The following is a 144179-nucleotide window of genomic DNA, read 5'->3' as shown; positions in this document are numbered from 1 at the left end:
TTTTCACTCTGCAGCGGAGTGTGCGCTGATATGAAACTTCCTGGCGGATTAAAACTGTGTGCCGGACCGAGACTCGAACTCGGGACCTTTGCTTTCGCGGGCAAGTTCTCAAGGTTCGCGGGAGAGCTTCTGTAAAGTTTGGAAGGTAGGAGACGAGGTACTGGCGAAAGTAGAGCTGTGGGGACGGGGCGTGAGTCGTGGTTGGGTAGCTCAGGTGGTAAAGCACTTGCCCGCGAAAGGGCAAGATGAGTTCCGGTAAGGAAATTTTGAACTTTTTCAACTGCAGCGGTCTTCTCCTTATAGAGTTCCTCGAGCGAAGAACCACAATCAACGCACGGCCTAGGAAGACATTTTGCATAAGCTGTGACGCACCATAAAGTCAAAACGCCTAGCAATGCTGTCAAATGGAATCATCGCATTACACGATAACTTCCACCCCAGCACTGCGAATAGGAGGAAGACAATACTTCAAGCCGCGTGGAGTGTTTACGCGGTGAGAGGCACCATGTCTCAAATTGCGCGGTCCCTCCCGCCCGAAAGCTCGAATCCTACTTCGGACATCAGTGTGTCTGTTGCTCTTAGTATAAGTTAGTTTAAGTAGTGTTTAAGTCTAGGTGCCTATGCTCTCATCAGTTTGGTCCCTTAGGAATACGCACACACACACACACACACACACACACACACACACACACACACACACACACACACACAGAGAGAGACACACACATACAGATAAAGACACACACGCAAACACACACACACAGACACACAATACTTCAACTATCTGTTTGAGAAACATTGCCTCTTCCTCAATCCAGCCCGCATCTTTCACCGTGTGATCTTCACATCTTCAGCGACATGAACGAGAACACGCGTGAACGTCTCTTTCAATCTGACGAGGAAGTGCGAAGGTGGGTGTGGTTGGGACCCGTGAGCAGCCGACAGCGTTCTACGAAACAGGAATTGATCGTCTGCTCTCCAAGTGCTATACATGTCATAAAACATGTGGTGATTGCTTTTAAGTGGAACCAGTCCATGGTCCTGATGCGGCGATTGTTCGGTTTCCATTTGACTGGCCCTCATGAAAACACACACATCAAACAATACAAGGCAGCATTCAGTGAAACTGACACTGAACGCCTCGATAAGAAGGTTAAGCTCCGGTGTCAGTAGACGAAGCGATAGTCTCCCGTTTCTTTGCTGGCGCAGTGAGCAGCACAACCAGGAATTTAGAACTCTGGATTCGACAGTCAGCTGATCACTTACGTCACAGATCCACTCGTAAAATGGTACACTGCTGACTGACACGCAGGGACGTGTTGCACACGCACAATCAGTACTCAGTTGTGAACAGAAAGGCGCTCTTCTAAAACGAGTTGTATAGGAACCAACCGGCGCTCAGTTGAAGACCAAGAGCTATGATCGTGCCCGGGGATGCCGTTCAAGACCGGCACCTCGGACCTAGCGTCCCGCCGGTCGTGGTCGTGGTCGTGGTCGTGGTCGAGGTCGGTGTGACGCGACGCTGGCCGGCCGGTCGTTAGCGCTGACGTACGCACCGCGGGAGGCGGGCGGCGGGAAGCGGCCTCGGTTTTAATTGGCGGCGCCGCAACCTGCTCGGGCCGCGATACCTTATGGGCAATTCAACGTGAAGGTTAAATAAGCTCATCAGGCAGAACTAATTTGAAAGCTCATTTGGGGCCGGTGCGGCGCGGATCGTATTCAATTTGTTAGCGGCGGGGGGAGCCGATCCCGGGCCCCCCGCGGGCACCGTCTGACAGGGCGGCTGGCGCAAAGTGGCCCCGCTCGGGGCTTCCCACTGCAGCGGTCTCAGCCCTGTGCAGGAAGGGCTGCACTGGACTGCCAAACCTACCTGTACAGGGCTGCACAGTGTCTCTTTGCACCCTCATGAAAACCCTTCTGGATATACTTCTCCATCGTCTTATGAAATACACTGACATTAAGAAAGTCACTACACCAGAATCAATTAAGGTAGAGTAACATATTTAAGTGATAATAATAGGTTAATGTAAGCACGAGATAAGCCGGCCGGCCGTTGTGGCCGAGCGGTTCTAGGCGCTTCAGTCCGGAACCGCGCTCCTTCTATGGTCGCAAGTTCGAATCTTGCTTCGGGCATGAATGTGTGTGAGTCTTTACGTTAGTTAGGTTTAAGTAGTTCGAAGTCTATGGGACTGATGACCTCAGATGTTAAGTCTCATAGTGCTCAGAGCAATTTTTTGAAACATTTAGGTAAGCAGTTGCAGATGTGAAATTCTGGTACCTTAATAACGGGTGTTCAAAATGGCTCCGAGCACTATGGGACTTAACATCTATGGTCATCAGTCCCCTAGAACTTAGAACTACTTAAACCTAACTAACCTAAGGACATCACACAACACCCAGCCATCACGAGGCAGAGAAAATCCCTGACCCCGCCGGGGATCGAACCCGGGAAAGCCGGCCGGTGTGGCCGTGCGGTTAAAGGCGGTTCAGTCTGGAACCGCGTGACCAATACGGTCGCAGGTTCGAATCCTGCCTCGGGCATGGGTGTGTGTGATGTCCTTAGGTTAGTTAGGTTTAATTAGTTCTGAGTTCTAGCCGACTGATGACCTCAGAAGTTAAGCCGCATAGTGCTCAGAGCCATTTGAACCATTTTTTTGAACGCGGGAACCCGGGCGTGGGAAGCGAGAACGCTACCGCACGACCACGAGCTGCGGGCTAATAACGGGTGTAACAGCCACAATTTAGAATGAAAGCATGCAAACGTGAATGTACTCTATTGTGCAGGTTCCGGATGTCAGCTCGTGGGATGGAGTTCCATGGCTGTTGCACTTGGTCAGACAATACAGGGACGGTTAACGCTGTTTGTGAATGACGCTGGAGTTGTCGTCCGGTGATGTCCTACATGTGGCCGATTGGAGACAGAGGCAACATGTCGACGCTCTGTAGAGCATAGTGGGTTGCAACAGCGGTATATGGGCGAGTGTTATCCTGTTGGAAAAGACCCCGGGAACGCTGGTCATGAATGACAGCACAACAGGTGGAATCACCAGACTAATGTACAGATTTGGAGTCAGGGTGCGTCGGATAACCGCGAGAGTGCTCTTTCTATCATACGGAAACGCACCCCAGTGACAACTCCAGGTGCAGGACCACTGTGCGAAGCATGGAGACAGGTTGGTTGCACGTCCTGAAATGGCGTCCTTTTAACCAACACACGCCCGTTAGTGGCACCAAGGCAGAACCAGCTTACATCAGAAATCACAACAGACCTCCACTCTTCCCTTCAATGAGCTATCGCTTGACACCACTAAATCCGCCAAGGTGGTGATTTGGGGTCTCTGGAACGTCTGGCTCGGAGCTGTTCTTGAAGTAGGCCTACTCGATTTGCGACAGTTCGTCAGTCGGAGTGGCCGAGCGGTTCTAGGCGCTTCTGTCTGGAACCGCGCGACCGCTACGGACGCAGGTTCGAATCCTGCCTCGGTCATGGATTTGTGTGATGTCCTTAGGTTAGTTAGGTTTAAGTAGTTCTAAGTTCTAGGGGACTGATGACCTCAGTAGTCGAGTCCCATAGTGCTCAGAGCCATTTGAGCCATTTTTTGCGAAAGTTCGTTGTGTCACTGTGGTGCCAAGTGCTGCTCAGACTGCTGCAGCAGATGTAGTGGGATGCACTGGAGCCTCGCGCCCCCATCACGATGATCTTTACTGTCGGTAGTGCCACGTGGCCGAGCGGAGCGCGACGTTTTTGTGGCCATACATTATCGAGACCACCGCTGTCAGTAATCATGTACAGTGGTTGCTTTCCTGCCAACTCTTTCTGCAGTATCGCTGAAGACGGACATACCGCTTCTCGTACCTCTGTTACAAGACCTCGTTCAAACTGAGCGAGATTCTGATAATGACGTCTTTGCCGCATTAAAAGTGTTCTTGACTAACATCAACTGACCAGGTACAATCTCAAAGCTAACGAAAGCTACTAAAATACTCAAGTAACCGACGTTTCGATTCCGTTGCAGCCACCGTCCTCAGGCAAAGACTGTTCAGCTGACGAGTAGTTGGTTGAATATGACGCATTGCTAAGGGTCGTAAAGCAACTAGATCGTAGTGTGTACTCGAAGCATACGCAGCCAATCGTCTTTGACACCAGTCTGGTGGGAACTATTTCCGGCCGACGCCTAAAAACAGGTGATCTCTCACATCCACTACCACATTAGAGAAGGGAGGTCTTCAAACGGACAGCGTAATCGCGGGACAGGAGCACGTGGCGAAATCACGAGTTCCAGAGCTACAATTAAGGAGCACAGTGAGCGACCTGGTTAAATAAATAAAAGAAAAAGAGGACAAATAATCTCTCTCTCCAAGCATTTATCCCGACTGGCGGGGTCTGCTGTTATCGCTAACCGGATCTGTCGTGTTAATTTGAAGGGGTGGCCAGATGTCCTTCCTGTCGCTACCCCGTAATCCCCCCCCCCCCCCTCCCCCAGGATGGAAGTAGTGTACCCCAACTGTCTGCGTCTAGTGTAATCCATGGAATAGTGCGAACGTGTTTTAAATGTCTGCGAGTCGTGTAACTGGGGCGGAATGTGTGGACCAGCCCAGTATTCACCTAGTGAGATGTGGAAAACCGCCTAAAACCACTTCCAGGCTGGCTGGCGTAAGAACCGCCGGGTGGATTCGATCCAGGGCCAGCGCGAGTCCAGGAAGCAGCGCGTTAGCTCTCTCGGCTATCCTGTTGGGTAAAAAGATGACAAATTATGAATCGTAATAAAGCCGGAGCTGCAGCGTGGTAGAGGTAATATGTACACGACCCGTGCTTGCTTTTGTGAATGTGTGTGCGTTTTCTTCGTAGAAGAGGGCTTTGGCTGAAAGCTATAATGCATAACACACTTACCGTTGTGCCTCGTCTGTAACTCAATGGATCATCTGTACGGAGAGAAGCAATCTATCTTTTTCCTAATATTGTTTATATTCCAGCATGCAATTTCTATTGTTCAAAATAAACATAATATTCTCATTTTCTAATAAGGTAAGAGGCCTTACTTATGAAAGAGGATATTGGCTCAGTTCGAAATCGAACAGGTGGGTGTAATATGGAAGTCAGATTGCTAAAAGAAGTGAAACGTAACCTCGCTCTTAGCTACATTTTGACAGACGACAGATGTCACCCAGGAGGAGCACAATTTTGGCTGAGTAACATGTTCCATGAAAGTGCGGTGGCACTCAAGGATGTGTAACTTGGCCGAGCTGAACACAGGATGTCTCTCCTAAGAGATCTTCTCTTCAGTACTGCTCTGTGTACATTTAGTATTCGTATGTTTGCCTGTGTCGTATACTGTTATTCATGACGTGCTCTACACATTATTTAAGTTACGACAAATGTAACGTGGTGGCTTAAACCAATTTAACCCTTATCCGTGAAGATGGTCCAAGACCGAAACCGTTTGATATTTGGGTTTAAAATAAAAACAGCTAACGGTCAAGCATGGATTTTATACATGACTTGACGACTGTTAATAGTCATCTTCCAAAAATGTTTGTTTAAAGGAAGCTAGCGTGAGGCTATGACGCAAAGCGCGGCTCGTCATATCCGAATGCTTCCTCCTTATTCTACTTCACTCACTTAACAGGCTGTTAACTGATTTGTTGGTCACTCGTTATTTGCTATTATGAAATAGATACGGTTTCTTGGAACAGGCCTTACGAACTAACGAATATGTTCGTCTCGATCCGTTTGGTTCTCCATCCTCTTTTCTGCTGAATACTTATTCGGTACTTGGCAGGTAGAGTTGTCGACCTGCCCCTCTTGTGACACAGTGGCTCGCTTCCTGCTTCTGCCTCTGTCTCCGGCTTGACTTGAATTTGCGTGAGGCAGTGGCACTGAGTTTCAACATTTTTTTCTAATACATACAGTACCACTTAATATTCTCTGACGTAACATAAGTATGAACCTTCCTGCAGTCATTTTGATATGAATGTATAATGCGAGTGTTGTAAGAAGAAACAAATAAAAAAAAACGATTTCTCAATATATTATTATTTTTTTCGTTTCTTAAAAGTAATAATATGTGTAATAATCGCAGCATAACAACTCACTTGTATTATGGTAATGGGTACTATTTCTATAACACCATACCAATGGAGCCATGACGACTACAGGTCTTAATTAACTCTTCCGAAAAGTCAGATACATTACAACAAATTGTAAATACGATTGGGAGGCAGTTCCGGAAAATAACATTGTTTCTGACATGTGGACACCAACCTCTCTCTCTCTAGAAAGCTGTGGCTACACATCTTTATAAAACATTTTAATGACAGGTCAGGTATGGGAGAACGGAGGGGGGGGGGGGGGAGGGGGGGGTGCGTTTCTGCCAGTTTGGTTTCATACTTATGGGGTCAAAAGTTGCAAAATTCGGCATTGAATGTCATGTGCAGCGATACACAGTTCTAAATGGCTCATAGTTACCTTATGATTACTCAGATATCTTTCAAGGACATAGAACGTAGTTGTGACATATGGCCACCAGCGACGTCTGTCCTGACTACTAATGCATTGTGTAGGTCATACAGTTTCACAGCAGACGAATGTGTTATGTAAATACACGTGTCTCCGGAAATTAATTCTAGTCTTCCTTACAAACATATGGACATTAATAGATGTGTGCGGTGGGTCCTAATCTGTCGTCATCTTCCTCTCAATGTACTCCTTCATGCTGCTTTTATAGTCCCACTCATAGCATGTATGCTGCACTCTGGTGCCAAAAAGTAAAATATTCTCAGTTTCAGTTCTTATACAGGGTGGTCCACTGATCGTGACCGGGCAAAATATCTCACGAAATATGCGTGAAACGAAAAAACTACAAAGAACGAAACTTGTCTACCTTGAAGAGGGAAACCAGATGGCGCTATTACTGGCCCGCTAGATGGGGCTGCCATAGGTCAAAAGGATATCAACAGCGTTTTTTTAAAATAGGAACCCCCATTTTTTATTACATATTCGAGGAGTACGTAAGGAAATATGAATGTTTTAGTTGGACCACTTTTTTGGCTTTGTGGTAGATTGCGCTGTAATAGTCACAACCATATGGCTCACAATTTTAGACGAACAGTTGGTAACAGGTAGGTTTTTAAATTAAAATACAGAACTTAGGTACGTTTGAAAATTTTATTTCAGTTGTTCCAACGTGGTACATGTACCTTTGTGAACTCATCATTTCTGAGAACGCATGCTTTTACAGTGTGATTACCTGTAAATACCACATTAATGCAATAAATGCTCAAAACTATGTCCGTCAACCTCATTGCATTTGGCAATACGTGTAAGGACATTCCTTCAACTTTCCCCACAGAAAGAAATCCGGGGAAGTCAGATCCGGTGTACGGGCTGGCCATGGTATGGTGCTTCGACGACCAATCTACCTTTCATGGAATATGCTATTCAATACCGCTTCAACCACACACGAGCTATGTGTGGGATATCCATCATATTGGAAGTACATCGCCATTCTGTCATGCAGAGAAACATCTTGTAGTAACATTGGTTGAACATTACGTAGGAAATCAGCATACATTGCACCATTTAGATTGCCATCGATAAAATGGGGGCCAATTATCCTTCCTCCCATAAGGCCGCACCATACATTAACCCGCCAAGGTCGCTGAAGATCCACTTGTCGCAGCCATCTTGGATTTTCTCTTGCCCAATAGGGCATATTATGCCGGTTTGCGTTACCGCTGTTGGTGAATGACGCTTCGTCGCTAAATAGAACGCGTGGAAGAAATCTGTCATCGTCCCGTAATTTCTCTTGTGGCCCGCGGCAGAACTGTACACGACGTTCAAAGTCGTCGCCATTCAATTCCTGTTGTATAGAAATATGGTACGGGTGCAATCAATGTTGATGTATCATTCTCAACACCGACGTTTTTGAGATTCCCGATTCTCGCCCAATTTCTCTGCTACTGATGTGCGGATTAGCCTCGACAGCAGCTAACACACCTACTTGGCCATCATCATTTGTTGCAGGATTTGGCTGACGTTTCACATGTGGCTTAATACTTCCTGTTTCCTTAAATAACGTAACTATCTGGCGAACGGTCCGGACACTTCGATGATGTCGTGCAGGATACCGAGCAGCATACACAGCACACGCCAGTTGGGCATTTTGATTAGAATAGCCATACATCAACACGATATCGACCTTTTCGCAATTGGTAAACGGTCCATTTTAATGTATCACGAAGCAAATACTGCCCGCACTGACGGAATGTTATGTGATACCACATATTTATACGTTTTTGAATATTACAGCGCCATCTATCACAAAGCGAAAGAAGTGGTCCAAGTAAAACATTCATATTTCTTTGCGTAATACACGAATATGTAATAAGGAATGGGGATTCCTATTTAAAAAAGCGCAGTTGATATCCGTTTGACATTTGGAAGCGCCATCCAGCGGGCCAAGCATAGCGCCATCTGGTTTCCCCCTTCAAGGTAGACGAGTGTCATTGTTTAATAGTTTTTTCGTTTGATGCTAATTTCGTGAGATATTTGGCCCGGTCACTACGAATGGACCACCCTGTATAAAGTAACTATAGGGCGCTAGGTCTACACTCACTTTGATCTACAGGCAGTCACATTATAAATGTTTGTAAAGAGCAGTATTTTAGACCATTTAACTGCAGCTTCAACAGGCTGAGGAAGGTCTAATGGTTACTGCCGGGGCTGTGGCAGTGCAGAATACCCGAACGTCAGATCTGAGAAATCATAAGGGTAGAGTGTGGACTTCTGCTGTTGTCGTGGTGTAAACAATAACATGTTGAACACCCGCATGTCCTGGTCCAATATGACAGCTTGTTGTAGTGTTGGCTCAAGAGCCAACACCGTGTCGCTACAGGAGGCCGAAATGCACGCGTTTAATTACACGCTGACTGGCGTGAGGTCTGGAACAGGACAATATCTTGAGAATTGTAAATAAAGTACGTAGATGATGTAATACTTAACTTTAATCCACAATTGTAGAACATCTCTCTTGACGGTACGTGTTATAACCATAATATATATATAGCAAAGGTTTATGGCGCCTTGCTAGGTCGTAGCAGTTGACGTAGCTGAAGGTTATGCTAACTATCGTCTCGGCAAATGAGAACGTATCGGTCAGTGTAGCTTCGCTAGCAAAGTCGGCTGTACAACTGGGGCGAGTGCCAGTACGTCTCTCTAGACCTGCCGTGTGGTGGCGCTCGGTCTGCAATTACTGACAGTGGCGACACGCGGGTCCGGCGTATACTGATGGACCGCGGCCGATTTAAAGGCTACCACCTAGCAAGTGTGGTGTCTGGCGGTGACACCACACTTGTGTCATATCACAGGTGTGTTGCACCGGTGGAAAAAAAATAAAAAATCATAAGTATGAACACATACAACATATTAATAAAGGAATAATAGAAACAATGATAGTAATAACAATGGATGGATGTAAAAATACTTACTTTTGAAAGTAACAGTTACCTTATTCTATTGATTGTGGCTGGAGGCTGTGGCTGACCTGTGCTACATTATCCTTTCATTGAGGCCTGCAGCACTTATAATGACAAGTGTGGGGTCTTGCCCAATCGTAACTAATAGGGTGCCTACGGGATGAAGCGTTCTCGGAATGCTATACGACAATTCACACAAACAACATTAGTAGCTTTATTTTCATAAAGCCAATTGACAATACTTAACTTTCTTTAGTGCAAATATCGCTAGCGATAGGCGACGGGAAACCAGGTGTACACAAAGTCCAAGGAACCCTTAAAGCTGAAAGCATAACACTAATCACGTTGCAGACTCGGACTGATCTTAAGCGCTCGAGGCTAGCAGGAGCTGCGTTTATATGAAGCTTTGACAGGGGAAGGAGTTTTCCGCCATTTTAACTTGTTTCTGTTCCATTAAGTTTCGGGTGTGCAGCCGCAAGAAATCTCCTTCTTCTTCTAATATTTCGGCTGTATAACGTTCAGCCATCTTCAGAGTGAGCCGAAAGACTGTCGCTCCAGTTTTTTTTTTCTTTATTGATTTTCAATTCCCCCCGAAGGGGGCGGGCTGGCAGCAGCTTACTACGCTGCTCTACAGCCTACAGACTTCTTTTTTAAAAAAAGGAAGAAGAAAGAAACAAGAAAAAACAGGCGATAAAATGGTGATTTAAAGTTGAAAATGGCGTAAAATGCGGAAAGTTAAAACAGAAAGCAAAAGGAGACGGCAATGTTGATAAAATACACAGGAATCAGACAGGTAACATAGTAGACACACAATTAAAAAACATGGCGACAGTCTGGTTTCTGTTCGCAAGTGATAAAAAGCACACCCAGCGACAGTATGATGGCTGTTCGCTACACTTCCCAAAAGACACAACACGGAGCACGCACTGGAAAAACACACTGTAAAACACTGCACGAAAAAGGCGGCACAAAGATGGCACTCCCGATCCAAGGCAGATGGGGGGGGGGGGGACCAGGAGTAGGGGGAAAAACAAGGAGGGAGGAGAGGAAAAAACGAAAAGGGGGGGGAACCAAGGAGGGAGAGGACTAATAAAGGGGGAGAAGGGCAGACACGAGACAGAATGAGAGGAGGCAGAGGAGGAAAATGTAAAAGGACTCGGGGGCGAGAAGGGGGCGAAGAGAGGGGAGGTGTAGAAGAAAGAGGATGGAAGGGGGGGAGAGGGAGCCCGGGAAAAGGACAGAGGAAAGGGGGGGGGAATGAGGATCAGAGTTGATATGAGGGATAAATGGAGGGAGAGAGGGCATCATCCGGGAGGGGGGTTGATGGAAGCCACCTTGGGAAAGGAGATGTAGGGTGTAGAGATGGAGGGTAGGGGGGACACAACGGTGAAGACGTGGCAGGGGCGGGGATCAGAGAGGAGAGGAGCAACCAGGGGGTGAGGGGTTCAAGACGGCGGGAGGTGTAGAGGATGCGGATATGTTTGAGGAATAGGAGCAGATGGGGGAAAGGAATAAGATCATAGAGGATCCGCGTGGGGGACGAGAGGCGAATATGGAAGGCGAGGCAGAGTGCATGACGCTCGAGGATCTGGAGGGACTTATAGAATTTGGGGGGGGGGGCAGATATCCAGGCAGGACTGGCATAACATAGGATGGGACGGATTAAGGGTTTGTAGGTGTGGAGGATGGTAGAGGGGTGCAACCCCCATGTCCGGCCAGAGAGGAGTTTGAGGAGTCGGAGGCGGTTGTGGGCTTTGGATTGGATGGAGCGGAGATGAGGGATCCAGGTGAGGTGACGGTCAATGGTGAGGCCAAGGTAGGTGAGGGTGGGGGTGTCGCTCCAGTGCTCGCTTCATCCCTTTACACTCGTGTACCGTGCGACTGCGCATGCGGCCACAGATGCACACCCGAAACTTAATGGAACAGTCTTTGCGCTGCCAAAACCTTAAGATGCATAACTTGTTCCTGTTTGTCTAGAGAGTAAATGTTACTTCCTGACCTTGACACGTGGGCAGGATACATGGCACACATCCGGTTACATCATGACCTTGAATGTACCTCATGGAGTTGTCAAAGATTCATGGTTTGGTTGGTTGGTTGGCTTGGGAGAGAGGACCAAACAGCGAGGTCAGCAGACCCATTGGATCAGGAAAGGATGGGGAAGGAAGTCGGTCTGCCCTTTCAAAGGAACCGTCCCGGCATATGACTAAAGCAATTTAGGGAAATCATTGAAAACCTAAATCAGGATGGCAGACACAGATTTGAACTGTCGTGTTCCTAAATGTGATGATGATGATGATGATGATTTCTTTGTGGGGCGCTCAACTGCGCGGTTATCAGCGCCCGCACAAATTGCCAACCTTTGCGCAGTCCAAATGAATGATGATGAAATGATGAGGACAGCACAAACACACAGTCACTTCGAGGCAAGTGAAGATCCCTGACCCCGCCGGGAATCGAACCCGGGACACCTGCCCGGGAAGCGAGAACGCGACCGCGAGACCACGCGCTGCGGACTCCTAAATGTGAGTCCACTGTGTTAACCAGTGCGTCACTTCGCTTGTTCTGCATGGGCAGATGTCCAAGGGTGACCTTGAGATAAAATTTTTATCTGTTTCGTATCTGTACTGCTCCGTTACTTTTACTTCGTGGTCTTTAGGTAACAATAACCAGTCACTGTTTACAGACCATTACGAACTGCATTTCAAAAAGAGTTATTGTAGAAGCTGTTGCTGTCATTTCCTTGTGGGGCTTGTCAAGAAGGCAGATCTCGGAATGCGGTCATCGGGTTATTCATTTATGACCAGAATTTTCTTTTACCATATTTCCAAGTAGCTGTGTTTATACATTGCTGTCTCTGATATTGCCGGCCGGAGTGGCCCAGCGGTTCTAGGCGCTGCAGTCTGGAACCGCGCGACCGCTACGGTCGCAGGTTCGTATCCTGCCTCGGGCATGGATGTGTGTGATGTCCTTATGTTAGTTAGGTTTAACCAGTTCTAAGTTCTAGGGGACTGATGACCTCAGGAGTTAAATCCCGTAGTGCTCAGAGCCATTGGAACCATATGAACCATTTCTGATATTACTGCACAAACATTGCCGTAAAAAATTACTACAATTGGAAAGACGACGTCGATGTGATCTGATGATGGCATATGTCATCTGCGGGATAGCAGACGTAGTGATGATGGTTTCAACGTCGTCCGCCAGTAGACTGCGTAGTGTCATAGCTACCAGAGCGCCATCTGTGTCTGACCTTTGAAAGGGAATGTTCACAACTAGAAGGCTCAGTGTGGTGGAAAGGGGGAAGAGACTCACTCATGCTACCTACGGCCAACTGAGCAAATTTGAATGGAGTCAAACTGTGGCCTTCGGAGTGATTGGAAGGTCCTGTCAGAGAATTGTCACACAAGTTGGATGTGCTGCGCCAGTTGTGCAAAAATGTTCGTATCAAAGGTCATGTGAACACTCTCATGCCCATAGACAAGCGTTGGACGTCCACGTAGCACAGAGTCCACTACGGTCGTTGTAAGGGCAGCAGTGGCAGATCGTACAGCTACCACAGGACAGATAAGAGGGATTGTGAGCCCAGATGTGTCAACACTAACTGTAGCAAACCGCTTGTTAGCAGTGCGACTACGGGCAAACACAGCTCTAACCCTTCTACCACTCACGCCACATCATTGAGATGCACAGCTCGATTAGTGCCGTCAGAGGATCGCTTGGAAGATGGAACGGCTATCCGTGGTCTTCAGCGATGAAGACGTAGACACGGTGAGCACTGACTCGTAGAATGCACTGGCCTTTCCCCGGCGTCATGATGTAGGATGCGATAAGCTACAATTGTCGTTCATCTTTGGTGTTTCTGTAAGGGAAGCCAATTAATGCTCGGTACATGCACAATGTTGTTGGACCCGTTCTTTTGCCTTTCTTGCAAAATCAGGATGTTGTGTTGTTCCAGCAGGACAATGCTTCCCCAACACACTGCCAGTGAATCTCAGTGCGCTCAACAGGACGTTATGATGCGACAAGAAGCGAGTTGTGCTACTCGTCATCCAATTACTCTTACAGAACTGCGAGAACAGGTCGTTCAAGCATGGCACAACGTATCCCAGGGTAGCATTCACCGTCGGTACGATCGACTGGAGTAGTCTGCATTCCACCTGTGGATGATGATGATGATGACGTTTGGTTTGTCGGGCGCTCAACTGCTCGGTTATCAGCGTCCGTACAAATTCCCTTTACTCAGTCCAGTCTCGCCACTTTTATGAATGAGGATGAAATACGAGGACAACACAAACTCCCAGTCATCTCGAGGCAGGTGAAAATCCCTGAGCCCGCCGGAAATCGAAACCGGAACCCGGTGCTCGGGCCGCCTGTGGAGGATAGACCACGTACTAATACGGGTGTTTCAGCATGGGTCAGTACCTGGTATGTCTGAAGCGTTTGTGATAGTGATATGCAAATGTGATCATTTCATGTACTCCATACGCACTGTTACAGCAATAAATCTTGAGTGAATTGGAAACCTCCTGGCATTGTATCTAAGTAGATTTTTAGCTACGTCTGTGGCATGTGTTTCATTCCCTTGTATTCTATTGTGTTGTATGTGAACCGGGGGCCTAGAAACGACGGAGAGGCTCCGTCCCCGCCGCAGCTGCAGTGATCCACAACCCCACGAGGACCACCGCAGTCCAGGGATTATTGTGCGGTTAGGCCCCCGGTGGACACCCCCCCCCCCCTCCCGCCCCCAGGGAACGTCTCACAACAAACGATTGTAACCCCTATGTTTGCGTGGTTGAGTAATGGTAGTGTACGCATACGTGGAGAACTTGTTTGCGCAACAATCGCCAACATAGTGTTGCTGAGGCGGAATACGGGGAACCAGCCTGCATTCTCCGAGGGAGATGGAAAACCGCCTAAAAACCATCCACAAACTGGCCGGCTCACCGGACATCGACACAAATCCTCCGGGCGGATTCGTGCTGGGGACCAGGCGCTCCTTCCCAATACAGAAAGCCGTGCGATAGACCGCACGGCTAACCGGGAAGGCTTCATTGCCTTAGTGTGTACGTGCTTGATCTGATTATTTATCACTGTAAGATGTTACATTTCCTCTGTCATTAAAAAGGTTCGAAAGATCGTAGAATGTACAAAGCTCTGACACGTGTTGCCCAGTTCGTAAGGTGACTGCAAACGAGGAGAAAGGGTCAGACCTCAAGCCACCATTCTGGTCCAGTTCTAACCTGTTACTAAGTTCCACTGTAGCGTATACGCCTCAGCGGAGAAAAGTAAACAAGTGTTTGGACGCGGGATTCATAATTCGCAGAGCCTGACCGGCGCGCGGCGGTGAACAGGTAGTCGCAGCGTGAGCTAGGGGCGGCGTGGCGCGGTGGCGCGATAATTCGATTGGGCTGGCGAGCGCGCCGCGGCTCCTAATTGCGACATTCTTCAGGCGAGCGGCCGCCGGCGCAGGCCGCGCCGAGCCGGGCCGAGTGCGCTAATTGAGGCCGAGACAAAGGCCGGGCGGCCGGCCGGTTCGTTAGGCGCCGAGCAGGGCCGCAAATCACGCGCCGCCGCGGGCACGCCCACTCCACCTGGCCAGCGCCCGGTACACACCAGCATCATGGGCACTGTGGGTGATTACACCGCCAACTGATGCCGGAGCATACAGGGCGAGAAATTTCATACGACTCTGGCAGCAAGAATGGCTCTACCCCGGCTCGGTTTTCTATCGAACTAATCTCGTGTAACAGGTACAGATACGTTAAGTCTGAGCTTCTTTAAGCAGTAACATCAGTGTAACGGCCTATAAAAAGCGTTTTCTTGACAATTCTTTTGGACGGAAGGAAAAGTGATACAGAAATAATACACTACTGGTCATTAATTGCTACACCAAGAAGAAATGCAGATGATAAACGGGTATTCATTGGAAAAATATATTATACTAGAACTGACATGTGATTACATTTTCATGCAATTTCGGTGCATAGATCCTGAGAAATCAGTACCGAGAACAACCACTTCTGGCCGTAATAACGGCCTTTATGCGCCTGAACATTTTGTCAAACAGAGCTTGGATGGCGTGTACAGGTACAGCTGCTCATGCAGCTTCAACACGATACCAGAGTTCATCAAAAGTAGTGACTGGCGTATTGTGATGAGCCAGTTCCTGGGCCACCATTGACCAGACGTTTTCAGTTGGTGAGAGATCTGGCGTATGTGCTGGCCAGGACAGCAGTGGAATATTTTCTGTATCCATAAAGACCCGTACAGGACCTGCAACATGCGGTCGAGCATTATTCTGCTGAACTGTATGGTTGGCAGTAATCAAATGAAGGGTAGAGCCACAGGTCGTAACGCATCTGAAATGTAGCGTCCACTGTTTAAAGTGCCGTCAATGCGAACAAGAGGTGACCGAGACGTGTAACCAATGTCCCCCCATACCATCACGCCGGGTGATACACCAGTATGGCGATGACGAATACTCGCTTCCAATGTGCCTTACCGGGATGACACCAAACAAAAAAATGACGTTTTGCTATTCGTGCACCCAGGTTCGTCGTTGAGTACACTATTGCAGGCGTTCCTGTGTGTGATGCAGCGTCAAGGGTAACCATAGCCATGGTTTCCGAGCTGATAGTCCATGCTGCTGTAAACGTCGTCGAACTGTTCGTACAGATGGCTGTAGTCTTGCAAACGTCCCCATCTGTTGACTCAGGGATAGAGACGTGTCTGCACGATCCGTTACAGCCATGCGGATAAGATGCCTCTCATCTCGACTGCAAGTGATACGAGGCCGTTAGGATCCAGCACGGCGTTCCGTATTACCCTCCTCAACCAACCGATTGCATATTGTGCTAACAGTTATTGGATCTCGACCAACGCGAGCAGCAATGTCGCGATACGATAAACCGCAATCGCGATAGGCTACAATCCGACCTTTATCAAAGTCGGAAACGTGATAGCACGCATTTCTCTTCCTTACACTAGGCATCACAACAACGTTTCACCAGGCAACGCCGGTCAACTGCTGTTTGTGTGCGAGAAATCGCTTGGAAAATTTTCTCATGTCAGCACGTTGTAGTTGTCACTACCGGCGCTAACCTTGTGTGAATGCTCTGAAAAGCTAATCATTTGCATATCACAGCATCTTCTTCCCGTCGGTTAAATTTCGCGTCTATAGCACGTCGTCTTCGTGGTGTAGCAAATTTTAATGGCCAGTAGTGTACTTAAGGCAGTCATTGAGCATAAAAACGGTTCAAATGGCTCTGAGCACTATGGGACGCAACTGCTGAGGTCATTAGTCCCCTAGAACTTAGAACTAGTTAAACGTAACTAACCTAAGGACATCACAAACATCCATGCCCGAGGCACGATTCGAACCTGCGACCGTAGCAGTCTTGCGGTTCCAGACTGCAGCGCCTTTAACCGCACGGCCACTTCGGCCGGCTCATTGAGCATACACTGGTGTCCAAAATTAAAGCGACGAACAGCTATTTCTCCATACTGCGGCCTAATTTACGATATAATCACACAAATTCTCATCGGATGTCAGTATGGTTGTGGTTTGCACGGAATATAGCATTCCGGTCAACGGCCAACCACACGAACAATGACGTAAGGGCACCGATCGGGGTAGCTGAGATGTTATACTACTAGGGAATAGAGAAACAAATAGGAAGGACTGGTTCCCTTATGTTATCACTCGTTTTATTTAACAATCATATAAACAAATTACTTTGAAACAACAACATCTTCATTCAGATTGCTTTGGGTAATGAGAATAGTAAGACACCAAAATTTAGTGAATCTGCCACCAAAACAAAGTCTAGCTCCCATATAAGAAGATTTTAAAACCACTACCAATTATGCTCCCGACGGCTTAAATTAATTCACAATTGTATGTTGCTCTTCAGACAAAGTTTAATAAATATAATAAATACCCAAGTAAACGTAATTAGCACCTAGGAGTGACACGAGGTCGCTCGAAGACAGAACGAGAACTTAACTTGGAGAAGCCAAGGCGGAAGGCGGAATCCGGCAGTTGGTACAAGACCCACTTCTCGAGCTTCGACCCGGAGTAACCTCCCACTACCCAAGATTTCACAGGCCCGGTACCCATGGGTGGAAAGGTAGCGCTTACTCCAAAACACCATCCAGACGGCTGTAACAGTTAACAAGCGCACAGAACAGGTTCGCAGGGACAGTGTAAACAACCACCAAAAGATATAAAATAACAGGTTAAATTATTCACTTATGAAACAGCACGCTGCCTTTGCCCCACCACGAATGAACTACACAGGCAAGGTACAACCAACAGCACAAGTCCTATCAATAACCTTAAGGAGAATTGCCTGCTATTAAGAAATTTTAAAAAAACTTACAATTACTAGCAAGGCCAGCGGGCACTCCAGTCTTAGTCACAATTAAACTACGTGAACTCTTGTGCCCCACTGTTCAGTGAAACCCGTACCGAGCACCATTCTGAAAATTTCATTACAAGTCTTGCTGGGGCTGACTAGGCTAAGTCCACCAAACACTCGACTGCAGTATATTTGATAAACATAGGACAGCCTTGCAGCTGATTACGTATCACATCAAACAACAATTTCTCACGAGCTGGAAGAGGCACGCTCGTGTATTATATTAATATTTAACACCTGTCTTAAACACCATGAACTCTTCATAGGCACACCTTTACTTCCATGTGAACACCCACGCGCTTACAGTTAGAAGAATTGAGGTAGCAGCCCTCAACACCTTCAGACACATACCCAAAGTACAATCTCACTTAACTTTTCGCTGGATGTCCGATATGGCTTGCGTGGGTACTGCAGGCGGCACTAAGGCAGCGGACGACCGTCGACAGCCGTGTCCGGAACCGGCAGCACGCAACCCAAGGCAGCAACCAGCGTCCTCACAGGCGACAGGAGAGTCTCTCCACCAAGCTGCCCCATAAACGTGGTCGGCTCCCGCTACACTACAAGCGTCCTCTGGCCTCAGGTAACATCGAACGCCAACGGTCCAGTGTCTTCGTGAGAGCAACCAGTTAACTCCTCCGGCAAAGATAAGGCAGCCGAGACGCGGTACGCGTCACAAGCAAAGATAAGGGCGCGAAGGCGAGGTTCTTGCAAATACGATGGCGCTCCAGCAAAACGCCACCGCTCAGTAGTGTTTGCCGGATAGCCCCACATCCACAGTCGCTGTGTACACGCTCACAGACGGTGCAGTATCGGACAGAAAAGTTGCCTACCAGACTCTCTGCGGTGAATGGCCGTAGGAAGAATGAAAGTAGACCAGTCGCAAGCTGATACGGCCCGATGCCTTAATGTGAATCGTTCTGTTGTTTCTCGGATGAGGCGGCAGTTTATACATACCGAAACTGTATCCGGAAGACCACGTCAGGGCCGATTGCGTGCGACTACAGAGAGAGAGAGAGAACCATTATTTGGCTGTAAGGTCACGACAGTATCGCCTTAGTACTGTACGGCGGCTGGCATCTCACCTCGCAGCATCCACTGGACGTGTTGTATCGAGGCAAATGGTGTACAGAAGGTTTAGGGAGAATGGCCTCTATTATTGGAGATCTGCAGTGTTTATGCCTCTGCCACCGTCTTCGCAAAAGGGAACGTCTAGGTTGGAGTCGTCAATATGCCACCCGAACGGTCGAACAGCGGGCCAATGTTCTTTTCACAGATGAGTACCGATTGGGTCCAGAAAGTGATTTTCGACGGATTTGCGTCTGGAGGAACGCAGAACACGATTTCGGGACCCTAACATTGTGGAAAAAGACAGATCTCGAAGAGGATACTTTATGGTTTGCGCAAGGATTACGTTGAGCACTCGAACAGCTCTTCGTGAAACAGTACGGGTAAATCGGCAAGATTTAACTAGTGCCAGGTATCGTGATTAGATCTTGGGGCCTCATGTGCGGTTCTTGTGAGACGCTGTGGGCTTGGACTTCGTACTGACGGACGATAATGCTCGACGTCGTAGCGCTCGGGTTGTTGTTGTTTTCTTGGAAACGGAAGATATTGCACACACGGCGAGACCCTGTTCGCTCTTCCGTTTCGAATGCCATAAAGCATGTCTGGGATGCAATAGAGGGACGGGTTGCATCACGTCAACTTCCGCCAAGACTTGTGAGCAGCTCTGCAAGAAGAATTGGCGTTATTGCCTCAACGTGAGACTGACGACATCAGTCACAGCATTCCCTGCTGTTATCAGGCGTGCATTGCTGCCAGCGGTGGTCACACCCCATACTGACAAGGGAACCTCCCCATCGCACCCCCCTCAGATTTAGTTATAAGTTGGCACAGTGGATAGGGCTTGAAAAACTGAACACAGATCAATCGAGAAAACAGGAAGAAGTTGTGTGGAACTATGAAAAAAATTAGTAAAATATACAAACTGAGTAGTCCATGCGTTAGCTATGCAACATCAAGGAGAATGTGAACTCAGGAACGCCGTGGTCCCGTGGTTAGCGTGAGTAGCTGCGGAACGAGAGGTCCTTGATTCAAGTCTTCCCTCGACTGAAAATTTTACTTTCTTTATTTTCGCAAAGTTATGATCTGTCCGTTCGTTCATTGACGTCTCTGTTCACTGTAATAAGTTTAGTGTCTGTGCTTTGCGACCGCACCGCAAAACCGTGCGATTAGTAGACGAAAGGACGCGCCTCTCCAATGGGAACCGAAAACATTTGATCACAAGGTCATAGGTCAACCGATTCCTCCACAGGAACACACGTCTGATATATTCTATACAACACTGGTGAAGGCATGTGTGTCACATGACAGGAATATGTTGTCGACCCACCTAACTTGTACACTTAGCGATTGGGTAAAAATATTCTTCTACCTTGCCCGATTTAGGTTTTCTTGTGGATGTGATAATCACTCCCAAAAAAGGGATGAAAACATAAGAGTTTGTCACATAAACCGAAAATAAAAAATTAAAATTTTCACTCGAGGGAGGATTTGAACCTAAGACCTCTCGTTCCGTAGCTGCTCTCGCTAACCAGGAAACCACGGCGCGCTTTGACTCGCATTGTCCTTGATTTTGCCTATCTTCGCATGGACTACTCCGTTTGTATATTTTATTCATTTTTTTCATAGTTTCACACAACTTCTTCCTGTTTTCTCGATTGATCTGTGTTCAGTTTTTCATGGCCTATCCACTGTGCCAACTTATAACTAAATCTGAGGGGGTTGCGATGGGGAGGTTCCCTTGTGAGTACATTAACCAGTTGTCGGAATCTTTGTCCATGTCCGTTAAGTTGGAAAAAACGACGAGCATTTTTATCTACCTTTATGAACGTTGCAGTTGTCTACGTTCTGTATTCTTTACATTGTTTGTACTATATTAACACCTGTTTATATTGTTTTGTGGCACAATAAACGCAACCTTGCAAAATTTCCGTTTGTTGATTGAACTTGGACACCAGTGTATTTACGGTGGGGCCAATAAAAGTGGCTCGGAAAGCACAGCTCCAGGGTACAAACCAACACAGCAGAAGAAATAAATTACAGTACTAAACTGACTATACTGGACGTTGAAAGTACCCCTATTCATCTCTTGGCACTAGTGGCCCCTGGTCATCAAGTTTCTGTAGACGGATCGAATCGGGATTGCTGGAATTTTTGCGGTCTCATCCCAAATGTTCTGCTGCAGTTCTTGAAGACTGTGAGGGCTGATGCGATACACCTCAGACATGAGGAGTTGTCACACAAAGTAACTGCACGCTCACTTTCGGTGGCCTTGGGGGGCGAGCTAGGGCCGCATCTAGATCAACCTCTGCTAACAGCTCTGTCAGGCGTGAAGATTATGTAAATGTGCTCCAAGGTTCGGCCGGCTGTGTGGTTAGTTGTTCCATCCAGTTGGAAGTAACTGTACGACTTTTCCTCCTACGTTAATGCTGCCGCAAATGGTTTCACAATAGTGGCAATGTTACTCGCCGAAGTAAGCGTCTGAAGAAAGATGATGGGACCAATAATGTGGCGTGCAGACACACTAAACCTCAACCTTCGGATCATGCAATGGTGTTTCGTGGAAGTTTGCGAATTCTCCACTGTCCAGAAGTTGTGATTCTGTGAGTTGACATACCCACTCAGATGAAAGCAGGCTTCGCAAGACATAAAGAACAGATCCATGTCCAAGCCGTTCATTGACATCTCAGTGAACACCTATTATCAAAACTCGAGACGCTGAGGAGCACCTGAAGGCTTTAACGCATGAACAAAAGACTCTCGCTAGGGATGCATGGCATGTGCCGGTCCAGGTGGAGTATTTGTCCTCATGATCGGCGTGAAATATCGGTCTCTTGCGTCAGGCGTCGGGTTGATTTGCTAGAACTCTCAAGTATTTTGTGGCGAACCGTGGCCACATTTTCTGGTGTGCTTGCACGTTTCGGAATGTTTTTTGACTTGTTCAAAACAGATCCTGTCTGACGCCATTTTTGGACTAAACTTTGCATGGAACTCGTTCCTGGCAGTTTGACACCGTTAAACTTGTCACCAAACAACTGACCACACCGTTTCCACGATTTTTGTTGTCACGTAACTTCCAACAACGAACACCCGCTGCTTCAGTATGAGTACCATCGACCCCTTTGCACTGCTCCACTCACACTAACACAGCCCACAACTATGCTCTGAACCGGTGTGGATCATGTGGCCGGCGTACACTTGGTTTGCGCGTAATGGGATGTGATTATATGCACACATTCACGTCCAATCATATCCACTCCTCCGGGCCAATTTTATTTGCCCTGCCTGTATTTAAGTATATTAAAAAAACTGTCAGAAAATATTACAAAGTGGGGCGAGTGCAGCGACTCTCCCGAGGCAAGTTGAATGTGAGCCGATCTGTTGTATGTACTATAATTGGTGCCAATCTGAATCTGGAAAAAACAAAAAGTCTCTGTAATCTACATGTGTGTAGCTAGTGAATCACGAACGGAATGTTATAAATATTGATTTTTGTGTTATTAGCGGGTGTTTCAATAAAGTCGTTCAATTTCCATTTCTAAAAGACAGTCATTTGTTAATAAACAGTATTTAATTTAACAAATCGAAACTCCTCCACGCGGTTCATGCTTAAAGATTATTTGGAAGTTATGGTTAAATTTTCAGATAAGGAGACTGAAAATAGATTTATGCTGAGTACCGTTTTGAAAAATCATATTCCGAGATAAATGCTTTTCAAGTTTTAAAAAACGTTATAGACACTAAGAAACGAAAAAATTCTACTTAGGGGAAACTCTTACCATTAATCTGCTATCACAGGACTGGTCTGTCGTACTGTTGTCGCTGCGATCAAAACCATATCCATTAGTTTATCACGACGACACTGTAATTCTGTCAGAGGCAGCAAAGACCTGGACGAGCAGTTGAACAAAATGGACAGTGTCTTGAAAGGAGGATATAGGAGGAACATCAACAAAAGGAAAACGAGGATAACGGTATGTAGGCGAATTAAATCAGGTGATGCTGAGGAAATTAGATTAGGAAGTAAGACACTTAAAGTAGTAAACGAGTTTTGCTATATTGGAAGCAAAATAACTGATTACTGTCGAAGTAGGGAGGATATAAAATGTAGACTAGCTATGGCAAAGAAAGCGTTGTTAACATCGAGTATAGATTTAAGTGCAAGGAAGTCTTTTCCGACAGCACTTGTATGGATTCATGACGATATTTTTGATCCGTCGTTGCAACTACACAAATGTTTGGCTTTTTTCGAAAGACGCGTTTCGATTTACTGAGGTAAACCATCATCAGGGGTCTATAATTAAGTTATTTACATTTTGATATGCTTTTCAGATCGAAAATAAGTTCGTCAAGGTTAGGTTAATTTTGTCCTTGCGGTGATTTTTCGGCTGATTTCTCGCTTACATCGGAAAATGCCGTCTGCTAGCACATTTCATTTGGTCTCTGGAGTTTGTAATATATTTAGATATTGAAGAAACATGTTTACATAGAACACATATTTGTACAGCGAAAATACATAAATGGCTATTTACAGAACTGAAAGCTCAAGTCACCGATTTTTTTCCACAACTAATGTTTAGCAAATCGAATGATAAGTAACCTTGATGCATTTATGTTACCAATTCACACTACTTCTTAAATATAAAAATACGTGATACAGATAAATGATAATATGAGTCCTATTAAAACCTACAGAATCTTCTCCGTACTCTTACGAAAATCGGCAGTCGCTTTGTAAAGGTGAATATCTTTAGGAATCAAAAGAGAAGACGCTCATTGAGAAAGGAGGTAACCCATACTCAACAAAGTCTTCAAAAATTCGGATCTTTCTACGTCCTATTTGGAACACTAACACAGGATGTTGTTTACATCACCTTCCGACTCCGAATCACACTCAAATGCAAGGGGAATCGTAAATGTGTATTCTATACAGATCTGCAAGGAACGAGATACAGTGATAGCGGAGTAGAATAATGGTGGAAATCGTAGATCGGTCAAATTGTGTCCTCTTTAACCGCGGTCTGGCAGGAATTTGAGGTTGTAATGGTGCATAACATTCAATTTCAGTTTCATAGGACACATCCTACATCTTTTTCCACTGCTATAGCGGATGCCAGAGTCGGAATGCACCAACAGCAGAATGGTTGTCTGCCCTCTCCGTGTACAGCAAATATAGTCCGGTATCACACTTAAAATATAACGATTGGTTGTTTTGTTCCACCTCCCGTGTTGAATACTTTTAAGCACATTCAGGGGGTCGGATACGATTAATATCTTAAAGAAGGAAGTTGAAGATGCAAACTTAATTGCTTCCCAAATTCCCACGGTGCCCGACGTAAAAATAAAGCACTTTTAGGAAGTTTGTAGCTTCACTAATTTGGATCTGAGATCATCAAAAAGCACTTCCAGTATACTCCTATTGCGGAATTTTTTGTCCATCACTATATATACAGATATAGCCAGGTCACCGAGCTTCAACGAGACGATTAAATCTGTTATTTTGCGTTAACAATCAGCGAGCTTGTCATATTATAATAATAGATTGTAATCTGGCAAGTGAGTGTGAAAATATCATATTCAGATAAAGGAATTGTCAAGAACATAGCGTAGAATGTTTGACAGGAAACTAAGAGTCAACGTTGGTGCAGAAGCTCGGACTTTAGTTCATCTGTTGGAGGCAACTGCAGTGTCTCCTCCTACAAACACGACTACCCATTTCAGAGTATATCTTTGTCTTATACTAACAGTAGTGTGGGAGGCACGGGTGCTTATAGGCACAAATCGCTGGCACACATCAGCACCGGTACATAAACTCTTGGTAGAGTTGCCAAGAGCAGGCCGCTGTAGCCGAGCGGCTCTAGGCGCTTCAGTCTGGAACCGCGCGACCGCTACGGTCGCAGGTTCGAATCCTGCCTCGAGCATGGATGTGTTTGATGTCCATAGGTTAGTTAGGTTTGAGTAGTTCCAAGTTCAAGGGGACTGATGACCTCAGATGTTACGTCCCATACTGCTCAGAGCCATTTGAACCATTTAGAGTTGCCAAGACATACACTCCTGGAAATTGAAATAAGAACACCGTGAATTCATTGTCCCACGACAGGGAAACTTTATTGACACATTCCTGGGGTCAGATACATCACATGATCACACTGACAGAACCACAGGCACATAGACACAGGCAACAGAGCATGCACAATGTCGGCACTAGTACAGTGTATATCCACCTTTCGCAGCAATGCAGGCTGTTATTCTCCCATGGAGACGATCGTAGAGATGCTGGATGTAGTCCTGTGGAACGGCTTGCCATGCCATTTCCACCTGGCGCCTCAGTTGGACCAGCGTTCGTGCTGGACGTACAGACCGCGTGAGACGACGCTTCATCCAGTCCCAAACATGCTCAATGGGGGACAGATCCAGAGATCTTGCTGGCCAGGGTAGTTGACTTACACCTTCTAGAGCACGTTGGGTGGCACGAGATACATGCGGACGTGCATTGTCCTGTTGGAACAGCAAGTTCCCTTGCCGGTCTAGGAATGGTAGAACGATGGGTTCGATGACGGTTTGGATGTACCGTGCACTATTCAGTGTCCCCTCGACGATCACCAGTGGTGTACGGCCAGTGTAGGAGATCGTTCCCCACACCATGATGCCGGGTGTTGGCTCTGTGTGCCTCGGTCGTATGCAGTCCTGATTGTGGCGCTCACCTGCACGGCGCCAAACACGCATACGACCATCATTGGCACCAAGGCAGAAGCGACTCTCATCGCTGAAGACGACACGTCTCCATTCGTCCCTCCATTCGCGCCTGTCGTGACACCACTGGAGGCGGGCTGCACGATGTTGGGGCGTGAGCGGAAGACGGCCTAACAGTGTGCGGGACCGTAGCCCAGCTTCATGGAGACGGTTGCGAATGGTCCTCGCCGATACCCCAGGAGCAACAGTGTCCCTAATTTGCTGGGAAGTGGCGGTGCGGTCCCCTACGGCACTGCGTAGGATCCTACGGTCTTGGCGTGCATCCGTGCGTCGCTGCGGTCCGGTCCCAGGTCGACGGGCACGTGCACCTTCCGCCGACCATTTGCGGCAACATCGATGTACTGTGGAGACCTCACGCCCCACGTGTTGAGCAATTCGGCGGTACGTCCACCCGGCCTCCCGCATGCCCACTATACGCCCTCGCTCAAAGTCCGTCAACTGCACATACGGTTCACGTCCACGCTGTCGCGGCATGCTACCAGTGTTAAAGACTGCGATGGAGCTCCGTATGCCACGGCAAACTGGCTGACACTGACGGCGGCGATGCACAAATGCTGCGCAGCTAGCGCCATTCGACGGCCAACACCGCGGTTCCTGGTGTGTCCGCTGTGCCGTGCGTGTGATCATTGCTTGTACAGCCCTCTCGCAGTGTCCGGAGCAGGTATGGTGGGTCTGACACACCGGTGTCAATGTGTTCTTTTTTCCATTTCCAGGAGTGTATTTCATGGCTAGAGCATAAACATTATACCATATATTCGTACAACATTTGTAAGCGCCGTATAGAGCATAGAAAATCAAAAACAGTGTCTTAGTACATAAAGCTAAGTAAAGTGTTAAATTATGCCTATGGCTTTATCTTAAAACAAAATGTTCACAATTGCAACAAAACACATGGAAAATATGTATCACAAATTAAGTGTGTGGAAAATGGACTTGTTAGGTTTCGTAGATAACCGATACCCTTGCAGAGAATAATTGAGGTGAAATAGTAACAGTGTTCTAAGGAAAAACGAATAACATTCAAATTATTATGTACAGATACTAAACACAATATATGTATATATATTGCAGGGCAGAGGTCTATGTGCGTCTGTAGGTGAACGAAAAGTCTAAATCTGTAGTAATACCATAAATAGGGACAATATCAGAAAAAGTAGAAAACAGCTTAATAATATAAGCATTCAGATAAAATTACGATTGATTACTATTTGGCGAATATCATTCAGCATTATTTAAATAGCTACCCATCATTCGCACTACCAGGGATGTACAAAATTAACTGTTGTAACTGTAATAAATTTGGTGACTGTAATAAGTTCTACTTAGGACAAACGGGACGGAACTTAAAGGTAAGATATAAGGAATAAACAGTGCGTAGTCGTGTGACTCGAGCCTCCCGCCGGGTAGACCGTTTGCCGGGTACAAGTCTTTCGATTTGATGCCACTTCGGCGACTTGCGCTTCGATGGGGATGAAATGATGATGATTGGGACAACACAACACCCAATTCCTGAGAGGAGAATATCTCCGACCCAGCCGGAAATCGAACCCGGGCCCTTAGGATTGGCATTCTGTCGCGCTGGCCACTTTTTTTTTTTTTTTTTTTTTTGCATGTTGTTCGTTATTGATCGTTGTGTTTGGTCGTCGCGGACGTCGCAAGACATCCTGTTCAAGTTCAGTGGTTGATCCTTCCACTCAGTTTTTTATTACAGAGGCCAACCGGCTCTCTAACCGAACACGCTGAGCTACCGTGCCGGCATCACTCAGCTACCGGGGGCGGACACTGTGCGTAGTGAGAACAGCACATCTGCCTAAGTGCTCACCTAGGCTCCGAAAACCGTGCCTCGCGGGACATTGATAGCACACGTGGAGTCTTACACGAAGTCACTCGGTGAAGGGTACCAAACAGCGAGGTCATAGATCCCATCGCATTAGGGAAAGACGAGAAAGGAAGTCGGCGGTGCCCTTTCAAAGGAACCATTCCGGCATTTGCCTGAAGCGATTTAGGGAAATCATGGAAAACTAAATCTGGACGGTTGCACGCGGGTTTGAACCGTCGTCCTCCCGAATGCGAGTCCAGTGTGCTGGCCACTTCGCCACCTCGCTCGGTCAAGTCATTAAGGGCAGAGTAATGAATATACTTCAAGAGATCGAGATATATAGTCATTTACGTAAATATCCTGACTATATTCTCCACGTGCAAACAAAACTATAGAACAGACGTTTTTTTAGAAAACTTTAATTACGTTCTGTGTACTCAGTCCTATTGATGCTGGATTGTATCTTGTACTTTTAGGCTATGACGTCGCATGCGATGATGGCGTAGTATTTCAGATCTAGTCCACTATGCCCTACACCAGCTATTAATATGCTACTTTATGTTTTCATGTCTTACGCTGCCCACTATATTTCATTTTATCCTCTTACTTTGATATCAGTAAATCTTTTATTCCGCTGAACAAAATAAAGTCCTCAATTTTTTGGTCCTGTCCTCCTGAGTTGCGCGTAATACTACGGTATGTTGATGATTTTCACTTATGGACCGTCTGACAGCAACTGAATAAAACACAATTTTAGTGCCATACGCGTTTCGCCTTTATTTTCTGCAAGGCATCATCAGTGGCAGGTTGCGTAGACAGTTTCTTACATACTACGCTCCTGTTGCATTTTTGGTCTTGTTCTTCTTCCTATGAGCGCCAATTTGCTGCTTTTTCCTGCATTCCACAGCACTATGCACTGAACGCTTTTTTTAATGGGCATTAAAAAAAGCGTTCAGTGCATAGTGCTGTGGAATGCAGGAAAAAGCAGCAAATTGGCGCTCATAGGAAGAAGAACAAGACCAAAAATGCAACAGGAGCGTAATATGTAAGAAACTGTCTACGCAACCTGCCACTGATGATGCCTTGCAGAAAATAAAGGCGAAACGCGTATGGCACTAAAATTGTGTTTTATTCAGTTGCTGTCAGACGGTCCATAAGTGAAAATCATCAACATACCGTAGTAAAATAAAGTCCCATTTTTTCGTAGGAATGTATTTGTCAAGGGGCAGTTTTATATACAGTGTACGAGGGTTTGGAACATTTTTGGAACACAACCTACGACCAGCTTAGAGACATAAGTGATGACACTTCCTGCAGAACCTGACCATCATTTTGCAGGACAATGCTCAAGCTTGTGCAGTGCAAGCTGTTACTGATTTGTTTGACTGATGGGGCTGCTAAGTGCTATACCACCCACTGCACTCACCTGATTTAAGCCATCGTAAGTTCTACTCGATTTCCAAATTGAAGCAAACACTTCACGACATTCGCTTTAGAACTGATACAAATTCGTCGGGCAATAGACAGCACCACTCGAAGAGTCAACACAACTTGCGCTGCTAAGCGTATCATACGACTTACACATCGCTGGCAACGGGTTATACACAATGCTGGTGACTACTTTGAACGATAATAAAACTTTGAAACACGTCTCTATTTTGTACGAGCTGCAAATAAATAGTTGCCACTATTAAAGTTTCAACCCTCGTATAAGTTGATGCTACCGTAAGGAATATCTCCTTTCATTGTTTAATAGTTTTTCAAATGAAAGTCATATTGTTTGACATGATTTAGTGCTGTGCTATTAGCAATGATAGTTACCCACGGATACCTATAGACAGATACTGTGTAATATAGAGATATGTATCATGCGCAGCACGTCTACTTATTAACCTCCTAATGTTATTCGTTTTACCTTGGAAGCACTGTTACTACTTCTCCTAAATTACGCTCTTTGTGGGCATCGGTTATCTATGAGGTCTAACAAGTTCGTTTCTCACACATTTGATTTCTGATAAACGCTCTGCATATTGCGGTGAGCTGTACTTGGTAAAATTTTCTTTTACAGTTAAGACACAGGTAGAATTTCACACGTTACTCAACCTTAGGTACTAAGATGATCGTTTTGAGATCCGATACTACACAGGGTGATTCACGAAGATATGAAAATATTTTAACATGTATTTCTACAAGTAAAACTAAAGAAAAAAGTTCGGATAGACGCAGGTCCGCAAATATTTGGTTACGGAGTTATGGCTAATAAAAGATTTTGCCTGAAATTTAGCAACTTCGGTAATATGCAGCCATCGCGAAACTGTACGAGCTTAAAGTAAAGCACAATTTCCATTTACTTTGTTGTTGTTGATTTGGTGAATCTAGCAAAACATGTCCCAGACGTGTATCTGCAGTAGTTTTCCACTTGCACAAGTCCAAGCGAAGGGCAGGATCTGCCAGATGTAAATGAAGCATGGTAAGGATACAGATAGTTGTATTTCAGTGTACGCCATATCTTAGATTGTGAAATGCCTTATCGTTGAGAGATACGTCGTGTACTGGTACCCGGGCTACGTTGAACAGCATCGTCATCATCATCTTCCACGCATAGAGCGCTCATACTGATTATGAACGCTAGGTAGAGAACCTTTCTCCCGTAATATTCAAAATACTCCACCAATGGTTCGTGCATTCGGAATCCTCCGAGCTGGATAACGTACACGATATTCGTTACCTGCAGCCGTAGCATTACCATCACATTTGCCATAAATAAACACCGTATCGGCATATTCCTCTGTCGTAAACTTGAAAGGCACCCCTATTTTATAAGTAATCTACAAACTACAATGGTTACTATGTGGTTTCACTTAAATACACTGTTAGTATTATGTTCATTCATTGAACAATACATAAAACTAACCCGTTTCAAAGTTGGGAAACGACTGTAGCAGCTCACTAACGGTTTCCAACAATGACGTAAACGTTTCTACGTTCTTAATGGAAAGTAAACAAATTCACTTGTATAGTAATCTTTGCTTCTCTGGATGTTCTGGAAAACTACTGCAGATACACACCTAGGATATGTGTTATTAGATTCACCAGACCAATAACAACAAAATAAATGAAAATCGTGCTTTACTTTAATCTCGTACAGTTTTGATATTAGCGAAGTCGCTAAATTTCAGGCAAAATCTTTTATTGGCCGTAACTCCGTAACTAGACATTTGCGGACCTGTGCTTGTATGAACTTTTTTCTTTACTTTTACTTGTACAACAAAATATTAAAATATTTGCATATCCTCGTGAATCACCCCGTGTATGTCGCTTAGCAGAATTGTGCCATTATACCGTATAAACACATTCAAAAAGGAGTTATGCAAAATGGTCACAAACTGAAATTCATACAGTCATCGACGGAAAAAGTAAAACTGCAAACTTTGGCAGCCGATGGATGGATGTGTGACGCTACAATATAGTTTCAGCGCGCAGCTGTCAAGGGTAGTAAACAGAGGACATATCATACCAGGGCGTAGAGCCTTCGCGAAGTTCATTCTGTGTACTCAGTTGGACAGTAACTGCGCCTCTCAGACCGGCAAGTGAACAGTATACGAACTAGCCAACTTTTGAGCGAGGACGTGTATTTGAGCTCATAGAAGGTGGATGGAGTACTTGGCGAATCGCTCGACATTTGGCTAGGAGCGAGGCTACTATTCGACGATGTTCGCAGGAGTTGGTGAACCGTGGCCGAACACTGTCAGGAGGAAACGGTCGACCTAGAAAGAAGACTGAACGTGAGGACCGAGCAATGGTCAGAGAGGCGCCCAGAGCTCTCGACTAACCATTATCATAGAAATGACGAGCGACTGGTGCTTCAGTGACCACAAGTACCATTAACATGCGGCTCATAGATATGGTGTGGCGCTCACAGCACCTCTTACGCCCTCTGACATTGACGTCTGCACACCAACAAGCCCGTCTGAAGTGGTGTCTGCACATTCGGCCAAGAATCTCATTGAGAGGAGGAGAACTGTCTTCAGTGGTGACTCCCGCTTCGAACTGAACAACGATGGCCAGCGAAGACGTGTCTGAGACTACCCAGACAGTGGTGGAATACTAGCCGGACACTCGCAATATGACTTGACAACCAGGAGCGGTGGTCTGGTGTGCCATTTCTTTTAACAGCAGGACCTTTTTACCTGTCATCCACAGCACACTTACAGCACAGCGGTACGTCGATGATATTATGTGCCCCGTTTCCTGTCCTTCATGGCAAGCCATCCCGGGCCTCCATTTCAGCAATATAACGCCCGCTCGCACACGCCGAGAGTTTCTACTGCTTGTCTTTGCGTTTGACCATTTCTACCTTGGCCAGCATCTGACATCTTTCCAGTACGATCTCTAACAAGCAGAGATTTAAATATTCAAACGAACTCCTAACCGGTAGCAAAATACATAAAGACGAAAAAATATAAATATTATTGCAACTTATGACACCAAACGGATCACTTTATATCACAGCCATGAGAGGTGTAATATGACGTGGTCTGACGGGAAACGAACCTGGATATCTGACTCCATGAGTTAGTATGTGAGACGTGCTGTGACAGTGAACTTCATACTGTGTACGACAGATGAGGATCCTGTTAGAGGCAACAATCAAGTCTGAATGATTTGAAGAAGGACGTTATTCCACCAGGCAGTGTTTCCAATATTTCATTTGCACCACTGGTTTCGGGGACCACCATTCTCAAGTGCATCGAAAAACCGTATACCCAATCTCTGTCCTATACTCACAGTAATGTGGGAGACATGGCTACTTATATACACAGATCTGTGTCACACATAAGCACCGGTACAGAAACTGTTGATGCAATCGTTTTTCTTCTGAAGAAAACTAAGAATTTGACGGAATTGAAGAACCACCAGCCCCCGCTCTCAACGCAGGAAGTTATACAGTGATTAAAGTATGTGGAAAAAGTAAGTCATTTAGATAGGACGCATGCAAAACTTGTTATTTAGAAGGCGAAGGATTTGTTGACGTCTTTTTAAGAAAAAAAACAAGGCCAATTAAACACGTTCACACAACACTTCTCTTGAAGAGTCAGCCACTAAACTTTGTTGAGTATCTCGGTAAGGCTTTTGCACTTAGCAGAGGGACACGTGACAAAGTCTATCACAATTTTCTTCTGCAACTGATTCTATGGGGTCGTTCCATTTTTTGTCGCCCCAGACCGGTGCATTTAGGTATTTTAGGTTGTTACTATTGCAGTGATATACCGCCAATAGATTCCCCGAACATCCAAACGAACCCATCGAGTTGCCTCTCAATTCACCAAAGAATGTCAGTTCGTGCTAAGAAAAGTACGAGCAAAGACGTTGCTTCCGACGTGTATGTATGGTAAGATGTCTCCAGATTTCCAACGAAGAAACGAATATCTGAATAGCAGACATCCTCGATCTTGTTTCATGAAATGTACTAACTGTACATTTCACCTTCTTGGTAAATGGCATACTGAAAGCGAGGAGGAAGCTGGAGACAGTTTGGAACGCGTGCCTTAAGTTCGAGAACAACATTCCACTGATATTTGCAAGTCCCTCTCAACCTCAGTCCAAATCACCAGTCGGACTCGTTCACCGGCCTCCAACGTCGTTGGCCGATTTCCTTGTTTACGTAACTGAATAAGCGTTCTATCTCTTACAAGCGCAAAATCAGGGGCACATTCAGTTCTAAGTACCCATTCAAACTTACCTATTCATACACTCTCCAGTCACATTAATGCGACCACCATCTGTGCTCGACGTCAAAGTGTAATAATTACTCACAGCCGGCAAGTGGCAGCACTAGAAGTGGAGGATATATTAAGTGCGTCAGGGGGACGCGGAAAACAGTGCAGTCGTTGTAATGCGGAAACTGAGCGATTTATCTGACGTCCAAAAGGGCATGGTCATTGGCTACTGGGCCAAGGGTGGAAGCATTTCGGAAACAGCTAATCTGTAAACTGTTCACGTGCTGCGGTGGTTAAAGTACGCTGCACAAGACAAAATGGCGTTATCCAAAACCAGCAAGCCAGGCAACCTTGGTGGACCACTAGCCATTGATGGTAGGAGTGAACGACGGCTGCAGAGATGTGTACGGGTGAACAGGCGTGCATCTGTTCAGCAGCTGAACCCAAATGAACTAAAGAGCCACCAACAGTGTCAGCTCAACGACAGTTCAGCGAACGTTGCTCCGTGTGGGCCTCTGCAGCAGACGCCTGTTTCGTTGACCCGTGCCGACTGCCGTTCATTGGCAAGGAAGGCGGCAATTTGCAATCCTGTAACACAAACTGGGCGTCCACTGAGGGGCGACAAGTGGCCTTTTCAGATGAATCAGGTTTTATGCGGCATCAGACAGACAGCCGTTGGCGTGTACGGTGTGAAACGTCTGAAAGCAAAGGTCGCAGGCCTGAGGAGTGGTCATTATGGTATCCGGGGTGCTTTCGTGGCATTCCCTAGGTGATGTTGTCGTTCTGGAATACACAATGGATCAACTCAAGTATATCCATTATAATTGTCCCGGCTGTTATGCTGTGGTCGGTTGATGAATTCTGCGTCAATTCCCTACGTTTCGTCCCCGTCTGCGGGGGACATCTTCAAGGGGGTCTGTAACTCGATGGAGTGTCCAACACACCCAAGCACGACTCACACTGGTTCGCTACTGACTTTGGTTCAAGGAGGTCTATAGAAATAGGTGGGCCATAACCACCATCTGCACCACCATAAGCACCACAAGCACCATCTGTCTCTAGTTTCCTCCTAGCTTTCAGTATGCCATTTACCAAGAAGGGGAAATGTACAGTTACTAAATTTCTTGTAACAAGATCGTGGATGTGTCCTATTCAGATATTCCACAGCCAGTGGGTGTGTTGGACCTTCCATCGAGCTATAGACCCCCTTGAAGATGTCCCCCGCAGACGGGTACCAAACGTTGGGAATTGACACAGAATTCATCAACTGACCACGGCATAACAGCCCGGATAATTATAATGGACATGACGTTTCCGGCCGTGAAAGTCTACATTTTGTTATCAACTAAGGTATGCATACATCTGGCTTTCGGGACCAACTGAAGCCCTACATGCAGTTTGTTTTGCCTCGGTATGATGGCATCTACCAGCAGGACAATTCATCGTGTCACGTAGCTCGCAATGTACATGCTTGGTTCGAAGAGCGTCAGCTTGAGTTTACCATACAGCCCCGGCTACCAGACTCCCCAGATCATCTTGATCGGGCTCTTCGCGCCGTAGGACCTCAACCGAGAAACCTAGCACAGCTAGCGAGGACACTGGAGTCGGCGTGTCTCCACATGCCAGTGGGTACCTTCCAGAACTCACTGACTCTTTTCCTGCACGTCTTGCAGTGGTCCACGCTGCAAAACGTTATTCAAGATTCTGACTGGTGGTCACACTAACATGATTCGAAATGTATTTCCTAATACAATTCTTCTACAGGCCATTTTGTTTCCTGTTTCGATAGACCTCCTTGAACATAAGTATTTTTTGAAAATTAGGTGATGATAAAATTCAATCTTTCATGCAGCTTTTTGCAGGTATTGCTGCATTTACAGGCTAAACATTACGCCACGCCCTTGTCTTTGACTAGTGACAGCATATTATGATACTTCAACTAACAAGAGAAGCACGCAGTATATTCTAAAGCAAAACATCACCAAATGATATCTGAACACAAAGCAATTACAGCTCACGACCACTTATGTTGCCAATCAGCTTAATAAGCAGCGCACAGGTAAGGAGTACCGTTCTGAAGGAACTTTTTCTGTCAGTTACCTCGTTTCCGAGCAGCAAAAACGCCTCTCTTACTTGTAAAGAAATTGTCCAGAAGTGCTCGAGATCGCCGGAACGCGCGGCGCAAAACACTGTCGGAGCCAGCTGTTAGGGGAATGCAACAAATGGTCCGTGGTAATGCCTCCGGACCGCTCCGGCACCTGCCACGGAGCGCCTTTTATGGCCTCGACTTACCGCTAACAACCTCTGCCGGTAAATGATCTGCTCCGGACACCGGCAAAAACATTTACTTTCATAGGCGGTAGTCGGCGGTGCTGTGTAATTATTTCCGCAACCCGTGGCTGCAAGCATGAGGACAATGGCACTTTTACTCGATGTCCGACAAGAAAAACGCGACTGAACAGCGCTACAGACACTCAAGCGGATTTCGCCGGTCTGTACTATGGAAAGTGCAACTTAAAACTAAATCTTTATTACCATCTTCCAGAGAACGTGTATCTTAGAAAACTGTAATACCAGACCACCGATGGGAATTAACTAAATCATAATAACCAACACCTGCTGTCTTAGAAAAATGATACCGTGTATCAAGCCTAGCTATCTTCCAGATCTTAAATCCCAACATAGGGAAACATTTGCTGAAATAATCATTCTATAGAGTTAGGACTGCCACTATCACGGTGAGAGAAATTGATGGGCATGCATTGGGCTAGAAACATAAAAACATCAAAATACGCTAATGCGCTAAAACAACAATCAGTTTACTTCAATTATTCTTATGGACACTATTGTGTCGACAGGAGGTGCCTTGAAAATAAATAAATGGCGTGAAGTCTTTGAGAGAATTAGGTAAAGAAGATCTGGATATAAAAGGCATAACAATAAGAAGCAGAAGGAAAGAAAAATCTTAAGCAGAAAATATTACAGACGGAAAAAAACTCCAGCATTGGATGACACACAATGCGAAAGTTAAGGTTTACTTTAGTAGATAAATCAAACACCAGAGAATTGTCAACTGCCGTCAGTAGATCCAAAGACAAAGTGAATTAACGGAATACTTCAAGTTAGGCTGACCATGTAACAGCAATATGGAATTGTTTAGGTCTTTCTCCCTATTAGCACAGTGCTATGGGCTTCATAAGGCTATAAAATAGACATTTTAAAGAAGTTCTAGTGAAAAATTAAGAATTTATTAAAACATTTAAATAATAGATGTTACTGGTAAACTGGAGAATGTTATCACAAAAAGATTTTGCCCCCTGATTCGTAGTAGCTTTTGCATTGACATGCATGAAAAATTACCAGATTTATTGATAAATAGTGTCCACGGGATACTTTTGTTAACAGATCCTCGCTCCCTTTGAGTAAAAAGAGTAAGGTTCTCAGATGCTGTTATCACAAATTTCTCTGAAATGGAGGCAACAGCTTTCCAGATGTCTACGAATAATACGAAATGCCATATTGCAGTCATTCGTACTCTTTGTAACCTAAAAGAAAATGGTTCTCTGCAGCGGTTCAGGTGTAACCTTTCCATTTAGACTGTGTGGGATGAGTATGACAAGAATCTTGCATATCACTGGTAACCGGCCTGAAGTTCATTATAGATTCTATGATTCTTTTTTTTTTTTTTTTTTGTTCTTTAGGTATTATGGCTTTCTTGTAAATAGTATCGTCTTCTTACAAAGGCACTCTGTGAATGAATCTTCGAATTCTAGTTTCATTCGACGTAATCCTATGTTTGTAATCTCCAATTATGTCTCTTTATTCTGCAATGTTTTATCTGCATTTGTTGATCGTGTTCAACTGTCTTGTAAATAATAGATTTCAGCTATCAGTCGTCCTTTTTAAATTTTATTGGCTGATCTGGATTTCAGCTAGAAACTAGCCATTCTCAATGCATTATCATTTTTGCTCAATGCATGTAATGCCTGTTGGTCGGACTTTATCCACAGTTCATTGAGTATTCAGGTAACTGTGGATGAATCCCGACCAACAGACATGACATGCATTGGTCAAAAATGATAATGCATTGAGAATGGCTAGTTTCTAACTGAAATCTAGATCTCCCAATAAAATTTAAAAAGGACGACTGACAGCTGAAATCTATTATTTACAAGACAATATAACAATCCCTGAGTGCTACAGCCTTCTGAATGGAAGGTAACCTGATATTCAATTGTTCTTGCCTTGGTTGTAAGGTAAATGTCAGTATCGAAAATCTCCTCCCAAATATTCACAATTGGCATATTGTCTGCCTTATGTAGTATAGGTGGCACTCGTATATTCCAGGGCAGAAAGAATATTTGCTCTATTCCTACGGTTGAGGTTACTGTTTTCGGGAGGTTTTCTTCATCGTAAAACAAATCCAGAATCTGGGAATACATATCCGTCAAATACTTTCCATTGGGAACTCCCTGACACCCCCCACCCCCCGCCGCATTTCATTGCGAAGTAAATGAAAACAGCTGAGGTCTGATTTCGACCGGATCTGAAACTACGCGACTTATCTTAGGATAGTGAAAGATATCTTACAAGAATTTGTTACACTGCAGCTCTAATTTGTAACTTTGCTGATTCCTTCAGCTGCTTGCAAGAAAAAAGTAGCTACACGGTCATTTCTCCCGAAAAAGGCTATGCGAGCTTCACTCTCGACAGTGTTAAACCATTTTGTTAATTTCATGTAATACTTGCCCTCTTTTATACATAAATATAGCACAGTAGCACGCAAACTTGATCCTTAATGGATTTAACTCATTCTAGCTTGGTGCTTACATTCGATCCACATTTTAATTACGTATGTTACGCCAACAATTACACAATGAGATCTCATGACAAAATTCAACGGTCTCTACCAACCGCTTGAGAACTCTTCACAGAATGCTGGGTTAAAATAAATGTGTATAAAAGTCCAGAAACCTTTCGTACTATAGAAAGACAGGATTTACAAACACCGCTGTGTTATTCACTGAAAGCGTTCCTTAGACTAAATCTGCTAAAATATCTTGGAGTTCATTTCGACTTGGGACATACCTTCAAGAAACTTACAGCAGACGTAACCAATAAAGCAAATAGTTTCTTAGCTGATTTATAAACAGAAGCTCTTCTCTAAATAGGACAACAGTCAGCTATTTTAAAAATCGATAATGGGACCACCTTTCAAAAGGGCGAATAACTACCTTTCTGCACTGCGGACAGCTGCGAGACGTACAGAAGGAGGCAGTGTGGTTCTGCAAGGTACCGACTGGGATGTCGAGCTATGCTGACACCGGTGGTGAGGCCAGATGCTTTAAGTGTCTCTGTTGAGGACCCATGGTGCGAACAGCCCGATGGAGGTGTCCCACAGATTCTCGATTGGCCAGGGGACTATAGTAAACTCATAATGGTAGTCTTTAAACCACGCACGTACTGGGCGAATTGTGTCACAAGTTGTATAGTCCTGCTGGTAAATACCATTAACTGCATGTAGGGATAGACGTGGTTCCCAGGGATAGATGCATACTTATGTTGATCCATCGTACCACAGAGTGATAAGGACTCCCAGGAAACGCCACGAAACATTCCTCAGACAATAAATATTCTTCCTTGTTTGCTTTCAAACATGTACCTGTTTGCCAACAGTGGATGTCTAGTTGAGGTACTGGTGTGCAACTTTCAAGCTTCGTCGCCGACGAGCAACAGTCAGCATCGGTGTATGTATCAAGCGCTTGGTGGGGAGGTCCAAAGAGCAACGATCGCCCAACGGTCTTTGAGGAGACACTGTTGATAGTCCGTTGTTTCTTCTGGACGGTCATTTGTCCAATAGTTTCACGTCTACTCGCCCTTGCACATCTCTGCATCCGTCGTTCAACTCTGTCATCGATGGCCCGCGTTGCACCACAGTTGCCTTGGAACCGCTTTTGGTTAGCGTCATTCTGCCATGAACGGTATATTTAAACCACAGAGGCAAGTAAACATTTTAAATACTTGGCTGTTTCGGGAATGCTTCCAAGCTCGGACTGACCCGTTTCCACATTACGACGACTGCACTGTTTTTGGCGTCCCCCATTACACTTTGTATACCCTCAACTGTTAGCGCTGCCACCTGCAATCTGTGAGTGACATTGCACCTTGTTGTCGAACGTAGGCGGTGTTCATATTAATGGCACCAACCACGTAAAACCACTAATGTCGGGTACCTCTTCCATACAGGGACATGCTGCCTTTATTCATATCGACGAACTTCAGATTGTCCAAAATAAAACATTGCCGGCCAGCCGGTGTGGCGGAGCGATTCTAGACGCTTCAGACTGGAACCGCGCGACCGCTACGGTCGCAGGTTCGAGTCCTGCCCCGGACATGGATGTTTGGCAAATGCGACACTCATCGGTGAAGAGAACGTGATGCCAATCCTGAGCGGTCCATTCGGAATGTTGTTTGACCCACCTGTACCGCGCTGCATTGTGTCGTGGTTGCAAGGATGTACCTTGCCATGGACTTCGGGTGTTAGGTTGCGCATCATGCAGCCTATTGTGCACAGTTTGAGTGGTAACACGACGCCCTGTGGATGCACGAAAAGCATTATTCAACATGGTGGCGTTGCTGTCAGGGTTCCTCCGAGCCATAATCCGTAGGTAGCAGTCATCCACTGCAGTAGTAGCCCTTGGAGGACCTGAGCGAGGCATGTCACCCACAGTCCTTCTCTTTGTATCTCCCCCATGTCCGAACAACATCGCTTTGGTTGAGACCCCTGGACACTTCTCTTTCTGAGGGCCCTTTCTGGCACAATGTAAGAATGCGGGAGCGATCGAACAGGGGTATTGACCGTCTAGGCATGGTTGAACTACAGACAACACGAGCAGTGTACCACCTTCCTGGTGGAATGACTGCGACTCATCGCATTTCGGACCCTCTCCGTCTAATATGCCCTGCTCATGCATGATTGTTTACATCTTTGGGCCAGTTTAGTGACATCTGTGAGCAGTGAAAGGGACGGTGTCTGTGATACAGCATAAACAGTCAACGTCTATCTCCAGGAGGTCTGGGATGCAAAACATTTTTTGATGTGTGTTTACAAAAAAAGTTAATGTTAGAGGAGTGTGCCCGATTACAATGGCTTGCCATGAAGTGCTACTAAATGGGGCGCAGAATATCGTCGACGTACCGCTGTGCTGTAAAGATGCCGCGGGTGTCAACCACAGGGGTAATGCTACGAAATGAAACGCCAGTTCCGATCATCACTCGTCGTTCTCGGGCCTTATTGTGGGTGACAGGTTGGTATCCCACTGCTGCCATCAGGTTCTCCAGACACGGATTCGATCTGGACTCTCCATTGACTGAGTAGAATTGTCCTCAGTGATGGGTATCGCTTCGAAATGAACCCCCAATGAGCAGTGAAGGCGTATCTGGAGACAAACTCGACTGTCACCCTCCATAGCGTCCGACAACCGGGAGTGATGGTCTGGGGTGGCATTTCATTTCATAGCAAAATCCTTTTGGTTGGCATCTGTGGCACCCTTACAACACAGCAGTACGTCGAAAATATTCTGTGCTCCTTTTTGTTGCCCTTCATGGCAAGCCAACGTGGGCTTGCATTTCAGCAAGGTAATGCCAGCCCGCAGACGTCGAGAGTTTCTGCTATTTGTCTTCGTAGTTGCCAAAGTGTACCTTGGCCAGGAAGATTACACGATCTGTCCCCAATTGAGAACGTTTGGAACATTATGGGCAGCGCGCTCTAGCCATCTCGGGATTTTGACGATGCAAAACGCCAGTTGAGCAGAATTTCATCGATTCCTCTTAGGAGGACATCCAGCAACTCTATCAGTTACCGCCAAGCCGAATGACTGCTTGTATAAGGGCTAGACGTGGACCAACGCGTTATTGACTTGCTCAATTTGTGAAGCTGAGTAAATCGCACAGTTTCTCTGTAGTTATAATCATTTGTTTGTCTGTACACGAACATCTCACCTTCAGATGCGATATCCGGTTAATTCCTTCGTGGTGCGTCGTTTCCGCCTTTTTATTCTTTAGGGTGTAGGTCGTTCGTCGATAAGTGGCAATACTACTTGCTGAAAGATACACTACTGGCAATTAAAATTTCTTCACCAAGAAGAAATGCAGATGACAAACGGGTATTCATTGGACAAATATACTATACTATAACTGACATTTGATTACATTTTCACGCAATTTGAGTGCATAGATCCTGAGAAATCAGTACCCAGAACAACCACCTCTGGCTGTAATAACGGCCTTGATACGCCTGGGCATTGAGTCAAACAGAGCTTGGGTGGCGTGTACAGGTACAGCTGCCCATGCAGCTTCAACACGATAGCACAGTTCATCAAGAGTAGTGACCGGCGTATTGTGACGAGACAGTTGCTCGGCCACCATTGACCAGACGTTTTCAATTGGTGAGAGATCTGCAGAATGTGCTGACCAGGGCAGCAGTCGAACATATTCTATATCCAGAAAGGCTCGTATTGGACCTGCAGCTTGCGCTCGTGCATTATCCTGCTGAAATGTAGGGTTTTACAGGGATCGAATGAAAGGTAGAGCCACGGGTCGTAACACATTTCAAATGTGACGTCCACTGTTCAAAGTATCGTCAATGCAAACAAGAGGTGACCGAGACATGTAACCAATGGCACCCCATACCATGACGCCGGGTGATACGCCAGTATGGCGATGACGAATACACGCTTCCAATGTGCGTTCACCGCGATGTCGCCAAACACGGATACGACCATCGTGATGCTGTAAAATGAACCTGGATTCATCCGAAAAAATGACGTTTTGCCATTCGTGCACCTAGGTTCGTCGTCGAGTACACCATCGCAGGCGCTCCTGTGTGTGATACAGTGTCATGGGTAACAGCAGCCATGGTCTCCGAGCTGATAGTCCATGCTGCTGCAAACGTCGTCGAACTGTTCGTATAGATGTTTGTTGTCTTGCAAACGTCCCCATCTGTTGAGTCAGGGATCGAGACGTGGCTGCACGATCCGTTACAGCCATGCGGATAAGATGCCTGTCGTCTCGACTGCTAGTGATACGAGGCCGTTGGGATCCAGGACGGCTTTCCGTATTACCCTCCTGAACCCACCGATTCCATATTCTGCAAACAGTCACTGGATCTCGACCAACGCGAGCAGCAATGTCGCCATACGATAAACCGCAATCGCGATAGGCTACAATCCGACCTTTATCAAAGTCGGAAACGTGATGGTACGCATTTCTCCTCCTTACACGAGGCATCACAACAACGTTTCACCAGGCAACGCCGGTCAACAGCTGTTTGTGTATGAGAAATTGGTTGGAAACTTTCCTCATGTCAGCACGTTGTAGGTGACGCCACCGGCGCCAACCTTGTGTGAATGCTCTGAAAAGCTAATCATTTGCATATCACAGCATCTTCTTCCTGTCGATTAAATTACGCATCTGTAGCACGTCATCTTCGTGGTGTAGCAATTTTAATGGCCTTTAGTGTATATTTGTTTATGTAATCACATTCCTTTTGCCATTGATTTCTTGGATTATTTGAACATAGCCGTTATTTTTATTTTTTAAACAAGCGCAAGTTGTGTTTTGTTTAAGTGAGGGAGAACCCAAATAACGCAAATTACATATGTTTGTTATACCTCCAACTTCATGTCTAAAGAAATGTATAAACATACGTAAAATGTACAGCGTACAACTGGTTGTTCCCTACATATATTCAATTTTCTCCTGTGATACATCATAAATACTAAAATGTGCTAGATTAACGTATTTTTGATTTAACAGTTTCCCTTATTTAAAGAATCTTCTGCTTACTGCAACGATGTAATGGTCATTGATTTGAGGGTACTGATTCGTGGAAATGGCAAGTGGTTGATTGTATAAATCTTCCCATTGATACGCTGTGCTTCTTTACGTAGTCTTAAGTTGCATACTTATTACTACTGACAAACGCACCTTGCAACACTAGGTACGAGTAAGTCCATGACGCTTTAAACTTATCTGTGGTACCATTGTCGACATTCTATACAGTGTTACAATTACATAATTTTTGTGTTGCCGCATATTGTTTTCTTTTTCCCAACTTGAATCTGAAGTTGATCTGCCAGGTGAGACGAAATCTGTCACCATTAATAAGAAAATAATAATCCCGACAGTGTACTTCATTCATTATGAGTTCAAGAGAATGCAAAGAACTACCATGTCTTTTTCTCTGCTATTCATGGGTACCACCTTGTAGTTTTCCACGATTAGCTCAGACAACTATGGGTTCATCATGTCAGTATTTTGTTGTAGTCGTTCTGAGGTTCCCTGCATATTCTCAGCGACATACTGAGATATATTTCGGAGTACAGCACTTTCCTCACACTCCCGTGACGTACCTTTTGACGAGCGCTTTTCGTAGAGTGCAACTAAATGAATTCCACCCGCCGTGATTTTTTCCTGTTGACTACAGTACATTTGCGGAAAGACACATTCCTAGCTTTCTCATCAGTGAGAAGGTATTAAACGCGTCCTGTAAAACTTACCTACAAAGTAATGTCAAGTACTAACATAATAAGACAATCAAATAACATTTTAATAGCTCTGTATTCGACAGCACGTAATTAGGTTTAAAAACTAGCATAAAACAGCGTATGCCGAATGAAGAACATAACAGAAATGTCATTATTATTTTGATCATTTCTATCGCAACTCTGCTACGTGCTCATGGAGGGAATCCTTTATAAAAACTCTTACCGGACGCTCGTGTTTTATCTACAAACTCTCGTTATTCGTTAGTCTAAATACATCAACTTTTATATATCGTTAAGGCCAGTAGTGCAGAAATTTTAAAGTCGTATTTCTTGCATGTTTCGTTCAGCTGGTATACTGTTCTTGGCAGCTCATCTTCATTCTCCTGAATAATAGCGATGTCGCCTGCAATCGAAAGTATATATGGATATTCCTCATCCGTTATCTTAATTTCTTTGTTTACTTTACATTTCCATTTACGAAGAATGAAGTCACCGTAAGTAATAAAAAGGATAGGTGATAGTCAATATCCTTGTCTAACCTCGTGGGTAATAATCCTTTCTTCTAATCCATTCCTAGCTGTGTTCATTACAGTGCGTCTATTTTTGTAAGGAACTCTGTCAGGCGATACGGATATCCACATTCAGATCTGCTGTGGGCTAACATAGCCCATACGGTCAAAATCCTTCTCATATTGATTTTTATGTTAAATTCTCTGTGTTTTTCTATGATGTTTTTAATTACAAACATGTTTTATGTGCATGGACAACCTGATCTAGGTCCATTATGTTCTTCATAAATAACAGCTTCCGTGATATTCTTCAAGCAGTTATTGATTAACTTTGAGTATAGTTTGCAACCATTTTAAAAGACTGATGTCACAGTAGTCTTTACAGCCATTATGTTTAACTTTCTTGGGTTATTTTATTTGAGTTATTTTAATAAAATAAAGAACAACCGCTTTCAGTCACAATCGTTGGTTGGTTGTTTGATTTGGGGAAGGGACCAAACAGCGAAGTCATCAGTCCCATCGCATTAGGGAAGGATGGGGAAGGAAGTCGGCCGTGCCCTTTCAAAGGAACCATCCCGCCATTAATCTGAAGTGATTTAGGGAAATCACGGAAAATGTAAATCAGGAGGCCTGGTGCGGGTTTCAACTGTCATCGTCCAGAACGCGAGTCCAGTGTGCTAACCACCGCGCCACAATCGTGATTTTATTTCAATGCATGATGCATTTCGAACTCTGGTGTCTCATCTTCAGGTGCTTTGACAGTCTACATCGATTTTTTTTCCCAGATGTAGGTTACTTTTGGTCTGTTTCTTGTGGTGGATACATATTTTTGAAAGACAGTGAGTAAACATATTTATGTACATATATACACTTTTCATTCTTCGGCCTATTTTGTGAACACAAGTCAAAAAAAGTCTAAGACTATCCTACATTCAAATAAAAGCACGATTATGACTGAAGGTGACTGTTCTTAATTGTACGAAAGTAATTTAGTCACGGAAGAAACTCTGACAGCAACGTAAAAACTTAAATTATTTATTTTATTTTTAAATTTTAATTCTGTCTCTTTTTAACACTTCGAATAACTGTTGGCGAAAAGTGTTTTCCAGAATGAGCAGAAACCACTAAATAAAATGCACTGAGAATACGGCAGACGAACTTCCATTTTGTTGTTAGAAAGAGACAAAGGAAGAACATTCAGATTCTTTGAGAATTCGTGTGGTCACCGGAACAAAGCGTGCTTCATTATTGCTCTTTCGACCATTAAGAAAATATGGTATTATGAAAAATTACGTTTCCGTCGGAAATTTCCAAAATATCCTTAGATTATGCTTGGATTACATAAGGAACTTGTTTACAGTTGTGACGCGTGACACAAAAATGGTATGAGTTAAAAAGATTATTATGTCAGCTATTATATAACAATGAGGAAACGAAAGACAAAATAAATTATGCATTTATAGCCTCAGGATTCCATTATCTTAAATATATAGCCTTTGTGACTGCTGAATGGCCCTGAATCAGCCAGTAGAAAGGACAGAAAAGGTGAACAACGAATGTTCATAAGAGAACAAGACGGCTTTTCAGAGAGAGAGAGAAAGAGAGGGAGAGAGAGAGAGAGAGAGAGAGAGAGAGAGAGAGAGGATGGGATGAGACGTTACGAGTTCCTCGCAATGCTTTGCGGGTAGCCAACTTGATAGGTTCTACTGGCAACGCAACCTTTCTCTTACAATTTTGTAAATTCATAGACGTAATTAATTTTCTGTTATTATACTGAAGCTCCAGAATAACTGCTTATCGGGTGTTAAAGCAGCACGTTTCATAAATGTAACTACGCATCAGTCGTATTGTAAAGGTCAACTGGAAAAAAAAGCACAGACTTTGTAGACGTACTGTTACTGCTAACTGAGAAACAATGTTACTCCTCAGTATTTCTATGCGTGATTAATGAATCGTGTGCTTTCAGTGTTGACCAGTTGTTGATTCCATTTTTCTGCACGATATTTTGACGATCGAACCACTTGCCTTCCTCAGGTGCTGCTAGCTGCGTTATTATGCGTACTCCCTGTGTGGACTGCAACCAGTATGTGAAGTATTGTTGGATACCGCAGCTATTTACAGCAGAGTTTGACTCCCAGCGTTCGATACGACCTCTGATGTTCATTTGTTACTCATTTCTTTTTAGGAACCCGTAGTGTTATTCCATGAAATGTACGCTTTGTCAGCGCTTTCCAGCCACTGAGATCTTACTAAATTGAGTCCTGAATCAGAAGCCTTGCATAAATTAAAACAGCGGTCAAGGTGCATTAGGATTTGAGAAATCTTTATTTCTATTGCCTCCTTGGGTATGCCATCCCAGAAACTCGACGTTTGCACAATGATGTGGGTCTCGTCGCATTTCATTTCGTGCTCGTTAAACTTCCTTATGCTTATAGCTATATTCTGACTGTACTTAACAGTCCTTGGTACTGAGAATCGACACTATACCTACCAATGCATGACGTCCGTAACTTATGTGCACTAACAATCCATCTTGTTACTCTGACATCATAGTCCTGAGATGAATCAAAAGTCAATAACAATTTTCGCAGCGAAATCTCTCTGTACAACTGTCTTGCAATAAACTTCCCACATACGCTGAAAGAAATAACAGTTATTTATCAGGTGCGTGTAAGGCAGGCCCGGATGTGGGAGGAGCAGGGGAGAATGGGGGTTGGGGGGGGGGGGAGGGGGGGCAAACTGGTATATATGCACCGGGCGGCTATTTCAGAGGGCGCCAAATTCGTATTCTTTTAGGAAAAAAACCTTGCTTCACAAAGCGCCTAGCATCCATGTTGGTCTATCGATTATTCATATGATTTTGAAATGCATCCCAGCTGGTTTTTGACTCATTTTTGAACACATTCTAAGATAAAATTTTAGACAGCACTCTTAACTGGAGCACAGCGATCGGTATAAAATGTTAAAAATTAATATAAAAAGTCTCCATCGCGTCTTCAAATTTTTTATTTATTGGCAGCCGGTTTCGGCCCTTTTCCTCGGAGCATCTTCAGGCTTACACCGCCATTATGGCTGCTGGTGGCGCCACACTGAGTGAGATGGGTAGAAGTACAGTTGTTACTGCCTCTACGGATCTCGGTCCGTCTGCCGCCGCCAGCAGTCATTATGCCGGTGTAAGCCTGAAGAAGCTCCGAGGAAAACGGCCGAAATTAGTTGTCAACAAATAAAGGATCTGAAAACGCGATCGAGACTGTTTTTATTGATTTTTAATATATGTAAGTTGATTTCTGAACGAATCATAAGTTGATTTTTGAATGCTGCCAGGGGAATACCCGGTCGCATCGAGAAACAAAAAAACATTCCCGCGAACGAAAGGTGACGGGCTATTCGAACTAAGCCGAGTAACCCTAATGGTTGAATACCAAATGCGTTTGTTTATGTGGTTGATTGGGTGTGCAAATAATCAGCATTGTTATAGTTTCTGGCGGAATCCATGCATTCAGACTCCCAGAATGGAAACAAACGACTAACAGGAAGAAAGATTACACATTGTCTTCTCGGTGTATCCAAGAAAATGAAATGTTGACAGAAAATTTTTGCTACACCGCTACGGTACTAAGGAGCAGTTGTACAGTCCACGGTTAGCAGCCGCTTAAGTTCTATTGTCGGAATAGCACGGAAAATGCTTTGTAGGAACACTTCACCAATAACACCTAACCGGAGAATAAACGCGGGATAACGAAGCTATGATACTGGCAGTGTTAGTGAAGTTAACCGGAGAATAAGTCTTGACAATGACAAGAACAGTTACAGAATTACTATTAAAAACAGTCTTGATCACGATTTATTTAACAAGGTGACCGGTTTCGACCACTACTGTGGTCATCTTCAGACCATTGAGTAGGAACCTCTCTCTGTTGGAGAGTAGTGATTCTCCAACAGAAAGAGGTTCCTACTCAATGGTCTGAAGATGACCACAGTAGTGGTCGAAACCGGTCACCTTGTTAAATAAATCGTGATCAAGACTGTTTTTAATAGTAATTATTTATAAGACATTGATCACTGCTGTTCCCGTAATGTATTCAAAAGTTACAGAATTGGTCACGACCAAGATTGTTTGTTAGAACGAGGAAGGAGAAGAAACGGGGGCATCTCACAAATTAGATGGAAGAATATGACGATTCCCAACTCACATAAAAATTTCGTACTACCACTTTCCGATCTCACACTTGAAAAACTGGAGCACATGAATGGAATGTGAAACTATTTCCTAACATAAAACTTTTTGCTTGTAGTAGGCCTAATAGGCATTTGATACTGGGACTTCGTGAATTATATTCTGTCGTGTTATTTATTTAAATGAGGTACATAAAAATAGCCGTTTGTGCCAAAACGGTCTCGCTTATTTGGCGCGTGTTCCAATTGCTGCAACATTAGAAATGCCTATTTCGTTTTATCTAGCAGACTGTGACAAAATAGAAGTAATCATATCGAGAATCCACACAGTGTACGGTACTATTCGTATTAACAGCTTTTTTATTATTAAACAACGACCTTATGGTTTTTCATTTAGCAAAACGTTTGACGAAATTTGATGAGGCAATAGATTTTTTTTTTCAGAAAGGAAAGCAAGCTGTGTAAAGCTGTAGTAATATTTGAGAGAAAAAAGTGCCTGGTCATCAGCACTGCAGAAATATTTACTGTGTTGCTTGTCCTTGTCTTTACTGGTTTTATGTTTTCTATCTTTAATTTTATGCAACACATAGGAGAAAGTTATTAGCTAATAGGCAATAAAGAGTGCATATTTTCTGAAAAGTTCTTATTCTCCCGGTCACAAATAATCCCATTGAGCATTAATTGTGAGTTTTTTTGAAGGGAGGTAGGATGTCAAACCGGCCCACTGGGAGCAGTAGGGGCACCACAGAACATTTTAATTTCGGCTGCCCTGAATATAGGCTTGATGGCTTCCATTACAAAATATGCACGTTTGAATTCCAGAGAGCGAGATGCAGTGACGTGCAATAGAAGAACGTCGTGTGAAGAGCCTTGGTACTGCACTTTGGCACATTTGAGGCCAAATAACATGTCTTACATTTCCTCGAACAAATATGTTATATAATCAAATTCTACAGAAAGATGTGCGCTACAAATAAACATATTTTCGAAAAATTGATTTTTGAAATATTTTACATCCAATCTTTAAAGCTTAAGGAGTGGGGGGCGATATCAAGTTTTTGCCCCGGTTCGGAAATATCTTTGATCCCGGAGTGGTGTGAGACACAAATAGGAGCTCAGTTTATTAAAAAAAAGAAAAGTAGAAATAATGACCATTGGAAAGATAGGCCACTGATTACGGAAGGCTATGTGGAAGTCGTATGAAATCTGTAACCACAATTTCCAACAAAGCATGTGCTATACTGAGAAGAGTACAGCAAACGCAATGACGTTCCAGACATACTGGAAGCATACACACGGCCGAATACTAAAGACAAACAATGTCTGACGTCGCGTTACCGAAAATGAAAACCTCGCGAGCAGTTACGAAGATTATGATTGCAAGAAGACATTGAAAAACACATTGAGAACAAGTGTAAGACGCTATGAGGGAATGAGTAGAGGACTTCCATATGGGTGTCGTGCCGAAATACCGATTGGTCGTTATGCGCCCTAGCATTCGAGAGAACCAATTTACCTAAATTCTGCGAATGTTTTAATGGATGACAAACGGTGGCAGTGACCACGAAAACACGTATAAGAACAATGGAAAATTCGCAACCCACTGCTCGTAGCCAGGGACGCCCGCAGGTTTTCATGTCAGCAGAGGCAAAACGTTTTCTTATACACGTCACTTAGAAATTTTGAGAACGTTGTTATCTGCTTATCATTTTCTCATATTTGGTTCTACAGTAGACTTGTAGTAACTTGTCAGTGTTGTACACTCACACCTACTCCCTCATTCGACTGGAATCTTTGTGACATGACGATCTCACGCCGCTCAACTGTCTGCCACCAGTTACTCCTGTCTCGTGCCGCCTCCTTCCATTTACGTACAGCTCATCTTGTCGTCTATACTATAGGCCATTAAAATTGCTGCACCAAGAAGAAATGCTGATGGAAAACGTGTATTCATTGGACAAATATATTATACCAGAACTGACATGTGATTACATTTTCACGCACTATGGGTGCATAGATCCTGAGAAATCAGTACCCATAACAACCACCTCTGGCCGTAATAACGGCTTTGATACGCCTGGGCATTGAGTCAAACACACCTTGCATGGCGTGTACAGGTACAGCTGCCCATGCAGCTTCAACACGATACCACACTTCATCAAGAGTAGTGGCTGGCGAATTGTGACGAGCCAGTTGCTCGGCCACCATTCACCAGACGTTTACAATTGGTGAGAGATCAGGAGAATGTGCTGGCCAGGGCAGCAGTCCAACATTTTCTGTATCCACAAAGGCTAGTACAGTTGCTGCAACATGCAGTCGTGCATTATCCTGCTGAAATGTAGGGTTTCGCAGGGATCGAATGAAGGGTGGAGCCACGGGTCGTAACACATCTGAAATGTAACGTCCACTGTTCAAAGTGCCGTCAATGCGAACAAGAGGTTGTAAGTAGGCTGTTTAGGTTTTTTTATTGGTAAGGCCATGTAGCGCTCTGTATGAAAATCACTGGCTGTGCTGTGTGCAGTCCGTGGCTGGTTTGCATTGTTGTTTACTATTGTAGTGTTGGGCAGCTGGATGTGAATAGTGCGTAGCGTCACACAGTAGCAGGTGAGCTGCCAGCAGTGGTGGATGTGGGGAGAGAAATGGCGGAATTTTGGGAGCGGGCGATCTGGATGTGTGTCCATCAGAAATAGTAAATTTGTAATATTGGATATCATGGACTGATATATAATGACCTTTGAACACTATGAAGGTAAATGCATCGTTTGTTCTCTATCAAAATCTTTCATTTGCTAACTATGCCTATCAATAGTTAATGCCTTCAGTAGTTTGAATCTTTTATTTAGCTGGCAGTAGTGGCGCTCGCTGTATTGCAGTAGTTTGAGTAACGAAGATTTTTGTGAGGTAAGTGATTCATGAAATGTATAGGTTATTGTTAGTCAGGACCATTCTTTTGTAGGGATTATTGAAAGTCAGACTGCGTTGCGCTAAAAGTACTGTGTGTCAGTTTAAGCACAGTCATGTACAATTTTTCTAAGGGGACGTTTCATATGGCAACGCTGCCAGGATACCTCACTGCAATCTTCTGATTTTTTCTTGTTGTTTGTGTAATTAGTGTAGCTATTGTTTATTCCTAGCGCATAATTGTAGAGATAATCTTCTTTGTAGTTGTAGTTTCTGATTGTTGTACAGTAAAGCAGTTGTGGTATGAATGCAGATGTGCACCAGGTATTTTGAAGCTGTGCTTGCAATTAACTAGATATAATTTTCAGTGCTATGCTAATGTGTTTTCTTATTTTGCACTTCAAATTGTGCTTTTCTGTGTTATCATGTGAAATATTGTGACGATAATAGCGTGTGAAAAAACGTGATACTAGGCTCCAAAGTAAACTAAGAAATGACAGTGAAGACTAAAGCAGTGTGTTAGCGCCACCGTGTAATGAATTAACTAATGTTAAAAGTAGCAATTTGGTAATTGTGCATAGGGAAATGGAGTGGGCTGCAAATAATGGTGTAGACAGTGAAACAATTAGTGAACAGGGGAACATTATCGATCGATCGGTCGGCAACAGCTCGCCTCAGGAATCCGAAATGACAGGACACAATCTTGCAAATGCTGTAGATTCAGGTTTTGCGTCGTTTTCAAAATGCGAATATTGCCGGTTCAAATGCACTGCCGAATAGCACTGAGGAACATGTTTCAGGCACCAGTGCATTGTTATTACAGTTAATGCAACAAATGGGACAAAAGCTACAAAAGTTAGACACAACGCTTGAACAAAATCAGAAACAAATGGGACAAAATCTTCAAAAGTTAGAGACAATGGAACAAAATCAGAGACAAACACAGCAACAGCTTCAAAAGTTAGACTCAATGGAACAAACGCTTGAACAAACACGTGAAGGTTTAACTGCTGAGTTACTTAAAATCGAATCGAAATGTCAAAAAGTCTGTAATGACGTAAAAACACAAATTTGTGAGCATTTTCAACCTACTTTTTTGCTCCATGAAAATGCATTACAGAATCACGAAGCAGCCATAAAAGAACTGCAAACTATTGTTCATGAAAATCACGACATCTTGCAAGCTAAAATTCACTCAGTTGCATCTACCAATTCGGTTACGCTACTTGCAAAAACTCAGGAAAACTTAAAGGACACAGTAGATACTCCGAAAACTGGTTCAGAAAGACACATGGAGGAAATTAGTTCATTATCAGAGAAAGTAGTCGAACTTTCGGATAAGGTAAATAATTTGTCTACGAAGGTAGATGATAATGTGAATGACACAAAACTGGTAGTCTTTAATGACACAGAAGAGTGCGAACAAATTAGGAAATTGAAACAAAATCAGAATCACATTAATACGCAACACTAAAGAGAAATCCGAGAAGTACAAGATCAATTGACACAGGTAATACAAGAATTACGTATTTCAGAGGACACTCGCGCTCCAATACGAGAAGAGGGACATAGAAATACGGACCAGCCACAAAATAATAACACAGGGCACTTCGGAAATTATGAAAGAAATTGGCAAGGTACACCGAATTTTGCGATGGAACCGCCGAAAAGAAGTAACAGTGGCCGATATGCGACTTGCCGACATGATGATTTTGACTATAAGCTGTTTATTATTACACGTAAATTCAAAACATTTCAGAATTCCGACAACGACATTCATCCACAAGCTTGGCTTCATCAATTCTCTCATTGTTTTCCTCCCAACTGGTCATCAGAGCACAGATTAGAATTTATGTGTGGCTATTTAGAGAATGAACCAGCTGTAAGAATGCGATCGGTCATTCACGATTGTCACAGTGAAGGAGAATTTTATCATGCCTTCCTCTCAGCATGTTGATCTCAAGCTACACAAGACCGAGTAATACATAGCATCATAATGATGAAACATTTCGAGCAATCTGAATTTTCCAGTCTTGTGAAATATTTTGAAGACATGTTGCACAAGAATCAGTACCTGTCAAATCCATACAGCCCCTCAGAACTCATCCGCATTTGCTTAATCAAATTGCCTGAACATTTACGACATATTATTTTGGCAGGACGTTGCAAGGACGACATTGAAGCTTTTCAGGGACTCTTACAAGAATTGGAAATCGACACTGACAATCGCGGTACGCGAAAACAGGAATACAACAATTACAGGTCACATCGGTCACAATTCCGTGAGGAAAGAAATAATAACTGGACACGACAAGGCTATTCTTACAACATAAATCGTGACCAAAACAAACACCACCCCTATGACAACCGTTGGCAGAGTAGTAATAATTACAGGGAAAGATCACCTCTCCGCAGTAATGGCTATCACAGAGACAATCAGAGAAACAGACAATATGGAAACCAAAATAATTATTATCAAGGGAGACAGAATAACGTCAGGCGCAACGGTCCACCGCGCAGTTACGATTCCGGGAGAAATTCTCCACAAATGATCGACAAAAAAGAAACTATGTAAACTACCGACAAAACGACAGACCTGAATTTCATCAGAACTGGCGGGATTCAAACAGAGCAGGGCCCTCTCGACAAGGTGAATTTGTAGAAGTTAGATCTCCAAATCCCAATAACGATGCACGTCAACAAAGAGGCAACAATGACTCCCACCGCTGGCAGCCACAAAACGTACTTAGGAAGCTGACAACGTAGCTGCCGTGGCTAGTAATTACGTAAAAATGGAAGATATTAGGGACATCTTACTCCAGGAACACGACGTAAAACATAACAACATTGCATATCCTGTGATTCACATTACAGTAAATGACGTAAAATTTACTGCCGTGCTTGACTCTCGCAGTCCCATTTCAGTAATAAGTGAAACAGCCTTTAGCAAACGCAACAAATCGAACGATTGCCCCACACATCCGTTACGTAAGATTAAATTACAAGGTGCAATCGTTGTAAAAAGTGTAGATGTTCGCCAACAAACCAACTTAGAATTCTTTTGTCAAAGCCACAGCTTCTCTATGAACTTTCTTTTTGTTTCATTATTGTCGACGGAAATTATATTGGGAGCAGACTCTTTGAATGAATACAAAGCAATCTTAAACTTTCACGATGCTTAAATAAGTTTAGAGAAAGAAGGTGAGTCAATAGCTTTGAAATTTGAAATTTGGCTCTCAAATCATGACGAGGAAATTAATCGGCTTTACCTTCTGTTAGACAATTAGACAACAGTTCGGAATTTTCGACGGAACTAGACACTGACAATCACTCTGCAAGTACTGACAGGGATGATATCGACGGCATATTTGATACTAATGAGTTAATTCAGAATAAAATTTAAACAACTGAGAACTGTAATGACACTGATAGGCAGGACCTTTTTGAGATTTTACAAGCACATTCCACAGTTTTTACTCACAAAACAGGAACAATCAAGGGATTTCAATACCAATTTCGTGTTCGTGGGCATACTAAATTTTGTGTTAGACCATACGTAACTCCGGCACATTATAGGGATCGTGTTAGAACAGAAATCAATCTATGGTTGATGAGGGCACTATTGAGCCTGCAGTTAGCTCATACAACAATCCATTATATGTTGTTGAGAAGAAAAATGGATCGATCACGCTTGTCTCAGATTCGAGACAAATCAATACTATCATCATTCCTGAAACAGACAGGCCGCAGACGTTGGAAGAACTTCAGAATTATAATGGTGTGAAAGTGTTATCTTCTATTGATCTCAGATCCAGCTTTTATCAGATCGAACTTCATCCAGAATGTAGAAAATACACAGCTTTTCTTTGATTCGGCGTTCGTTGTCAGTTTCGGAAACTTCCTTTTGGTTTGAACATTTCTTCGGCAGCATTCATTCGCGGGCTAAATTCCATATTACCTTATTTCTTAAAACGTCACATCACCTTATCTGTGGATGATATTCTAATAGCAGAAGCCTCATGGGAACAACATAATCGCATCCTCAACACTTTGTTACGTATTTTTAAAGAATCTGGAATTACAGTTAACTTGGAAAAGTCTGAATTCGGTAAGTCAATGGTGAGGTTTTTGGGACATATTATTTCTTCCGAAGGCATTCAGCCGGATCCTGAAAAGTTAGAAGCAATCAGAGGCATTCCAGTTCCATCCACAAAAAGACAAGTCCGCAGTTTTCTAGGTCTCGTAAATTTTTACCGTCGTTTTCTGCATATGCAAATTCTAGTTACACCAAAACTTTGTTCTCTCACTGGAAAAAATACTATTTGGAACTGGGACGAACAAGCACAGTTGGAATTCAATTCTTTGAAAGAATCGTTACTTAACGCGCCAATACTAGCTCATTCAGATCTGTCACAAGATTTCTGCCTTAGCATGGATTTTTCTAAAGTTGGTCGTGGTGCCCATTTATTTCAAGAAGCCATAGAAAATGACACTACTGTTCAGAAAACCATTGCTTTTGCTAGCCGAGTGCTAAAAAAATCTGAAAAAAATTATTCAGTTACTGAATTAGAAGCTTTAGTTTTCGATTGGGCATTTAACAAATTCCGTTTCTTTCTTTCTGGTAAGCACGTAAAAGTATACAGTGATCATCGTGCATTACAATTTCTTATGTCTTCAAAATTAAATCATGACAGGTTAAAACGTTGGGCATTGTTTCTGCAAGAATTCCACTTCACAATAGTCTACATTCCCGGCAAGGAGAACATTGTTGCGGACGCACTGTCACGCGCACCGGCTGGGCTTGAGAAAAGTAACACAGAAGGCAACCTCGAGAAAAATTTCAGTATTCTTTACTTTCAGAAAGTCGCCTTTGAAAACTTCATCACCACATCTTTAAAGGACATTGCTCATAAACAAGATAAAGATCCGAGTTTGAAAGACATCAAAAGTATATGGCATGAAAAGACACACACTCAGATTCGGCATTATTATCTGGTTAGAAACAACATACCCTTCAAACGCTGCACTTTTGATGACAAGCTATGGGTACTTTGCATTCCAGACGATTTTGTTAATAACCTCATTTGGTACATTCATTTCAGCTACGCACATTTTGGTCCACGAAAATGTTATCATATTCTTCGGAGGCCTTGTTATTTTAACAATATGGAAAAGAGAATTCGAAGAGTCTTGTCTATTTGCAATCTTTGTCAAAAGGATAAACCATCTACTGTCTCACATCGTGCTCCGTTGTTTCCTATCATTCCTTCTAAATTAAAAGAATTTGCTGCTGTGCATCTCTTGGGACCCCTTGTCAGAACATGTAATGGATTTTCGTACGTTCTAGTCGCTGTTGAACTTACTTCAAAATTTGTTTCTTTCACACCGTTACGTAAAGCCACTGGGCGATCTGTATCCAACGCCTTTGTTAAAAATTTCTTACTTGAAGTTGGGCACGTCAATAAAGTCATTTCAGATAACGTACCGCAACTCAGGTCTGATGTTTGGTCACGCATGCTTCGGAATCATAAAATCAAACCTGTTTTTATTTCATCGTACTCACGACATTGTAAACCGTCTGAACGGATTATGAAAGACATCAACAAGCTTTGCAGACTTTATTGTCATAGAAAGCATGAGCATTGGGACAGATATTTACACTTATTTCAAAACGTGCTGAATGAAATGCCTCATGACTCCACTGCTTTACCGCATGTTCTTGTACTGAAGAATGAAGAACGACCGAACAGAATCAGAGAGCTTGTACCTTTCCCGAATACACGTAAACTTCGACACAAAGATATAATTGATTTGGCTATTAAAAATATAAAATCTGCAGCAGACAAAAGGAGAAAACTACACGGTAAAGCGAATGCAAAGGAATTATATATTGGTCAGAAAGTTCTCATTAAAGCTGATTCATTGTCACATAAGAAGAAACACTTGAATCACAAATTCTTTCTGATTTACAATGGACCTTACAGAATCCGACGTATACCACATGATAATTGCGTTGAAGTTGAAACTCTGCGTACTAGGAAGCATAAAGGATTGCACCACATTTCACACGTAAAACCGTTTATTGAGAGATAATCTGCTTTTTAACTTAGTCTTTGCCATAAAATTTTTCACTTCACGCTACTAGTACAATTAGTCACAATGAGAAACTGTTAACATGCAACAATGTTTTGAAGTTAACTATCTAATCTAGAACCTAGGGAACATATTTAGACAGTATTTACGAGTGCATTGTCATAGTGAACAGACGACACAGTGTTATTTTGAGTGTACATTCTTGCTTGTTAGTTGCACGATTACGTAACGACTATAAGGCTCACATACTTAGAACATGTACCGTTACTGCTAATTAGATTTTAATGCAACATTTTGGTTTACTTGAAAATACAGTCAGGATTTAAAGTACTTTCTGAGAGATACCAGATGACACAGTGGTTAGTTTATTTGACATCTACACGATTATATCACGACGCTACTAACGAGTGACACAATTTATATCATTGCTTTTGCGCTGTATCTGATTTATATCTGCACAGTTTTTCTGAAGTCTTCTGGAAAGTAAAACATGTTTTAGTAGTAACTTTTGTGGTATAGCTACAACGAGACAGCATTTGCCATAGCACAACAATACGTTACAGTACAGTACTTTATTCACAATGTCAATAAGCATAATAACTACGATATCTATACGCAAAGCTTTTCACTTTTGTTTATGATGAGGTGAGTATATTGACTTCAGCAGAACTTTGCTTACAAAGGACGATAACTACGACAGTTCTACAGAATTATCTTACAGCAAGATGCACATTTAGCGCTACAGGACACGCATTTGAGTGATTAATTTTGTACTCAAAACATTTATTTTTAAAGATTTTTGAATTACAATGATACAAAGGTTTTCCGTGATACATTTCATTCCATTGCTGTAATCTGTAACACCTGAGGGTATAATTACATTAATCCTCAGGGGAGTACACGCTTACTTTGTGTACCATGTGTTTGGCAAGCACAAGGGGCCCTAGCCAATATGGTATTTGCTTATGCAACTTTACACATCAATACCACATTTCTGTAACACAGAATTACACAGCTATCTGATCATTTAACTGAGAGAGACAAACATTTTTTTACTACATCAGTGACAGATGTTTACATAATTACACAGTTGGATAACTTCACACTTATGAAATTGTATTTTGTCTGTACTTTGTGAACTGTTCATATTTTTTTTGGAACCACTGTGATACTATGAGAGCTTTGAATGATGTATTTGGTATGGGATCACGATTTTTAAAGTACATTTGAGGTAGATGCCACTACTGAAATGAGCAGAGAATTTTTTTTAGATTTTGAAATTGTTGCAGAAAGCTACGACATTTTTGAGATTTGGCTGAGTTTTTATGATGTTATTATTCCGATGACAATGTGTATTATGTTGTTGAGGTATGTTTATGATCAATAAGCTGATGCTACATGAGGAATGTGATTACGTGTTTACATGTTTATGAATAATGAATAGAAGTTAGGGACTCTGGTTTGTGAAAAAGGATGTTGGAAACCAAGAATCGTACTTTAAGAGTTATGACTTGTGTGTCCATGCGTGAATGTATCACAACACTGCTATTCATAAGATTTCTTTTCTACGCATTTCTACTGGAACTTTTCCATCTGTGAATTTTTTTATATGAGACTGTCACTGTAGCAAAAACTGCTGTCGTAAATATTTCAGTAAGAAGGCTAAGTGACCTTGACGTAATGCGTTGTGGGAGTCTAGCTGTGCCAGCCACCTGGAGAAACAGCCATTAAGTAAAAAAAATAAGAGGCCATTATCCTGGCTATTGACATTTCTTTGTAGAAAGCATCGCAAATACGACACACTCAAAATTGAAAACATGTGATTACATTGTGGAGCTCTTAATTTATGACATTTACTAAAATGCCTAATGAAATAATGACAAACATTTTACATCTATTGTCTTTCTAGTTGAGATATTGCTCATTTTGTTTAATATCTAGTTTCTAGCTGCACTGCAGCATTTGTTAAAATAAAATTTAATAGATGTACTTATATAGTTATTTTATGCCTACAGATCCAGTAAATAATAATTTTATGATCTACTTCCAAGAAAACGAGGGAACATAAATAGACATTTCCCTTCACAGGTATTGCATAAATAATTTTTTTAAGATTTGGTAACTTGTCTCCTAGAGTAAGTTCTCGTGATGCATCACTCTAGTGTTAAGATGTAACATAGGTATTAAACATGGCCATTTTTACTGTAATATTTTTTCTGCTTGAGCTTTGTCATGTTTAGGTATAAGTTACTGCTTTTGCTGCTGCTGCTTGCCAGGCATAGTGCTATTAAATTTCCCTTTGTATTACTCTGTTAAGACAGTTTTACTACTGATTTATTTTTCTTTTTGCTGCACATTGACTCATATTAGTTGTAATGTTGCATTTGCTTTGCTAATTTAGATATACTGCTGCTTGCTTTGCCAATTTCCATTTTTTTTACCATTGCGGTTTGTGTTAATTGTTTTGTGCTGCTGCATTGCCTCGTCCATTAGTTTAGCATCTGAGCTCAGTAGGTTTAAGTCAGCTTAAGACGGGGTAGGCTATATAAGAGAATGAGTTGTGATGAATTGGAATAAATACATTGGCAAGGTATAAAAAATAGGTGAAGTAAGAGGAAACATCTATGAAACGAAGTTTTGGGTTGGACTGCAGTACCAAATGTCACACTACTAACAAATCCTGTCCTGTCCTTTTGTGTTATTCCACTATGTGTCTGTGTACCTTGTGTATTTGTGTTCTTCCTGTCTTTATGTGTTTATTTGATAAGACTTATGTTGTAGAATTTTTCTAATACTCAGCTACATTCACTATGATGAGGAATACTGTTATCTTCAAATATAATTTGCATTTATAATATGTTATTTACTTTATAAAGATGTTTAGACATTATTTATTCTGTTTTGGTTTAATGCTCACATGTGAAGTTGATGTTTCGAAAGTTATTCTGACCTATTATGTATTTACTTATGTCATAATTCCTGTAAAACTGATGTATATGTTATTTCGATTCTTTTGTAAGCCTGCATTACCACAAATGTTATCTGTATTGTTATGTTCTTTAATTATGTATTTTGTGCCTTTGTAATTGTATTCTAATGTTGTAAATTTATAATTGTATAGACACTGGTTCTTCAAATTAAGTTACATTTCACTGCACACTTTTCTGTTGGTCACAGTATATGCACAATATGTGAGAAGTTGGAACTGTTAGTGTTTGCACATGTGTTAATAATCCAGCAAGGGACTGGTTGACAGCATTGCTGGTCCTAAGGACAATTCCAAATACTTTGTGAGTACACAAATGGTGGTTTATGGACTTGCTATATTGTCCGCAAGACTCTTCGATGGTGATTGTGCACCTGCAGAGTCACATCAGATGGCTGCTGGCCGTCTCTACAAGGACTGAAGTGTGTCTGCACTTTTGATGACCCACCAATACCATTATTTCTACAAGGACTGCAGTGGGTCTGCAGCTTTGATGGTCCACCAATACCATATTCTCTACCTGGGCTACAGTGGGTCTGCTCTTTGGTGACCTACCTACCGATATTCTTCAAAACTTCGACCGACTCTGCTGCGGGTTTCCTCTGTTGTGGCCCATTACCTGTCTGCATGTCAAGAGTCAGCACTGTCTTTCCGTTGGAAGGACACTACTTCCTCAAGACTGCATGGAACTCCGCTATTTCCGTGTGCATTTTCTTTTACTGCTCAAACTTTGAGAAAAACAGTGCAATTTTACTGTGATGAATGATCAGGACTGTCTTTATGTACTGTGAGAAAATTTTAGCTTTTGACCAACATTGTATCGATAAGTGTGTGCATTTGATTTCTTTGTTATTGTAATTATGAACAATTTTTTTCCAATCGGCATTGGCCACTGCCCAAAACAATTTTTAAAATTTTTAGTGGATAGCATGCGCTCTGTATGAAAATCACTGGCTGTGCTGTGTGCAGTCTTGGCTGGTTTGCATTGTTGTTGGCTATTGTAGTGTTGGGCAGTTGGATGTGAACAGTGCGTAGCGTTGTGCAGTTTGGGGTGAGCCGCCAGCAGTGGTGGATGTGGGCAGAGAGACGGCGGAATTCTGAGAGCAGGCGATCTGGACGTGTGTCCATCAGAAAGAGTAAATCTGTAATATTGGATATCATGAACTGATATATACATATATATCAGTTCATATATAATGTCTTTTGAACACTATTAAGGTAAATCCATTGTTTGTTCTCTATCAAAATCTTTCATTTGCTAAGTATGCCTATCAGTAGTTAATGCCTTCAGTAGTTTGAATCTTTTATTTAGCTGGCGGTAGTGGCGCTCGCTGTATTGCAGTACTTTGAGTAACGAAGATTTTTGTGAGGTAAGTGATTCATGAAAGGTATAGGTTATTGTTAGTCAGGGCCATTCTTTTGTAGGGATTATTGAAAGTCAGATTGCGCTGCGCTAAAAGTACTGTGTGTCAGTTTAAGCACAGTCACGCATAATTTTTCTAAGGGGACGTTTCAAGGTGACCGAGACGTGTGACCAATGGCACCCCATACCATCACGCCCGGTGATACGCCAGTATGGCGATGACGAATACACGCTTCCAATGTGCGTTCACCGCGATGTCGCCAAACACGGATGCGACCATCATGATGCTGCAAACAGAAACTGGATTCATCCGAAAAAATGACGTTTTGCCATTCGTGCACCCAGATTCGTCGTTGAGTACACCATCGCAGGCGCTCCTGCCTGTGATGCAGCGTCAAGGGTAACCGCAACCATGGTCTCCGAGCTGATAGTCCATGCTGCTGCAAACGTAGTCGAACTGTTCGTGCACGTGGTTGTTGTCTTGCAAACGTCCCCATCTGTTGACTCACAGATAGAGACGTGGCTGCACGATCCGTTACAGCCATGCGGATAAGATGCCTGTCATCTCGACTGCTAGTGATACGAGGCAGTTGGGATCCAGCACAGCGTTCCGTATTACCCCCCTGAACCCCCCGATCCCTATTCTGCTAAGAGTCATTGGATGTCGACCAACGTGAGCAGCAATGTCGCGATACGATAAACCGCAACAGCGATAAGCTACAATCCGACCTTTATCAAAGTCGGAAACGTGATGGTACGCATTTCTCCTCCTTACACGAGGCATCACAACAACGTTTCATCAGGCAACGCCGGTCAACTGCTGTTTGTGTATGAGAAATCGGTTGGAAACTTTCCTCATGTCAGCACGTTGTAGGTGTCGCCACCGGTGCCAATCTTGTGAGAATGCTCTCTAAAGCTAATCATTTGCATATCACGGCATCTTCTTCCTGTTGGTGTCTGTAGCACGTCACCTTCGTGGTGTAGCAATTTTAATGGCCAGTAGTGTACTTACAATTCTGTCACGGACCACTCTGATAGCACAGCCCGCCCACTGTAAACATCTCGCTCTGGCGATGTTCACTACTGGCTCTTAGTTGCGCAGCTTTGCTTGGTGAAACGTTGACCCAAAAATTTTGTGTGCATCCCATTTTCGAAAACAGAGAGTTGGTGCTATTCCCTTTTTCTCATGCCCATGTTTCCGCTCCATACCGCGGCACTGGCCCGATATTTGTGCTATAGCGTTTCAGCCTTTTTTTCCAGGTCAGGGATGTGAACGGAAAAGAAAAATCCATTAGCGTTCTGTAGTCTAATTTGGTCTCGACGTATGTTCTACTGCCAACATTTATGTAAGGGGTGATCAGGAAGTTTCTGTTCGAAATCCGTCCGTTCTATAGTCTGTATGCTAATCAGGCAAAATGGCCGTGAGCACTGAGGCAGTCGTCTCACCGACGCACCAGGTTGAAGGTACCCGTTCGGAAAACAGCGCGTTCTGCTGTGTGAAGAAGTTCGCAACTGCCTGCTGCAGATTCTCGTCCGACATGAACCATAGACCCCTCAAGGGTTTTGTCAAGAGACGAAAGGCCTGAGAATCAGATGTGGAGAAATCAGGACTGTAGGGCGGGTGCTCGAGTTGGCATAGGGGACTCCTGCTTGGGCGGCCGCGGTGGCCGTACGGTTCTAGGCCCTCCAGTACGGAGCCGCGCTGTTGCTACGGTCGCAGGTTCGAATCCTGCCTCGGGCATGGGTGTGTGTGATGTCCTTAGGTTAGTTAGGTTTAAGTAGTTCTAAGTTCTAGGGGACTGATGACCACGGCAGTTGAGCCCCATAGTGCTCAGAGCCATTTGAACCATTTGAACTACTGCTTGAGTTGGCATAGCTTCTACGTTACGACAGTTGTGGTGTGAGGATGTACGTTTTCATGAAGCAGCAGCACTCCTTGCTGCACCATTCTATAACGGGGATTTTTAACAGACATGCTGCTCCACGCACATTCTTGATCCTCCGATGAATGTCTACCGGTGTTCGTCTTCGGCAGGCACTGTTTGAACACTTCTGGTATAAACGTCGGTGTAGTTCACGATTCCGCATTTACCACAAGCACGTCGGAAGGACAAGAATGCCTCACTTAATTCTTTGCCTACATGTTCGTGCTCATACACCGCCATCGGAGTCTCGCTACGTTTGCATATACGCTGCAACTACGCTCACAAACCTAAAGGTTTTTCATTGACCCTTATATTTACATTAAGATATTTGACGTAGGGAGTGCTCCTGAAGGTGGAGTTTTCTATGTAAAGGTCGTCACATTGTTTTGAAATAAAGTATTCTGCATTTTCGTCATTAATTTTTAAACGTACTTTCGTGTTTGTTTAATTAAATTTCTGGAACAGCGTTTCAGTTTCACCATGCATTTGCTATTAAAACTATGTCCTCTACATAGACGACCATGTATCTGTTATGTTTCTTCTTTGGTATCTCTTACAACTTTCTCCTTGATACCGCATCAGCTTGCTTCTGTCCAGTTTTGTTCTTAGAATAGTCCAGTAACGTAGTATGTATATCATCTTATTTATCGCCTTCTCCACAAACATTTTGACCAAGATGATGAGCTTCCTAGGGACTCCGTGTTTCACCATGATCACCATACCGTTTCTCTGTGAACTCAGTCTTAGGCCTTTTCAAAGTCAATGAACAGGTAAGGGATGTTCTTCGTGTTTCTATACTTTACATTTTATGATCCACAATATGCTGTCTGTTGTTGATTTACTTTTCTGAGAACCTTTGTGGTAGTCCCTTGTTACGTCCTCGGTAGGCGGTGGGTGGTTGTTTGCAATATTATATGTGAGAGTACGGTGTATGCTGTAACTACTGGGGAAACTCCTCTGTAATTTCTACATTTTAGTGTACCTCCTGTCTTATGTATAGGGACAATTATTTCTTCCATTCACCTGGTATTTTTCCATCTAGAAATTTTTTTTGGAAATAATGAAAACGTTTATCATGAGATTTATCACTGCAACATTTCAACAATTAAACTGGTATTCCGTCAGTTCCAGCCGCTTTGTGCTTCTGTTAACTTTTTCAAACTGCTGCCTAACTCTTTGTATGTTGGACCATTTACAAATATTCAGTTGTTGGAGGGAAAGTTTCCTCCTCTTTGTTTTCTGGTTCAGGGCACTTCAAAACGTCGTCGAAACATTCTTTCCAAGCCTGCACTATCCCATCCGATCCTCTGGTAAGGCTACCATTTATGTAAAGAGCTGTTGCACACAGTTGATACCCCTTCCTGGTGTTATTTGCGGTGTCATGTGCTTTGTGAATGTGGTTGGCTTCCTGGTCATCCTCAACACTCTGACCAGTGTGCTGCGGTTATAGCCGTTTCTCCTCTCATAGGGTCTTGCTTGTTTCTTACTATGCGTCTCTATAGCGAAGTTCTAGTTCTTCATTTTTCCTGTCCTGTAGGTATGCCGTCCTGGTTACCACCACCGTTTTGCACGTAAGCGTTAAAACACTTCTTCTTCATTCTTTATACTTTTCGTGCTGTTTTCGGCTGCTGTTTGAATCACTTTCTTGAAGTCCCTGTACAGTTCATTTATGTCACCTGTTTCACTGCTGGCCGACCTCGAATGTCGTCAGTGAATCGAGGAAGTGTCGGTGAAGTGTCAATGCTGCGTTCCAACTTATGCCTCGGTGCTTCACTGGTGGATAGTACGTGCTAATTCAATGATACGAAGAGCTCTTATACAATACCACTGGGATAAGACGAGATGGGTAAGGGATACTCTTGGTTATCATTACACAATGCTTCGTGTGTTGTCATTTCGGGATCCTTCTCCAGAACATCATGCAGCAATTCATCGTGTCAAGGCATGCATCCTATCGATAAGCGACGCTGACTGGGTGATATTGAAAGGTGGCTACACTGAGCCACAGCGCCAGAGATTGCGCCAAAGAGTATTATTCAGCCGCCTCCACTGGCAGTTCTTGTCGAGAAGTCGTAGTAAGCAGTTCTTGTCGAGAAGTCGTGGTGGAGAGTGCTTATTGAGATGTAGCAGTAGGTAGTGTTGGTTGAGATGTGGTAGTGGAGAGTTCTTGTCGAGAAGTCGTGGTGGAGAGTGCTTATTGAGATGTAGCAGTGGTGAGTCGTTGTTGAGAGGTTCCAATGGAGAGTGCTTGTTCAGATGTTGTCCTATTGTTTTGATGTGCTAGACACCAGATATTGTTGGATTGGGGATGCTGTAATGATCAGAGTGTGATTTTCGTCTATATATGTGAAGGTAAAAAAAAAAGAACGTGCAATGGGGGCTTAATTAAATTTTATGCAAGTAATTTTAATTTTTTAGTAGCTGTCTGTCCGATTACGCTGTCTCGTAAACGGTAGGCTCTGACTAGCATAGTACGCAATCTGACTGCATAGCATAACAACAAAGAACGAAAGAAAACTTCCGTTAACACAATTAATTAATTAAGTCCCCAGCAACTATGAAAGCTACGAAACAACAAGGCACAAGTGTCGCTGTTCTGTGTGTGGAAGTGTGATTCAACGTACACATCTGGCACGGTTCTTCCTCAATAAGACCAGATATTTTAAACACCATTTATGCTGAAGTAATTAAAAAAATTCAGATATACTATAATTGCACATAGAAACCAGAAATACAGTCTAATACAAGAACACGAGCCAGATGCTTTGTTGACTGAACCTGTGACCAAGAGGCATTATTGTTTAAGACATTGAAATAATGAAAAAAAACGGAATCTTTTACCTTCATATATATTGACGAAAAGCACACTCTGATCATTACAGCATCCCCAATCCAACAATATCTGGTGTCTAGCCCATCAAAACAATATGACAATATCTGAACAAGCACTCTCCATGGGAACTTCTCAACAACGACTCACCACTGCTACATCTCAATAAGCACTCTCCACCACGACTTCTCGACAAGAACTCTCCACTACCACATCTCAACCAACACTGCCTACTGCTACTTCTAAATAAGCAGTCTCCACCACGACTTCTCGACAAGAACTGCCAGTGGAGGCGGCTGAATAATACTCTTTGGCGCAATCTCTGGCGCTGTGGCTCAGTGTAGCCACCTTTCAATATCCCGATCCAGGAAAGGTGTCTATACCACATCGGGGAACGCACCTCGATGCATCATGTTTTGGAGAACACAAACGCAAGCCCCGGTCGTTAGTCACAGTTCTCCATGACTCAGAGGGTCGTCAGCTGGTGACACAAAAGGAAATTACAGCTAGCTTTTTGAAGCATTTCTGACACCTTTTCGCCCGCCCACCAAAGCACCACCGATTGCGGGAGGAAATATTGCAGCAATTGACAACGAGACTGACTGAGATTAATAAGGCTGCACTAATGTCGCCAGTCACAGAAGATGAAAGAATGAGGCACTAAAGTAATGAGAGGCACATAAATCCGCATTTCTGGGTGGGATAACGTTAGAATAGTATTGAGAATTAGCGCAAATGATGATGACATAATGGGTGTCGATGTGCAGTGAGCTGATGCGCCTTGACATGTTCATGCCGCAGGATTTTATGACTGGTTTTATTCTTCCCATTCTAAATCCGAAGTGGAGTCACAGTGCGAATCAATATTGGCCGCTCACCATGCTAAACGACAAGTAGAAATTTTTTGCACGCCTCATGTTAAATTAGTGATATAGATTACTATCGCCCATGATCAGGCATACCTAGGAGTCCGAAGGAACACCCATTCAGCTTTAAGCGAATATCGTGACGTAATAGTCCTTGCAGAATCATGTCGAATAAGAGCAGCTCTAATATCGGTGAACTTTGGTCGTGCATTCGACAGGGTAAACCATCATTTTTTACTGCCAGTTAAGTGCCGATTAGCTGATCTACCGGACTTCATCTCCATAGTCACGAGACTGATCAACCGAGCTACATCAAAGGTGGTGGTAAACAGTCGGGAAGCAGGCTCAATTCACATTAGCAGCTCGGTCCGAGGATGGTGCCACCTTTCAGTGGTGTTTTTTGTGACATTGGATACGCTGATGCACGTTACGCGACGCTCTCTCGCTGGAATAACGATGTGTGAGTGCTCACACATTTTCCGTGCCTATGCGGATGACCTCATTTGTGACGGCCAGTGGCAGCGAGTTATCGGCGGCTGCTTCATAATGTTCGATTGTCCTTACGAAACATGGTCCAATGTGTGCCGTACACCAACGCCCATCTCCTGTCACGACTGCCATGTTTAGGTCAGATCCTACTGATTCCGCAGGGTACCGTGAACCTCCTCATGGCTGCATTTGGGCGCTATGTCAGTACTGGGATGTTATTTAGGATCAAGTATGACATGTTAACCTTACCGTTCCGAAACTGAGGCCTCAGTCTCACGAATCTCCACATCAGAGCCTTTTACATCTACATCTACATTTATATTCCGCAAGCCACCCAACGGTGTGTGGCGGAGGGCACTTTACGTGCCACTGTCATTACCTCCCTTTCCTGTTCCAGTCGCGTATGGTTCGCGGGAAGAACGAGTGTCTGAAAGCCTCCGTGCGCGCTCTAATCTCTCTAATTTTACATTCGTGATCTCCTCGGGAGGTATAAGTAGGGGGAAGCAATATATTCGATACCTCATCTAGAAACGCACCTCTCGAAACCTGGCGAGCAAGCTACACCGCGATGCAGAGCGCCTCTCTTGCAGAGTCTGCCACTTGAGTTCGTTAAACATCTCCGTAACGCTATCACGGTTACCAAATAACCCTGTGACGAAACGCGCCGCTCTTCTTTGGATCTTCTCTATCTCCTCCATCAACCCGATCTTTCGAGCCATGCTACGGAACTGGCAACAGCGACAACACACCATAGCATCAGCTTCCTTCGCCGTCGTTCGAACCTCAGGACAGCAATTGGCATCATTTCGCTTTCACTTACACACGAAGCCTCATTTTTTTATGGATTATAGTTACGTTGGTCCGTAAGTATCGTCCATGAGAACACCGAGGACTCACGTGATCTATCGCTGCTTGATGAGTCACCACGGCAGCAATGTTATGGAAATCAAAGATCCAACGAGAGACTGGCAGTATATCTGGCGCGCAATGTATACGCCACTGCTGTCAACGACAACGCGATCGACGTGTTATACCCTCATGAAACGCAAAATTATCACGCGGAACCGTCTGTAAACCATTCATATGATTGATTGTCCCCTTTGCATACCAGTGGTCTGTTGGACACGGAAGAACATGGCTTAGTGTGTGGCGCGGCGAGAGGCGTTTGGAAGCTGATGTGTCGTACACTGGCCTTTCTAGGACGCGCCACCGACACAGAAGTCACGTCAAATGCATTTGCTTTGCCGCACATGACGTTCTTTCGAAGACATAAGACGTATGCTGTCAGCTGCATCGCTCGACACCCAATGATTTTACGAGATGTATTGTCTGTGGCAGATTACTGGATATACACTACTGCCCATTAAAATTCCTACACCACGAAGATGACGTGCTACAGACTCGAAGTTTAACCGTCAGGAATAAGATGCTGTGACATGCAAATGATTAGCTTTTCAGAGCATTCACACAAGGTTGCAGCCGGTGGTGACACCAACAACGTGCTGACGTGAGCAACGTTTCCAACCGATTTTTCATACACAAACAGCAGTTGACCGGCGTTGCCTGGTGAAAAGTTGTTGTGATGCCTCGTGTAAGGAGGAGAAATGCGTACCATCACGTTTCCGACTTTGATAAAGGTCGGATTGTAGCCTATCGCGATTGCGGTTTATCGCATCGCAACATTGGTGCTCGCGTTGGTCCAATGACTGTTAGCAGAATATGGAATCGGAGGGTTCAGGAGGGTAATACGGAACGCCGTGCTGGATCCCAGCGGCCTCGTATCACTAGCAGTCGAGATGACAGGCACCTTATCCGCATGGCTGTAACGGATCGTGAAGCCACGTCTCGATCCCTGAGTCAACAGATGGGGACGTTTGGAAGACAACATCCATCTGCACGAACAGTTCGACGACGTTTGCAGCAGCATCGACTATCAGCTCTGAGACCATGGCTGCGGTTACCCTTGACGCTGCATCACAGACAGGAGCGCCTGCGATGCTGTGTGCTCAACGACGAACCTAGGTGCACGAATGACAAAACGTCATTTTTCCGGATGAATACAGGTTCTGTTTACAGCATCATGATGGTCGCATCCGTGTTTGGCGACATCGCGGTGAACGCACATTGGAAGCGTGTATTCGTCATCGCCATAATGGCGTATCACCCGGCGTGATGGTTTGGGGTGCCATTGGTTACACGTCTCGGTCACCTCTTGTTCGCACTGACGGCACTTTGACAGTGGACGTTACATTTCAGATGTCGTACGACCCGTGGCTCCACCCTTCATTCGATCCCTGCGAAACCCTACATTTCAGCAGGATAATACACGACCGCATGTTGCAGGTTCTGTACGGGCCTTTCTGGATACAGAAAATGTTCGACTGCTGCCCTGGCCAGCATATTCTCCAGATCTCTCACCAACTGAAAACGTGTGGTCGATGGTGGCCGAGCAACTGGCTCGTCACAATACGCCAGTCACTACTCTTAATGAATTGTGGTATCATGTTGAAGCTGCATGGGCAGTTGTACGTGTACACGCCATCAAAGCTCTGTTTGACTCAATGGCCAGGCGTATCAAGGTCGTTATTATAGCCAGAGGTGGTTGTTGTGGGTACTGATTTCTCAGGTTCTATGCACCCAAACTGGGTGAAAATGTAATCACATGTCAGTTCTAGTGCAATATATTTGTCCAATGAATACCCGTTTATCATCTGCATTTCTTCTTGGTGTGGCAATTTTAATGGCCAGTGGTGTATCTAAAAGAACGACACGGGCTCATACGATGATATCCGAAATACAGAACTTACTTTGTTAACTATTTGGGAAGCGTATTTCACAATCCGCATGTCAACTGGGTTGTCGCAGGAATGAGACGACCCGTGGGGGCGTAAGTTTAACGACGATAATGTACATGGCCTACGCGTAGCGGCATATTGCACATTGAGAAGACGTCAAGCCCCCTGGTGTTGGCACCATATTTGAGTGTATAATGTTTACGAGGTCTACAAAAGATAATAAATCTTTAAAACGATTCCCATAATGTTCCAATAAATGGTCGGCATCCAAAAAATGGATGCTGCCCCAAATGGCGGGAACAATTAATTTACCCGGCTGCACGCAATAGTTATGAGGCATCGCTTTTGCTGCTGGGAATGTGACGCAGATGGTGATTTTCTTTTGAGAACCGCCCGTGACGAGCACTGTCACTTGTCTTTCGTTTTCGTTCTATTTTTAAAAAGTTTAAAAGAAATTAAATAAGATAGCGGGTGTGGCGACCCTTCATGTAAAGCGCGAAATCCGGATTCGAGCCTCAGTCCAGCACAGATTTTCACTTGTCGCCACTGAAATCATTTCAGTACTCAGTTGCTACCGATTTCAGAATTTATTTAATTTGATCAGCTTTATACCTGCCTCTCCACAGAGCCGCAAGTCATCGTTGCTTCCTTGCCCAAACTAACAACGATTCACACGTTCTAGTGCCCAAAAAGTTTCCTGCTTTAGAAATGTTGATGGTGTGTTTGCTTCAGTTGATACTTTGTCTGCTGAAGGCTGACGAACTACTAGATGCGCGAAGGAAGTTCGTGATTAACTTTTTTGCGTACATACAGACAACACAGCCAACTTTCATCGTGCCTTGACTGACTGAAAAAATTTAACAACACAGAATGTTCTTTGTTAAGTGCAGTAACAAGAGACATTCCACGATTTTTTTGACAGAAACCAAAAAGGGTGAGAAGGTCTGAGAAGTGTGAGTAGAAACCACAACGCATTTTGTAAAAATTATGTAGAGTCCTAAGAAACGCAAGAGCTTTGAAAAATAAAAATAATAAATAAAAGCAAAGTAATGCCGGAAACACCATTCTTCTGCAGTTGAGACACAATACAACATACGAGGGTGAGTCAAATGAAAACTTTAAATATTTTTTAAATATTATTTATTGTGCAGAAGTGGTGCAAATCTGTATCACTTCTCAACATAATCTCCGCCACGCTCAACGCAATTCCTCCAGCGCTTACAAAGTGTATAAATTCCTTTAGAAAAAAATTCTTTTGGTAATCCTCGCAACCTCTCATGCACAGCGTGGCGTACCTCTTCATCGGAACGGAAATTCTTTCCTCGCATTGCGTCTTTGAATGGTCAAAACATATATAAATCACTTGGGGCAAGGTCTGGTGACTATGGTGGATGAGGAAGACGCTCAAAACGCAGGTCTGTGATTGTTGCAACTGTTGCACGGGCAGTGTGGGGCCATGCATTGTCATGTTGCAAAAGGATAGCTGCTGACAGCAATCCACGTCGCTTTGACTTGATTGCAGGCCGCAGATGATTTTTTACGAGATCTGTGTGTGATGGGCTGGTGACAGTGATCCCTCTAGGCATGTAACGCTCCTAAATGACGCCTTTTTCGTCCCAAAAGAGAGTCAGCATGACCTGCCCTGCTGATGGTTCTGTTCGAAACTTCCTTGGTTTTGGTGATGAGAAATGGCGCCATTCCTTGTTCGCTCTCTTCGTTTCCGGTTGGTGGAAGTGAACCCAGGTTTCGTCCCCAGTAACGATTCTTGCAAGGAAGTCATCGCCTTCTCTTTCAAAGCGCTGAAGAAGTTCTTCACAAGCATCAACACGTCATTCTCTCATTACAGGAATCAGCTGTCGTGCCACCCATCTTGCAGACACTTTGTAAAACTAGAGCACGTCATGGACATTGTGGTGTGCTGACCCATGACTTATCTGTAGCCGTGCAGTTCTAGGCGCTTCAGTCTGGAACCCCTCGACTGCTACGGTCGCAGATTCGAATCCTGCCTCGGGCATGGATGTGCGTGATGTCCTTAGGTTAGTTAGGTTTAAGTAGTTCTAAGTTCTAGGGGACTGATGACCTCAGATGTTAAGTCCCATAGTGCTCAGAGCCATTTGAACCATTTTGAACTTATCTGTAAACATGCTGCAATGTCATTCAGTGTCACTCTGCGGTTTTCCTTCACTATGACTTCAACTGCTGCAATGTTCAATGGAGACGCAACTCGTTGTGCCTGACCTGGACGAGGAGCATCTTCCACTGAAGTCACACCATTTGTGAACTTCCTACTCCATTCATAGACTTGATGCTGTGACAAACATGCATCACCGTACTGAACCTTCATTTATCGACGAATTTCAATGGGTTTCAAAAATGGCTCTGAGCACTATGGGACTTTACATCTGTGGTCATTAGTCCCCTAGAACTTAGAACTACTTAAACCTAACTAACCTAAGGACATCACACACATCCATGCCCGAGGCAGGATTCGAACCTGCGACCGTAGCAGTCGCGCGGTTCCGGACTGAGCGCCTAGAACCGTAGACCACCGCGGCCGGCTTTCAATGGGTTTAACACCTTCACTACCAATAACCAAATAACAGAATGCTGTTCTTCCCTGGTGCAAGTCGCAAGTGGGGCGGCCATCTTTATACTGATACTGCGACGATGTGGGTGCATCTGCACTATGCTGCCACCTACAGGCCATTCTGCACGCTGTTTGTAGCACGCTTATCAACTTACAGGATACCGACGCGAAATTTCGATTTTTAATTACAAATTTAAGGTTTTCATTTGACTCACCTTCGTACAAAGTGTCAGGAAACGGCTTTAAGAGTCCAAGTCCTTTGAATAAATAACATCTAGCTTAGAATACTACGGTACAGTTTTTTCCACAAAAATATTTTTTTCAACGGCCCAGTTTGAAAAATCATGACACCAAAAGACGAAATAAATTAAAGAATCAGATTCTCTAATAATTAAGATCAAGCAGCAAACGTAATAATAACACAGCAAACACTAATCAGCAAGACATAGACACAGAAGCCCTGAGTACAGGAAAGGATAAAACATATAGAGTCCTGTTGAAAAGAATAGTAAAACTAACAATAAAGATTGGATATATGGGACACGGAGTCACCGGTGAAAGTTTAATACAGTTTAGCTCACTGGTGATAGTCCCACGTAGCACACACACACTAGTGGGCGAGGTAGCGCAATAGCCAACACGCGGACGCTCATTAAGGAGCACAATAGCCGCCCGGCCATCCAAATTTAGGTTTTCCTTGACTTGGCTAAATCGTTTAGGTAAAGAGTGTTCTTCTTCTTTCATGCCGGTAACGAAAGTTAGTGAGCATGGAGGGTAGAACATCAGTTCCATTATTTCTCTAATTTACGATTATATTGCAGATTTAATAAACAATAAACCGTGAAAGTGAAAGAATGTCCCATACAAGATCTTGTGCACAGTTCCTATGTGTCAGCGTTCGACCGTCAAATACTAAATGAATTCAAAGGCAATAACATTTAATCTCTAAGGCATTAGCAAAGACAAACTCCTGTACCGCAGGTTTTCAGTTTTGATTTCACAGAAAAAAAAAAAACAAAAAAAAACATCTGGAGATGGTAACGACGACGGATGCGGAACACACGGGCTCCTTGTTTCGTCTCTCCACCTGTATTCCTCATTTTTAGACAACACGTAGAATGTGCTCTGGTTCAGGAAACCGCCATCAACGATGAAAGGTGTATTCCACGTCCTGTTGTATTCAGATGAACACATACGCCCTAAGACAAGACAAAGACGCACCACGGAGGAATTATACGGATGGGGCTGAAATCGGTAAATTTGATGTTCATAAACAGAAAAATAAATTATTACAGCATCAGAAAGTTTCGATGATTCATTCAGGAGAAAGAGATTCACTAAGTAAGTAAGTAAAGAATGCGTTTGGACCACTTATGGCCTTTATGAGAGCAATTACTCGGCTTGGCATTGATTGACAGAATTATTCGTGGTCCTCCAGTGGGATATTGTGCCAAATTATGTCCAACTGGCCCGTTGGATCGTCAAAATCCCGTGCTGGTCGGAAGGCCCTTCCCATAACGCTCCAAACTTTCTCATGTGGGAAGAGATCGGGCGACCGTGCTGACCAAGGTAAGGTTTGGCAGCTACACTACGTGCCATTGTGAAATACGCTTCCCAAATAGTTAACAAAGTAAGTTCTGTATTTCGGATATCATCGTATGAGCCCGTGTCGTTCTTTTAGATACACCACTGGCCATTAACATTGCCACACCAAGAAGAAATGCAGATGATAAACGGGTATTCATAGGACAAATATATTATACCAGAACCGATATGTGATTACATTTTCACCCAATTTGGGTGCATAGGTCCTGAGAAATCACTACCCAGAACAACCAACTCCGGTCGTAATAACGGCCTTGCCACGCCTGCCCATTGAGTCAAACAGAGCTTGGATGGCGTGTACAGGTAGAGCTGCCCATGCAGCTTCAACACGATACCACAGTTCATCAAGAGTAGTGACTGGCGTATTGTGATGAGCCAGTTGCTCGGCCACCATTGACCACACGTTTTCAATTGGTGAGAGATCTCGAGAATGTGCTGGCCAGGGCAGCAGTCGAACATTTTCTGTATCCAGAAAGGCCCGTACAGGGTCTGCAACATGCGGTCGTGCGTTATCCATCTGAAATGTAAGGTTTCGCAGGGATCGAATGAAGGGTGGAGCCACGGGCCGTAACACATCTGAAATGTAATGTCCACTATTCAAAGTGCCGTCAATGCGAACAAGAGGTGTCCGAGACGTGTAACCAATGGCACCCTATACCATCACGCGGGGTGATACGCCAGTATGGCGGTGACGAATACACGCTTCCAATGTATGCTCACCGCGATGTCGCCAAACACGGATGCGACCATCATGATGCTGTAAGCAGAACCTGGATTCATTCGAAAAAATGACGTTTTGCCATTCGTACACCTAGGTTCGTCGTTGAGTACATCATCGCAGGCGCTCCTGTCTGTGATACAGCGTCAAGGGTAACCGCAGCCATGGTCTCTGAGCTGATAGTCGATGCTGCTGCAAACGTCGTCGAACTGTTCGTGCAGATGGTTGTTGTCTTGCAAACGTTCCCATCTGTTGACTCAGGGATCGAGACGTGGCTGCACGATCCGTTACAGCCATGCGGATAAGATGCTGTCGTCTAGACTGCTAGTGATACGAGGCCGTTGGGATCCAGCACGGCGTTCCGTATTACCCTCCTGAACCCACCGATCCCTATTCTGCTAACAGTCAGTGGATCGCGACCAAAGCGAGCAGCAATGTCGCGATGCGATAAACCGGAATCGCGATAGGCTACAATCCGACCTTTATCAAAGTCGGAAACGTGATGGTACGCATTTCTCCTCCTTACACGAGGCATCACAACAACGGTTCACCAGGCAACGCCAGTCAACTGCTGTTTGTGTATGAAAAATCGGTTGGAAACTTTCCTCGTGTCAGCACGTTGTAGGTGTCGCCACCGGCGCCAACCTTGTGTGACTGCTCTGAAAAGCTAATCATTTGCATATCACAGCATCTTCTTCCTCTCGGTTAAATTGCGCGTCTGTAGTACGTCATCTCCGTGGTGTAGCAATTTTAATAGCTAGTAGTGTATTAAGACAAGAAGTAGACACACTCGTCCTTTGCTGACGAGCATTATCTTGCAGAAATATAAGCCCATGATGGCTAGCATCAAGGGCTACAAAACGGGACGAAGAATATCCTCGACGTGCCGCTGTGCGGTAAGGGTGCTGCGGATGAAAACCAAAGGGGTCCTCGTGCTATGAAAAGAAATGGCATCACACACCATCACTCCTGCTTGCTGGGTCGTATGGCGGGCAACAGTTCAGGCTGGTAAACTACCGTTGTCTGAAGCCTCTCCAGACACGTCTTCAGCCTTGAATCTCATTGATTGGAGTAGAATTTTCTTCAGTGTTAGTTCCGCTTCGAACTGATCCCCAATGACCACGTGTGGAGACATCGTTGGGATGCCACCCTGACGGTCGCCGGCTATACGGCCCGACAACGAAGAGTGATAGTCTCAGCCGCCGCTTCTTTTCTCAGCTGCATCTCTTTGGTTGTCATACGTGGCAGTCCTACAGCGCAGCGGTACGTCGACGATATTCTGTGTCCCGTTTTGTTGCCCTTTAAGGCAAGCCATCCTCGGCTTCATTTCGGCATGATATTGACCGACCGCACACGGCGAGGATTTCTGCTGCTTGTCTTCGTAATTGCCAAACCTTACCTCGGCCTGCAATGTCGTCAGCTCTCTCGCCTACTGCGGACTTTTGGAGTATTCTGGGGCGGGCCGTCCAACCATCTAGGGTTTCTCAACGACCTAAAGCGCAAATTGGACAGAATTTGGTACGATTCGGGAGAACATTCTAGATCCCTATCAGTCATTGCCAAGCCAAAAGAGGTCCTTGCTCAGGCGCCAGAGGTGAACCAACACTCTATTGATTTGCACAAGATGTGAACCTGTTTCTCCTGAATACGAGGCTAAGTCAAAAGTTATGTACACGTTTCTTTCCACCGTTTATGAACATGAAGCTAGTGGTATGCAATGCACATAATTTTCCTACGTAATCTCCCTCCTTCCCAATGCACTTGGCCCAACGGTCAAGGAGCTTACGTATTCCTTCCAAATAAAAGGTTTTCGGTTGGTCGTGAAGCCACTTTTGCACCGCATTTCCCACGCCCACATCTGAGGCAAATCGGCGACCACGCAAAGCATCCTCGATTGGCCCAAACAAGTAAAAGTCACTTGGAGCAAGGTCTGAGCTGTAGGGAGGGTCATCCAATAACTCAAATTTCATATTGTTGATGGTTTCATTGATGGTTTCAATAGTGTGACGGGCCGTGTGTGTCTGTACATTGTCATACAGCAACAACGCCTTCTTCGACAGCAGATCTCGGCGTTTGGAGCGAACTGCTGGATTCAGCTTCTTTTCCAACAATTCACCATATCCCGCACTGTTGATAGTCATTCCCTTTTCCATGATCACTGCCAGTATGGGCCCCTGTGAATCCCATAACACGGTTATCATAACCTTTCCTGCGGATGGCTCCGTCTTGAAATTGTTCCTCGTCGGCGATCCAGGGTGTTTCCACTTCATACTCCGGCGCTTTGACTGACACTGGTAGTGATGCACCCGTGTTTCATCGCCGGTGACAATTCTGCAATCGTTGTAGAAGCGAGTCAGTAAGCTGTGACAGACCCTTAACACAGGTGAGCTTATGGTCGTCGGTAAGCTTTCTTGGTACCCACCGTGCACAGATCTTATGGAAAGCGAGCTCGTCGTGGATGACGTGATGGGCAAAGCCACGGCTGATGTTCAAAGCTGATTCTACCTCATCGATAGTGATTCGCCTATTCGCCAGAACTATTTCTCGAGCTTGCTGAATGTAGTGGAGGTGGATGGCCGTCCCGCTTCTTCTTCATGCGTTACACTTGTACGACCATTTTTAAACTTCTCGAGCCACAAAAACACAGTTTTACGTAATAGTGCACTTCTCCCATATTGCGATGATAGTCTGCGATGAATGTCTGCCTGTTCGAAACCCTCCGACCAGAGGAACCGGATCACCGCCCGTTGTTCTTGTTTGGTGTACACTTATAATGGAGCTGCCACGCTGTATCTGCAACAGAAGGAAGAACAATGGCGGAAACGAGATCAAACTGTCACAGCATTACCACAAAAGTATAATAATGACATGTGCGAGGACAGAAGACAATATCCGCAACGCAAGAAACGTTATTGCAGAAGTGTAGATACTTTTTGACTTTCCCTCGTAAATCATCTAATTTTTCTGAAGTTGTAATTATTTGTTTGTCTTTGCATGAACATCACATTTACAGATTCCCGTCCCGTTCGGATAATTCCTTCGTAGTGCGTTATTTTTTGTCATATAGTGTACTTTCAATCGGTCTATAAATAACGATTCATTTTTAAAGTATCTTACTATTAATAATTGCATCACGAAACTGAAATTGAAGGGTACAGATAAATAGTACGTGAATAATACATTACAAAATTTTAAAATATCTGCAGCAATGATCATTTGCGTATTGGAAGATAAGGCAGTATCGACTGATTGTCGCTGTATAATGGAAGGTTGTTTCTAAAGGAATCTGAGAGAGCGAGCTTATACACCGCTGTCGCGTTCTCTCGAAGCACAGGACAGCTAATGACAGTACGTGAGAAGAATACGCGATGCATTACTGCAAGTCTCCTTTCATGTTATCTGAGACGATTATGTGTATAGCTCCGTCCAGAGTAGCGTTGATGTCGCGAAATTTGTTATTCCTTTTGCACTCTCAGTCTTCACTTCCGCAAAGCAAGACAATCCTGAGATGAGGCTTACTTCTTTCCGGTTAGTACTGTCTTACTTTCTTCTTTCGCTTCAATAGACGTTTAGGGTATTCGTATCACTGATTGTTCAGTAACATACGTCAGTAATGTAGTAGGGCACACTAAGTGAGCCGTGTAGCCTGATGCAGGAACATATAAACTGATCTGCCACAAATCTTCCATAACATTCTATGGGCTGTCAGTGGGTAGCATCATATCTCCGTATTGTTTAATTGTTACCTGTAGGAAACCAAAGCAAATCCAGAGGATGCGTATGGATTTCATAATCAGCTGTTAGTACACTGTCTTTTCATAACAAGTTGTTATTGACAGTCAGAAAAAGAGCCCTGAATCAGTTTAAGAACATGTTTAAATTTCAGTAACTCAGCGCTATATCGAAAGAGACGATCCTGTAAATCTGCTTTCATTTGCCAAAGGTCTTTTACTTCGATTCCCATAATTCCAAATCGTTGGCGTAAACACGCATTGTCGCACTCGCAGCACTGATTCTTCTAACGGTTAACGTTTCGTCTGACAGTAATTTCTTCGTTAGCTGGTATATATTGATCTGTATATTTACGTCTTTAAGGTAGATTCGGTTTTGTGCAAGAATATTTTTCTCATTAGTAGACTTACTATTACATTCTAAATCAGCACCGGAGGATGGTGGATCTAGAGTGGGGAAAGCATGAATTTTCAGCTTGCGTTTCGAAGGAATTTTCAACAGTTCGCTCTTCTAATCCCTTTCACAATCCGAATCAGTAAAATGTATTGAGTAGACATGATCATTTTCAACTGAAAACGAGTCTGCAAATTGACAAGCATTTTCGTTTCGTCTCATTGTTTTTAGGAAATATGAGAAACTTAATTTCTAACTTACTTAGCTGTCTGTTCTGGTTACTAAAAGTAGCGATCGCGCAGTAAACAATTATTTTTCACTTAAAACCTTAGTCTAAAATATCCCTCAATATACTGGCAACTGCGGCGTAACTCAGAACTCAAGTCACCAGTCACTAATAAAAATTCACACTGCTAAACAACCTCGTTTTCGCTCGCAAACACAATACATTTGGGCAGTTGCGGCGTACAGAGAGCTGGGGGCTGAACCGCACAATGACCCTGGTTCGGTGTGGGGCGGCGGTAGGGTGGGTGGACTGCTGTAGCCCGTTGTGGGGTTGTGAACCACTGAGGGCTACGGCGGGATGAAGCCTCTCCGTTGTTTCTAGGTCCCGCAATACACAATGTTAAACTCTAATTTTTGGTTTCCTTATACCATATACGCATTCTTCCTACTGCATAAATACTACGTAGGGACTTCTGAATGTAAGTTAGATACGATGCCTCACGGTAAGCCCCCCAGGCAACAAGAGCAGTTTATTGTCAGGAGGGGTTACATGTTAGAGAATTCCTGTAGATACAGCTGTGCTGCGATAAGGATAACAACTGCATCGCAGTATGAGACTGAAATGACGTGGCAACTGGAAACGTTCTCTCAAGTTGAAGTATGCTAAACAGTACGATTGTTGACGGCAAAACGTTTAAAACACACACAGATTAACCTTGGAGTTTTGAGGCTATATAGACCAAATGTGGTCTTGCGTCCGGCCCGTATGAAATGGTGTCAACTATTTCGCCAAGACTACACTGACGTGTGTGATTCTGATCGGAAAATCCACATCTCACACCATACAATTTCCATCTTTTCGGGAAACTGAAAGAATATGCCGAGGGAAGAAGATTATCCTATGACGCGGAATTTCACCCAGCGGTTCTCGAATGGGTCCGTGACGAAGGGGTGGGTTTTTACTGTCGAGGAGCTGAGCGATTGGTAGGCCGTTCCGACTGCTGCTTGCGGAGACTTGGTGATTATATTGAAAAAATGTGTCATCTATGTGCGTCACTTTGAAGTGAATACTTTGCGACTTACTTTTTGTACTGGCCGTGACAGTCTTTCTAGAGGATAAAGGCGGCCAGGGGGATCTCGGCTCGCCACCCACCCCCTCCTAGTACCGCGGCGAAGACACCTGCCATCAGGCCAACTACCACCCACGGGCTTTTACCACAGACCTTATCTTTACCTTATTCTTTTGAAGTATGCTTTATAATCTGATCCCACTCACATTAATCAACCTGCGCTGACACAGAAAATCGTCCTAGCAGTGACATGAATAACATTTCCAGACAAGCCAGAGTGTAGAATGACGGGTTTATTAACTATCAGCTTTAGTACGTTAGGTTGCAGAGTAACTGAAAATTGAGCAACCGTACATAACGGCAATGAGTTTTTTTTTCACTAGATTGCTGATGACTATGCTTAGAATTGGTTCATTCAAAATCACAGCAGGATAGTAAGTCTCACAAGATAAAAAATAGACTGTCCAACTATTCATGTTGCTTCCCATTTTGTACAACCTTCTAGGAAAAACATAAAAAGTTTTGCTACGCAGATACTGCTCTTGCAACGCAAAGCAAAATTTTTAGAAGACTAAGAAGAGAAAGAAGAGTTCGGCTCGGTAGCTGCGTGATCAGCGCGGTAAATTGCGAAAGGAAGGGGTCCGGCTTCGATCCCCGACCAAGAAGGAGATTTTCTGCGCTCGGGGACTGAGTGTTGTGTTGTTCTTATGTTCGTATCATCACAACTGACAATTCACTATTGAGATAGATGTTTGGGCACGTCCCGAAAGTCAGTAAACTAAATTGATAATAATAATAATAATAATCCTCTCAGAGGATCCAGATATGCTAAATAGGTCGCAAACAAGAGAGACCTGGCAGGAATACTTGGACATATTTAAATTCATCACACAAAAAATCAATTCTTCTGGTCAGAATGTTTATTTATAGATAAAATAATTTATTACAAAAGATACCTTAGTAATACCGTTATTCTATACAATTCTACAACTGAGGAGATTGAAAAACTTGCAAATGCTGTCAGTAGCATGCACAACAGCGGTAACTTCACTGTGGAACTTCAAGCAGATAAAGGATTCACGTTGCTTGATATTACAACATTTAATGTAAACAACAAACATGTCTTTCACATTTACCGAAAACCCAGCGATGTTGTCATAAACACCTTCTCCTGTCACCCAATACAACATAAAATGGCATTCTATTCTTCAGAGCTATGCTTAGTCGTAGACACGAAGTTCCACTCAGTCCTCTTGATGAACAAAAGTAAATTGAAATCATCAAAGGAATAGCACACGGGAATGGATACAACTCAGACACAATTGATAAAATTCACAATAAAATAAAAAAGAAACGATGTAAATCTTTTAAATCAGATCCTATATCAAATACACCCATGTGCTCGCATTCCATTTGTAGCAAAATTTTCATACCAAGTAGCTAACCTTTTGCGTATCAGTGGTATCAAACGTCCACCAGCACTAACACTTAGCTACTACAGGACATCATTCACTGCAGCCAGACAAATAGCCAGTGTCACAGCAAATCAAGTGTTTACAAACTTTTATATTGAAATTGCCCACAATTTTAAAGACCAGACATCAAGCAGGTTCACTATAAGATACTGCAAACACATATGTGGTGTCACCGCCAGACACCACACTTGCTAGGTGATAGCTTTAAATCGGACGCGGTCCATTAGTACATGTCGGACCCGCGTGTCGCCACTGTCAGTGATAGCAGACCGAGCGCCGCCACACGGCAGGTCTCGAGAGACGTACTAGCACTCGCCCCAGTTGTACAGCCGACTTTGCTAGCCATGGTTCACTGAGAATTACGCTCTCATTTTCCGAGACGATAGTTAGCATAGCCTTCAGCTAAGTCAATTGCTACGACCTAGCAAGGCGCCAATTATCCTTTGCTATGTATCTAATGAAACATGTACAGTAACAAGACCAATGTCGCCAATTGTGGATTAAAGTTAAGTATTCCAGCAGCTACGTACTTTTCTTTATAGCAATCATTACGTATCCTGTTTCAGACCTCACGCCAGCCTGCGTGAGTTTAAGCGCGTGCCTTTCGGTTACTCGTCACTGTGGACTGGCTGTCTTGTCAGTCCACAACAACATAAATGTCTTCTTGCTAAATAATTTTGATAAATCCGCTTTTTGCAACACATCTGAAAGAACATGTCCACTCAGTTACAGCCCTTAAAGAAAATGTGCAGACACTACACACGGTCGGCAAAGGAAAGAAAATGAATACTCTTGTAGAGCTGGAAATTTACATCATAGCTCCAAATCGCCACACCAAATCGTCAATGGACGTGTAGCCCTTGCAAACAAATCATTTTTTCACATATTTAATGAAGTATCTTAAAAATCAAAAACTGTAGGTCATGGTCATGCCACAACTAGCAATTTTTGCAAAAAGAAAAGAAGGGATCTATTTTACCTTACATAATTTGCTAGCGACCATTCTTTATATTATAAACGTCAGTGTACTTCCACAATAATGCAACAATTTATAATTCCTAATATCTGTTGCGTCTCTGTGTGTCTAACATCTCTCGACTTCCTTGATCTAAGCTCCTTGACCATAACCTCTTTTTTCCAATGTAAACACGTTGGATGTTCTAAGTGTATGTGCTTCCGAAATTACTTACACCTAAAGTGCCACTACTTCATAAACACATAATACGGAAGCACCTATAATTATCATGGGGACTAATAATCAATTAAAATGTATAAAACGAAATATTTTTGTATAAAATGGGACACATGTTACGTGAAAATCATATGGATACACCACGTATGTGTAAGTACTACAATACTGAGCCCGGCCGGTTGGCCGTGCGGTCTAACGCACGGCTTTCGGTGCGGGAAAGAGCTTCTGGTCCCCGGCACGAGTCCGCCCGGCGGACTTGTGTCGAGGTCCAGTGAGCCGGCCAGTCTGTGGATGGTTTTTAGGCGGTTATCCATCTGCCTCGGCGAATGAGGGCTGGTTCCCCTTATTCCGCCTCACTTACACTATGTCGGCGATTGCTCCGCAAACAAGTTCTCCACGTACGCGTACACCACCATTACCCTACCACGCAAACATAGGGGCTACACTCGTCTGGTGTGAGATGTTCCCTTGGGGGGTCCACCGGGGGCCGAAGCGCACAATAACCCTGGTTTCGGTGTGGGGCGGCGGAGGGGTAAAGTGGACTGCGGTAATCGTCGTGGAGTTGTGGACCACTGCGGCTGCGGCGGGACGGAGGCTCTCCGTCGTTTCTAGGTCCCCGGTTAACATACAATACAATACATACAATACTATAATATTATAAAACACATGTTCGTTAGCTACTTCCAAACGTTTCATTTGTGTCTGTTTAGTCATCGTCACATTATTTGTTTTTGATGTAAACAGTGATCTCCAGCAATCGAAGTGGGAACATAAACATGAACGTAATCCACCTGAAGATGGACACAAGCCGAAAACCGGTCGTATGTTAAATAAAATCACATCCTATAGTGACTGGAGGCGGTTATCATTCTACACCATATAAAGGTACAGTCACAGAGCTCAATGCGTCCACTGTGAATAAATACACTGTCCCAACGCGAGTAAAACAGTGGTGTGCATACTGCGCCTACAGAGATCAGGAATGAGGTCTGTATAGACGCATTAAACCAGCGACTGAGTCCCACGACATCATCCCACGAAACAGGCGTCTCTCTACTCGCGGAGACTCGACTGGCCAATCTCGGCCGCTGCGTATTGCACTCAAAATCCGTCATGTGCCAACGGTGAAGAATGGAGTAGGTAGTGTTGCGCTACAGAAGATGTTTCTCGCGATTAGGGTGCGGTTTCCCTACAGTGCTTGAGAAAACGCTAAATGCTGAAGGATACGAACACATTTTACAGCGTTGTGTAATATGTAACAGTAGAGGAACAGTTGGGAGACGATGATCCACACTGTCATAAACCAGCATCTGTGAAGCAACCGTTTGTGGACAAAAACATTGCCGGCCTGGAGTGGCCGTGCGGTTCTAGGCGCTACAGTCTGGAGCCGAGCGACCGCTGCGGTCGCAGGTTCGAATCCTGCCTCACGCATGGATGTGTGTGATGTCCTTAGGCTAGTTAGGTTTAATTAGTTCTAAGTTTTAGGCGACTGATGACCTCAGAAGTTAAGTCGCATTATGCTCAGAGCCATTTTAACCATTTGAACAAAAACATTCCTGAAATGGACTGGCCTGCCCAGAGTGTCGACATCAACACAATGGAACAAATTCGGGATGAATCAGGACATAGACTTTGCTGCATTTTCTGGTTCCCGCTCTTGAGAAAGAATGGGGTGCCCTTCCTCTTCAGACATTTTGACATATCATTGAAAGTTTCCCTGCAGACTAACGGTGGAGACTCTCCACATTAAAATCCAGTAGTAAGTGTCCGAGTTCGTTTGACTAGACTCTGTATATCACAATATGCGCCGAGACGTGTCAGATGTGCAGACAGAAAGCGACTGCCGGCGCCCCTTTGCCGGGTACGTGGCGTGCCCTGCAGGTGGCGGTCCCCGCAGTGACACGACTGGACTCCGGACTCTGGAGTCCAGCCTCCAGCCCGCAGACTCCCCGCGGGGCAGCGATTGAGCCGTGGCGGCGCCCGCTGCTCCAATTAGCCGGGCTGCCCGGACCGTTCCAATGAATCCGTAATGACCGGCCCGCTCCGGCAAACACACACACACACACACACACACACACGCACACACACTGCGTCAGCCGTCCTGCGCACTTACACGCGCCCGCCGACGGAGAAGAAAGCTATACATACTATTAGCGCTAATGATACTTCATATCGAAATTGCTCCATCTGCTGCTGGCCTAACTAGGAGAGTGCGCTGGCGGCCGCGCCCCGCTTTTTGGCTCTCTCTCTCTCCCTCTCTCTCCCTCCCTCTCTTTATTCCTTCCCCCGTCTCTCTCTCCTGTCCGCCGCTGGCCTCTTTTGGCGCTGACCGGACGGCCCGTCCTCGTAATTAACAATTCCCGCCGGCCTGAGTCATGGCGCTCAGTAATGAGCGATTAGGGCGGTTATAAGCAGCGCCCGCAATCATCGACTGTTACGGTCGGGGGTGAGCCGATAATGGCACCTAATGACATGCGGCTTGTCCTCTCCCTCCCCTCCCCTCCCCCCCCCCCTGCACCCCCTCTCATTCTCCGGAGCAATGACACTCACTAAACTCTGGCCTCACAGTGCCCCCATTCACACCGCGCAAGCTCGCTGGCGCGCCATTCACAGCTAGACCGCTCACTCTGCGCGTCAACTTGTCGCTTGGCAACACGATTACGCTCTCGCTCTCTCTCTCTCTCCCTGTGTGTGTTTGTGTGTGTCTATGTGTATGTCACCGCAGATGAGAAACTGTATGTAGCGCTTCTCACATTTTATCGGTAGCGTAGTCCGCCCCAATAGCTGAGTTTTTGGGTTGTTATACAGTAGATTCTGACGAACACTGCGTCAGCTGTGGAGAGGCGGAACGTAGTGCGGCAGATGGTGGCTTATCTCTTGTGAGTTACGCCGCAGCATATATCTGCACGCACGTTTTTGTTTCCGGATGAGAAATTTTACACCAAGACTCGGACCAACTCCATCATCTGGATACGTGGACATGCGATCCATTACCTCTATCGTGACAGGCACAAGAATTTACTTGACTTCTGGGTCTATTTGCAAGAAAGACATCATTATATTTCCGGGCATACCAGATATCGACAATGCTTCGAAAAATACCTATGGAGTGCCTTTCACAGCCCGCCGTATAGCTGGAATGTTTCAGGCAGTGGCAGATGAGGTCAGAACGAACTGCAAACCATCATACATTGAACTATCTTTATCAGTGGGCGCAGTTGCTGGAAAGCCTAACTACGAAGTGGTAGCTTTCTTATCATGTTATTTATGTTTACTATCTTCGATCGTGTCTTCATTCTGTTTTAGTTTTTCAGGCTTGATTAACTATGACAGTCCGCACATTGATATCTACATAAATTTAAAAAAGTGGTCAGCGTGACGGATTGCTGTCCTACGGCCCCGGGTACGATTCCCGGCAGGGTCGGAGATTTTCTCCGCTCATGGACTGGGTGTGGTGTTGTCTTCATCATCATTTCGTCCCCATTCGGCGCGCAGGTCGCCCAATCCGGGGTCGAATGTAGTAAGACCTGCACCAAGGCGGCCGGACCTGTCCCGTAAGGGGCCTCCCTGCCAATGACGCCAAACAGTCATTTCCATTGGTAGCGAACAATGCGTTTACTGCGTACAATTACAAACTGTGCTGTCAACCACTTTGTATGGCACACATTGTCGCGAAATTGGCTCTGGTGAGCAGAAAATATCAAATGTTGCCTCTTTATTTGTCCAGATATTTAACTGAAGACGGTAATGAAACGTTGCCGATAAGTAAATGAAACCCAGATAAATACTGTTGTGGATTGGCAAGACAGCCAACCCACTGTGAGAGAAAGCCGAAAGGCACGCGTTTTAGCTCATGCAGGCTGGCGTGAGGTCTGGAACAGGTCAAGGAAATGAGACTAACAAAAAATGTAAGTAGCTGCTGGAATACTTAACTTTAATCCAAAATTGGTGAACATCGCTCTTGACGGTACATGTTTTACAGCATCAATAGTAACTAGTAATGGCGCCTTGCTAGGTCGTAGCAAATGACGTAGCTGAAGGCTATGCTAACTATCGTCTCGGCAAATGAGAGCGGAATTTGTCAGTGAACCATCGCTAGCAAAGTCGGCTGTACAACTGGGGCGAGTGCTAGGAAGTCTCTCTAGACCTGCCGTGTGGCGGCGCTCGGTCTGCAATCACTGATAGTGGCGACACGTGGGTCCCACGTATACTAACGGACCGCGGCCGATTTAAAGGCTACCACCTAGCAAGTGTGGTGTCTGGCGGTGACACCACAAATACAACCTACGAAAATTCTATGAATTTTTTTGTAAAAATAAGCCAAACTTATTGTCATACGGCCCAAAGATAATTACAAAACGTACTAAGTTCTCTCAAGACTTCAGCAATGTTGCAGTATGTTGAGTTACAGAACGCATATATACACTCAGGTGACTAAAGTCATGGGACAGCGATATCCATAAGTGCAGATCACGTTAGTATCGCGCACACAAGGTATAAAAGGGCACTGTATTGGCGGAGCTGTCATTTGTTCTCAGGTAATTCATGTGAAAAGGTCTGATACGTGATTATGGCCATACGACGGGCGTTAACAGACTTTGAACGCGGAATGATAGTTGGAACTAGACACATGGGACATTTCATTTCGGATATCGTTAGGAAATTCAGTATTCCGAGACCCACAGTGTGAAGAGTGTACCGAGAATACCAAGCCGGCCGGAGTGGCCGAGCGGTTAAAGGCGCTACAGTCTGGAACCGCACGACCGCTACGGTCGTAGGTTCGAATCCTGCCTCGGGCATGGATGTGTGTGATGTCTTTAGGTTAGTTAGGTTTAAGTAGTTCTAAGTTCTAGGGGGCTTATGACCACAGCAGTTGAGTCCCATAGTGCTCAGAGCCATTTTGAGATTACCAAATTTCAGGCGATATCTCTCACTACAGAAAACGCAGTAGCTGACGTTCTTCACTTAACGACCAAGAGCAGCGGAGCTTGCTTAGGAGTGCTAACAGACAAGCCACACTACGTGAAATAAGCGCAGATATCAATGTGGGATATACGACAAACGCGTGCGTTAGGGCAGTGCGGCTAAGTTTGGCGTTAATGGGCTGTGGCAGCAGACCATCGACGCCAGAGCCTTTGCAGACAACGCCTGCAGCGCCACTTCTGGGCTCGTGACACTAGACGACTGGAGAACCGTCGCCTGGTCTAATAAGTCTAGATTTCAGCTGGTGAGAGCTGACGATAGGGTTCAAGTATGGCACAGACGCCACGAATCCATGGACTCAAGTTGTCAACGAGACACTGTAGGAGCTGGTGGTAGCTCCTTAATGGAGCGGGTTGTGGTTACATAGAATGGAGTGGGTCCTCTGGTGCAACCGAACGGGTCATTGACTGAAAGTGGTTTTTCGGCTACTTGAAGACCATTTGCAGCCATTCATGGACTTCATGTTTCCAAACAAAGATGGAACATTTATGGATGACAATGCGCCTTACCACCGGATCTCAGTTGTTCGCGATTAGTTTGAAGAAACTTCTGGACAATTTGACGAATGTTTTGACTACCCAGATCGCCTGACAAGAACATTTAAAGGACAGTTCGTACACACAAAATCCTGTGCCGACAACACTCGCAATTATGTACGGTTATAGAGGCAGCATGGCTCAATATTTCTGCAGGGGACTTCCAACCACTTGTTGAATCCATGTTATGTCGAGTTACTGAACTGTGCGGGGCAAAAGGAGGTCAGACACGATGTTGGGAAGCGTCCTATGACTTCTGTTACCTCAGTGTAAGTTCATGACATTGTACAGTCGTCATATTTAAAATTTCCATAACATTTTGACCTTTACTCATTTATAAATAACTTACTTTATTCCGACTAGTGGGGGCCAGAAACATAGTGACGAATGTCACAGCTCGCGCGTATTTTCCAAAACATAGTACTTAAGTACGCAAAACTCTTTGACAACATTCATTGCTGAACACACAGATGCCGAAGTACATCCCCCAAAAGGCACGTGAAGATATATACAAATGGTTGTTGTTGTTGTTGTTGTGGTCTTCAGTCCTGAGACTGGTTTGATGCAGCTCTCCATGCTACTCTATCCTGCCCAAGCCTCTTCATCTCCCAGTACCTACTGCAACCTACATCCTTCTGAATTTGCTTAGTGTATTCATCTCTTGGTCTCCCTCTACGATTTTTACCCTCCACGCTGCCCTCCAATACTAAATTGGTGATCCCTTGATGCCTCAAAACATGTCCTACACACCGATTCCTTCTTCTGGTGAAGTTGTGCCACAAACTTCTCTTCTCCCAAATCCAATTCAATACTTCCTCATTAGTTATGTGATCTACGCATCTAATCTTCAGCATTCTTCTGTAGCACCACATTTCGAAAGCTTCTATTCTCTTCTTGTCCAAACTATTTATCGTCCATGTTTCACTTCCATACATGGCTACACCCCATACAAATACTTTCAGAAATGACTTCCTGACACTTAAATCTACACTCGATGTTAAATTTCTCTTCTTCATAAACGCTTTCCTTGCCATTAGCCAGTCTACATTTTATATCCTCTCTACTTCGACCATCATCAGTTATTTTGCTCCCCAAATAGCAAAACTCCTTTACTACTTTAAGTGTCTCATTTCCTAATCTAATTCCCTCAGCATCACCCGACTTAATTCGACTACATTCCATTATCCTCGTTTTGCTTTTGTTGATGTTCATCTTATATCCTCCTTTCAAGACACTGTCCATTACATTCAACTGCTCTTCCAAGTCCTTTGCTGTCTCTGACAGATTTACAATGTCATCGGCGAACCTCAAAGTTTTTATTTCTTCTCGATGGATTTTAATACCTACTCCGAATTTTTCTTTTGTTTCCTTTACTGCTTGCTCAATATAGAGATTGAATAACATCGGGGAGAGGCTACAACCCTGTCTTACTCCCTACCCAACCACTGCCTCCCTTTCATGTCCCTCGACTTTTATAACTGCCATCTGGTTTCTGTACAGACTGTAAATAGCCTTTCGGTCCCTGTATTTTACCCCTGCCACCTTTAGAATTTGAAAGAGAGTATTCCAGTCAACACTGTCAAAAGCTTTCTCTAAGTCTACAAATGCTAGAAACGTAGGTTTGCCTTTCCTTAATCGTTCTTCTAAGATGAGTCGTAAGGTCAGTATTGCCTCACGTGTTCCAGTGTTTCTACGGAATCCAAACTGATCTTCCCCGAGGTCGGCTTCTACTAGTTTTTCCATTCGTCTGTAAAGAATTCGTGTTAGTATTTTGCAGCTGTGGCTTATTAAACTGATTGTTCGGTAATTTTCACATCTGTCAACACCTGCTTTCTTTGGGATTGGAATTATTATATTCTTCTTGAAGTCTGAGGGTATTTCGCCTGTTTCATACATCTTGCTCACCAGATGGTAGAGTTTTGTCAGGACTGGCTCTCCCAAGGCCGTCAGTAGTTCCAATGGAATGTTGTCTACTCCCGGGGCCTTGTTTCGACTCAGGTCTTTCAGTGCTCTGTCAAACTCTTCACGCAGTATCGCATCTCCATCTACATCCTCTTCCATTTCCATAATATTGTCATACAAATGGTAAACAAAGCAATAGGAGTTTAAGTCGGCAAATAGTAGTGGTAGGAAATAACATGTATAAGAATAGAAACATTAGTATTTTTGAATTTAACTGTTATGGAACTATATTAATTGAAAGAAACAGGTATTTTATAAAGGCAGTTAAACTGAAGTTGCTTTGGACATTATTTGAGCTGATTTCCGAGTGTTTAAGAAGTGAGAGCTTTATGGTGACGTAAAATTTTGAAAGTACTTCCCTGTGAGTGATGGATGACGTTGTGTGATGTCATCAGCATCTAGGTGGTTGCAGCGTCGAAATTGTGTCAGGTTCGTCAGTATTGAAATGTAGATGTTTCGTCCTTTTAACGTGTACGTAGCCCGTTTGGGGACGATAATATTTCACCGTCGCTCCGCTACATATGAGCTGGTGGGAGTAACTGTAGTATAATGCCCTTAGCTGTTGCAGTGTACTTGGCGTGACTACTTCACGTAGCCACCTCAACAAATCTCATAACGTGATTCTCTATGCGTCTCTATGCGAACGCCTTCGCGTTGTTGCTGTTCCATACAAGACTATTGTGTCGCCTGTAGCCGTTTCCGCTTCCCGGATGAAAACTGGCAACAAAACTGCCAGCTGTCGGGGATCTTCAGTCGCCGATTCTACTGTAATGTTGTACCGTAGTACACTGACGTTCGTATTTGCTCTACGATAACGTTTCTGCCTCTTAATAAAATTGTTAACATCAGGTTCAAAGTTTTTACAGTGCGCGGAATCACATCAGCTCGCAGTATATGAAAACGCATTGCATCTGTTTTACCACACGTGTCACACCCATGAACTGACGGTCTGGTGGGTAACTTTCACCTACAGGAAAAACACTGTTTACTTTTTTCTATAAGCCCTGTTGCTGTCTTAACGTGCCTGAAGTTGGTTTAGCTTGCAACCGAAGGAAATGTAGAACACAGCAGTCTTTTGTCACTTAAGTCACAACAGCATACACCATCCAGCCAGACAACGATCATGGCTTACCCACGTATACATTGTCAATTCGTCTACGGTATCACTCACTTTCTTCCTCTCATACAGCAGGTGCATTTTGCATAGTTATTACGAGATTTTATATGAAATAGCAAGTGAATAACACAGTCAACCAGTTGTAATAAAAGGTGGTATTCAATTAAACTTAACCATGGTTTCAACGGGTTGAAGCCCGTCTTCTACAGAAGGACAAGAAAGAAACTTCACATTAGCAAATAGTCAGTTTGTAAAGCGATCAAACATCTCCACATGAAATGTGTCGTCATCGATCTCTACATCCATTTGAAAAAGTTAAGGCCTTTAAAATCAAGAGCTTGTCACAGCAGTAAAATGCCAGACCGTGTTAAGAGCTCTTAACAAGGTGACTGTTTATGTGGCGTCTGGCTCGACCAAGACACACGAACGGGCATCCTTTTACACAGAGGAAGTGACACCGCCCTTTCGGGGACGTAAGGAGAATTACACTGTCGGCAGCAACTTTAACTGGGTTCTGCAGCCCGAGGACCAATGCTCAGAGTCCGTCCTCTGCCTGTCATTACAAACGCTGGTCCGGAACCTCGCACTGCCTGACACCTGGGAAATGAAGTACGGCGACAGCCGCGGATGTACGTACGTTCTGAGCCATTCAGCTAGGCGAGTAGTCATGGTGTATTTGTCGCGTGGGCAACACAAGGTGACGATTGACGCAGAGGTGTGGCCTCCGAGCTTCACGGACCACCAGGCTTACATGTGCACCATTGCTCTGCCAAGACAAAAGACATGGCGGAGCAAAGTTCCACGGAAGCTAAATGTTACCTATTGGATGAGAACAGTTTCCGGCAAGCTGAAGACATATGACATCAATGTCAACGGCGTCAACGTGCGTACGATTTAACTCTTATATGGTAGGACGTCGAAACGGCGACGTCACAGTTGGATATTGCACGTGCTTTCACACATCGCTATCGCAGTTTCTGTGCGGAGGACCAAGTGGACAGTACAGGACTCGCAGGTGTGCGAGAAATGCCAACGACCGAGCCTTCCATTGAAGAAGGCGACCTTACGGCTGAAATTAGCATAGACGATCTGGACGCAGCCATAAAGTGTGGTGCGTTAAACAGAACTCCTCTACCAGACGGGTTCCCTGTTGAGTTCTACTGTACTTTGCTCCTCTGACGGGCCTAACGTGGATACAGATGTACTACGAACTCTTTAACACCTACCTTACGGGTCCCCACCGCCTTCGCAGAGGGTATTATGACATCTATTCCAAAACCAAGTGGTGGTCGCAGGCCACAAGAATACCGGCCATTACTGATCGTAGACTACAAGATATTTGTACGTATCCAACGTGCCCACCTTCATTGGGTAATAAAGGACAAAATACATTTAGATCAAAGGTGTCTAGGTGGGAAAAGCAACAGACACCTGGCTCTAGGGGCATACAAGGATATCATAGCACTGATGTCAACTTGGAAGTTACGAGAAGCCCTGGTTGCAGTGGATTTCGCTCACGTTTTTGGCCGTGGAAGGCATGGGAATCGCCCTCACGTTTGTGGACACGATCTTGCGGTTGATTCACGACGAGCACTCGCGAGTCTTGATGAAGGCTGCTAGCTCATAACCTATTACGATCCAGCGCTCAGTGCGATAAAATTACTCACTTTCGGCCATCTTACATGCAACAGATCTTGAGCCCGTACTGCATGGTCCTCTGCGGCGCCTTGAAAGCGTCCAACTTCGGATCGCTTCAATGCCGCGTATATGCCGATGACATGTCTCTATTGGTCAAGTCAGGAGACGACATCCAGCCGGCGCTGGGATAGCCTCATCAGCGTGGAGCGGTGAAGGGTAGTGTCACTGATCTACGAAAGACTCGACGTGAAGTGGGCAGAGGGCAGTCATCAGGGTCAGCAGTACCCATTACTTAGGTCGCTACTCTCAAGTGCTTGGGTGCGGTGTTCCATCGAGACATGCAGCGTACAGCGGCGGGGCGGATAATTTTCGACGGCTACTGCGGCAGATTCGCGTATTAGTGCAAAAGCACGCACTGCGTGCAACATAAATATTTCAGCACGCAGAGTGTGTCAGCGTTGTTTTGGCATCAAAAAATAAATCACTTGGGGCACTTATTGCCATTGCCTACCAAGATCGCGTTAAGGCTACAGTCGGCCTTTGGGTATTTAGCCAGTACCGATCTCCTCTTTAAAATGCGCTACCATTTCTTGACGCTGCCACCGAAAGAAGAAGGCATTGGACTCGTAAACGTGATGAAGACGGCGCGTGCGATATTTCTCAATACGATGCAACGCTTTTGGAGAAACTGACGACGTCACCTCAAATCGGCACTGGGCTCCCCTTCGCTCCAGCCACCAGTCAACGTTGGCGACACGACGGCACCGCTCGCAGACCTTCGGGACTACCTCGTCGATTACATTCAGGACGGTAAAAGCGGCGGCTCGTTCTTTTTACAGGTTACTATCCCTTGCTGTAGGGGCTGCAGTTCGGATATTTTTTCTAAACCAGCAAGGTAAAACAGAGGCCACTACTTCCACCACATAAGGTGGATTTAGCGCTCACGTACTCACACTGAGCCGTGAACACTTCCCAGTTTATCAATGGGGGATAATTGAAAATTGTTATTACTATTATCGGTATCATGCGTGCAATAGTCGTGCCAGGTGCGCAATATTCAATCTTTATCCCATCATTAAAGGCTCTAGACCTGCACGACCTTATAGCAACCGTTACCATGAGAATATTTCTGCATTATTCTACTGTGACACTACGTGTGATGGCTGGGTGTTGTGTGCTGTCATTAGGTTAGTTAGGTTTAAGTAGTTCTAAGTTCTAGGGGACTGATGACCATAGATGTTAAGCCCCATAGTGCTCAGAGCCATTTGAACCATTTGAACTACGTGTGAATTCACGTAATGAAAGGGAGAATGTAAAGATTAAAGGACTCACTTATTTAACAGTTGAATATTGAACAGTTATACAATCAAATGGGGATGGGGAAAGAAAGAATTGAGTTCAGCAGCCTGCCGTGCCGCAACGTACGTTCATAGTAAGCCACGATGGCAGGAGAAAAGGAATTTTAGGAACGATCGCCGTATTATGAAAAATTGTTCAAATGGCTCTGAGCACTATGGAACATCTGAGGTCATCAGTCCCCTAGAACTACTTAAACCTAACTAACCTAAGAAGATCACACACATCCATGCCCGAGGCAGGATTCGAACCTGCGACCGTAGCGGTTGCACAGTTCCAGACTGCAGCGCCTAGAACCGCTCGGCCACACTGGCCGGCGCCGTATTATCAAATTGAGTTAAATTTACTAAAGGAAGGGGTTGCAGGCATGCAACGACTACCACCAAGTATCAACCAAAGACTAATATAGAAGCTACTGGGGGTGAATCGCTAGGTAGCCTCCTGTACTAAAGGAATAAAACCAGCAAGACGCGAAACTATTCATACGGGGCTGTACTAGATAACTTTGGCTCGCGGTCCGACTACGTTAACGAAACATGAAGGGGCGCGAGACACTCACCACGTGGCGTAGGACAAAGGGCACAAGTTTTTAAGCTAGGAAGACGTAAATCCCGAGTCAAATTTGGCACGGGAGAACTGAAAGAGCTACTGCCAGACGAAGCGGAGAAGTGAGCATGAAAGTATTCACTTTAGTGCCGAACTGCAAGCTACTGTGACTAACCAACACATCACGCATATTATGCCCAACTGTACACGGAAAACCTACAATCTTATAACCCGGAAAAATTGCGTAAACCGTAATTTAAGGAACGCACATCAGAAAAATGACCTATAAGGTTCCCTCTGGGCCGCATGGCGCGAAGCTACAGTGCACTTCGCCGCTCGTGCTTACGTCACTTCATCTCCTGGAAGCAGCTTCTCCAGCCTCAGGCACGGTCACACTGGAACTGCCCCTACTGCCCCTTTGTCCACTATCCACCCGCGGAGGGCAGTTGGCGCCCACCCGCGAAAAACGGGCGCGCACCTGAACTGGCCAATCAGAGGGCCGGAATCTCACGGAGAGCGACCGCGCGACGTTAAAATCGATTAGAAATAGCAGTTACAAGGTTGGTAGGGCAGGGTGGGGAACTGAGCCTCGCCAATAAATAAAGAAAATTCCTAGCGCCAAGTTCCTCTCACAGATCAATGTGAGATTAACTGTTCAAATCGTCAAATAAATTAGGAAACCCTTAGAAATTGTTGACAGGGCCTGAATTATTATATTACCGAATACCAGAATGCTGGGATTAGAAATACGAAATACGAGCACCGAAAGCTGAATGAAGTGCACGTCTCTCAACGGATTGCAGAAGACCAGGCTGCCCACAACGAAATACGTTCATCGAAGGTTCCTTCAACAACACCCTCGCAATGTGGTCGGACAAAAGTACTTGGCGATACAGTGGCAGAGTGTGGTGTCACCGCCAGACACCACACTTGCTAGGTGGTAGCCTTTAAATCGGCCGCGGTCCGTTAGTATACGTCGGACCCGCGTGTCGCCACAATCAGTGATTGCAGACCGAGCGCCGCCACACGGCAGGTCTAGAGAGACTTCCTAGCACTCGCCCTAGTTGTACAGCCGACTTTGCTAGCGATGGTTCACTGACAAATTACGCTCTCATTTGCCGAGACGATAGTTAGCATAGCCTTCAGCTACGTCATTTGCTACGACCTAGCAAGGCGCCATTATCATTTGCTATTTATCTTGTGATGCATGTACTGTCAGACCGATGTTCACCGCCGGCCGCGGTGGTCTAGCGGTTCTAGGCGCGCAGTCCGGAACCTAGCGACTGTTACGGTCGCAGGTTCGAATCCTGCCTCGGGCATGGATGTGTGTGATGTCCTTAGGTTAGTTAGGTTTCAGTAGTTCTAAGTTCTAGGGGACTGATGCCCACAGTAGTTAAGTCCCATAGTGCTCAGAGCCATTTGAACCATTCGATGTTCACCAATTATGGATTAAAGTTAAGTATTCCAGAAGCTACGTACCTTTTTGGCTAGTCTCTATTCCTTTAACTGTTCCAGACCTCACGCCAGCCTGCGTGAGCTTAAACGCGTGCCTTTCGGCTTCCTCTCATAGTGGCTTGGCTGTCTTGCCAAGTCACAACACAGAGAATCTCCCCTCTCTTCCTACGGAGGTGCATGGGTTGTGGTATATAGTGGCGGACGGAAAATTCCCGAACCGTCAACGACCGCTTGCTATTCACCTGTTGGACATACTGATAGGCCCCCACTGCGCGGTCGTCGACTGTGATGACCATAGTTTGACTTATGACACGGCAATCGAGTGTTGGCTTCTCATAAAGAAAATGTTGGCCCTTTTACTGCGTACGGCGTACGCGGCAATCACTGCCGACGACCTCTCTTCCCGGACGAAATATATTTTCCCACCTCCCGGACGAATGCTGTGAAATGAATGATGGGTGTGGCAGCATTTGTACGTATTTTGCCAATGACAAGGATGCCTTGGGCTGGTAGCTACTACAAGAGTAACGTACGGTCGTGCAGCGCCACGTAAAATACAGTACATGCTTTGCAAGTTACTTTATTTCGTTATTCATGGACCCTCCGGCTAACTGGAGTGTTCTGGGTCCGAAAAGGAAAGTGATAAGATGATCATGCTTCAGGAAATTGTGTTCGTGCCTGATGTACTCAGAGGCTATTTATCATTTTTAAGTTAGCGTGAAGTCAACTTGGATCCACCCCAAATGGGTCGTTGCGAGATCCCGTGGTTTTTACTTAGTGAATTCGTTAATCTAGACGGCATTGGGAGCCGTTTTACTTTTGGCTGTGTGGAACGGCACCTTCAGATGACACCCTCAGTTCCCTTGTGTTGTATTTTGTTCCTGTAGATCGGTAAAAAAAAGGAAAAAAAGAAAAGAAAACTAGTTCATTCCTTAGACCACATCCCCAGGAACGAGACATTGTGGTTGGGTCTCGTCGGGTTGCGACTCCTGGTCACCTGCCAATCCCTCCTCCGCTAATCCAGGACCGAGTAAAAGAAAAAAAAAATGTTGTGGGATCGAATGATGACTGTGTTACTTTTTTACTGCATTTTTTAACCTAGAAATCACCAGTCAGTGATACTGTGTTATGCACTTAGTTCCCTCAGATTGGAAATCGGTATTCGCACTCTTAATTTACTGGACATTCTTCGAATAACAGGCACTGAGTTACTCAGCTTTGAAGTATTATGATAAATGTGACCAACAACGGAAAGATAACACTTCATCATCAGGCTGCTATGTGAGACCTACAGTTTCAAACAATAAAATATTTTGAAACTTCCTGGCAGATTAAAATTGTGTGCCCGACCGAGACTCGAACTCGGGACCTTTGCCTCTCGTGGGCAAGTGCTCTACCAACTGAGCTACCGAAGCACGACTCACGCCCGCTACTCACAGCTTTACTTCTGCCAGTACCTCGTCTCCTACCTTCCAAACTTTACAGAAGCTCTCTGCCAGGAACTTTCATATCAGCGCACACTCCGCTGCAGAGTGAAAATCTCATTCTGGGGAATAAAATATTTTAACCACTAGATTCCCTACAATCTCTTGAGAACAACTGCATAGCGAGAAAACGAGCCAGTCCAAAGTATGTTATGTTTTATTTTTTATGATAGAAGTAAAACATTTTCCGATAAACTACTTCTGCGACTTCAGTACGTTCTTTCAGCGGCACAGGAGATAATACAGATTTTAACATTCTGCCTTCTTTGGATCAAACTTAGATGTTAGCACGATTGTTTTCGTAGAACAACGAAGAAGTCTACCTTAAAGAATCCACAAAAAAGAACTGTGGCAATGTGCATGCTAATTTTCACAACAGGAGTGCTGTAACATGAGCTAAACGAGTATATCATGCGTGTTTCCTCTTATTTCTTCTTTTACGTGTGACACCTCAGCCAGCACCACTCACGTATACCCCCATGACTCGCTTACAATATTTACATTGGCTATAAACATATTACTTACATCAGGATGTGTTCCCATCATTGTCGTTAAATCTTACTCTAGACGCCAACTCAATATGGAACACGTAACATCCGTGCCTCCATACTGCTTACGAGTTCACCGCGTAAGTCATATGAAAGTGATGAAATTCAGTTACTTTGCGTTGTTCTCTGAAATCTATTCATAACTGTATGGAGTGGCCAGCGAACAAAATACACTGCACTACACAAGTGGTCTGGTCGTACGTACTTAATGCTGCCCGTGCACACACTACAGACCGTCGAACGCCATGCACACTGCCTAGCATTTCGGATCCTCTTACCCTCCCCCAGCCACATCCTCTACCAACTTATAAAATTCCCCACACTACTCTTCCATCTTGAATACCTCCGAATATCCTGCCTTACCTGTAAACTCGACACTACGCACCACCTGGTCTGTCCCACGCTCACTGATCCTGGTACTCTGCCACGCCTCTACCACCGCATTCCCTCAACACCATACCTCCACACCCTCTACGTCAGCTCCCAACAAGACTTTAATCGCCTTCACTTATACTACCACGAGATCCGCCCTGATATATACCCATCCTACCAGAACTAGAAGATCCCTACCACCCTCCCCTTGTCACGGCTCCCTTCCCCTCCACTACTCTCCACCTACTTCCTAACTCTTGGTTCGGAAGCTCAGCGCTCTTCAGTATTCCCAAATCTCTCCTCCAAACATCCACCCACACAAACCAGCTCCTACACACTACCCTTGATTGCTACCTTTCCTTATCCCTGGCAGTCTACATCCACTCATCCCTTTACACATCTTTGTATCGCCTTATACGTTTTACCTTACGCAACTGTCTATATGTTTTTATGTGTTCGTGTCAACACTCATTTTCTATTCGTCTGTCGTCTATATTTTAATTAATCAACAAATCAGCCTTTTATATTTTAGCTGTATTTTTTGCAATTTCTATTCTCATATGAGTGAAGAGCGGTAGATTGTATCCGCTGACAACCAACCCCCGCCCATATCGGGCGGAGAGCATGAGATAACAATAAAAAAAGAATGCAGGCCGGGTGGAAAGTCCAGTTTTAAATTAAAATAAAATGACCCTGCCTCCCGAATTTCTGTGTGTCGCCGAGACGCGAGTGAGGTGGAAATTCCATACCGTCATTCCCTCTGTACGGGGCCAAGGTCAATTTTAAAGCAATGCCTTTCTTCTTCTTCTTCTCCTCTCTGTTCTCCTTCTGCAATCCATGGACTGGGCAAAGTAGCCTGTACCGGCTTCAGAATATATCTAACCCTCATTTCCTTGCTTTTCCCAAATATCTTCTTCCCTTAGGCCTATAGCACAATATTCTTCTTGGGATTCTCTCCTTTGGCGTTCTGCCAACACGCTGCCTCTAATCATTTCTGTAGTTTACATCATTTCCTTCAAAAGAATTTATTACTAGTTCTTTTATTTTTCATTTGCATGATATATATTTTTACTGTTCTTAAGAATCTCAATTTGGGCAGTCTGCGTTTTGCATTTATCATCTTTTGTCAACGTCCATGTTACAAAGCCATAGAAAGAAGCAGGCACAGCCATTATCTCATAGAACGTTATTCATGGTGTTTCTTCTGGCTTTAGTTTTTAGCCTTCTGATTGTAGTACCACATGTCTGCAGGAACATGGGTAGTTTTTAAGACCCTTTTCATACTTAATATTCACGTATGTTCCTAGATAATTAAAACCCGTGACTTGTTCTAATATAATGGTATATTTCTCTTTGAAGACTTTTTTTTTAAATTTTATGTATGGAAATTTTTAAATCATATTCTCACATAACTTCTGAAACATATATATACCTCTCTCTGCTGCTAGTCTTCATTTTCACTTACACCTTTCAGATGGTAATTTTTTTGTGTCAAAAATGGCGGTGACCGTTACTGAAGCTACTTTGCTTGGAGAACGATGCCAGGAGCGCAAGGATACATTTCTGGGAGGTAGTTGGTAGTTAGGTCCAGCCAGGTATTGCCAACCTAACAGATCTGTGGACTTCCCTCAGAACTCGCTAATAAGGCAGACAAAATCTTTTGCAGGAACGGCCCTTTAGTATGTAAACAGAAAATTCTGTCTACACTGACAGTCTGTTTTTTCTTGCCGGGGTCGAGTTTCTAATAGACCTAATCATGGTCACGCAGCCTCGCTTTTATCGTTGCCCTGGAGTAGTCAGCACGCAGCGACCGACCCCATCACATAGCAAATCTTGGACAACCTCCAGCCGCCGTCGGCACAACACGGCGGGATGCAACGGCCTATAGGTTAGGTAACCGGCCATCATGTTTCGCTCATGCTCATTTCCCACTCTCGCTCGTCTCAACTTCCTGAGCTTCATTGATCATATTTTTGTAACTTTTTTTGAATATACATTTGACAACATGTGAACGTGGTATTGAACACGAGTGCACTCTTTCTTCTCCATTTCAGTACTTAATATTCGTTTTCTGTTGCTTTGAAGATCTTGAATGCTGAAAATATTCCAGTTAAGGAGTCGAGTTTCGGCTCTTTCCTTTGTTATTATTGTGGTACTGCACTTTCAGTTCACATACACCCCCATGATTGGCTTAGAGTAATCGACGTTAAAAGTGCTTGCTTGATTCACTTCTGGAAGCAAGATCGAGCCAGATGTTTCCCAGATGCTTCCAAGGCCACGCAGTGTGGCGTAACATCAATTGAGGCCCATTTATCAGCGGAGCAGTGGGCAGGCGAAGTGTAACACCAGAAGTGTAGCCTACGTTAGGTTCCATCTTAGGAGCACGCACTTAAAAAGCGCCCGCTGCACGAAAATTTTAATTAAAAATGTATCTCAGTTTTAAGGCTGTGGAGCGAGCCTGCCTATAACCTGAGAGATGTAGACACGAATATTTTGTATAGGTTCATTTGGCTGACTTTTTCAGTGGGCAGGTGGCATGAATTGAATTAATGCTATTCTCACTATCATTGCACTCCTTCGCTTAAAATTGCCAGAGGTGGCCGATCACTGGCACTTCACCGGGAACACTTTTAAAGGGACCGTTAACGGAATTTCGGCAGTTTGGAATAATTTATATTTCTCAAAAACCCATTATATTCCAAACTGGTACCTCATTTAACCCTAACCGGGAGTCATACAACGTTAAAGGTGTATTCCCATAGCTTATATCGCTCTAAGAGTGTACATTACTTATAGTCATAAAAAACAGTGGAAAAGGCAACTTTTAAGGTTCCGTACCTCAATCAGTAAAAATGGTACTCTTATAGGTTCACTTTTCTGTTCGTCTGTCTGTCTGTCTGTTTATTTATCTGTTCAACTGTTCAAAACCGTTTTCCTTAGGAACGGATAGATGTGTAAAGTTGAAATTTATGTCACATATTAAGACCTACGGCCCCTTGGCTGTGTAAATGTGAAGCTTCTAAGTCAATGGAATCAAAATATACGGCCATATCTGTTCCATATTTTTAAACTAGCAAACTCACTCATCAAAACATACAGGGTTTGATCTATAATCACTAAATTTCACGAGAAGTATGGTTTCGTACTACAGCCATAGGAACAAATCGGAAAATGGTTGATTTGTAAGTATGTCACACAGAATGGGATTTTCACTCTGCAGCGGTGTGTGTGCTGATATGAAACTTCCTGGCAGATTAAATCTGTGTGTCGGACCGAGACTCGAACTCGGGACCTTTACCTTTCGCGGGCAAGTGCTCTACCATCTGAGCCACCCATGCACGCTGCAGAGTGAAAATCTCGTTCTGGAAACATCCCCCAGGCTGTGGCTAAGCCATGTCTCCGCAATATCCTTTCTTTCAGAAGTGTTAGTTCTGCAAGGTTCGCAGGAGAGCTTCTGTAAAGTTTGGAAGGTAGGGGTCGAGGTACTGGCGGAAGTAATATCCTTTCTTTCAGAAATGTTAGTTCTGCAAGGTTCGCAGGAGAGCTTCTGTAAAGTTTGGAAGGTAGGGGTCGAGGTACTGGCGGAAGTAAAGCTGGGAGGAGGGGGCGTGAGTCGTGCATGGGTAGTTCAGACGGTGGAGCACTTAGGTGCCAAAGGCAAAGGCTCCGAGTTCGAGTATCGGTCCGGCACACGTTTTTAATCTGCCAGGAAGTTTCACGTCATACAGAATTTATTTATCATCTGTTATCAGTCGATCTGTCTCTCCGTCCGTCCGTTAAGAGCCCTTTTCTCAGAACGGGTACACGTATCAGGTTCAAATCTATGTCGCCTACTAAGAGGTGGATGGGTCCTACGTGGCACGTCAAACGTTAGCTTCTAAGCCAATGCAGTCAAAAGATTCGGCCATTTATGCCACATACTTTCATACCCGCAAACTCACTCATCAAAAACTATAGGGTACTTCCTGTTCTCATGAAATTTGGCAAGATACAATGTTTCACTGTAAAAATAAGTGAAAAATTCAAAAACTTGTAAATTTGTAATTATAGCACACAAAAATTCATCATTTGTTATCTGCCTGTCTGTTCGTGCCTCTGTTAACCCCGTTTTTCTGAGGAACGAGTAGGCGTATAAAGTTAAAATTTATGTCACACTCCAAGCCTTCCCCTACTTGGCTTATTATAGCCACTTGACGGTGAGTGAATATGAAGTCCTCAGGCAGTGAAACCAAAAGCTACTGACACTCACGTCACATATTTTGATGTCATGTACTTGAAGGTGGAGGGAGGTTGGAAAGCAAAGGAAATGGAACTAATGATATCAGCTGCATCGGGACTCTACGCGGAATCAGCGGTGACGAGTGACAAGTTGTGGCGGACCACCTACTTACTAGGCAATTGTTTCAACCACTGCGCCAGCAGGACACAGTGTTTACCGCTCATGCACGGACTATCTCGGTACGCTCAACGCCTGACGCACTCTCCCACGTAGCGCCAACTATCTGCAGTCGCCGTCCTTGTCGTCTATGCTCGCCAACTTTCGATTAGCGCTGGAGGTCGAATGCAAATGTACATCCGCACCGAACGTTATGGATTAACTCCACACCGAGGCGAATCAGTTATATGGAACAGACATCATGTAGAATCTACAGCTGTAGTAGATATAATGTAAACTGAAGGTGGAGGTAGAAGAAAAGAAAGGAAAGGGAAGGAACTGATAATATTAGTCGCATCACGACTTTATGCCCGATCAGCGGCAATGAGTGAAAATGTGTACCAGACCACAACTCGAAACCGAAGCCACCTGCTTCACGAATCAGTAGCGTTAATCACTATGCCACCGAAACACAATGTCAGCTTCAAGTATTTGGAACATCCCGGCATGCTCCTCGGCTGGCACACATTCCCACCCAGTGCCAGCACCTATTTGCAGTCCGCGTCCATGTCCTCCGTGCTCGCCAGTTTTAGATTCAGACTGGAGGTCGAACGTAGGAGTACGTCTCCAGTAATGGTTACGGTTTCATAGTCCATCGAGCCGTATCAGTTATTTGAATGCTTGGTATCTACTCTTTTGGACATGCCAGAAAGAATAGACAGCACGCATTCATATAACATAATGTGATACTCGCAATCTCATTCATTAAAACCTATTTTGTACTTCCTCTTGATGTAGAATCATTCAATTTCGCAAGGAGAAACGTTTCACGGTACACACAAAGGAAAAACATCAGGAAATTGTTAGTTTACAACTACATTACGTGACAAAAATTTTCCTTTGTTATTTACTATACGATTTCGAACTGGAAATCAATACACTCGCGAAATTTTTGGAATCCCTAGGACGGGTACTTGTCAGTAACAATATCGAAAATAGGCAAAAATCAGCTAAATCCTTGATTCCCGCATTGGATGGACTGTCTACGTACACAATTAAATTCCTATATAACCGTCAGTGAGCGAATCCTACTAGTACTGGCTAATTTTTAAAATTATGCTTTATCAAAAATATGCTTCTAACCTTTATGTTAGAAGACATTCTCAACAGTTTGACTTCGTTCTATACTGAAAGTAATATTTTAACACAACGAAGTTATGAAATACTATAAGTAGTTTCATGAATACGAAGGTGCAAACCAATCAACTAATATGAGTATTTTAAACTTTCATTTTATGGCTGATTGTTTGGGAAAGTATCATACTGAATTGAAAATAGGACAACACTTTCCTGCTTCATATATTCCTCTTGTAATGTTGCACTGGCCAACGAACATGTTTCTCATATTACGTGAATTTTCAACGTTTGCGTAACTCATAGGATGCTAATGTGTTTTGGTAAGTGTCTTTGTTCCTTTTACTGGTCGTCAGCACTAAATTCCGATAATAACTGGTAGTCATGTTGCTGATGACTTACTGCATAATTCTGCGTCCAGCCATTCTGATTTAGGTTTTCCGTGATTTCCCTAAGTCGCTCCAGGCAAATGCCGAGGTGTTTCCTTTGAAAGGGCACGGGCGTCTTCCTTCCCCGTCCTTCCCTAGTCCGATGAGACCGATGACCTCGCTGTTTGGTCTCTTCCCCCCAAACAACCAAACCCAACTTACTGTAGCCAGCCGCTGTGGCCGAGCGGTTCTAGGAGCTTCAGTCCGGAACCGCGCTGCTGCTACGGTCACAGGCTCGAATCCTGCCTCGGTCATGGCTGTGTGTGATGTCCTTAGTTTAGTTAGGTTTAAGTAGTTCTAAGTCTACGTGATTCATGACCTCAGATGTTAAGTCCCATTATGCTTAGAGCCATTTGAACCAACTTACTGTATGAAGAAACAAACACGCAAAAATTTGGTGAAATGCAACGGAAAAGTCTAACAAATTCATCTTCTTCTACGTAGCGCGGACCTCGTCTAATCATTCGGGAGGACGACGGTTCAATCCCGTCTCCGGCCATCCTGATTTAGGTTTTCCGTGATTTCCCTAAATCGCTTCAGGCAAATGCCGGGATGGTTCCTGTGAAAGGGCACGGCCGATTTCCTTCCCCATCCTTTCCTCACCCGAGCTTGCGCTCCGTCTCTAATGACCTCGTTGTCGACGGGACGTTAAACACTAATCTCCTCCTCCTCCTCCACCTCGTCTAATACAGTGTCCATTTTCAACATATGACAAAGTTTATTCCATTATTTACCTTTGTGGCTAAATATCCTTCCTGACGCCCAGTCGTAAAGGTGATCTAAGGGAGCTAATCGTGTCCTGTGTGCTAACGAATTTTAATGGTTTGGGTAGGCCTATCGTTCTTTCCGAGGTATAATTTTGGAACCAGCCCAGAATTTGCGTGAAGGAACGTGGGAAACTACGTTAAAACAAAACTTAACCTGGACGGTGGACCAGCTCATGCTCGCGAACTCGCCATGTGGACTCGACTCGGGTCTGTTTCGTCGCTCTAATTCGGAAGCCAGTGCGCTTCATATTACGCTATACTTGCAGGTAAACTGTGTATTTCAATATTACTAGCACTAATGCTGCAGATGAATTCCTATTACAGAAACACATGTAACAATTTACTGACGTATATGGATGGATGCACAAGAGGACATATACAGGGTGGTCCATTGATAGTGAGCGGGCCAAAAATCTCACGAAATAAGCAACAAACGAAAAAACTACGAAGGACGAAACTCGTCTAGCTTGAAGGGGAAAACCAGATGGCGCTATGTTTGGCCCGACAGATGGCGCTGCCTCAGGTCAAACGGATATCAACTGCGTTTTTGTTTTTTTTTTTAATAGGAAAGCCAATTTTTATTACATATCCGTGTAGTACGTAAAGAAATATGAATGTTTTAGTTGGATCACTTTTTTCGCTTTGTGATAGAACGCGCTGTAATAATCACAAACATATAAGCACGTGGTATAACGTAACATTCCGCTAGTGCGGACGGTATTTGTTTCGTGATACATTTACTCGTGTTAAAATGGACCGTTTACCAATTGCGAAAAAGGTCGATATCGTGTTGATGTATGGCTATTCTAATCAAAATTCCCAACGGGCGTATGCTATGTATGCTGCGCGGTATCCTGGACGACATCATCCAAGTGTCCGGACCTTTCGCCGGATAGTTACGTTATTTAAGGAAACAGGAAGTGTTCAGCCACATGTGGAACGTCAACCACGACTTGCAACAAATGATGATGCCCAAGTAGGTGTTTTAGCTGCTGTCGCGGCTAATCCGCACATCAGTGGGAGACAAATAGCGCGAGAATCGGGAATCTCAAAACCGTCGGTGTTGTGAATGCTAAATCAGCATCGATTGCACCCTTACCATATTTCTGTGCACCAGGAATTGCATGGCGACGACTTTGAACGTCGTGTACAGTCCTGCCACTGGGCACAAGAGAAATTACGGAACGATAAAAGATTTTTTGCAAGCGTTCTATTTAATGACGAAGCGTCATTCACCAACAGCGCTTACGTAAGCCGGCATAATATGCACTATTGGGCAACGGAAAATCCACGATGGCCGCGAAAAGTGGAACATCAGCGACCTTGGCGGGTTAATGTATGGTGTGGCATTATGGGAGGAAGGATAATCGGCCTCCATTTTATCGATGGCAATCTAAATGGTGCAATGTATGTTGATTTCCTACGTAATGTTCTAACGATGTTACTACAAGATGTTTCACTGCATGACAAAATGACGATGTACTTCCATCATGATGGATGTCCGGCACATAGCTCGCGTGCGGTTGAAGCCGTATTGAATAGCATATTTCATGACAGTTGGACTGGTCTACGAAGCACCATACCATGGCCCGCACGTCCACCGAATCTGACGGCCCCGGATTTCTTTCTATGGGGAAAGTCGAAGGATATTCGCTATAGTGATCCATCGACAACGCCTGACAACATGCGTCAGCGCATTGTCAATGCATGTGCGAACATTACGGAAGGCGAACTACTCGCTGTTGAGAGGAATGTCGTTACACGTATTGCCAAATGCATTGAGGTTGACGGAGATCACTTTGAGCATTTATTGCATTAATGTGGTATTCGCAAGTAATCAAGCCGTAACAGCATGCGTTCTCAAAAACGATAAGTTGACAAACGTGCATGTATCACATTGGAACAACCGAAATAAAATGTTCAAACGAACCTACTTTCTGTATTTTAATTCAAACAACCTACCTGTTACCAACTGTTCGTCTAAAATTGTGAGCCACATGTTTGTGACTATTACAGCGCCATCTATCACAAAGCGAAAGAAGTGGTCCAACTAAAACATTCATATTTCTTTACGTACTACACGAATATGTAATAAAAATGGGAGTTCCTATTTAAAAGAAAAGGAGTTGGTATCCGTTTGACCTATGGCAGCGCCATGTAGCGGGCCAACCACAGCGCCATCTGGTTTCCCCCTTCAAGCTAGACAAGTTTCGTCTTTGTAGTTTCTTCGTTTGACGCATATTTCGTATGATATTCGGCCCGGTCACGATCAGTGGACCACCCTGTGTCTACCCGCACACAGGATGATGCTTCTGCCCCTACCTATTGGTTTTATGCAACCCACAACGCCTTCAGAAGCCACATGCGAAATTCTCATATCCTCTCGCTTGCTATACACAGAATGTTAGCACTATAGACAATTTGAGTATGATGTTTTTGTACGAAATGTAACAAAAACCAAAAACACCGTCCGAACAGGCCTTGAAGGCCTAACGGTACCGACCGGGTGCCATGTCTTCCTCAGCCCTTAAGCGCCACTAGATGCGGATAAGAGGGGCACGTGGTCAGCACACCGGCTCTCCCGGCCGTTGTTGGTGTCGCTACTTCTCAGTGAAGTAGCTCCTGAGGTGGCCTCACAAGTGCTGATTGCAGTCCACTTGCCAATAACACTTGGTAGTTCTGGATGGTGACCCATCGAAGAGCAGCCGAGCCCGACAGCACTTAACTGCGATGATCTGACGGGAACCGTTGTTACCACTGCATCAAGACCGTTGGCGTAGGAAATGTAATGCAGTTAAATTTTGTGCTGGGATGCATTTTCGCTAGAGACCGTTCTTTTCGAAGTATTCAAGAAAAACCTACAGAAGTGACCATCAAACACGTTTTTCTTGAATGACTCGGTAAACGTAACCTCCAGCAAAAACGTGTCCCAGCACAAAATTTAACTAGATTTCATACAAAAAAAAAAATCTTGTTAATTTTTCTGTTGAGTAATAGTTATCACGTAGGAGCGAGAAAATATGTACACGAGCATGGTTTTGAAGCTGTCGCAAACTGCATAAAACTCGTAGGCAGGGGCAGGTTGTCGTGTCCTGACAAAGGGGGGGGGGGGGGGGAGAGGGAGAAAGGGGTTATTGGTCAGTCTGCGCTCCCAAGCGGTACAGAGCAGAAGGCAGAAGGGCAATTCACAGTGAAGGCATTAGATCGTTTTCTTCCATCTGAGCCAACACTGGTACAGGCGTTTACTAGAAATGCAGGTGGTGGGACTTGGTAGGGAACTCGTTGTAGAGACTCTTGGACAAACAGGGTTTTGAAATAGTTGTTTATTCCAGACAGGACTAACTAACAAACTGGAGGCTAGTTCTAGGGTTAGAAAAAGCATGAATAACACTGTTACAACAGAAACCAGTGCAGAAGTCCCAGGATTAGATGCTGACCACAGTAGCAAACACTAGCAGCATCTTAAGGCAACAACTTAGTTGCAAAACGGAACATACTGAATGTGACACTGTTCACTGAGGCACTGCAAGTGAGAGAGCAGACTTACGCGGAGCTAGACCGAGGCTGGAGTCGACGGACGCGGATTCGGGGCCCAGGTCGTCTGTCTGAGAACTCCGCCAAAGTGCGGTATCTAGGGGCTTTAAAGAGTCGCGAGGGGGCACTGTTTTTCCCACTTAAAGCCACCCAGCCAATCCCGCAGGTCCCTTGCAGGCGCCTGCCTATCACGGTTTAGATAGATCCCCTTTACTGCTCCTAAGGCGGGGATGTTAATGCAGTTGCACTAAGTAGGTCCGTATTTGGTATCAACACTGTTCAGCTGAAAGCTAACCGTAACTTCTCTGCCAAATAAAGCTTGCAACATTATTGTTATACGTCATTTAGCCCCGCCCCTAGGGCTCCCCGGAGTAGGTACTGCTAGCTCAATACTTTTTGGAGTTTTCGCTCTCTTTCTAAACATCTTCAGCCTACTGAGGTTGCTGTTCTCAGGGCTGGTATCAAGCTGGCTTTATTGCTAATACGTGCCCGTTGGTTACAAAGTTGTACGGTGGCAATCTACCACAGCGTCTAGACGACATATGAAGTTACACGTTAATTCCTTGAAGAGTAACTAGCGCCCTGGGGCCGCGTATGCGGGCGTCTACATTTTCGCAAGGCTCTCCCCTTACGGTAAACTTCATGTAACGATATCTCTAATAGTTCCGTCTGCCATCAGCATCATCTCTACTTCCGCGCCTTGGAGCGGCTGTCCTCTCTCACAGCTTCAAGATAACACTACAGTAGCAAGGAATAATCAATATATTACAAAGTAACTCACACTGTATGTTGGCATGCCAATGTAACTGAAGTAATGTGGCCAACTTTTTTTATTACTGCTCTGGAGACAGTTGATAATAGACGCCAATTCTGAAACATATACCATACAATGAAGTTAAAATTATTAAACTGCAGTGGAGCACTAGGACAGTGTTATGAGACGTTTGATTAGTTGTTTCATTTCAGAATGCAGTAAAAATGGTTCAAATGGCTCTGAGTACTATGGGACTTAACTTCTGAGGTCATCAGTCCCCTAGAACGTAGAACTATTTAAACCTAACTAACCTAAGGACATCACACACATCCATGCCCGAGACAGAATTCAAAGCTGCGACCATAGCGGTCGTGCTGTTGCAGACTGTAGCGCCTAGAACCGCTCGGCCACACAAGCCGGCTAGAATGCAGTTCCTATTATTTACTCTAAATACCGTTGAACTGTTTTATTTATTTATTTCATGTTCGAATGCGGAGGTTTTTAAATGTATTTGTTTCGCATTTAGGTTCACTTTAAGCGGAGAATCACTTTCAATTTATCTGCTGGCACACCGTCAATTGGATAGCGCCGAGCTGCGGCTCAGGCGAAAGAAACGTGAGCATTAGTCTCGAGTTGGCACGCTTGGAGTGGGACGGGATGAGACTGGATGGCAAGCCATGAATTACGGATTCGCCGTGACACGAGCGTTTCTCCGTTTCCGGCGCTTAGCCGGCCGCGCGGTAACGCGGTAATGCTGCGTGCAGGGGCGAGGCGCGCCGCGTGCAGGAATGCTCCCTCCATTCACGGACTTCGCTCTGTGCCGTGGGCGCGTCGCGTCCAGTCCCATTCACGGCGAACGTCCGCTGGCGGTGTCGCCACGAGGGCCCTCACCTCTGCTGGCGCCGCCGGCACTGAAGTCTGTGCTCCGCGGAGACAGCCCTGTGTTGGTTAGTGGTTCAAAATGGTTCAAATGGCTCTGAGCATGTGGTGTGCCTACTGTAAGACCTTCGGTACAAATACCATCAGATTATTTGAATTGTCGCTCTAACGAAGCAGGCGAGGTCAGCAATATGTCTCGTGGTCTTATCGTGGCGTGTTTATCTTCTGCCGTTAGGTCAGACGATAGAAATGCCACTTGCACGCTTAGAGTAGCAGGTTGACGGTGACCAACTTTTAACAGAACTTGATTAATTTTCACACACATTAATTAAAATAATAAAAAGCATAGAAATACTTAACTTGATTCTGGATGCTATTTACAATTGACAATCTGAAGTTCCTTTGGTCTTGGTACGTTAATCTTATTCTAACATATCTCTGATACTTGACAAAGTGTTTATACATTTATCTTCATGGCTATGTACAGGAATATGGTAATCTTATTAGGCGCAGACTGAAACTTGACTATAGACTGGTACAGACTAATGTAGACTGGTACAGACTGGTGCAGACAAATGCAGACTGACTAATCGGAGGTCTGTACACTCGTTATAATACCTCGCGTGTTCATGTACCACTACGCGACTGTGATCCGCGAGGAGAAAAGGTTCTACGTTAGCAGCAATCTCACTGGCTGCGTTACATATTAATACGCGGATCGGCGGAAGCAGAATTTGGTCCGTCTCTAAGGCAGCGCCATCTCGTAGTGTGGAGACAGACGAGAGCTGCGCCTGCGCTTTTGTGCTTAGCGGGGCGCGCTCTAGTGGCAAAATTGCGTACGTGCTGACTACGCGGAACTATGTACACAACAGAGCACTATGTGACTTAACTGCTGAGGTCATCAGTCCCCTGGACTTAGAACTACTTAAACCTAACTAACCTAAGGACATCACACACATCCATGCCCGAGTCAGGACTCGAACCTGCAACCCTATCGGTCGCGCGATTCCAGACTGTAGCGCCTAGAACCATTCAGCCACCCCGAGTGGTTAGTGCCTGCACTGTCTCACACGGAATTCACACAGCACTACTGGCGCCTAAAACAGTCAGGAGGACTACAACAACCACATGCATATGCGAGCACTGGATGTAAGCCACAGTGCCGTGCTGAAGATCAAATATGGTCTCTCCGCTTCACCTACCTGCCGTACAACCAAATCGTCGTACTGGTAAAGCGCGAGCGCCATGCAAAAGAGCTCGTTTCTGGAAGCAGGTAACTGCTGCTATACTTGACGAGTCATTTCAACAAGGCACCGGCCTAGGCGCTGCCGGCAAACTGTCAGTCAGTCACTAACGCGTTATCGAAGCTAGCGACACTTTCGCTCGTGGTGTGACATTTACGGCAACCACACCACAGCAAACCCAGTTGAGCACGTGTACACCAATAAGCCAAAACATTACGACCACTGCCCACCGCGACGTTGGATGCCACCTGGCGACACTGACGACAGAAGTATGTAAGGGGTATCATCCTAGACAAGTTATTGGCTGAGTCGTGCAGTTCTAGGCGCTACAGTCTGGAGCCAGGCGACCGCTACGGTCGCAGGTTCGAATCCTGTCTCGGGCATGGATGTGTGTGATGTACTTAGGTTAGTTAGGTTTAATTAGTTCTAAGTTCTAGGCGACTGATATCCTCAGAATTTAAGTCGCGTAGTGTCAGAGCCATTTGAACCATTTTTTTTTTTTTTAATTGGCTGAAAATGGGAAAATCGAGTGAGATAAGCGATGTTGACAAAGGACAGATTATTATTACTCAGAGCCTGTGAACAAGGACCTCGAAAACACCGGAGCTGGTCGAGTGTTAATGTGCTACAGTCGTGAGCAGCTGCGCAAAGAGATAGAAAACTTCGTGTTCTGCCTTACGGCAGGTCTTGTCATGGGGGAAACCTCGTCAGAGAGGTACACCGCATGAGCGTCTAGGGAAGTGATTCCAGTGGTGGTTTCCCTTTGCCTTCCACTGGTGATAATGAAATGATAATGAGGACAACACAACGCCCAATCCCTGATTGGAGAAAATCTTCGACCCAGCCGGGAATCGAAACCGGGCCCCTTGGCGTGACAGACAGCCGCGCTGACCACTCAGCTATAGGGGCGGACAAATGAGGTAGTAGGACAGTGAAGCCACCACTAGGCGCTAAATGGTTGGACGTCCACGGCTCTTCACAGAACGTGGGGTTCGGAGGCGTGTCTGCACTATGAAGTAGGGTAGGCAGTGATCTACGGCATCTTTGCCGAAAGAATACAGTGCTGGTGTACGCATATGTGTTTCAGAGCACACCGCCCATCGTACATTGTTGGACATGGAGCTCTGCAGCAGACCACCCCTACGTGTCCACATGTCGACCGAACGACATCGTCAATTACGATTGCAGTGGGCATGGGACCGTCGGAATTCGACCGTCAGTCTATGTAAACGTGTTGGCTCATCAGTTGAATCACAGTTTTGCTACTGGTCGTTGTCGAGGAGAACGGTGGCTCGAAACGTGCAGCGCCCCACGGACACAGGCTGGTGGGAGCAGTATTGCCATATGGGAGACATTCTTCCGCGCTTGCATGGGGCCTGTGAAAGTAATGGACGATGTGCTGACAGCTGCGAACCACCTGCATCCCTTCATGCATCCCTTCAGGGATGCCATCATTGAGCAGTATAATTGTCCATGTCTCATAGCCAGAACAGTGCTTCACTCCAGTTAATGTCTCGGTGACCAAATTCGTTTATTGTAAATCCTGTGGAACCCATCTCGGTCGACATCGGGGGCCATTACCGTTTACGTAAGCCAATGGACCATTATTTATGCTAATCACCTGTGGGTAGACGTCTAATGCTACATACCTCCACATACCAACAAGCTATCGGAGCCCTGTTACACAGAATCAGTCACGTATTGCGGTCCAAAGACTAACAAACAAGCTATTAAGTAGGTGGTCATAATGTTTTGGCTCATCACTGTAAATAACGGCCATCCAGACAGGTACGTCGTGAGATGGAATAGGCGAGTTACGGAATCAGTGCCTACTGTAGTATTGGCTTTCACTGTGAAGCCATGACCATTCGAATACGATCCTGACAGGATCACATACCCAGCGGGTTCAATCGGAGCACTGACAGGTCATGCGGCAAACTGGTGTCCTCCTAGCCAACGAGCCATTGGACATCCGCCAGCACCAGACGCCAGACCTGGGTATGCATCTACCCTCCCATCACTCGCCACAGTTTGGTTAGGCAGACAGCACGTACTGCACTCGGCCGGCCAAGCCACTTGTGCTCCTAACGCAGCTCATCGGCTAGCTAGGAATGCTCGTGTTGCAAGGTTGTTCCGTCGTCGTGCCGTGTCGGGTCCGCTGCAGATCTCTTCACAATAACATTTCGCCGCTGAGGTCGATTCCCATACCCAGTACACACCTCATGTGGGCATGAGCTACTGATACATGCCGTTGGAAATAAAGGGATTCCGCTGCTGCTGAGCAGATTTTGACTAACTGCGACCCACCATCCTCCACGCAGAACAGCAGCCCACACCCCTTACACTCTGGCTGATTTGCTCTCTCCTCGGATCTTTTGTAACCAGAATATCTATGCATCAAATGTTATGTGTGTGAATTCCTAAGGGACCAAACTGCTGAGGTCATCGGTCCATAGACTTACAACCTACTTAAACTAACTTACACTAAGAAGAACACACACACACACACCCATCCCGAGGGAGGACTTGAACCTCTGGCGTGAGGGGCCGCGCAATTCGGGACATAGCGCATCTAACCGCGCGGCCACTCCGCGAGGCTCTACGCATCACCTCTAGGCGTTGTGAGCTGTCAAGACCAATCTGCTGTAATGTTCACGCTTGGAATTTGAGATGGCTACACTTTTTATGGTAGGGACACCTGTATTGGATCCCAATGGTAGACGAAATCTTCAGGAAAGGGAAAATCTCGAGAAACCAACACTGAAGTTCTACAGTTATTAATTTTCTGCCTTTGAGCATAAGCAAGTATATGAGTAAGTATGCTGTGCTGTTCACAAAGAAGCGACACTTCTACAGAACTGGTCGGAAATTGACCGTCAGACGTCCGGTGCATCTGTGATGTCGAGCTATTGTATGTTCAAAAACACATGGGTTTGTATTGGTTACTATCGGTATTCCCACTTCACCTGATGTGAGGAAAGGCGATCAGACCCGCATGACGGATATCCGTCAGCACCGTGGAACTATTCTAATCACACTCGTCTCCCTTCGTGTGTATCTAAAAAGGAGCGATCATTACCTTTTTTGGTGTATATAATTTTATGAAAGAATGCCTGTGCGGCGTTCGGTGAGGACGTGGATCCCTGCTTTGACTTCTCCTTTGACAGACTGGGGACCATGCTTGGATGCCTTTGATCAGCAGTCGCACCCAAGAAAACTGCTGGGATATGAGTTCGCAAGAGTGGGAGCTATATCCACGCACATAAAGCAGGGGTAATATAACTATGCCACTGAAAACCTCGAAATGATCAAAGATGCGTATCGTTCAAGGTAACAGCTGCCTTCAGTGGCCCTGGCTGGGCAGTTACTTGAATGGAACTATAGTCAGCGAGACCGACAGAAAGAGCGTTTGCGTTTCTGCTGTTAGTTCATCCGTATAAGTTCGCGCTACCGGTTTCACCTATCCCAAGCAAACTCTGGCGACTGTAGTCACAGACCACACATCCTCATACAATTTGTGTTAAATACGCCGCCCTCCGTGAGACCTATCACAGTGACTTTGGTCCTCCGAATACATGCATATACCACACATTAAAAAGTCACGCCCTACGAAAGAAATATCCGAACAGGTCGGAAACTGGTAGATGTGACGTACACGTACAGACACACAAATTATTACAATTTCAGAAAAATTGGATGATTTATTCAAGGAAAAGAGCTACACAAAACGAGCGAGTCAATAACGCGTTGGTGCAACTCTGGCCCTTATGCAAGCAGTTATTCGGCTTGGCATTGATTGATAGAGTTTTTGGATGTCCTGTGAGGGATACCAGGCCGAATTCTGTCGAATTGGCACGTTAGATCGTCAAAATACCGAGGTATTTGGAGGGCCATGTCCAAAATGCTCTAAGCGTTCTCAAGTGGGAAGAGATCTGGCGACATTGAAGGCCAATGCACGGTTTGGCGAGCACGAAGACAAGCAACAGCACTCTCGCCGTGTGCAGGCTGACATTGCTTTGCTGAAATGTAAACTCAGCGTGGCTTGCCATGAAGGACAACAAAACGGGGCGTAAAGTATCGTCAACGCAACACTGTGCTGTGAGGGTGTTGCAAATGACAAACTAATTTCCTGCTCTAAAATGGGATGGCCAGCAAGGTTGCCGGATATCTCCTCAATTGAGAACGTTTAGCGTATTATGGACAGGCCCCTCCAGGCAGCTGGGGATTTTGACCATCTACTCAGTCAACTGGCTAGAATTTGCCACGATATTCCTCAGGAGGGCACCCAACAACTCCATCAGTCAATGCGAAACCGAACAAATGCCACCATAAGGGCCACAGCTGGACCAACCTGTTATTGATCTGTTCAATTTGTGAAGCTCTTCTTCTTGAGTAAAAAAATCTACTAATTTTTCTGAAATTAATGGTTTGTCGTTTGTGTGTGTGTGTGTGTGCGTGTATGTGTGTGTGTGTGTCTTTGAGTGTATATGAGTTGCTACTTGAACTGTGGTTTATGGCACTGCCCTGACGTACATCTTACTGTGGATACATTTTATCTACCTATTCTATTGTCAGTGAAGCAACTTCCCCGGGTGGGGCCTCCCGGCCGAAAGTACCATATTCTCACATCTATTTGAATATTGTAGCTCCCAAATCCTCCAAAAATAAACAAAAAATATACCTATACAAAAAAGAAGGTAAAAATTCACTTGACGTCTTCCTGACAGACAATCTCCACAGTGTAGACCAGATGTAACTTGAGTTCAAAGAAATAGTATCGACAGCAATTGACAGATTTATGGGAAATAAATTAACGAACGACGGATCTGATCCCCCTTGGTACACAGAACAGGCCAAATAACTGCTGCAGAAATAACGAAATAAAGCACGTCAAATTTAAACGAACGCAAATATCCAAGATTGGCGATCTTTTTTCGGGATGCTTATAATAGTTTTCACAATGAAACTTTGTCTGAAATCTGCCAGAAAATCCAAAGAGATTCTTGTCGTATGTAAAGTATGCTAGCGGCAAAACACAATCAATGCCTTGTCTGCGCGATAGTAGCATAAATACTATCGATGACATTGCTGCGAAAGCATAGTTACAGAATACGGCCTTTCGAAATTCCTTCACCAAAGAAGACGAAGTAAATATTCCAGAATTCGAACCAAGGACAGGAAGTAGATGTCCTCGGAGTATTAAAGCAAGCCGGCCGCGGTGGTCTCGCCGTTCTAGGCACTCAGTCCGGAACCGCGGGACTGCTTCGGTCGCAGGTTCGAATCCTGCCTCGGGCTTGGATGTGTGTGATGTCCTTAGGTTAGTTAGGTTTAAGTAGTTCTAAGTTCTAGGGGACTGATGACCTCAGACGTTAAGTCCCATTGTGCTCAGAGCCATTTGAACCATTTTTTTATTAAAGCAAGTGAAATCACTTAATAAAATAAAGTCTTCTTGTCCAGACTGTATTCCAATTAGGTATCTGTCAGAGTATGCTGATGCAATAGCTCCATACTAAACAATCATATTCAACCGCTCTATCGGCGGAAGATCCGTACCCAAAGACTGAAAAGTTACACAGATCACATCAATATTCAAGAAGCTTAGTAAGAGTAATCCACTAAATTACAGGCACATATCATAAATGACGATTTGCAGCAGGATTTTGTATCATATATTGTGTTCAAACATTATGACTTATCTCGAAGAGAACGATATATTAAAACACAGTCAACATGAATTTAGAAAACATCGCTCTTATAAAACACGAGTTCTTGACACCCACGAAGTATTGAGTGCTATTGACAAAGGTGTTGAAATTGATTTGCTATTACTGGATTTCCAAAAGGCTTTTGTCACTATACCTCACGAGCGGCTTGTAGTGAAACTGCTTGCTTGTGGAGTACCGTCTCAGTTATGCGACTGGATTCGTGATTTCCTGTCTGATAGGTCACAGTTCGTAGTAACTGGTGGAAAGTCATCGAGTAAAACAGAAGTGATTTCTGGCGTACACCAAAGTAGTGTTAGAGGCCCTATGCTGCTCCTTATTTCTATAAACGATTTAGGAGATAATCTCAGCAGCCGTCTTATGTTGTTTGCAGATGATATTGTCGTTTATCGTACAGTAAACTGCTCAGAAGATCAAAACAAATGCGAAAAGATTTAGAAAAGATATCTGAATGGTGTGAAAATTGGCAGCTGGCCGTAAATAATGAAAAGCGTGAGGTCATCCACATGTGTGCTACAAGGAATCCATTAATCTTCGGTTACACTATAAATAAGTCTAATCTAAAGACCTTAAAGTCAACTAAATACCTAGTAATTATAATTACAAACAATTTAAATTGGAAAGAGCACATAGACAATGTTGTGGGGAAGGCAAACCAAAGACTGCGTTTTATTGGCAGAACACTTAGAAAATGTAACAGATCTTGTGCCTACAGTACGCTTGTCCGTCCTCTTTTTGGAGCACTGCTGTGTGGGTTCCTTGCCAGATAGGATTGACGGTGTGCATCGAGAAAGTTCAACGAAGAGCAGTACGCTTTGTATTATCGCGAAATATTGGAGAAAGTGTCACGGACGGGATTTGCGATGGACACCATTAAAACAAAGGCCTTTTTCGTTGCGACAGAATCTTCTCACGAGATTTCTATCACAAACTTTCTTCTTCGAATGCGAAAATATTTTTTTTTGAAGCCGACCTACATAAGGAGAAAAATCATCATCATAAAATATGGAAAATCAGAGCTCGCAGGGAAAGATATAGGTGTTCGTTTTTTACGTAAACTGTCCGAGAGCGGAAAAAAGAGAATTATTGTGAAGGTGGTTCGATGAACCTTCTGCCAGGCACTTCAGTGTGATTTTGCAGTGTATCCAGGTATATGTAGATGTAAACGATCAACTTACCACAGTGGTTTGAGGGAAGTGTAGAAGAAAAATGTGGTACAGCTCGTGCACGTCGTGCGAGACTTCGGGTAATATTGTCCTTCAGTATTACAAATTCCTTGTTCTTAAACTTAAAGAATCTAAAATTGACTTTTGTATACATTTTGAATCACAATTGTGAATTTTACGAAAGTAAAACTAACAGTTAAATTGTTTTGTTTTTCAAACCTTGTAACAACAAAACAACTGTGCTAGTGAAGGTTACATCGAACTGGAAATGTTTGTATAACTGGTTAAAAGTATTTTCCTTCCACTACCCCCACAGAAAAAATTAATTCATCAATCCTAACAAAAACCGGTGGTATAAGAGAGCGAAATATTATTCAGAACAACGCTAAGTGCTCGTGCTCAGTCAGTCTCGTATATCAAAGTTTTCTTATCGATTTATTCTGCACCACTGCGGTGCGCTGCGAACAGTTACCGTTTACACACGTATACAGGATGTAATGTGTATAGCTGCAGATATTTACACACTACTGGCCACTAAAACTGCTACACCAAGAAGAAATACAGAAGATAAACGGGTATTCATTGGACAAATATATCATACTAGAACTGAAATGTGATTACATTTTCACGCAATTTGGGTTCATAGACCCCGAGAAATCAGTGCCCAAAACAACCACCTCTGGCCGTAATAACGGCCTTGATACGCCTGGGCATTGAGTCAAACAGAGCTTGGATGGCGTGTACAGGTTCATAGATGCTGAGAAATCAGTACCCAAAACAACCACCTCTGGCCGTAATAACGACCTTGATACGCCTGGGCATTGAGTCAAACAGAGCTTAGATGGCGTGTACAGGTACAGCCGCCCATGCAGCTTCAACACGATACCACAGGTCATCAAGAGTAGTGACTGACGTATTGTGACGAGCCAGTTGCTCAGCAACCATTGACGAGACGTTTTCAGGTGGTGAGAGATCTGGAGGATGTCCTGGCCAGGGCAGTAGTCGAACATTTACTGCATCCAGAAAGGCCCGTACAGGACATGCAACATGCGGTTGTGCATTACCCTGCTGAAATGTAGGGTTTCGCAGGGATCAAATGAAGGGTAGAGCCACGGGTCGTAACACATCTGAAATGTAACGTCGCCTGTTCAAAGTGCCGTCAACGCGAACAAGAGGTGGCCTAGACGTGCAACCAATGGCACCCCAAACCATCATGCCGGGTGATACGCCAGTATGGCGATGACGAATACACGCTCCCAATGTGCGCTCATCGCGATGTCACCAAACACTAATGCGACCATCATGATGCTGTAAACAGAACCTGGATTCATCCGAAAACCCAGGTTCGTCGTTGAGTACACCATCGCAGGCGCTCCTGTCTGTGATGCAGCGTCAATGGTAACCACAGCCATGGTCTCCGAGCTGATAGTCCATGCTGCTGCAAACGTCGTCGATCTGTTCGTGCAGATGGTTGTTGTCTTGCAAACGTTCCCATTTGTTGACTCAGGGATCGAGATGTGGCTGCACGATCCGTTACAGCCATGCGGATAAGATGCCTGTCATCTCGACTGCTAGTGATACGAGGCCGTTGGGATCCAGCACGGCGTTTCGTATTACCCTCCTGAACCCACCGATTCCATATTCTGCTAACGTTCATTGGATCTCGACCAACGCGAGTAGAAATGTCGCGATACGATAAACCGCAACAGCGATAGGCTACAATCCGACCGTTATCAAAGTCGACAACGGGACGGTACGTATGTCTCCTCCTTACACGAGGCATCACAACAACGTTTCACCAGGCAAGCCAGTCAACTGCTGTTTGTGTATGAGAAATCGGTTGGAAACTTTCCTCATGTCAGCACGTTGCAGGTGTCGCCACCGGCGCCAACCTTCTGTGAATGCTCTGAAAAGCTAATCATTTGCATATCACAGCTTCTTCTTCCTGTCGGTTAAATTTCGCCTCTGTAAGACGTCATCTTCGTGGTGTAGCAATTTTAGTGGCCAGTAGTGAATATGTGGTACCTTAATACCTCGTATGTACACACCCCAGTGTGGAGGTTGTTTTTCTCTGCACTGAACCGCCTTCCCACAAAGGCGCCAAATAATTTACTACTTGATTTTTTTACACATTCGTAAATACACCAGTAAGTGAACCTCACCTATCAGTACAGATTAACCGTTTGCATCCACGCACTCGTACTTCAACAGCTGACCTGCTGCCCAGGGGAAAATAACCATTAATGGCTTGCTCTTACCACACATACTTGGATGTACTACTCAACCTAAAAACATACGATTTGAATAGTTATTATTTTTAGTCGCAAATGACGTAAATACTGATGTAATTTTGTTCAGTACAGAGTCGTAAGTCACCAATAGAAATATCTGTACTTGTACCCGTTACACACTACCTATATTTTAGTGTAGAATGATACTTAATTAATTCTGCTGAAGAAGACAGATTGTCTGGAAGGCGCACACGGTGGTGATGAGATCCACAGTGTTCAGATAGAGTCCACACAAAGACATCCACAAACAAACACACACACACACACACACACACACACACACACGTACACGCACGCACGCACGCACGCACACACAAAAGAAATCATCCGTCAGACGAAAACAGGACAGGTGCATGCATCTGTACATATACGAAAAAGGGTAGGTGTAACAGCTCATTAATACGAGTTCGCCGTTTGTGTACAAGGATACGCAGAACTGCCTTATCATATCTTCTCATCAGCGGTTATATACAAACTGCGATATCCAGGTACCTTTCACACGCCTTGTTTCAGTTATGGAAGATTACCGCAATTTGAAAAATGGGGCGGACGAATAGCTATTGCATGGATGAAGAGCAGCAACCGATTTTTATATCGAAATCAACAAGAAGAGCTCTCATATGTAAGGAACATTAGCTTTAAGAGAACTGAAGAACGAGCTTGATACGCTGCCTATAACCCAATCATCGTTTCCATCTTCAGGTGCTATACAAAGTAATTGGTTCGCACATCTCATTTCGTCGATAATAACAGTTATGCCCAAGGGCGGAGCGCGTCATTAGATTTCTTAACATGTAGGCGTAAATCTGTTTTGTCTACGGATGGGAACAGGCCGAAGGCCTCGGACGTATATTATTCGGGGAGGCGTATTCCCCAATAATCTGGAGCAATGCCGCCCCATTATCACCTGTGATGAATAATAATAAATTTAATGCGCAGCTGCAGCGGCGGGCAGCGTGAAGGCGGCCGGCACGTCTCGCCATTTGCATGTCTAATTGGACATCCATCCCGCGTGATTAGCTCCCGATGTATTCATTGACGGGAACCGAGCCGTTCACCACATCAGGTGGACGCCACGTAATGAACTCACTCAATTCCCTCAGTGCGTTCGTCTGAAATGAGATCGAAAGCCGTTGTCGATTGGTGCATAAGTTTACGAATCACCCATTTCTCCTGAGTCTCGTTGTTGTTCAAGGCTCATTCTTTTCGTTTTCCTGTTGAATTTCAACTTGTTGCGCGTCATCCCTGTTCTCATTATCGGAAGTATACCACCATGTTTACAAGTTTAATAACTGCTTTTTGAGTCCACCGGTGAACACAATGTAGTCTACCTGGTGATTCCAGTTATCGTGTCCGCTAAAGTGACAAAAGTCATCGAATAATCCTTGTTATCATGTCGGACCTCCTTCTGCCCGACGTAGTGTGGCAGCCCGACGTGACACGGACTCAACAAGTAGTTGGAATTCAGCTTTTGATGTGTTGAGCCACGCTGTCTCTTTAGACGTCCGTAATTGCTAAAGTGTTGCCAGTGCCAGATTTTCTACACGAACTGATGTCTCAATTCTGCGCCATAAATTGTCGGTGTCGGATTATCTAGGTGGCCAAATAATTGGCTCGAATTGTCCAGAACGTTCTTCAAACCAGTTGCGAACACGTATGACCTGGTGACATGACATCGCTCTTTGGGAACATGAATTCCATGAATGGCTGCAAATGGCCTCCAAGTATTCTTCAAATCGATCGCGAATAATTGTAGCCTGGCGACATTACGTCGTTGGTTGGTAACATGAAGTCCATGAATGGCTGCAAATGGTCTCCTTCTAGCCGAACATAATCATTTACATTCAATAAAATATATTAACAATAAGGACACAAACCCAGAAATTTTTTATTGAATGTGACAATGACCGCGAAAGCCTACGTTTATATACGATGGTTGGAACTTAAATAGTGGCACCTATTTATTCACAACCTATACAAAAGAGTTACACGTTTGCTCCTGTTACTGTCCTTCAATGTTGTAACCAGCGTTGTGTAGAACCCGTTGCCAGCGATATGGAAGGCGTAGTATACCGTTAGCAGAGCCTGTTCTGTTGATGGTGCGAATGGAGCGGTCTACTGCCTGTCGAATTACAGCTTCCATCCATTTATCATTTCAGGTGATATATGTGAAAGCAAATTCTCATTTTCCCTACAGAAAATCCACCTCGAAACTCCTATGAATTCATAACGGCTAAAACGAAATATAATCATAAATAGAAGCAAAAATTGGCCTAAAATTTAATAAATTCTCTGTCAGAATTACATATTGTCTCAGAGACTTCATTTCGAGAATAATCATAAAAACAGTAGTACAAACTCACATACAAATCAAAATAACTTATATATGCTGATTTTCAATGTCAAGGATCTTCTCAACACGCCCACCATAAAAAAAAAAAAAAAAAAAAAAAACATACTGAATGTCAGAATCACCCAAATTACGTAGCGTTATAAGTGACGGCTACAATGCACTACATCCGTGGAAGTACCTCAGTGTACTACTAGAAGTCTCTGTGTCGCAATAGCATCGGTGATTTCATGCAAAAGACATTGGTATTTCAATAATAATAATAATAATATTAATAACAATAACAATAGCTACAAAATGTTTCTAAAGTCAAATCACTTCCATAGCATTAGCACTTCACAGTTTTACACCCAAAGTTATTATTTTCTGTGGTTTTCTACTGATAATTATCTCCAGAGATGTCGTTATGCATTCGGCTAAGGGAATGCATCACTTGACATTTCTAGTACAATGTAAGGTATCACCAAAGTAATATGGCAGTACGCTTTCTGTCGACTTCGAAATTCTCTGATCAATAAATACAAGCTGTAGAGTAGTAGAAGGAACAATAAGATTGGAAGACAAAGTGACAATTACCGGAATAAAAAGGATGAAAGGGGTGTATGACAGAGATGCAGTCTTCCTCCTCTACTTTCAAACGTGCACAACGAAGAAGAAATGACGAAAATAAAGTAAAAGTTCTGGCAGTGGGATTAAAAATCAGTGTGAAACCGTATCAGTGATAATCCCTGACGATATTGCTATCCTCAGTGAAAACGACGAAGAATTAGAAAACCTTCTGCATACAATAAACAATGGAAGGAAAATACGACATGTACTGACTTTAAACCAAAGGAAGTTGAAAGTAATGAGAAGTAGCAGAAATCAGATGAGCGACAAACTTAACTCCATAATCTCGAAGTACGCAGTAGTGGAAATGATGAAGTCCTGCTACCTTGGAAGTAAATTAATGGATGATGGACGGAGCTAGGAGGATATAAGAGGCAGGTTAGCACACGCAAAGAGAGCATTCATCACTAAAAAAACGGCTACGCATATGAAACATAGGCTTTAATTCGAAGAAGAAATTTCTTAAAATCTGCCTTTGGAGCACAACATTGTTTTGAAATGAACCATGGCCTACTGGAAAACCAGGAAAGAAGGGAATCGGAGCGATTGAGATGTGGTGTTAAGGAAGGACGTTGAAAATTAGGTGGACTGATAGTTACTTTATTGTACCGTTTATCATTTTGCATGATAAATCGTAATGGTGTGGAACGAGTCATTTTAGATTCACGTACTAAATTAATTTGTGAATATGGCTACACGCTGAACGGTTATAAGGATTTTTTTAATATAGCTATAGATGTAAGTAAGTAACTACTACCCACCACCTTTTACGCATTGCAATAACAGAAATGCTGCTGAATAGAAGGAGTTGTGAAAGTGAAAATTTTATAGTTGTTTTGAAATTTTATTTTACTGTTTGTCAGATATTTTATATCAAGGGGTTAGTTATCAAAAATTTTAGTTGCGTCATGGTGCACCCCCTTTATGCTAAAGAAACATAACTGTTGAGTAATGAATGATATTTTCCTTCTGGTGCTGGATTATATTCAGTGGATTATTTACAACGATAGAATTATAGTCAACATTGTCAAAGCTTTCTCTACGTCCAGAAATGCTATGAACGTAGGTTTGCCTTTCCTTAACATATCTTCTACAAGGAATCGTAGGATCAGTATTGTCTCACGTGTTCCTTCATTTCTCCGGAATCCAAACTGATCTTCCCCGAGGTCTGCTTCTACGAATTTTTCCATTCTTCTCTAAATGATTCTTTTTAGTATTTTGCAGCCGTGAGTTACTAAACTGATAGTTCCCTAATTTTCACATCGGTCAGCACCTACTTGCTTTGGACTGGGATTATTATATTATTCTTGAAGTCTGAAGGTATTTCGCCTGTCTCGTATATTTGCTCACCAGATGGAGGAGTTTGGTCACGGCTGACTCTGCCAAGGGTATCAGTATCCCTAACCGAATGTTGTCTACTCCCCGGGCTTTGTTTCGACTTGGTCTTTCAGTGCTTCGTCAAATTCTTCACGCAGTATCAAATCTCCCTTTTCATCTTCATCTACGTCCTCTTCCACCTCCATAACATTGCCCTCAACTTCATCTCCCTTGTATAGACCCTCTATATACTCCTTCCACCTTTCTCCTTTTACGGAGCCATGCATGTCCCTCTTAGTGACCACTGGCGGACAGTGCTGTCCATATGCCTTCGTGCCACGCTGACCCCTGCCCAAAGTGTGAGTGATTCTTACTTGGCACGCACTTAGCTCACACCTTCAGATCTTTTGCCTTGGCACCTCAACTCCTCTCATCTCGAGAGAGACTGGTGCCCTACATTTCTTATCTAACTTTGAATAATGCTTTTACTATCGGTTGTCCCTATACACACATGGATCAATTAAAATACGTTATAAAGTAAATCACATACAAGATATCAATACGAGACTTCATTACAAAATTTAGTTATGCAGGGTACCAATAATCAAATTTTCGCTACTTGAGAGGACTCCCATGGAAAACGAGTAGAACAATGAGGCTTTGTGGAAACTTTTTCAACGACATGTGGAAAAGAAATAACGAATGAACCAGTGACAGGAACACATTTTAATTTCCACATGAGAGAATAACATCTGTTAATCTTCAACCTCTGTCTTGTATTTTTTGTCCCGTTGATCAACCCTGTCCTTCAGATGATTCCACAGCCCGATATCACACAAGTTCCGGTTATCTTGATGGCCACACAGTTTCCCAATCGCCAGTTAATTCGAGCTTCCGAATCATGTTCTTCAACACCGGTACAGAGTGAGAACCTCTCCGTATTACTTTAATGAGCCGATACTCACGAAGAGCTATAGTTACCACTGTGATCACACGCAGCTGTTCACCACGCCGCCAGCTCCAGCCAAATGGCGCTCATAATCTGAAGATAGGAGTTTAAACGCGCCGAAACCGACCATTTTAATAAATGAGAAATTCTGCGATCTTAACTATCTCTTGTAATTGATCAAATACCACTGTCACAAGATTGTAGCTTTAGCCGCCTTGTGTTACACTTGAACTGTGACGGGTGTTGTTGTTTGTATCAACGATACCTTGCCAGCGTTAGTCTCCACGAGAAATTAAACAAAAATCTATGTCTATTCCACACTGTTTTCCGTTAATTACCCTACTCAACAAATAAAGTGTACATCACGGTTTGACCGTCCCCACTGACTTCTCAAAATAGTCGATACAATGCAGTAAGAAAAAGAAGATAAAATTTTACAGTGTTTAGGGATGAAACCTGTGAAAGAAGAAGGACCAGAATGTAGCAAAGCGTATCACTAGAATCGAAGAACCAGTCACAGAGGTGAGTTACGTCAGCCAAAGATATAAAAAAATGGTTCAAATGGCTCTGAGCACTAAGGGACTTAACATCTTAGGTCATCAGTCACCTAGTACTTTTTTTAAAAAAAAAAAAAAAAAAAAAAATGTTTATTTAAACACAATACATTACAACTACATAAGATACATCAATAACCCACTACCTGAATGATTAGTGAGTCTATTTATTATACTACTACTAGAAGACTGCAAATACTACATTTCATTATTTCAACTGGCTATCTTATGGGCAAGGTTAGTCTATTGTCTATTCTACTTTTCTGATGTATTCTGCAGCGATTACAAGTGTGCCAGTTGGTGTTATAAACCTACTATTCAGGCCTGCTCACTGAGCTAAACCCATGTGAGCTTGCCCCTGGCACTGGGCTGGCCAAATCTGTGTTGTCGCTGCAGTCCCTACTTGTTAGTGTTGTTAGTGTTCTACTCTACTAATACTACAATTTAATGGTACTATGTCTAAGAGTGCAGTTGTCATATCCGGTGGGGGTGATGCACTCGCTGGCCTGGTCCAGTGGCGCGGCGGATTCCAGTCTGGGGAGACTGGCCAGCTCCGCGCCCGGCGGTATGGCGAGTGCATGTCGGTCAAATCCGGGTTCAAATTCGTCCGTCTCGTGTTCTTAAGAATTCTCGCAATATTTTTTGAGATACCTCATTTGCCAGAGTATTGATGATGCTGAATGTATCGGCACGTCGCAGTAGGGCATATGTGTTATGATCGGGTAATTGCGCTCGCAGGTCATGCGTCACATCATCATATAACGGGCAGTTATAGATGATGTGCTCAGGTGTTCCGTCTAGGGCACCACAGTCACACTCTGGTGTAGCCCTTTTCCCAAACCGACATAGATATGTCGGGTATGGTCCATGTCCTGTGAGAAAGTGCAACAGTCCCCTGCTAGGCTCGAAGTAGGTCATCCCAAGTCGCTCTTTGATGTTTGGCAGTAACTGGAAGACCCTTCTGCCCGCTTCTTCATTCTCCCATGATGTTTGCCAAAGCTCTTCCCCCCTTCTTTTAATGGCAGGTTTATCTCCTACTTGAACCCCCAAAATGTCCCTTGTCTTATCTATTTTCCCTTTAGTGACCCAGTACCATGCGGCCTGCTCTCTTATCTTTATGTCTAACGGGCATAAACCCATCAGCACCAATAGAGCCCCCCCAGGAGTTGTTCTGTAGGCACCTACAGACCGCATTATCATATTTCTTTGCACCCTTCTCACGGCCATGGCAGGCATTACCCTCGTGAGCCTGTGAGCCCAGACCCCACACGCATACCCAACTACTGATGACAGGATGCTATTATGATATAATTTTATGAGAGCGGGTGGCAAGTGAAATCTTTTGTGTCCAATATTGATGAGGTTATTCAAGGTTTCTATGGCACGTAATGTGATGGTTTCGATGTGTGATGTATAGCTCCATTTTTCGTCAATGATTACTCCTAAGTATCGCGCTTCGCGTCGCCGAAGAACTGGTGTTCCATCAATTCTTACGGTTGGGTTCCTAACCAGACTGCCTTTTAGTGGAAGGTAAGTTGATTTGTTCGGTGCTATTTTCATTTTGCTTTGTTGGCACCATTCAGCTAATATATTAATTGCTGTTTCTACCTTAGGTTCGAGTTCTTCACGGCTACGGCCGCCGACCAACAGGAGGAGGTCGTCAGCGTAGGCTATCACGTCTAGCACGTCCTCGCTGTGTTGTAGTCTTTCTAACAGCGGTTCTATATTTACGTCCCAAAAGAGTGGCCCCAGTACGGAGCCCTGGGGACACCCTTTCGTAATGGTCTTACTTATTTTGTCGCTAGGCGATGATAGCCAGACCTCCCTGTCCATGCAATAGCTCCTAAGACAACCATAGAGGGGCTCTGGACACTCCTTCTCACGCAAGCGGGAGAAGAGCGAGGGCCACCACAGGTTGTCGAAAGCGCCACTGATGTCCACCATGATGCCGATCACGTATTTGTGCGGGGCAGAGCCACAGACCTCAGCCGCTAGGGCGATTGCGTCAGACGCCGATCGCCCCGGCCGGAAGCCGAACTGCCTGTCGCTCATCCCGCACAAAGTTCTGTGTGCGGTCAGTCTGTCAGCCAACAGCTTCTCTAACAGTTTCCCCATAATGTCTAGGAGACATATTGGTCTGTAGGACTTTGGCTCCATGGGGTCTTTGTCCTTGCCCTTCTTGATAATAACCATATTTGCTCTCTTCCAGATCTTTGGAAATTTGCCGGTCCTGAGACATTCGTTGTATAAACTTGTGAGAGGCGCTGTTAGCTGCGGGGCGAGGAACTGTATCACCTCCGCTACTATACCATCTGGCCCTGGCGCTTTCCCCTTTTTTAACGATTTTATATGTGCAGCAATTTCTTCCTCAGAGAAAGGGTACACCCGGATGTTGTTGGTGTACTCCTGCTGGTCTGCCCTACGAATTTGCTGTTGGATCTCTGTTTCTTCATTCTCCTCGTCATCTGGGAGTAGAGTCCTCAGGAGAACCTCGGCGGTCTCCCTCCAGGACTCTGTTGTTCTTCCAGCTTCTCTGAGAGTAGACAGGACTGCTGGGGACCTTATCTTCTCCCTGACCAATTTATAGGGAACTCCCCATGGGTCAGTTTCCAGTTGTCTTAGCACGTAGTCCTCCCAGCTTTTCATTCTGACCTGTTTTAGCTCTTCCTGAAAGGCTTCCTTTACTTCTCTATATTGCTGCAACCAGTATTGCTTTTCCGGCCAGACAGCACTTCGCTGGTAGTACCTCCTCGCCCGTCGGACAGACTGGCGCAGACGTTCGAGGTCAGCAGTCCATGGTGATGGGGAGGCCGCTACAGCCCTTCTCCTAGTCGGAACAGCGGCTTTTACCGCCCTAACCACCGATCCTACCAGTTCTTCGGCGTACCTATCAACGTCCAAGTCACCCTCGGGCAATGGAGGAATACTACACTCTCGAGCCAGGCGTTCCCAGTTTGTTTTATTAAAATTATACTGTGTTTCCCACCCCAGGTCCCAGCGGCACTCTTCCTGGCTAAGTTGAAAGGTGATCAGATTGTGGTCGCTTGTGGTGACCTGATCTTGAACTATCCAGTTATGGATATTGCTGCTGATGTTTGATGTGGCCAGGGTGACATCTATGTTGGTCCCTAGTCCACCTCCACCTGTATAGGTGGGGGGATTCCCTGGTTTATTTGCCACGACAAGCTGTTGGGCCATGATGAATTCCTCAGCCTTACCGCCGTTTACGTCTCTGGTGCCGCTGTGCCAAAGGGGGGATTTCGCGTTCATGTCTGCCGTGATGATTATTTTCTTGCCTTGTAATGTAGTGATCGCTTCCGAAAGATGATTTAAGTAGTCCTCGAAATTCCCTCCATATTGAAAGTACATATTTACTATGAAAATCAAGCCGAAAGGTGTCTGTAATTCTACGACATTACAATGACTATTTGATAGCTGAGTTATTGTTGTTGCTCTTAATGCTTTATTTGTAATAATCATAATTGCTTGGGGTTCTTCCCCAGTGGAGATGACTTGCCAAGAGGCTGACATGAAAGGGATTTGCCCAGCTCGAGAATATGGTTCCTGCAGACAGATTACGTCCAGTCTCATCTCCTCCACTATCCTTCGCAGCTCCTGCATGACAAGGCGACTGTTGTGGGTATTTAGTTGTCCGATAACAACCTTTGGTAACATTATGGAAAATATGTGTGAAAGTTACATTCGGGCCATGGTTTGTTCCAGTTTGACGCTATTCGCCCATTTGCCAAAACGGATTGTGCATATATTTCGTCTAACTTAAAAATTTCCCCTCTCCTTTCAAATACCTTTTTTAGTAAGTCACGCAGGGCTCCGAATTCGGTGGGGAGGTTCATTGACCTCAGCTGTATTCTGTCTACAGCCTCCATTGTTGAGAAGGTGACTCTTCTTCCATATTTATGCCCTACACGTACGACGTGCCGAAGTGCTGTGGTGAGGATGGCCGGCTGCTCCAGGCGGGAAAGCTGCATCGCAAATTCTAGATTTGGGTAGATTCTCCTGGGATCTACACCTGTGGGTTTGGATGATGATGTGTCAGGTTGTGTAGTGCTTGTGACAGAGCTGTCTTGTATAATTGCTTTGGTAGTGTCATTTTGTGTGGGGATTGTGATGTTTGTATCTTGGGATCTTGGATCATAAGTTAGCGAGTGGGTGCTTTGTGTTGGCGGGAGTTTCGTTATTGTTGCCGAAGGGGCGACAAAACTGGCTGCTTCGGGGTTGAGTGTGGAGATAACAGCTGGAGTGTCATTATTTACGTGTTCGGCCTGCGTAGTTGTGTCTTTTATGGGGGCTTTTTGTTCGTCTACTTCGTCCTCTGGTTCTGTCTGTGTGCTTATACTCCTCAAGGTTATTTCTTGTTTCTTAATGTCTTGGACTTGATTTAAGAAATTTTTGAATTTGCGTGCTCTCTCGGCGTCTCTTTTTTGTTTACTGGGTGATTTTCTTTTCTTAGCTGTCCTAGTTTGGTTTTCTGTGTCAGCCATAATCGGTTCTGGCAATTAAGCGCTGTTCCAACATCTTGTAGGTTGGACAGTTTCTGCCAGTTGCCCCGCAGGACTTTTTCCCTCTGCGTGTGCATGGCACACAGATGTTTGTTCGGCTGCAGTTTTTCCTAAGATGATCCTCAGAACCACACCTGGAGCATGCCGGTTTCCTGGTACAGTATTTGTGTATGTGATCGATGTCTGCACAGTTATGGCAGCGAGGTACCACCAAAAAATCTTTAACGTTTATGGCATGAAAGCCTATGTAAACCTTGCCCATTACTGTTAATCTTTTCCATAGAGCCCCTGAGACCTCTGCCACATGGTGGACTACATCTCGGTCCCTCGGTCCTGTTCTGAATCTTAATCTGAATTCTTTCATAAAAGTCTCCCTGTCCATATCATCTAGGTTCTGTTGATACAGAGTATCACAGAGGTCCTCATTTGTTAGTGAGACTGGGACATCATATAGGATGACCAGTGGGTTCCTCTTTCGTGGGGGCTCACATCGTACTGATTTACAAAGTTTTTGGTTTGCCAGTAACTTGTCTTTGTCCTCTTCAGTGGCAACGTCAACAATAACTACGTTCTTGGTTGCTTTGACTCCGTTGATTTTTATTTTTTCTTTGGCCGGGTTTACAGAGGTTGCAAAGACCTCTTGGACTTTCTTGATGTCCTGTCCGGGGAGTGGTCGCAGAAAGACCGCTGTATCGGGTCTTTTTGACACTTTCGCGATCGTGTCTTTAGTCGATTGAGCCTTTGTTGCCGTTTGCGCGACAACGCCGGCCCATGATTTCGTTGGCTGCTTCCTGAGCCTTTCGTTTTCCCTTTCTAACTCCTCTATCCTGCCCTCTAACTTGGCATTTACAATTGACCATGCCGCCAACTCATTTTTAAGTGTTTGGACGGCTGCCTGACTGATTTTGCCGTTTTTAACATTGTGGTCAATAAACTGGCTTAGTCTCATAAATCTATCTACAGTACTCTCCTCCGTCGCTTGATTCACGCCATCTTGTGGCGAGAGATCAGCTAGCATAGAAGCCCTCGTAGGCGCACTCGATTCGCTTGTCTCTTCTGTAGCCATCATTACGATATTGACAAGCGAAAAAATTGGGAGCCACGTCTCTTGCCCCGGACCGGCTCCTCTGGCATGGGGGGGACTAAGAATGCAGCTCGCCCACCAACCTCGTCCCTAGGTCAAGGGCATCCCTAAGCCGCCGAGTTCAGTACACCGTTGCCAGTGTCCTGGTCTCCTTCAGTGGCCTCGTCACCGTCGATTTCTCCCAGTGTTTATCGGCAAGTGCACCCCGCACTCCGGAGAAGCGGATGCACTTCTCGTCCTTCGCCGTCTACTAGCCCGAGCTCCCACCTGCAGGCCAGGGGACCCGCTCCTACTCAGGTGGCGGGCCGGTCACCCAGTCGTTCGACGGTCTGGACCCAGCTAACCTGGCCCAGGCGATGTCACCACCCCCTGGGTTTGGCAGAACACGCCCCGGTTACCCACGGGCGCGGCGAAGTACACTTGCCGACTCGCGCCGAGGTCCCACGCCGACAAACGAAGTCGCTGGCATGCAGAGCACCAGCTGGTCTTGTGCTCTGCGAGTTGAGGGACAGATGGTTAGTCCCTCAGACACAGCTCCCCCTGTGCCACGCACCCTTCGCTTTCGCCTTGGGTTGGGGGCGTTTAACGTCCTACCGTGACGGGAGTTTAACGTCCTTCCTTGACACAACGACAACCCTCACCGTTCCACAGCCCGGAGGTGTTATGAGAGTGATGATGTGATGAAATGATGGTATGGCCCGGGTCTTATGTTGTGGAGTTTGACATCATCGAGACGGTGCGGCACTCAAACCCGAGTTACGTTCCCCGGAGGGCCTCCACACGTACTGGGGGATCATGGCCGACCATGTCTCACCCACCGCTTTTGATAATTCACGGTGGGCCAGTGCGGTTCAGTGAGGATTGCACCCAGTTAAGGGCTAGCCGTTTAACGTCATGCATGGACGGCCCTTCCCGTGTTAGCTTCACCCCATCTAAGGGGGTTACTGAGCGCCGGGGCCACGTCAAGGCCACGGGATAGGACATTACGGTCCCCGCCCCACTCAGGTTCCTCTGAGCCACAGAGCACTTCAGACAGTCTGAAGATTTCCGGGAATCAGAGGGTCTCCTGGCGGTTTTAACCCAGTTTCGGAAGGCAACACACCTTCCCCAGGTGGCGCCACGCAGACCGCTTTCCCGTGCGTCACCTAGTACTTAGAACTACTTAAACCTAACTAACCTAAGGACATCACACACATCCATGCCCGAGGCAGGATTCGAACCTGCGACCGTAGCGGTCCCGCGGTTCCGGACTGCAGCACCTAGAACCGCACGGCCACAGCGGCTAAAGATATCCGTCACGGTCTTCTTCAAAAAATGTTTCCCGCATTTACCCGACGTATTTCAGGAAATGTAGAGAAAATCTTACCCGTTTTTCCCAAATTCATTCATTTCTCTTTCCCTCGTTCTGCGTCTTCAATAGAGTTTCACGCCATACTGTGTAAAATATGCATTATTGGTAATACATTGTTAATCATAATGGCCTCCGGCGTAAATGGAGCTGTTTGGGGCATGAATATGCTGCGATGCTTGTCGTACGTGTCGTTTTGAGTTTCCCTTCCTCTTCCACCAGCTCTCCACTCGGCAGTTTATGTCAATATGGCCACGAACGCCAATCAGGAAAAATGTTACTTTTTTCAGCCAATAGCGTGTCAATGCCCCGATTAACCAATCCCCACACCGGACTGTCGTCAGTCACGGGCCAATCAGAGCACAGCTTCCTCACTAGCTTGTCCTAGAAAGTCCAGTCTGACATCAGCCGGCTTTGGGCGAATCGGAGCTTACTTTAACACTTCTGAATTTCCCGAGGCCAAACCATATTCCCAAACTTGTACTTTTCCCCCAAAATTTGAGGCGTCCCAGCAAGCACTTGAAACTGTTGTCCTTGGCCATCTCAAGAGGTGAGTCGTGCCACAGGCCGCCAACCCCGACTTTGTGAAAAGGACAGGTAGGTTTTGTGAGCTTCTGTTGGTGGGCACTTGACACACACGAGCCAGTACAAAGCTTTGAGTGTCCACGGCAAACCTGCCACATTGCAGTGTGCGGGCAGTGCATTCCTCACGTATTCACATACTGGAACTATTAGCTGCTTTATTGATGAACACTGAAGTTTTATAAAATACATTTCCTCATATTAAATCACTATAACGAGACTTAAGTAGATGTAATTAAAGTGTCCTGTCTATCGCCAGTCGTGACAAGGGGCAAGTAATTTGATTGCAAATGGAAGGAGGCAAGCTAGAAGGTTTGTAACCTTTCAACATCAACTGGTTGTATTAAATAATTTACAAGTGCCGTAGATGGAAACAGACAGTAATAAATGCTCCTCTTAAACAGCACTATACAAGTAGCGCAACTTTTAATAGTTTCCAGCCACTTGCTGAAAATGAGTGTTTGTGAATAACGGACACCTTTTTAGGCGAAAGCCAGTGATCTTGTTTCTATATTTCCAGCAAAAATTGCACTAATGCTTTTAAAGGGAGATATATTACTCGTATTTATGATAAGTTTAAGGGGGAAATACAGAGGGGTCCTAAAAAATATATCCACTGTTTAAAAGTCCATAACTTGCAAACTAATTGACGGAGTGGTCTCATTTTTGGTGAAAGTGCAGCTTGAAGTCCAACTTAAAGATATCACTGTAGGTGTTCGAAATGGTCACCATTAACATCCACACACAAACGATACCGCCGAACTGCAGCAAGAACTACTGACTGCAACGTGTTCAGTTGGATATTTGCACATCAATGTACGATGGATTCTCGAAGTTCATCCAATGTGCTTGGCTTTATTCGACAAACGACGTCCTTAAGTGTTCCCCACAGGTAAAAGTCCAGAGGAGCTAGGTCTGGGGAACGTGGTGGATACTCCACAGCACATTACGGCCTATCGATCATCCTGGTAGATTTTCGTCGATATACGCTCTAACACGATTTTGGTAGTGGGCTGGGGCACCATCTTGTTGAAGGTAAACTCTTCCGTCTCCATAGCAGTCTCGGATGGCAGGTGAAACGGATGTCTGAAGCTTCTGAAGGTACACCGCAACGGTAACTGTGCCGTCAAAGAATGACCCAATCAAGCCCCGGTAAGACGACCCACATCACACATTTACTCGTGGCAAATTCCCGACTTTGTCTACATGGACGTTCGAATATTCAGCGGCCCAGTAGATGCAATTTTGGCTATTTACTGTACCATTGAGTTTGAACTGTGCCTCATCAGACCACACAATCATCTCTGCAAACTATTCATCGTTGCGCACCATGTTAGTAAACCACTCGCAGTGCTCCATTCTACGATCTAGGTCGTCCTCGTTCATTGCGTGTAGCAATCGTGGGATGTAGCACTTCCACTTTACTGTCTTCAAAATTCGCCGAACACTTGAGCGACTCACTCCAGTTTCACGGGCACGCTGTCTCACAGACTTCTGTGGTGAGCGAGTGAATTGTTGTAACACACTACGGGAGTTAGCTGGACTTGTTACTGTTACAGGTCGTCCAGATCGTTGTTTGTGTACATCTTTAACACAGCCTTCGGCTTCAAATTTGTCTCGAATGCGACGAATCGTTCGTTAAACATGTCGGTGGCTCTGTTTGACACTCATTTCGCCATTGCCGTTGAACTTCATTAATGTTTTTGTACTTAAAATACCACTTCAAAACTGACTTCCATTCATCGAATGTAAGCCTTGCGCCAGCCACGTTTACTCGAGTAACTAGGTGCAACTAAGAACAAAACACTGTCTGGCGACTGTAATCTGACAAAACAAAACAACGCAATACAACGTTTGTGTGGCGATTGCCGGAACTACAAAGTATTACACTACCAAAGAAGAGACAATTCCGTCAATTAGTTTGCCAGTTATGGACTTTTAAACAGTGGATACATTTTTTGGATCCCTCTGTGTATGGAAAATCAGTAGTTACAAATTGCTATTGTTTGAGTATGTGATTATAAAACAGATGTCTTTCACCCCACAGTAGACGTACAGCTTCATAATCAAACAGTCTTGTTTTAATCTTTATTCCAACTGTTTAAATTTCTTGTGTTGTACTGTCTTCGGCACGTGAGAATGTCTTTGCTTGACTATTAGGGAGAGCCAAATGAAGGACTGTGAACTTATTGTATTTGAGCTGAGCTCTATGGCAGAGTATTCCTGACAAAAAAATTCGAGGCCTCCTTGACTTACTTGGCAATTTAGTCAGTCAGCTCTCCTCCTGGAGATGTATGTTGAAAGATCACTTATACTGAACGTAACGAGGACCCTCCTGCTAATTTTTCGTTAAGGCTGGTGAATTCTTCTGCTCAAAGCTGCCTGCCTTCTTGCAAAGACGGTACGACACAAGTAGCTGGTCCGTTGGCAACGACATGCAGCTCAAGTCCCGTCTGGCATACGACGACCTTCAGACGTCAGCGGGTAGCTTACTGGCGCCGTACTCATAAACATAATTATGAACAGAGTTATTGTCCCTAATGTGGATAATGACAGTGAGACCGCTGCTCTAATGACGAACTCTGGCTTTAACATTCCGATTACGGGTACTGCGCTTTCGGCCGTTGGCAGTCAAATGAATCTTAGCTACCGTCTATTATACGCCAATTAGGAGGTTCAAGTGACATTTACTGTCACCATAAAAATAAACGTGGACGGGACGACTAACGTCTTGCTTTCTAATACAAAGAGCGTTTCATCAATTCTCAGAATCCTATGAACAGGACCTGAGAGAGCTTTTGAGCTAATTGTAATATGATTTTTAAGTGTAAAATTATAGTTCTATTTTCGAAAAGGGTAGCAAAAGTAGTCTGCCACACAACTGCCTACAGCAAGGTACAGAAAAGAGGAGGAATGGATGAGGAACCATAGCTTAATACCTGCTAAGGCCTTAGCAGCAGTAGTTCGTTTTATAACAGGTTGTGTGAGGAAAGGGGTCATGGCCTTTACAGTGGCACAATCTCAGCGTTTGCCTTAAGCGACGTAAGGGAAGATCTTTGTCCAGTGTGTTACCTCTGAACAGTCTCGTTTCGTCAGAAACTGAGATTGACAGTTCGCCATTTAATTTTTCGCCATATACCTCTCAGCAAAAAATACTGCATGTTACAGAGCACCACAGAACAATAATAATATTGCACTACGTAATACTACCTGCCCTGTGTGCGTAATGTATAATGTAGACGCAGTTCCCCTTTCACCGGAGCAGAAGTAACGTAAATATACAAGAAGCCTACTGCGACGAAACAAAATAGAAACAAAGAAATGAAAAAAACTGGTGTAAGATGAAAACAGTGCTCCTAAACCATTATGTCATCCCTTTCTTGGCCATTGTCATTAGAAAACGAATTGCCACTTACAAAACCGATGATAACTCTGAATAAGATAAAGCAGTTGACCCAAAGCTGACTGTGTTGTTACTACAATAGTTTGGTAACACTTTAGTGACTGGTTCACACTTTTTTGCCCATTACATTTCAATCACTTTCGTACTGTATCCGGATAATATCTGACAAAGAGAGAAATTTTATTTTATGTGTTTGTCAGCCCCAGATCTTCCATATTTCCGAACCGGGGCAAAAATTTATGAACCTGATAGTGGCGCCCCCCTCCCCCCCCCCCCCCCCCGAACCCTACCCCCTTGCCCCAGCTAGAGAATTTTATAAAAATCTGTTACATGCATATTTTGTAGTGGAAGTCATCAAACTTACATTCAGGACAGTAAAATTTGCTCTTAGACGGCCGGTTTGACATCCTACCCCTTTAAAAAAAAATTCGCAATTACTACTGGGTGGAATCATTTACAAGCAGAAGAATAAGAACTCCTCAGAAAGTATGCACTCTTTATTGCCCATTAGCTAATAATTTTCGCTTCTGTGTCACATAAAATTAAATGTAGGAAAGGCAAGAGACAAGAGACAAGTAAGACAGTCCACATTCCTTAAATCTTTAGATCCCAGCATTTTTTTCTCTCTAACCTAGCTACTGTCTTACACGGCGTGCTTTCCTTTCTGCGAAAGAATCTATTACCTCATCAAAGTTAGTTGAACGTTTTGTTACACGAAAAATCAAAATGCCCTTGTCTAATACTGAAAAAGTTGTTAATACCAATGTACCCAAGACTGATGTGGTTTCTGTATTATATTACGTCTGTTTTGTCACTGTCAGCTAGATAAAACGAAATAGGCCTTTCTAATATAGCAGCAATTGTAATGCATGCCAAATAAGTGAGATTGTTTTGGCACAAATGGTCATTTTGTCCATCTCATTAACATAAGTCACAAAGTACGAATATTAGTGCGTATTAGGCCTACTACAAGAAAAAAGTTTTATCTTAGGAAATAGTTTCACATTTCATTCATAGGCTCCAATTTCTGGAACATGAGATCGAAAAATAGTAGTACCAAATTTTTATATAAATTTGGAATCGTCATATTCTGCCATATAATTTGTGTGATGTCCCCGTTTCTTCTCCTCCCTCGTTCTAATAAACAATCTCGTCATCAGTAATTCTGTAACTATTCCTGCCATTGTCGAAACTTATTCTCCGGTTAACTTCACTAACCCTGGCAGAATCACCAGTTTAGTTATCCTTCGTTTACTCTCCCGTTAGGCGCTATTACATGTTCAAACAACGCGTTTTCCGCGCTATTCCGAGAACAGAACGTAAGCGCCGCAAACCGAGGACTGTACAACTGCCCCTTAGTAGTAAGTGACAAAGGTTTCCTGTCAAAATTTCACTTTCTTGGATAGACCAAGAAGATAATATGTTATCTTTCTCACCGGCTATACCAGTTAATCGTTTATTTCCACTTTGGAAGTCTGGATCTATGGATTTCGCTATTAATTATAGCACCGATGATCGTTCGCAAACGCAGTCAACCACTGGCATTTACCCGTTCGAGTTTTCTCGGCTCAGCTTGTACAACATGGTCCCCTTTTGTATGCGAGAAAGCTTTTTATTTATATATGTGACGGGGATTCCCCAGGCAGAGACTTCACATATACTATGCACGCATTCAAAAATCAGCTTACGATTTGTTCAGAAATCAAGCAGGGATGCGTTTCAAATTCGTATGAATAATCGATAGACCAGCGTCCGATGGATGCTAGGCGCTTTGTGAAACAACGTTTTCTTCTTCAAGAATATGAATCTGGCGCCTGCTGAAATTGCCGCCCGGAGAAAATACCCCGGCTTGTTCCACTCCCCCCCCCCCCCTCCCCCCCGCCGCCGACCCCCTTTTCTAGTTCCGGGCCTGGTGTGTGTGCATGTGTGTATGTGTGTGTGTGAAGAGAGAGAGAGAGAGAGAGAGAGAGAGACAGTCTGCCCAAAAGAATTTTAAAGTAAGTATTTTATTTTTATTTCCGACCTGCTCGGATAGCCAAGCCAGTTAGCAGGCTGCATAAGGGATTTGGGGAGGTGTGCAGGCCGTGGGTCGAATCAGCCAAGGTGTGTGAACGACAAGGACTGGTGTGCTGGGCAGGGATGGCAACACCACCATTTGCTTATTTCAGCATCATGTCAATTCCGTGAAAATACGGGACAAAGCTAAAAAAATGTTTTATTTCAGAATAGTTTTTCTGTCTCTTTAAACCATTTTAATCACACTAGTCTCAACATAATTCAGCATGGGCAATAAGGACATCAGCATCTGTGTCATCATAGTCATCAAATTAGCAATAACGATGCAAATCGTTTGCGACGTCCATACATAACACATAACTGCAAGTCCTATAGTGGAGTGTCAATTATTGCTGTCAGAACGAAGTGTAGGTGGAAAAACTTGGTCGAACAGCGAAGAGACACTATTCGCCGAAAGAACTCCGATGAACGTCCGTTTGTTCGATTGGATGCACGTTACAATACGACTGAGCTGCTGATTCTTCTCTTACTGAAGAACTGTGACAATAATTTCTAGCAAAGTATCTCGCCCTCTAAAAATTACAGTGAGTTTGTGAGTACCGACCTCCCGACCTCCCGACTCAGCAGCATTAGTGGTAGAACAACTGAGAGAAAATTTGGAATACATTTCACATAAATTTTCTCAGCATGTTATAGTCTTAGGTGGAGATTTCAATTTACCAGATATAGACTGGGACACTCAGATGTTTAGGACGGGTGGTAGGGACAGAGCATCGAGTGACATTATACTGAGTGCACTACCCGAAAATTACCTCGAGCAATTAAACAGAGAACCGACTCGTGGAGATAACATCTTGGACCTACTGATAACAAACAGACCCGAACTTTTCGACTCTGTATGTACAGAACAGGGAATCAGTGATCATAAGGCCGTTGCAGCATCCATGAATATGGAAGTTAGTAGGAATATAAAAAAAGGGAGGAAGGTTTACCTGTTTAGCAAGAGTAATAGAAGGCAGATTTCAGACTACCTAACAGATCAAAACGAAAATTTCGGTTCCGACACTGACAATGTTGAGTGTTTATGGAAAAAGTTCTAGGCAATCGTAAAATGCGTTTTAGACAGGTACGTGCCGAGTAAAACTGTGAGGGACGGGAAAAACCCACCGTGGTACAACAACAAAGTTAGGAAACTACTGCGAAAGCAAAGAGAGCTTCACTCTAAGTTTAAACGCAGCCAAAACCTATCAGACAAACAGAAGCTAAACGATGTCAAAGTTAGCGTAAGGAGGGCTATGCGTGAAGCGTTCAGTGAATTCGAAAGTAAAATTCTATGTACCGATTTGACAGAAAATCCTAGCAAGTTCTGGTCTTACGTTAAATCAGTAAGTGGCTCGAAACAGCATATCCAGACACTCCGGGATGATGATGGCATTGAAACAGAGGATGACACGCGTAAAGCTGAAATACTAAACACCTTTTTCCAAAGCTGTTTCACAGAGGAAGACCGCACTGCAGTTCCTTCTCTAAATCCTCGCACAAACTAAAAAATGGCCGACATCGAAATAAGCGTCCAAGGAATAGAAAAGCAACTGGAATCACTCAACAGAGGAAAGTCCACTGGACCTGACAGGATACCAATTCGATTCTACACAGAGTACGCGAAAGAACTTGCCCCCCTTCTAACAGTCGTGTACCGCAACTCTCTAGAGGAACGGAAGGTTCCAAATGATTGGAAAAGAGCCCAGATAGTCCCAGTCTTCAAGAAGGGTCGTCGAGCAGATGCGCAAAACTATAGACCTATACCTCTTACGTCGATCTGTTGTAGAATTTTAGAACATGTTTTTTGCTCGAGTATCATGTCGTTTTTGGAAACCCAGAATCTACTATGTAGGAATCAACATGGATTCCGGAACCAGCGATCGTGTGAGACCCAACTCGCTTTATTTGTTCATGAGACCCAGAAAATATTAGATACAGGCTCCCAGGTAGATGCTATTTTTCTTGACTTCCGGAAGGCGTTCGATACAGTTCCGCACTGTCGCCTGATAAACAAAGTAAGAGCATACGGAATATCAGACCAGCTGTGTGGCTGGATTGAAGAGTTTTTAGCAAACAGAACACAGCATGTTGTTATCAATGGAGAGACGTCTACAGACGTTAAAGTAACCTCTGGGGTGCCACAGGGGAGTGTTATGGGACCATTGCTTTTCACAATATATATAAATGACCTAGTAGATAGTGTCGGAAGTCCCATGCGGCTTTTCGCGAATGATGCTGTAGTATACAGAGTAGTTGCAGCATTAGAAAATTGTAGCGAAATGTAGGAAGATCTGCAGCGGATAGGCACTTGGTGCAGGGAGTGGCAACTGACCCTTCACATAGACAAATGTAATGTATTGCGAATACATAGAAAGAAGGATTCTTTATTGTATGATTATATGATAGCGGAACAAACACTGGTAGCAGTTACTTCTGTAAAATATCTGGGAGTATGCGTGCGGAACGATTTGAAGTGGAATGATCATATAAAATTAATTGTTGGTAAGGCGGGTACCAGGCTGAGATTCATTGGGAGAGTCCTTAGAAAATGTAGTCCATCAACAAAGGAGGTGGCTTACAAAACACTCGTTCGACCTATACTTGAGTATTGCTCATCAGTGTGGGATCCGTACCAGGTCGGGTTGACGGAGGAGATAGAGAAGATCCAAAGAAGAGCGGCGCGTTTCGTCGCAGGGTTATTTGGTAACCGTGATAGCGTTACGGAGATGTTTAACAAACTCAAGTGGCAGACTCTGCAAGAGAGGCGCTCTGCATCGTGGTGTAGCTTGCTCGCCAGGTTTCGAGAGGGTGCGTTTCTGGATGAGGTATCGAATATATTGCTTCACCCTACTTATACCTCCCGAGGAGATCACGAATGTAAAATTAGAGAGATTAGAGTGCGCACGGAGGCTTTCATACGGTCGTTCTTCCCGCGAACCATACGCGACTGGAACAGGAAAGGGAGGTAATGACAGTGGCACGTAAAGTGCCCTCCGCCACACACCGTTGGGTGGCTTGCGGAGTATAAATGTAGATGTAGATGTAGATCTCGACGACCGAAACTGTTACGCATTTGAAGAGCTAAGGCATTACAAGAGCAGTCTGCCTTTTTTGCGGCCGCCGGAGGGGTGATAGTATGAAGAACCGTCCCCACAATGCTTCACGAAACTGACGGATGCTCGAGGTGACAACCCACGTGGGTACTACTCGCCACTGGTCACGGCAGCACATAAACTAAATCAATGTGAACGTCCTCAGCCTCGGAAAATCTGCGATTGCTGCGAATCAGTTACTTAATTGCCCGGACGTCATCTTTTGCAATTGATGTCGATGGCCTTACTTTCCGATCAGCATCATCCACGTCTCTAAGGCTTTGCTCAACTTATTG

Source organism: Schistocerca serialis, chromosome 2 (assembly GCF_023864345.2).
Source record: "Schistocerca serialis cubense isolate TAMUIC-IGC-003099 chromosome 2, iqSchSeri2.2, whole genome shotgun sequence".
Classification (NCBI taxonomy): Eukaryota; Metazoa; Arthropoda; class Insecta; order Orthoptera; family Acrididae; genus Schistocerca; species Schistocerca serialis.
The sequence above is the reverse complement of the archived record's forward strand: the minus strand, read 5'-3'. Positions refer to the sequence as shown.